General features: G+C 39.7%; 2 protein-coding genes across 3 annotated transcripts; both read left to right on the top strand.

Annotated features, from left to right (window-relative positions):
* Positions 1–32544: 32544 nt before the first annotated feature.
* RGS17 (regulator of G protein signaling 17) lies at positions 32545–121507 on the top strand. Its single transcript, XM_037052459.1, has 5 exons — positions 32545–32697; positions 90532–90675; positions 105757–105849; positions 107677–107911; positions 120639–121507. Exons 2-5 carry the CDS (start codon positions 90557–90559, stop codon positions 120825–120827), a joined length of 636 nt encoding a protein of 211 aa, XP_036908354.1. The 5' UTR covers positions 32545–32697; positions 90532–90556; the 3' UTR covers positions 120828–121507.
* Positions 121508–129048: 7541 nt separating this feature from the next.
* On the top strand, positions 129049–139266 carry MTRF1L (mitochondrial translation release factor 1 like). 2 transcript variants are annotated; one of them, XM_037052241.1, is made up of 7 exons: positions 129049–129338; positions 132873–132952; positions 134006–134189; positions 134654–134817; positions 136481–136598; positions 137992–138128; positions 138881–139266. In XM_037052241.1, the coding sequence occupies exons 1-7, from the start codon at positions 129080–129082 to the stop codon at positions 139079–139081; spliced, it is 1143 nt and encodes a 380-aa protein (XP_036908136.1). In that variant the 5' UTR covers positions 129049–129079; the 3' UTR covers positions 139082–139266. The 2 variants fall into 2 exon arrangements, with proteins under 2 accessions (XP_036908136.1, XP_036908222.1); XM_037052327.1 differs by lacking the exon at positions 129049–129338 and having other exon boundaries at positions 132872–132952; positions 134031–134189.
* The last annotated feature ends 4913 nt before the right edge of the window (positions 139267–144179 follow it).

Genomic DNA, 144179 nt, shown 5'->3' with positions numbered 1-144179 from the left:
GATTACTATTACCAGTGGAGATGAGGGAGTGTGTTGACACTACTCTCTTGGCTAGAGAGAGTAGAACAACCTCTCAATAATGTTGAACTTCTCCCAGAAAGCAACCATAACCCCAATGGAACATGAAAATATCTTCCACTGGCCTCCTGGAAACTTGGCTTGCATCTCCAGCCTCCTATTTGACATCATCCCTTGAATGACCAAAGTCTTTCAATTGTTGGTAACTCTTCCTTTTCATACCTTATAGCCAACCTGTTAGCAAACTTTGTCTGGTCTACCTTTGAAATGTATAAAACACCCAACCCGTTCTTAGCATCTCCACTACTTCTAGTCCGCCGCCAGCCAACAATCCTCGCTGGGATCATCCCATTTGGCCCCCTGCCTGGCATCCCTCTTGTGCCATCCCCCTTGCCTTCCTATGGTCTTCTGTCACCCAGAATCCTCATGGCGCCCCTCTGCCCAAAACTCTTTGCTCTCTGTCGTTTTACATCTCACTCAAAGTAAATGCCAAGGTATTTTCAATTGCCTACACGATCTGCCCTTCCACCGTTTTGCTTCTATCTTCATTCTAAATTATAATTTTCTCTCTCTTTCTGTCTCTCAGTAACTTCTACTGTTGCTTCGAATGCCCCAGACAGCCCTGTTTCACAGCATTTGCCTTGTTATTCCCTCTGCGTGTCCTGCTCTTCCCCCATATACCACATACCACGATGTACATGGCTCAATCTTATTTCATATCTTTGCTCAAAGGACACTTTCATAGTGAGACCTTTTATAAACATCATACTTAAAAATTTACCTCCTACAAGGCTACTCCTCACTTATTTTTTCCATAGTATGTACTACCACCTAAAAGACATATTTATTAATGTGTTCTTATGAATAATGTGATTTATTATTAATAAAATAATAATGTGGATAGTGAACACATTAATAAATAAGACTTATTGTAAGACTTGTATGCCTATTGGAATACAAGCCCCACAAAGACAGCATTTCTGGCTTTTGTTCATTGCTATATCCTAGAGCTCGATGCAATGCCTGGTCCATAGTAGATGCTCAGTATATGCTTCTCGATTGATTATCTGAACATTGAGAGCACAGTTTCAGGATCAACTCTATATTATTGATTTGAGCACAAAGCAGGCAGCTGTAAATGGGCATCTGCCTAGATTTCCGTGCAATAAACTGGTTTTAGGGAGCACAACACTGAAGAAAGAATAAATACAGACTTCCAAGCTGCATGGAGTTGTTTCTGAATCGGGATTTGACTTTGGGTGGTAAACACACAATGCAATATACACATGATGTATTATAGAATTGTACCCTTGAAACCCTTATGATTCTATTAACCAATGTCACCCCAATAAATTTAATAAAAAATTATTTCACCCCTTGATTGTCAGATCATTCTCATGTGAAATGGAATAATTTATGTTATTAATGGAATAACACTAACAATAGTAATAAAATCTACTTTCCAAAGTGTTGGTTTAAGGGTAGAGAGAGGTAATGCAAGCTGAGCATCTAGCACAGAGCCCATTAAATTCTAAGTGCTCACTAAATGGTAGCCATTGCAATAAACTTTTATCAATGTTAGTATTATTTTGGGGTGTGAAGTGAGTGAGAAAAAACTTCTGGATAATGAGATTTGTTTGGAAACTTGTTCTAAAATTCTTGGAAACAGAATGCTTTGTTCCCTCATACTTTGGGTGAATTTGGAAAGTGTGTTCTCTAGAAGAATGTTTAATGTTTTGTGACCCAACACCAAGGTCAAAGGCAGAGAGCCAGAGCTCCATTTATGTCCTAGGCTCTGTGATCTGAGCAGTGAAGGCAGTAAAGGGGGGTTCTTGACAATCCACTTCATTCCTTGTTCACCTGGGCAAGCAAAGCTACGTAGAAAACCTGAAAACCGAACCCAACCGAGTTTCTGGCATCATCCCGACCACACCTCCCTGATGGACGTTCAAGGGACCTTTGTAATAGCAGAGTCCCTCCCATGACTGAATAAAGTGCAGGCCAGGAACACTGAGCTGTAAATTGAGAGGGTGAATTGCTCTTAATGAAACTATCGTGAGCCAAACTGTTTCATAAAAAAGCAGATTCATTAGTTTGGATATTTTGGGCAAAACATTTCATTGATCTTTTCCAGAAACTTCTATTCATAAAAAATAAAAGAACAGTGTGAAAACCACTAGAATATATAGCTATTTTTAAGTCTTGAGTGATTTTTAACTCTAAGGGAGAGGGAAGATAGGTCTGTAATTTGAAGTCAGCCATGTCCCGAGACCCCTAGAATCACATATGCATTCAACTTGCAGTGCAATACGCTCCTAATAAAACACACTGCTCTGGTAGAGCCTTCAGAGACTGGAGCACAATACTGATTAAAGTGAAATGTTCCTTTCCCAAAGCAAGAGGGAATTACCAATAATGCACCAGAAACATTCTTTGGGCAGCCCAGGTTTCGAGATAAAGTCCCCACTCCTTGGCTGTGCTTGGCACTTTGGGTTTACATTTTAGCACGCGAGCAACTCAGGCCTCCCAGGAGCTCACAGGTGTGGCTGCCTTGCAGAGGTTGCCCAGAGTCCCTCTCCTGCTGTCACATAATACTGTGTGCCTTCATGTCACTATTATTCATTGTTACCCCTTTCCTCCACACCTTTAATAGGTGCTTTCAGTGATTGTGCCCGAATAAAAAATAGTTATTTTAGGAGGAAAAGGTATACCGGCAATGGCAAATAATTCTCAGCTAGAACATTCTCCATTGCGGACCACCTCTGTTGAAGTCCCCAAGGGTTCTGCCCCCAATTCAAAACCCCGCTTGTTGCAGGCACAGCCCAAGCCTCCCCTTCTTCTGCTGCCCTTTCTCCCACTGCCCCCAGCCTCTCTGCCATGACTTCTCCCTCCTGGAGTGACCATTGGACTTTACTGTTCTCCTCCACATCCCAAGCCAGGCACAACGCTGCTCCGAACAGGGCCTCCCCCAAATGTATGCAGCTGAGAAAAGCTAGACAAGGTTGATTTAAGAGCCAGCCATGTTTCCTAAGATGATTAATTCTCTTCCCCACTTTCCTTCTTTTACTGTATGAACATTGTATTCAAAAGCAAGTAATCTACTTGCAGTTGTTTGCAGCTTTTCGTTCTATACCAACCAAGTGGGCCCATCACTAGGCTACCTGAGTTCATAGGACAAACCATATTACATTTGATACAGAGATAGATAAGGATGAGACAGAGATAGAGATAGAGATAGAGATAGTGATGGAGATAGAGATGGAGATGGAGAGATACATAGTCAGTGACTGTGAAAGTGACTATGACATATTTTCAAACTTCATTTTAAACCACTTCAAATTTTCCAGGTCTGTGTTCACATACCTTCTTTGTGTATATGTGACTGTGATATAAATAGTCCTACACTCTTCTTAGCAACACACTCTCTCTCTCTCTGGCAATGCCATCCACACCCATGGCTCTGGCATCACCTGCAGAAGGGGACTCGCAGGGGGAACGCTCTAGCCCTCACATATCCCCTGGGGTTTAGCCCTATCTATTTGATGATCTTCTCAAGCGGAACACACTTCACTTTGTCACCTTGCTTCTTCTCCCCACTGGGCAAGGTGGAAGTAAGGGAAGCTTCTTTCAGTGTCTTCTCTTGTACTACCATCCAGTGAGCAGTATAAAACAGAAATCCGAGTTGCCCATTTCTCTTCTCTCCTTCACCCTCAATATCCACTCTATCACCAAATACTGTGTATTTTATCATGTGTTTTTCTGGACTGGTGCATTATCTCCATCTCCTTTAACACGGTGACAGTACAAGCCAAATAGGAATCCAAATAAGTTTTTTTTTTTTGCAATAGATCAAAGCAGGAGCTAAAGTTAGGGACATGAAGCAAAAAAGTACCCATATTCTAAAGATACCGAAAAACATTCAGGGGCCTGATAGGTCCTCAGGGTTTATTAAGAAGTGTTCAAACCAGGTGGAGCCTCCAGCCACAGTCCTATTGTCTTTCTATAGTCTCTAAAAGCAGATTCCAATGATGAGAGAGAAGGGAATAATAGAAATTTTGATTAGAGAAGAGCTCTGTCATTTTGTGAAACACCGATCACCTTGCCAACACCATTGTTATCCCCAGAACGTCAGAGAAAGAGATTGGAGGGTGGGTTCTCATTGGATTTCTCTTTCTTGCTCTACGTTTGCTTATAAGATACTTTTGACTATTTGAGTGAAGAGAAAACAAGGACCAGGAAGAGATGTCAGTTCAGAAATGAAGCTATTTCGCTTTGAATTCCCACAGTTGTTCCGTGTACATGCCCCATGGGGCCAGTAAAAACACTGTCCAGTAAAAAACAGTTATGTGGGTGTGAGTCATCTAGCCAGCACCTCGTGCAGGAGGACTAGTTGCTGGAAAAGGAAAAGCCAGCAGCAAGAAGGTATGCAAGGGACGTGAGACATGGGGGCAAGAGCAGTGAAGCCACCAGACAGTGAGGAGGCACTCAAAGTACTATGTAAAGAAATCACACACGGGCCCCATCAAAGAAAATGGCATTTAGAAGTTGGCCCCAAAGGGAATGTCTTCAGCCCACCAGAGAAGCAGTAATGGTCCAGAGAGGGTGGCACCATCACCAGCTCAAACAAACAGACGAACAAACAAGACAAAGGCGTAATCTTCCTTCAGAGCCCAGCCCAAACATCATGTCCTCAAAGCATTTTGCCCACTAGGTCATAACCCATGATTAAAATTTGTGTAGTACTGTGATAACTCCTTCTGGTATTTGTCAGAGGTGCACTTTTACATTAGTTTGTGTGGTTATTTAAGTTATGTCTCTCTCTGTACGCTTCATCCTCCCCAACCCCAACATGCTGCTTTATGATGGCAGAAATGACGTCTGTTGCTACGTATTTTTGTATCCTATCTGTCTATAACAGTGTTAGACGCATAGTAAAAAAAAAGTCAATGTTTGACAAATTAATGCATTATAAAATTTATTTATGTGATCACAAATATAATAGCAACCAAATTTAAAATCTTGTAGTTCAGCAGCGGCTTTTCATTTAATCTGGATTGGTGTTATTGCAATGCCAGTGTTCATCACTATTCTGACCAGTTGTCCAAAGGCCATAACAGCTTAAGTAGTTGACACTGAAACTCAAGATGCAAATAGATTTTGAGTTTTAAGTCTTTAATCTATGTGTCCCTGGTTCATAGAGATGCCACTCCCTGAGCATTATCCGGTTAAAAGTAGGAAGAACTTGGATAAGATCTCTAAAGTTCAGAAAGTGAAGAACAGAAAACAAAAATTTGCAGACCCACCAACGGGGTCTATTTCCTAGTACTAAATGGAAAGGAAATCATATCAGCGAAAGCACTACAACAGTGAGTATATAGTAGGTTCCCAGGAAATGTTAGATAATTACTATAATTATTATATGTGCATAACATTTTTGTTTGCTAATAAAGTATGATCATGTGCAAAATTCAGCTGCAATTTCTTTCATGTTTAATTTTTTAAATACATCACTATATTAAAAAGTCTGACAAGCTTATTTTTTATACTTTTAATAGTAAGACTTGTCAAAAGGTTGAACTCTTTTTTTTACAATTTATTTTCTCTTTTCTTACTTTAAAATTTTTTATTTTTATTAAAAAATTTCCATCAACATTTATGCCCCCATATCTTCTTCCACCTCATTTTTCTTATATTTAAAAAAAAATTGATGGTGCACGGTTTTATTAGAATTCAGAGGCAGCATTAAACCAAATTCATTGATTTTCTATTCCAATCTGGACACAGTTGAATCTTACGCAGCAGCCAGCCTTCCTGGCACCAGGAAACACATGGAAAATGCCCAGATTTCTCCAAAGTCATCAGTTAATAGAAACTGTCATGGCTCAGTAGTACTTTGTGCTTCTGATAATGCAGCAAAGTCAATCCTAGATGAGGTTACTCTCAGTGTGAAATTGGCTGCTCACCTCTGGGAATGCCTTTGGAAAATAACTTAATGTGTTTAAGTTTATTCTAAGAGTGATTAAATAATTTTGAAATGGCTGCTCTAGGTTGCAGAATTCTTTTCTTTCTAGAAAGAACGAGACCATTTTTCAACCCCAGAATGTCATCCTCAATCTACAAAATAGATGATAAATTATGACATTAAAGTAAAAACCAAGCCTTATATGTGCATCAAAGGTTTAGTCTGTGCCAAATAGTGACAAGCGTTAGAGAGAAAAGAAGAAAAAGCCAGTGTTCTTTGGAATATAAATGTGCTAATCCTTTATGAGAAACTCTTTGATTTAAACATGTGGTCTCAGTACTGCAGGCCCAGGGCCACCATCGTATAATTAAAAACATTCTTAAGGCAAGAGTGCCTAAAAAATGTGTATACAATATTCTATCTTCTTGAACCTAAAGGAACATATTGTAATCACATTTTAGATATTACCATTATCATGAAAACTATGGCTTCAGTAGGGCAGCTTTTTATTAATTTTTATTGAGACTAACAAGGTTAACTAGTTAGGATTTAGTTTAAAAGAAAATGGGTGGTTGCTTTTCTTTCTTTCTTGAATTTCTGGGGTAAGTTATAATCTGAAATGACTATCCATGTTATTGTTCATGATCTCCTGTTTCATGATTATACCAGTATCATTTATAAAAATAAAGTTATGTTTCTGTGGTAACTACTGTATAAAGTCGTTAAACATTAATATGAACAAAAACAAAAACAAGACAACAAAACCTTATGCTAAAAATGGCACGTTTTCTTTGTACAAGTGAAGCCTGCAAATCAATCCAAATAACATGGGGAGAGCCGGGATGCAGAGGCTGGAGGGGGCAGGGCGGTGGTGGAGGCCCCTGTGTGAGAATATGATGTCCGTGACTCATTGTTAGGAAGCTATGCTCTTTAAATTTCAATAACAGTGATGAGTTTGTCCTGAGTCATCCACTCTCTGGTCCAGATGTTTCTGTGACTAAGTGCTTAATTTTCAACAAGTGCATTTCAGCAAAGCAAACACATAGCACACGATATTTATATTCATTTATAATGTTTATAAAAATCAACAATGTATCAAATTACTATAATTTCTAAACTATCGCTTATAAATATGCACAGATTTACTCCACGAAACAATTGAGGCCATCAATATTTTTCAGCACTACTGACTGAAGACTTCTTCTCTGCCTTCCAGCTGTTTAACAGGGAGTTCAAGTCACCAGCAACTTTAGAGGACAATGTCATATTACCAGTTGCTGGGTCATTTTACTGCCCTTCCCAATACATTCAGGACCATGCAGATTTTTCTTATTCATTCCACAAGACAGGAAGCAAAAATGATTTTTCAATGTGGCTGCATGCTTAGAGAGAATGTGGACATATGATACAGCATTCATTTCACATTAGATTGCATGGTTTCCTGCTAAAGGCAACCTATTCAAGGGTTGGGTCATGATCATGGATAACTCTGTCACTATTTAGCAGTACGATTTAGCCAATAAAGGCAAAAGACAGTAGACTAATTTGAAAACCCAAAATTTACAATCTGTGCCTACGTAAGTCATGAGCACTCTCATAAATACAAGCTTTAAAACAGTTGCTGAGGGCAGAGAGCAACCCTATCTCCTTAGGGTGGCGTGCAAAAGATTATAAAGGAAGACAAGAGTTCTTTTTGTGGTTCTGAGGCTTAAGAACAGAGAACACAGACAGTGACATATAATTATGGGATTCAGAAGTATTAGGCAAGACTAGGCCACACGGTTTTTGCAGGACTGTGGCAACCAACAAGGGCTGGTTGTTTTCATAAAGTGCACGGGGGAAGCCCGGGTCCCAGCCAGTCTCTCTACAGATGCACAATCAGTGTAGCAACCCGCCGACATTCCGGAAGGAGAAACTGAAAGGCATCAGGCCTCAAGTGGATCTTCTCAGAAATCAATCTGTTGCAAAGACTAGGATAGATTTCAGTAGCTTTATTAAAGACCCTCCTTTAGAAGGCTTTTTATTAAAATTGAGTTTGGAATTATGAAAAGATGTCCTCCTAAAATCCAGCACCTTTCTCTTTCTTGTTCTGTTCTGTTTATATGGATTGTCTAACAGGTATGGCTCAGATAAGATAGAAATTCAGAATAGTTGATACTAACAGTGGATTCATAGTAACCTGCATGTCTAGCTGATTTTTCAGTGTAGTGTCCTAGATCCAGAAAGCCTAATATTGTGAAGAGGGTGGCTCTGCTTAGAACAGATCCATCTTGGATAGGCAATTACTATCTCTCCATTATGTTTCTAGGATAATAATAAAATGCATAAATAAAAATGCCATAATAGAGATTTAGAAAAAGATTTTTAAATCGAGGGCAATAGTATATCTGCATGTTACAACACCCTTTGTGGGGGCAATATTGAGACCACAAAATTAATTGAAAGACGATTTTCAATGAAGTCAGGCAAATAGAAACCTAAGACTAAAGGTCCAGTTGTTTCATCTGGACCTACCGCCACTGGCCTACTCTTCCACCATTCTTGGTAAGAAGTAAAATGAAAGCCAAGAAAATAATCAATGGGGCTAAGGTAATCATCCGAAGTGATCTGTTAAAGTCAAAACTCATGAACAAGGTAAGGAAGAGGAAATACCAGCCCAGAGCAGTATCTCAGAAAAAAAAGTCAGGAGAACTGAATCTCTGGACCTTAGCAGGAAGCACTTCTTACTAGGGTCATGAGAATAGCCTGATCTGAACCCTTAGTGGCGAAGAAGCTCTCAAAAAGCAAAGATTGCAGAGAAGAGAACTTGGAAAGCAATAGTACAGATAAGCAGTGATGTGGACTGAAAGAATCATTGCAAAGCACTGAAGATTTGAGTAGCTGATGTACTACAAAGCGAAGCATAAGATGATTCTGCACACAGGTGTGGGATGGGAGGGCTGGGTACCATACTTCTACTTGGCCCTATAACTTTTGAAAGTTTGGATATTCCCATCACTAGACCTACTTGTATTTAAAGGAAATTTCAAAAACATGACTAAGATCGAGGATAATTGATTTCTGTGTTATCATCCATTTACGATTCATGGTTGTACTACCTACTCCAATTATACAGATTATTTGGAACAGACTAATCTTTTCCTTCAACTCGCTCCTGTTCTTATATTTCACTAATTTTCAAATGTTCAAAAGGTATTGAACATTTAGGATTTTGTTTTTAAAGTTACTAAAACTAAACTTCATTGATACAAGTTCTCACTGTGATTTCTTCTCCATATTTTAAGACTAATTTGGAAGGGCAAGGATCAAGAACCCCATGAGCACAGCTTTGGAGACACATACTTCATTTTCATGTGTGGACTATATCCAGATAGAATCCAGTTAATCAACTCAAAGGCACTTCAGTGCCACGTGTAAGAATAGCATAGAAAATCAGCATCGTATATGAAAAAGAATAGCATCTTCATTGAAATTAAACTTCAATCTGTGTCAACCCTTATTTGTTATTCTTTCTTTAAAAGTTAACATTAAAGAAAACCAATTGCTTTAACATAAAAGAAAAATATTCTAATTCAAATGTAAAAGTAGTCAATTTCTTTTTGAATATATTCATCATGGTAAAATATGTATATATAACATAATATTTGCCATTTTAATCATTTTGAAATGAATGACTTGATGGCAATTACATTCACATTTGTTGTGCAACCATCACCACTATTTCTAAAACATTTTTGTCAACCCCAAAAGTCCTCATTAAATTCTAACCCATTTATCCCTCCTCCGCCCCCCGGTAACCTTTACTTGACTTTCTCTCTCTATGACGTTGCTTAATCTAGATATTTCACAGCAGTGAAGTCATACAATATTGTCATTTTTTGCTTGGTTGATTTCACCTAACATAATGTTGCCAGTGTTCATCTGTATTGTAGCATATGTCAAAACTTCATAAATTTTTAGGGCTGCATAATATCCTATTATATATACATTCCATATACTGTTTATCCATTGATCTGTTAATCAACACTTGTTTTCACACTTTGGCTTCTGTGACTAATGCCACAGAGAACATGTAATACAAATATCTGAGCTCATGTTTTTAATTCTTTTGGATTCTACCTAGGAGGAGACTTGCTGGGTCATTTGGTAATTCTATATTTAACTTTTTGAGGCAACACCAAAGTTTTCCACAGTGGCCACATCATTCTACATTCCCACTAGCAATGTATAAGGGTTCCAGTTTCTGTACACTGGTACACTGGTTATTTTCTGGTTATTCTCACGTACACTGGTTATTTTCTCTTTCATTATTATTTTTTAGCCATTTTTGCAGATGTAAAGTGATATCTCATGTGATTTTGATTTGCATTTCCCTAATGAGTAATGCTCATGTTTATGTGAATATCACATTTAATACAATAATTAATATTTATGTTTCTAAATTGTTTATTTCTGGTCTTTTATTTTCTTAGGTGGTCTTTAAAATTTTGTACCCTTAGCTCAATATTTTAAAATGTATTTTAAAGGAGAGATTAAACTTATTGATACTTTTTTTCATTTCTAATATATTCTAGAGCTCAATTCAGCAAAGTTTTAATGAAAAATATTATGGTTTTCATTTTTTAAGTACACATATTCATGGAGAATTTCAAACAGAACCAGCAGTAGCAGAGAACACATTTAGTATGCATTGTTAAACTATTTAAAGAGTATATGAAACACTCTTCTGGTTCAATGAGAGCCTCTTTAAAAGATTTTATATATGACTTATTTCTTGTATTATCTTCTTGATCAAATTTTATGCCTGTTTACTTAAAAATGTGGCTTTATTTTTAAATATATGAAGAATTTCATCTGATCCACATGACTTTGTAAATACAGATAAAATATTTGTCAGTCTTTATACTTAATCCTCTTTCCAAGTCATGCCTATTTTCACATTCTTACTTTATTTTTCTCAAAGTATAAAAATTGGAATTTATTTTTAATGGCTGCTGGACATGACACACAGGAATTAATTATCAGATGATAATATGAACAGAGTGATTCTAAAATAATGATATGTCTATAACTTGATATTAACCTAAAATTTAGGCATCCAGTGATTTTAAAGCATTCAATTGATTTTTTCTTTTTTTAACAATGACTGAATTTAATTTTTTTATTTTTGACACTATTATAGATGTACTTCATTTCTCCCCCTTTGCCCTACTTTATCTAGCTTCCGCCCTCTTGGGTTTTACCACATTGTTGTATGTGTCCACGGGCTATGCATATATACATATATGTTCTGCTAATTTCCTTCAGCCCCTCCCACCCTCTCCTCTATGTTCCATGTGCCCATGCCTCAGTTTTATTTTTTGCGTATCACTTTATTTTGTTCATAGAGTCCATATACGAGTGAGATCATATGGCATTTCTCTTTCTGTGACTGGCTCATTTCACTTAATATTCTCCAGGCCAATTGAAGCTGCCACAAAGGGTAAGATTAAATTTAATACTCTGTGTAGACAGGCATATCACCTGGTCCTAATGTTAAGATAAATATCTTTCCAAAGAATCTTTATTTTCATAACTTATTCTCCATGAAAGAATATATCGATTTGGCATTTTTCTTAATTTTTTGATCCATACGTGCTATGACTGACTTGTGTTCAATATTCAATATTTTTCATTTCTTATTAGCATTTCACTAAAAGTTCTTTAAAATAAGAAGTAATGGAAACTTTTCTGTTTTCTCTTTTTAAAAAGAGAGTCACACAAGAATGAGATTGTCCATTTATCTTCAAGTTTTCTCTCTTATCTGTCTCCAAGAGCCATGCTCACCAACAAGGCTCTCCCACTCACGCATTGAAATAGACATGTGGAAATGTGCAAAGGATAACGTCGGTGTTATGAAAACAGGAGTGGGTTGCTTCACTTCCGTCTCCTTCTGGAAGGTTAAACTGATACTAGTCCTGAAAAATACACAGAAAATCTCCTTTCCCAAAACATACACTCACACACAAGTCATTTTAGCAATAAGGGAGGGATTCTTGAACAGCTCTAACTTTGAAAAAGCGTACACTGGTTTTTAATTGCTAAGATAATGCTTTAACACAAAAATGATTATTGGTAAGTTTTGAACATTCATTGTCCACAAGATACTAATAACACCCTTTACTAACAATCCTTCAAATAGTGGTGCTGATTGACAGAACATTCAGCAAGACAGAAAACAGGCAGAAACAGCTGGCTTAAAAGTGAAAAACTGATGAGCATTGTGCGCTGGTCTCAATTAGACTGACTTCTACCAATGAGGAGACAATACACCTTGATAATGTGTTAATTTTTGAGTTCCTGGAGAGCACGTGTAGTCTTCCTAACAACAATGAAAATGAACACCAACTAAAGCATAAACAAGTAATGTTTGCCTTTGATCCTGAAAGAAATGGTTAAGTTGTGGTGAATCTGGGGGACACAACCCACAAAATGGGATGATGGAACACCATGCCACCCTACAATCACCCTGCAGGGTTCTCCTAAAGTCTGAGTGCAGGAAGTACTGAGGAGAGTGCTTCCGTGTCCAAGCAGCAACTAACTGTGTCCAGGAGAACTGCGACACCTAACTGACACCCAATTGGGTGCCCAGCGCCCGAGACAACATGCTACCACTTAGGAAGCTCCATCTCAATTCTGTCTTTTAAGCATGCCCACATGCCCTATGGAGCAAAAACAGGGAGCTCTCCAGAAAGAGCTCTTTGCCAATTTACTGCCCCCAAGTTGCACAGAAGAGGACATCTAAGTGCTCCCAGCAAAGTGCAGTGTGTATCTGAGAAATCCTAGGGAATAGGTGGGTATGTGTTTCCACACCCACTTCAAAAGCACATCTGAGAGAGCGTGGCGACCATGAGAGGTCAGCTCACTGTGAAACATCTAATCTGTTCTCTAGCAAAGAGGAGTGTATGGATTTTTGGATCAATTATACTATATCACCTGGTGGTCTCATTTGCCATAAATAAAAGAAAATCAAAATAATGGTGCTTCTAAACTTCAATCATACACAAGTACTTCTACATAATACTTCTTCTCTTAATAAAATAGCATAGATATCATGATCATAAATGTACCTAAATGTATTTTGGGATTTTTTAGATACGACACACAAGTTAATAAATGTGCTAAACTGTATGCTTTACTCTATCCTACTAATTTTTACTATTTGGTATTTCATATAAATATCCCTAGACCTAATATTCAAGTATTTATTTTCATCTATCTTTCTCACCTTCCAGAAAAGAAGCACCTACCCTTTAATGAATAAATTAAAAATGTGTACAAAACCTTTTTTTTCACATGAAGACAGAAAAACCAATTTTCACTAGGAATCCACAACCTTGCTGTGACTCAAAAGGAATAGCTGATGTTTGTCTCTGTGGTCGGTTTTCAACTACAGCGGCTGTGCCACCAATTCTTCACTAGCTGTCTTGAAGAAACTTTCTTTCAGACTCTTGAATCTCAGTTGAACCTAGATACCGCTCTAATTTTTCAATGCATAGTTAAAACAGGGCTATGGTGTTTAACAAAACTCAATTGATCTTATTCTCTAGCAAAGTAGAAAGTCAGAGATCCCAAAACTCAGAGAACACTAAAAAATAAAATGCAAATAACCATTCAAAACTGAGTTAAATGTTGTGCTCTCTCAGCCTTCCCACTGGCTTTACGTTAGAAAGGGGAATTGTACTGAGACCTCTAAAAGTTGAATACACATTCAATAACAACACAATGCCTATGAAAATCACCATGGTTCCCTGTGTTGATGACATTATGCTGACGGGCCCCTGAGAGGCAGATGTACCATACCCCTCAGTGCCTTGGGAAGATATATGCACGCCAGAGGCCGGATAATGGAGTCCAGGAACATGTAGGGAACTGTCCCCACAAGTTTTTAGGAATGCAATGTTGGCAATAGTTCTTTCAGGTCCCAAGTGAAACACATTTTGCTTTACCCTGTACATGCAACTATGAAGAGAGGGTCACAACCACCGTTGTCCTCCTTGGAATTTGGAAGCAGCATAGATTGCATTTAGATGTCCTGCCCTGACATGTTTACCAAGTGACCCATGAGGCTGACAGTTTGAGTGGGGTTGGTGGAAGGGAAAGCCCTGGAATGAGACTCAGCTGGACCAGGCTTCAGGATAAGGAGCTATGCTGACTGCTCTTTCTGAGCCGTTGCCATTAGCCTACCATGGCATAACAAACTGCCCCAAGTCATAATTACTTACAAGCACAGCAATCATTTACTTAGTAAAATTTGGGCAGGACTCTGGGAAGAGAACTCATTTTTCTTCCATAATTTCTGGGCCTCTGCTGAGACAACTGAAGTGTCTGGAGGCCTGGAACTACTGAAGGCTGGCTAGGTAGTCTCTCCACTTGGCCTCTTCACACAGCACGTCATGTAGCTTGAGCTTCCCCGCAGGATGGCTGCTCTGGAAGGATTGAATTTCTTACATGGCTATTCAGGGTTCCAAGTAGAAATGTAGAGTCTTCCGGTCCTTGAAGATATGATTCTCAAAGGGGTCTGTGCATCCTTCCTGCCACACCTTATAGATTAAAGAAATTAATAAATCACCCAGACTCAAGGGTAGGATCTTAGAGTGCTTTTCAATTAAGTGTGATGAAGACTATGCAGCCATTTTTACCCTATGACAGCCAATGGATCCACCAGTGCTCAAATTGTGTGTGACTGAACAGGTTGTTGTAATAACTCTATCATAGGAATTAAGTATAAAATCACAGCCGGTGGGGAGTGACAAAACCATGTCCTCTTTAACAAGTAACTGTTCCTTTTTTTTTTTTTTTGAGAAACAGTTTTGGGTTCACTGTTAAGTTCTGATGAAACTTAACACATGACTATGGAACACAAAGTAATCAAGTGACGTGAGCAGCACATTATCAAGGAGCTGTCATCTGACCCACCCACTAACAAGAGGCATGCCCATCCAACTTCCATGTCCACCTGGGAGAGGTATACACATGATTAGGCTTCAGCAGGTCTGAATACACAGTGGAATGGGGGGAGGGCGGTTCACACACCCAGGAGGAGCAGTCCTGCTGCCCACCACTGAGCCCTCAGCAAACACCTGCACCTCGTTCAGAGTTCCCTCTGACTAACTGGTTGGTGGAGGGTTCTTCATCCTGGTACCACACAATATTGGACATTTATGGCTCTACCTTTTCCTTTAGGATGGTCCTGGGGGACAATGGGAGTGGGAACTCCTCCAAGAGGAGAGCACGTCAAGCACCGTGGTCATTCTCATTATCTACAGTTGGTAGGAGTGCTGGTGTGGGGGAGGAAAAGAGGAGGAGCCAGTCGTTACTGCTGGGCCCCTCCGGCTACACCCACCTGTGCTTCTACAGGAAAAGGAAATAATTCAACAAGTTAGTTCAAGTGGGTTGGTCAAGTGTTCAAACCTCTTAGGAATACATTTCAGGTCACCTGTCAGCTAAAGAAACTGTCCAGTGAAAGAACTGGCTAAAAGCAAAGAAAATATGAAATGAATAGTTAGGAAAGAAGTTATTATGCACATCAGACACAACTGTGTGGACAGCTTTATAAACAAGGACTACAGGGATGACACATATTTTTCATTGTTCTGTTCTTGTTTATATATGATTCATTTTTCTTTTTCACTCTCACTTGTACTAGAGATTTTATGCAGGACTTTATACAAAATTTTTATAGGTAATGATATATTAGTGCAAAGACTACAGGATATCAGGTTGTTCCTGAGTTATGAATGAAAAGACAAATACACATAAAGCAGAAATTAATGCAGGAAGGAATGAGACATTGTGCGATCTCTTTCAGAGAGAAGATTTGTTTTGGTTTGAATAGAAATAGATGCATTAAGTGAGACAGTAGCACTTTAAAGTTACAATGCAATTATTTGGAACTTTAAATACTGGAAGATGAATGTCGAAAAGCCAAACGGATTTACTGAGCAGAGAGTGGACACTGACTCACTCAACACCATTTCCAGCCCCCTTCAGATTGTCTTCCTGTATTGCAGGGACTGAAAGCAGCATTTGCGTACTAATATACCAAAGCAGAAAAAGCATTATTTTAATAGATGCAAAAGAAACATTCTGTGAGAATTAACTTATATTCATGATTGTTTCAAAGTACTTAGCCAACACATAATGGAAGCTGATTTCCTTAACATGATGAAAGAATTTGCCAACCTTGACAGGAAAAAAAAAAAATGCCTTGTGTTAGAAGATAGACACCTTCCTACTATCACTTATGATGCTCCAAACTAGCACAATAAAACGGGAAATAAATCAGATGTGAATGTGAAATAAAATAGAAAAGTGTGTCATTATTTACAGATAACATGTTCATGCACCAAAAAAATAATGGTAATGAAAGCAGTTATACTTCTATTTAACATTTATTTATCCCTTACTGTATTAGGCACTTTTCTAAGCTCTTCATTTACATAGACTACCTTAATAATAAAGATTATTAACAAAAACTACATATTTTACCAAAATATAGATTCTTTAGATAAAATATTTGAATTCTTTAAAGTCTAACAAGTAATTGGATACATGCATAAAATACACAATGAAATGATGTTCCTGTAAATATTCAAATTTAAAAAGAAAACAGAAAGTTAAAATGTCTAGTCTTAACAAGAATAAATGTACAAATACCCTAGGAATAACCAAATAAGTAATGAATAACACCTATAAGGAGAAAATAGAAAAATATATATATAAACATAAATAATAAGCTCCTATGTTCCCTGCGGCATTATTTACAGTCATCAAGATTTGGAAGTGGCCCAAGTGTCCATCAGTAGATGAGTGGATAAAAGAACTGTGGGACATTTATACATGGAGGACTACTCGGTCATTAAAACAGAAGAAAATGTTACCATTCACAACAGTGTGGATGGACCTGGGCAACATTATGCTGAGTGAAATATGCCAGTCAAAGGAAGACAAATACCATATAATTTCACTCATATGTGGAATCTAATGAACAAATTGAACTAAGAAGCAAAATACAGGCAGACCGAACTGATAGAGAGCAGGACAACAGCTCAGGGAAGGAGGTTAGTGGGGGGAGGAATTGAGCAAAAAGGAAAAAAGGACTCATGGACGTGGACAACAATGTGGTGATTGCTAGGGGAGAAGGGTACAAGGGGTTTAAATGGTAATGGGTAAAATACAATGAAAAATTTAAAAAGTAAAAGAAATAAAATAGAAATAACATTTTAAAAAAAGAAAGTGATGGGACCACTATGGGCTTTTTCTTATGTGCAGTGGCATTAATTAGGCTAAAATTCTCTGTTATCTAAAATAATAATTTAAAAAAGTGAAAGTACAAAGAGATATACAAATGTCCTAGAAGAGGGGATCCAGTATGGTATAAATTTAGTTTCTCATCATATTAATCTATAAATCAATGTAATTCAAATCAACATATCAGTAGGATTTGGGCTACTGACAAGTTTATTTTAAAGTGCATATGAAAAGTAAATGCATGAAAATAACCAAAAGGTTAAAGTATAAGCCACAAAATGAGCAATCGAGACTTATTTTGAAACTATGGCAACTAAACAATTTCACAGGAATGTACAAATATATTAATGGAAATAACTTTGGGAATGATGGAAACAAATAAACAAAAAAATAAGCCTGCACATACATGAAAACTTGATATAATACAGAGGTGGCATCACAAACTAGGTCGAATGGAAAAATAAAATAAAATATGGCCCCAAATTAATTTAAATAAGCAAGTATTTAAAAAACCTAAATGGTTTGAAACTCTTTGGAGAAAACCTTAATGGCATCAAAATGAGATTTTTTTCTTAAACAAGATGTAGGCACCAAGAAAAATACACTACAAACAGCATATCCCATGTGACAAAAGAAAGTGTAGACGAGGTTAAGAAAAATAAGCAATAATATTTGAAACATATGTAACATGCAATAAATTATTTATCAGAGTTCTCAAAGATTTCTACACCTAAGAAATTGAAAAGCAGTAAAGTGTTCACTGAAAAAGAAACTCAAATGGGAAGTGAGTGAATTTTCCAGCTTCTTTGCATTTTGGGAAGAGCCAAGTAAAAGTCTGGGCAATTGGGAAGAGAGCAGATGTGGTGAATTCCATTATGATTCTGGAAAAAGAAGAGAATGAAATGGAGAAGGAGGGAGAAGCAGAGATGAAAGAAGAGAAGAATTGATAAGAAAGAGAAGAAGGAAGGGGAGGAGATCAGGAGCAGCCATAACCGTTCTCTGTGATTCTCCCAGTAGAGAAAAAAGGAGAGGCAAGATATTCATGCTGGCAAGTCTGCAAGGTAAAGGCTGCTTGCTACCATCTTAGTATTCAAGATTTCAAGGTTTATTCAAACCCTGAGAGTTCAAGGTTTATTGCTGTAATATTACTAATATAACACTCTCAACCTGGTTTAAGCTACCCTTTCTACATTCCAGGTAATGAAAACTCTATCCCTTGACATGTTCCTCCTCTTTTTCTTTAGCATCCAACATCAGTGAATCCTCTTGCTCTGCTTTCAGAAGATACCCAGAATCCCACTCTGACACTCATCTTCCAAGCCATCATCGCTTGTTACTTGAGCTACTGCAATAGCCAAAATATTACTCTCCCTCCTTACTCATCATCCTATTTCAACACAGCAGCCATAGTGATTCTCCTGAAATGTACAGCAGAATTTCTGTACCATGATTATGCCAGCAGTGGAGTGGTTTGAAATTTCCCAAATGTCTCCTTGACACCAAATAGAAAAACCAGTAAACCTAAAGACAACGTAGATAACAGATCTAGAATATACATATGTGCTGGTGATGTGCCCAAGATTAACGGCTGTGTGACAAGGGAGCAAGAAGTGAAAGACGACTAAATAGTTTAAAAGTGCCCAGTAAATATGCACCCTGGAGAAAAGGACTTATCTGAGAGGAAGTCTGGGAAGAAAAATGAAGAACAATGAGTGAAATTAAAGAGAGGTCTGCACAGGCTGAGTTCTCCATAAACGCCAAAAAGGACCCAGATGTGGGTATGATGGTTCTAGTCTTCCATAAAATCTCACAAGTATCCAGAAAATAGTTCCCTCCTTTAAAAGGACAGCCCTACAGGACACAACTAGATGGAGCAAGAAAGGAACTGTATGAATGAAAGAGAATTTTTGAGGGGCTCCTAAAAAGAAACCTCTGGAAGTGTGATGGACTTTAAAAGGCAAGGCTTGCGGACCTCAGGGACAAGAGGCAAAAAAAATCTAAGTCAGAAATAGCTTTGAGAAACAAAAATGTGGCTAACGGAGAGGGGACATGTTTTGAATCTTTACTGGTGAAAACAGAGAAAGACATTTTTTAAATCTGATACAGAAAAAGCTTCCCTGGCCTGCATTTCTCCTAATATCCCAAGAAATTTCATCTTATTTAGTTCCTTGTTCAAACATGGGACACACACACACAAAGTTCTTTCACCGTACAAAATTATTGCAATAAAACGCTAAGTGAGGTTCAATCACATTAAGACAATGAGAATTCACCAGCAAAAAAAAAGAGGTCACAAAATATTGCAAAAACCTTCAATGCAATATTTCAACATTAGAAAAATAATGAAGGCTTTGATACAAAAAGCAGAAATGAGAAGTAGAAAAACTCAGCAGAAGTTAATAGATATCAGCAAAGAATGAAGAATAAAGAAAAAATTCACAAAAGAACTAAAAGGTGCAATATCTCTGGCTTTAAACATTGAGAATGACTGTGAGACAAGGAATGTGGGTGCCTCCAGAAACCAGAAAAAAACAAGGAGCTAGATTCCCCCCGGAGCCTCCAGGGAGAAATGCAGCCTCCCCATGTGGGTGTCATAGCCTGTGAGACCCATCTCAAACTTTGCACCTGTAGAATTGTGAGATGTTATGTACCTAATCTTTCAGTCCCAAGTCTGTGGTAATTTATCATTTCAGCAATAGAAAACATATAATACACATGTACCACACTTATTTTTAATGTATAAGAATGAATTAACACAGAACCCAGACTCACAGGAGAGTTCCAATACTTGGAGAGTTCTGATGTACTGGAAAATGTTTTAAAATATCTCAAAATGATAAATACATGTTATTTTTATTACTGTTCACTAAACTATGTATAGTTGTATATAAGCTACGTATAGTTTATTACGAATGATACTTTTTACGAATGAAATATTTTTAAAGACAAAAGCAATAGACAAGGTCTGCATGCTACACAGAAGCACCACCTTCTATACCCTGAGCAGACATCCACTTACGTTGTATGTTTGCGCCTCAGCCCCATGATAGGCAGATGATAGCACAGAGAGTGCAGGTGACAGAATGTTTTTCTGGTCCCTCTACCCTTTCAGATAGCAAAGTTGTGTGAATGTCTCATGACTGTGTGGACATCGTGAAACTTACCCAAGTTTGAGCCAATCTGCTGGCTTCCCAGCCTAGAGAGCTGCCCATCTGGTGAGGAGACTCCAACCACCAGAGTCTGTGGGCAGGCCCACGGGGGCAGGCACTGGTGTCAGAGGGGCTGTGTGAGCGCTGGGGCAGCGGCTGGACTGCAAATGGGAGGGACCTCTACAGTGGGAGTCTCTGCCCAGTCCCGGAAAAAGCCACGCATGTGCTCACAGCCAGCCAGCATCTGGACATGTGCCGTATAGAAGAAAATGACAGCCCATTTGTGTCTGTCTCCAAAGTACATGCAGCCAACAAGGAGAGAACACGGGCCAAGGCCAGCTAAGAGTGTTTGCCCTTTTCTCTACATCTCTCCTCCCTGACTCCCTCTGACCTAGTGGAGCTGGATCCTGGCTCCGGGGGTGGGGGTGGGGGGCGCGCTTATGACAGAGTAGCCTGTGCCCAGTCTCCGCTGCAGGTCCTTTGTGCCAACAGCCTGTCCTGCGATGGGGAAAAAAAGTTTGGGGAAAAAAATAAATTGTAACTTTGAACTGGGCTGGAGTGAGTTTAATAACGGAACATGACCAGATAATAATGGAATTTATCCAAGATATCATCAAAGAATGGGAAGAGGGGGATTTGATATAAAAAATTTTAAGACTGTAACTGAAAAAAAGCTGTGGCAACTTAACCTTCTACCAAATTGATACTGCTGAAAAAAAATTTACGCACATAGAAAAGGGTCCCATGACATTGTCTAAGCAGCTAAATGTAATGTTCAAGTTCAAAGATGGTGGGCATTAAAGCCCCTAAAGCAAGTGCGGTACCTCACCCACTCTGGAAGCCTGGATTAATTATGTAAGCTGTGGTTTGCCAGTCTTCCGAATGTAGCATACATCTTTAAAAGTTGATCTGTTTGCTCAATTTAAGAAAAGATACTAATAGTGACTATTTTCTAGGGCCCTAAGGATGAAGGCAAATTACAGGCACAAAGTGAAGCCCAGGGTGCTTGACACATGGCCAGCACTCATTGACTGTGGACTTGAATGACTGGCTGGGAGTTAAGGAGCTCAAGAAGACTTTCTGGAGACGGTGACATTAGAATCCATCCCAGCAGGGGTGTTGGTGATGAGAGGGGTGGGGACATCCCAGGCAGTGGGAACAACATAGGCCAAGAAACAAAGCAAGAAAGTAAAACACCATGATGTTTGAGGGCGCCCACCCACAGTGGTGTGCAAACAGCTTGTATACCAGTAGGGATGGTATACCAGCATTTTCGTATTGCTGAGGCATACACTGTCACAGGGGGATATCTGAAAAAAGGAGGTAAATACTAGAACATGCAACGTCTCGGCTACCCAATTTCACATCCTTCTGGGCGCTGCATCCTCAAAGAGTTTCGAACTCTGTAGTTATTATATATCCCAGGTCTTTTTGATCTGGCTCCTGCCCACATTTAGAAATTCAAAAACTGCTGCATGCACAGACAGGTGGATAGATGACTCCAGCCGTGACCCGAGATCTCCTGAATACATTAAAGGCCTCACGTCATGGTACTCTGCTCACGTTGGCTTTAATGCTTGAAACAGGCTTACTCCTCATTTATATGATGAATTCCTTCTTCCAAAGTTAATTGAATTACTGCCACCAATGGGAAGCCTTGTCTCTTTTAATTTTATTTTTTGCTATTCAACAAATACATATTGGTACTTTTTCATGCACGGCACAGTGTCAGATGCTAAGGGTGCGAATACGAGCATGCAAAGTCACTGTCCACAAAAGCGAAAAGGTTTATAAGGGAGATGGTCCAGTAAATAGGCCATTACTAAACAATGTTATGACTCAGATTAGTACAGAGTGCTCTGAGGGCCCTCGACTCCCGACGGAGACGTCTGAGAGCAAGGATGTTTTCCTGAACACGGGCAAGTCTCTGGTGTTTCTGTGACGCCATTTAGACTGCAGAGAGGAAGGAGCAGGAAGAGAAGGAAATGAAGACGTGCTAAACGTACGGTGCTGTAGTATGTGTCAGAACCAACCACAAAATACTTTAAGTGAGCATCTTATATAGTCCTCTCAACCCTAAAAGACATGGAGTTATTATCCCTGTTTCAAAGATGAAGAAACTAAAGTAATGGAGGCGAATGAACTTGCCAATGGCACTCAGCTAGTGAGTGGGAGAGTCCAACTCCAGCCTTGATCTGATTAGGTCCAATCCAGGCTGAAAAGCGTTGCACCACGCCCTTTGTACAGCAGCAGAATGCCTCTGTTTTTAAAAGACAATTATAGATTGAGAGCGATTGTCACAATTTACGGTAAATACTGTTTACATGTCCGTTTCCCTAATTAGCCCATGCCCTTCTTAACCCTAAGGGATCCTCCAGGAGAGAGAAAATAGAGCTTAGATAGTAGAGCTGGGCACAAGTAGGTTCACAGTTGTGATACAAATAAATAACACATGAATTCATAAATAATAATGCAAGAATCAACTCTGTTTCACATACTCCCACTGTAAACCTGCTTTTGCCCACCCCTGTATTTGTATTCACCTGTTATCTACAGTCTCCAACAGAAAGATGACTCAAAGTTAGCACTCAGTAAATGTTAACTCAAATGCATTAATGGAGATATGAATGAATGAACCCTTATATGAATAAATTAGCTTAAGAACGGGAAGGAACTGAACACGTGGGGAAAGGCACAGTGCTTTAGAGGATGGTGTCAGCGGGTAATGGGCAAAGGTCCAGGCCAGGATGGCAAGTTGTCAGCATCCAAGGGCTTCAACCATAGGCAACGGGCAGATGTCCTGGCAGCCTGGCAGGTCTGTGTCCATGGATCTGGCGGTAGGAAATAGATGGACGACCAGGCAGGCAGGTGGTTGGCACCAAGGATTTTGGAAGCAGGTAGCAGGTAGTATGGCGCAGAAACAGAAACTCACCCCATTTAAGCACTGGAGTCACAGAGCAGCACTCCTATCCCAGGCAACAAAAGTAGTCACTCATAGGCAGAGGAAACAAACAAAAGGACAGGATCTGAAGCCTGGATTCGTGGTCAAAGATGCACCAGCATGAGAAGCTGATAGATGCAGAGCCAGCAGACTATGCACGCAGGTGCCTCTGTACAGCCTCTTCCTAGAATCCCTCTTGCTCTTTGGATCAAGAAACCTGTTTGCAGCCATTTATTGGTCTCAGCTGCAGGGATAGGTGGGTCTGGAAGCAGGAAGTCAAGCACATCATTATTAAAGAAAAGTTTCTGTGATCAGGCCAAAACCAGTGCAGTCATCCTTGATTCCTCAAATTCTTTTATGCCACATATCCAAACAGTCAGCAAATCCTGTAAACTCTGACTACTTAATAATTCCACTGCTGTGACTCTGGGCCATGCCACCATCATCCGTCACTGACTTAATGGCAGTAGCTTCCAGCCACACCCGGGCTTCTGTTTTCCCCCTCCACCCCTGACCCCTCCACCCTGCCTCAGTCTGTCCATCTTTACCACCGTACTCAGAGCAATCCTATTCTCATTTTGCTCCATTCTCTATTTGGTCGTCGTCTTTTTGTTACTGATATTTCACAGTTCTTATAGAATTGTATTACAGATGCATTGTAAGTAATCTCAAAGGTTATGGCTTTTTGTTCAGGGCACTGTGTTCAAAACTCTCCAGTGGCTCTCCAACTCTCTCAGAGAAGAAGCCAACATCCTGAGCTATGAGGAAGTACATGATAATTTCTTTTTTCTCTCTCTCTCTTTCTCTCAACTTATCTCTTACAACTTCCTCATTTGTTCCGTGTTGTTCCATTGCCTGACATGCTGTCTGCTGCACTGGCTGTTCTCCCTGTTGGGATGCTCTTTCTCCAGACAGTGAGGCCTTCTCTGCTACTCTGTGTATAATTTCAGAAGCCCTTCCAACTCACATGCCTGCATACTATCCCCTGCTTCTAATTTATTTTTCCTCCTTAGCACTTATGATCATCTAACTTGCTATATATTTAACCTACTGACCTTGATGTTCATCTCTCTCCATCACTACAATATGAGCTCTATATGGGCATGGATTTTAGTTTGTTTTCTTCCTTGCTCTATCTTCAGTGCCTGGAACAGTGCCTGCCGAGTGGCCATATAATAAATGCTCAACATACTTCTGCCAAATGAATTAAGAAAAATAGAGATTAGAACGTTTATGTGTGAAGAAGATCCTAATATGACTTTCTGATGAACTGAAACTAAAATTAACTGTACTTTAAATTATAGAATCAATAAAACTTGGATCCTAATACCATATTTATGTGTACGTGAGAGGTCTGTCGGGAAACAGTTCAGCCATTGTTAACATAACAAGAATGGTTTGCATGACATGGCTGTAGCCTGGTAGCCAAGAAGAGTGGACTGGAATGGGTGCACAAACAATGACGACTTCACTGTACTAGTCGGTGGGGACAGTAGGCACTGATGAGTGATCGTGTACTGTGTGGCTCTCTCATTCAAAATGATCCAGTTTTGATTCTGCATCAAATTTTGCATGAAGCTTGGATATTGCTCCTCAGATGATTCAGAAGGCACAGAACATTGTAGGCAATTAGTGATTGGCAGCTTCATCACAACAATGCGCCCACTCATGCACCATGTCTCATGCAGAGATTTTTGGTGATGTCAAATCACTCAGATGAATCACTCCCCCTACATCCTATGCTGACCTGTGACTTCTGGCTTTTCCCAAAACTAAGATCACATTTAAAAGGGAAGAGATTTCGGGCCTTTGATGAGATTCAGGAAAATACCATGGAGCAGCTGATAGCGATTTCAACAAAAGATTTTGCAGAGTGTTTTTGAACAATGAAAGAGATGCTGGGAGATCTGTGTGAGGTCCCAAGGTGCCTACTTTGAAGGGGACTGAGGCATAATTGTCCTAGGCACAAGTTTCTTGTATCTTATAATCTTCTTCAATAAATGTCTCTATTTTTCATAGTACATGGCTGGATACTTTCTGGATAAACTGTGTGTGTGTGTGTGAATTGTATGTGTGTATAAGACATGACAATATATTTATTAAATCTCAAGAAAATAACTAGAGATCAGATTCCATTATCCCAGCTTATTTACCAGGTGAATTCACTGTTCTCAGAATACTCATTTCAAAAGGAAAATTACAATTTGAGAGTCCTTTAAGAACAACTGTCCCGAATATGTACAAATTTGCTTTTTCAAAATCATTTGACCTCCGATTTATAAGAACCAAGATTTCAAATACCAGACATATGTACCAACAGCCTATCAGACACTGATAATAATCAATAATCTTTCTTGCTTAACCTCAGATTGGCTCTCAGAATGGTACCCAACACCCTACTAATAGCACTTGATTAGAGTTGGTGTGAAGATGAAACAAATTTGCCACACCAGATTTTTAACTCCACCCCCTAAATACAATGTAGCCTCAATCTACATTTAAAACTTAATAACTTTATATAACTAAGCCACACACATCAAGTTTTTCCATACATATCCTGTAATTCTCACTGAACTGACTGAGAATCACGACACTACAGCATCATTTCCACCCCAAACTTCTCTGCATACACAGATGCTGCGGACTTTTTGCTGATCACTCAAAGGGCTACAGTTGACTATAGCCACTGAGTTGAGCATGATCCCTCTAGGATCTATGCTACTCATCACTATTCCTTATATTCTGATTCATCTATACAACCTTCACAGCGCCCTGGACAGCGCCCTGCACATACTTTGCATATTGAAGGTGCTTAATATTTTCTTTTTTTTTAAAGATTGTATTTATTTATCTTTAGAGGGGAAAGGAAGGAGAGAGAGAGAGAATATCAATGTATGGTTGCCTCTTGTGAGTCCCCTGCTGGGAACTGGCCTACAACCCAGGCATGTGCCCTGACTAGGAATCGAACCACGATCCTGTGGTTCACAGGCTCGCACTCAATCCACTGAGCTACACCAGCCAGGTCTGCTTAGTATTTTCTAAGTAACTGTCAACTAAAAGTATAACAGCAGCTTTCTTATTTGAATGTTATATTCTAAATCTCTCTTTCCTTGAGTTCTTATTATAATCCCGCAAAGCCATTCAAAACTAGTTCCATATAATACAAAGAAAGTTCTCACCATATGTCTCAATGGGTAATTTCAACAATTTTTAATTTTTATGCCATTCAGTTTAGAGTTTTGATTCTAAAATAAACAATTTTATTTTTTTATCATTCTATGCCCTACCTCCTGTAAAGAAATATAATACTATATTACCTCAAGTGCTCTCATTGATTTCTTCCAGTTATTTCACGTATGCAAAAACTACTCACTTAAATTATAAATTCTTAAAGATAAAAACAATATTTTACGCTGTATTTTTATTCCCCATATTGCCAAAACAGACACTTTTTAAGAGCTTTTTACGTGAATTGGTGAATGTCTAACTGGATGAAATTTAAATTGGCTCTCACACAGTATTAGGTAAATTCTACTAAAATTTGAATGTGAATACATTCAATGTAATCCTATAAAGGACTTTAATATACTACTCTAACATATCACAATGTGAATGTGAGCTTATAAAGAACTTTAATATGCTACTCTAACGTATTCAGAATGTTCACAGAAAATGAAGAAATGGAAGAACCAATATTGTCCAACAAGAAGCTGGAATTTCATTTTGTTGAGTTGTTCTTAAGAGAAAAAAAAAGCAAATAATGCAAATGATCCAGGCGAAACTCATAGAACCTAACAGTAGAAACACAATTGAGGAGTTCCCTTCATCAGACAGGCCCCCCCAAAATAAACAGCACTCCACAAGCAAAAAATAAAAAAAGGGCAAAAAATAAATCTTTTATGTTTGGCCTTTTTAACCATCTCATACAAATAAACTATTTATAGCACAACTAAGTACATACACAAAAAATGTTATGGGAATGCTTGGAATAAGATTGTCTTTCGGTGTTTTTTTTACAAGGTTGTTTTCCTTCTTTGAGATTATAATGAACACGGTCCCACCACAAGTCAGAAGCAGAACCCAGAATACTCCAAAGTCCTAGTGGGTTATCCTGAGATCATTGAATATGGCTGACCCCTAGTAATTTGTACAACAATATAAAATGTAAATAAAAATACAAACAAGCAAGCAAACAAATGAAAGAAACCAAACAACCTTGAACACCACTTTTGCACTGTGAATATAGACCTGATTTTCATGTCACCCTGGATGTAGGTCTGACAAAGCAGAAGCCTGCCTTCCAACCCAGCTGCTATCATTTAGAAACCTTCAACGATCTGAAGGTAATTCAACATGGACCCTTAGATTCTGAAATATTCTCCATCCACAAAGACTGGCTGTAATAATGGAACATTGTGTCCTCCGGGTAAGATAAACATTGCGATGTTTTCCAAGGAGGAGCAGAGGATTATTGCCCCAAATTATGTGATAGATCTGTTAAAAAAACCAGAATGGAATATGCAGGATCCATGTAATAATCATTTTATAAAGTACTTAGGCTGACACAAAACCATGTGTGTGTTTTCAGGTCATCGGGGGAATGTATGATACTCATGTAACAAAATTGTACATAACCAATAAAAATAACATAAAGTTGTTTACATCAACTTCCATAGATTCATCCAATTATGTTGAGATATGAGTAATATTGAGCTTTTAAAGTTCAATGCTGGTATGTTAAACAATTAAGAGAACATTAATAACTAATGATTTATTAAAAATAAAATACATATAAAAATATGAAATTCTATGTCTTATTTTATATCTTTGGGAGATAGGTTGCCTCTTCTACCTCTCATTTCTTTTATCTTCCTCAAACATTGATGAAGAAACACAAGCATTTTTCAGCTAAATACATTCCCTGGGAAAACCCTGTCTCTAAGCTTATATTCAAACCAGTTGAAGAAACGTAATGAGCCCTGTTTCCTAAAAGTAAAGAAAAAGTGTGATTAAGCATTTTTATATTACTTCTCCCTCCATGCTCCAAAGAGAAATTTGCTTGGATGAAGCAGTTAGTTCCTAGATTCAAGCAAATTTCTTCTTTATCCCTTTGCTTTTCAAAGGTTGATTTAAAAAAAAAAAAAGAGCATGTGAGGAAAGAAAAAAATGAAATGTAAAAAGACCATATAGTTTCTGAAATAACGTTCAAGGTTACCAAACTCACTGAGGTAGATTCCAGGCCTGCTGATGATGACAAATATCCCGAATTACGCGTAAATGTACTGTAAGTATTGTGATGCTGTCCTTTTCTAATACCTTCTGTCTGCAAATATCTTGCCTGCAAATCTCCTGAGTGCCCTACTACGGAGACATTATACCGAAATCTGCTGCTGTACCCAGATTTCCTTTACTTCAAAAACATGTTCATAATGGCATGGAAATGACCATGACCGAATGCTGCTCTTCATAGTTCTCAAGCAGCTGGCGGTGGATGAGAAGCCCACTGAGTTCTGAAACTCTGCGCTGAGAAGCCATGGCATAGCTAAGATGAATGAACTCCTACTTCTGAGTCATACGTAATGATTTTATATAACATGTATATTTTTGCCAAAAGCTTGAAGACATGATACTAGGCATACAGTAGTACACATTAATGAAGTTTATGGACTTGAATTATTGACATAGTCATTGTTGGGTGTCATTCATGTTGCAAATATGCCATGAGAGCCACGTATGTACGGGGACTGTAAGTGATGAGACTCTGTGAGGCAGAAGTCGTTAAGGCTGTGTGGTTGGTTCCACCCACCCGTTCATCACTGAGATCGCAGGTAATGCGTTTAATTCCCAGGACACTGTCATTGAAGATTCTGGCTGACACTAAAAGGGTTACACGACAAACTATGACCTGAAAATCACCAAAAGGTTACATTTGACTTCAGCCAGTAAATTGTTGGCAGAGTGGCCAAGTTGTCCTGGGAGCAAAAATTTACCCAAACAGCTTTATGACAATCGGGGGCCGTCCACGGAAGTGTGCTTTTTACCAGGTGTGCTTGTTTTAAAGTTGGTTCTAGGAACACTAGTCTGACATGTGGCTGAATTGTGTGTCATTGTATGAAGCCATCTCTGCAGAGGGGGAGAGGAAACTGTAATCCCTCTGTGCTTCTCAGAAACAACAGGTTCTGACAGGCAGCAATGGGGCTCCAAGGTGAAGAAGCGTCAGAAGAAATAATACATAATTCTTCTAAGTGGGTTTTCATTCATTCACTCATTCATTCATTCATTCACTAAATGCTCACTGGGAATGCCAATGTTCTGAGGCCAAATCGTGTCCTAGGCACTAGAAATCAAAGTGAAAAGTGCAGGGAAAGCTCTTGAGACACTTGGTTCTAGAGGGGGACGAGGAAATAATAAGGAAACAGACATACGATGATTCAGATAGTGAGAAGTATTTTGGAGAAAATGAACACGGGAATCCAACAGAAGAAAACCCTGGGGCAGAGGAGACTCAGTGGCTACATAAAGCCTGACTGGGTGACACCTGAGCGAGACCTGTGAGCTACAATGGAGAGATGTAGGCGCAGAGGATTCCAAACAGAAAAAACAGCAAGTATAAGGTAGACTTATTCAAGAACGTAAAAGAAATAGGCCGATGTGGCTGCAGCACACATACCTATAGTCTGTGGGAGCACAGACAAAGCTAGGAAAAGACTGTATAGAACCTTCTAGGCTGTGGTTAGGATTAACGGTTATACTGAAAGTGCAATGAAGACCTGAAAAGCAAAAGGCTGCCAGGTTCATGCAATGTTTCTCTCTTCCATCTATGTTTCTCTCCCTCTCTTTCTCCCTCCCTTCCCCTTTCTCTAAAAATAAATAAAATCTTTAAAATGAAAACTCACCGGAGAGTTTTAAACAGAAACATGATACGACCTGGTTATGTTTACTTATAAAGACTTTATTTATTTATTTATTTTTAGAGTCGGGGGAGGAAGAAAGAGAGGGAGAGAGACATCAGTGCAGGGCTGCCTCTCACACACCCCTTGCTGAGGGCCTGCCCTGCAACCCAAGCATGTGACCTGACTGGGATTCAAACTGGCAGCCTTTTGGTTCACAGGCCAGTAGCCAATCTACTGAGCTACACCAGCCAAGCTTGCTTGTGTTTTTAAAGGAACACTCAACTGTTGTTTAAAGAATGTGTTGTTTGGGGGCCATGGAGGAGAAACCAGCTGAAAGCTTTTGTGGTAATTCAGGTGAGACATGACGGACGTTCTCGGATCATGGTTATAGCCATGGAGAGGGAGAGAAGTAGATGAATTGAGGACATATTTTGGAGAAGGGGACAATGTGACTCCCTAACTAAGTGGGTGTGGGGGTAAAATAAAGGGACAACATTAAGAATTCCTATGTCCTGAAATTAATATAACACTCGGTATCAACTGTCATTGGGAAATAATTTTTTTAAAAAAGAGACAAAACAAGGATGACTTTTAAATTTTTGACTTGACCATCCAATCCAGGTGGAGCAATTTGAAGAGGAGCAAGTTGGGGGAGGGTGGCTCTCCAGAGTTCTGCCTCTGAGATGTCTGTTAGACACAGCAATCGCATCCACCTTGTAGAAGAAATAAGAAACATATGCAAACAGCGAGATCAATACCTAGCACACAGTACTTGTTCACTAATTATTAACTATTGTCATCACCCTTCAAATGTAGTTGCAAAGGTAGTAAGGACCTAAAGGATTCTGTGAGAGATCAGGACACAAGACACAAATCTGGGAGTTTCATCGATTCAGCACTGCTCAACCCACATTCGGTGAAGGATTTTTATTTTTAATGCACAATGAAGTAATACGTTTGTAAAACACAACAGAATGAATTATTTTACACACAAAATAAAGCATACAAAGTATAGTTAACTGATGTGCTTTGTGGCCGAGGCAACACCAAATCACGATACAAGTTTCTAACTCTTACTCTCAATTTCTGGACTTACTTCTTGTTTCATACAGACCAATAAGAAACAGTTGGCAAACCAAAGCCGGTTCGGGAAATACACTTTGAAGAGCAATAGCCCTCACTATGGAACTAGAGGAAGGAGGCCCTGGAGCGAACCCTGGGACACGTTTAACTCAAGGGCGGGGGCGTGCGGAGGGCTGTTCACCAGAGGAGTCTGAAGCAATCCCGACACTGACTGGATGAGCTCACAGCAAGAGATAATCATATGTATTTATGAGTGATCAGTTTCAAATAGGCATAAGAAAAAAGCCTCATCATTCCTACCAGGAACTCGCTCCTCTGCCCACAGATGACACATCTGAAGAAACACACCCGCTTCCGTAATTCACCCTCACAAACACTTCAGTCTAATCATGGGAGACGCAATCTAGCGCTCAGGATGCATTAAGTGTCCAAAGCGCCTTCCTACCAAGCTGGGCTCCGCTTGTGAATACAACAATTACCAGGTATGAGAGCTACTGAGCTGTCCCCGTCCCTAAAGGATGCTCCCAAGCATCAACACCTCTGCCAAAAATTCAAGACTTGCCTTATCGTGGCTCTTTCACTCAACACTGTCCCCAGAGGTCCAGACGCCTGAAACCGAACATATGCCCCAGACCAGAGGGCACCTGAAGTAATTCTTAGGGAAAATGGTCGATTTCTGGGTCAGGACGTCAACAGAGTAAGGAACTCTTCATAAAGTCGAGCCTTTGGAATGCAAGACTCGTTTAACTTCACCCATTCTTGAACTCAACCCCCCACGCTCTGGACCCCGCTGCGGCAGTGCTGTTTTGTCCCCGAAAGACGTCCTCTGGTTTCAGGAATTCTCCTAAGGGGCTGGATAAAATAACTCGGGCCGCAGGAGAACTTGAACTTGGAGGAGCTTGGGGCCAGGGCCTCTAATCAGGAAAGACCCTCTGGTTTCCAAGGCTCCCGCGAAGCTCCGGACCCGAGTCTCCTGAGCCCGAAGCCCCACCGGAGACTCCCCGCACCGTGGGCGCGGGGCACCGGCGCGCGGGGGCCGGGCAACCGGGAGAGGGGCGGGGCTGAGATTCAAGCGGCCCAGCGCCGGGGGGAAGAAGCGGCACCGAAGCCCGAGCTCAGCGAGGGGCTGAGCCCGGCTCGGAGACGCATGCGCGCAGCGGAGCGGCTCCGGCTCCCTCCCCGCCCACCGCTCCCTTCTCCCCCCGCCTCCCCTGCATCCTCGCCTCTCTCCCTCTCTCCTCGCCCGCTGGGTGCTGAAGTTGGACGGATGGCAGCGAACAGGCTCCGCTAGAGGACCGAGCAGCCCAGCCTAGCGCCCCCGGACCTGTCCGCGCGCTGCCCACACCTCCAGGCTCCTGGGTAAGATGTTGCCACTGAAACCGAGTGGTGCTAAGTAAATGACAGCAAAATGTCTGCTTTGCACCAATGGATGAATTTTTTTAAAGGTGGTGGAGGAGGGAGATGAAGGCAAGAGGGGGCGGAGAGTGCAACTGCCAATGCCCAGGTGGGGGAGGCTGCGGTGCCGGGGTCTCGGCGCTGCCCGCGGCGCCCGGGCGGGGAGCCGGGGCCGTGCCGCAGGTTTGGGAAGTTGAATCCCGCGTTGCTGCCTCGGCTCGATCCGCTCGCTGGCCCCGGGTGTTGCGGGGCGACTGGGAGTGTGTTCTGCCCGCCCGGGGAGCCCCTGATCGGGTCCCTAGAGGGGAGCTGGGCGCCTTCGGGTGACCGGCAGAGAGGGCTGCGCTGGGGGCGGCGGAGACCCCGCGGGGGCGCGAGGTCCTGCGGGATTTTCCTGGTTGGTTGTTGGAAAGCCGAACGTGAAATTGACAGAGTCCAATCTACCGATCACCTCGGGCGGTAATCTTTTTTTTCCCTTTACCTTTGGTAAAATGCATTATTTCAGGTGGGGAAGGTGTAAAGACAGTAGTGCAAAACTGCATACCTTTAGCTTCTGAGGTGTCCGTGTGGGTAGGGGGTGGGGGGTCTCTTTTGTTCCTTCCCCTTCTCTGAGTCGAAGGAAAAGCAGCTCCAGTGTGCTCGGCTTGGGGTGGATTCACCGCGGCGGAGGGGACGAGGAGGAGGAACGCCCACCCACCCCGTGGCCACTGCCGGGGTGGGTGGACTCGAGACTCCCTGGCTGTGGGTGGTGATGATCCTTTTTATTGTCGATGGATCACAGTGTATAGCTGCCTCCTCGCCAGCCTCCCTCTTCCTCTCCTCTTCCTGTGCTGCGGCAGAGGCTGGGCGCAGACACTCCGCGGTTTCCTCCCCTGCTTGCTACCTCTCGGTCTCGGTGAAAAATGTCGGAGGGCTTGAGGATGGCGGGGGACGCAGCTGGCCTCGGGGCCGTGGTTGGTGAGATGCTCCTCGCTGGCGGGAGGTTACTGGCAGGGTGTCCCGGGCAGCCCGCGCCATCCTTGGGAGTCCCGGGGCTCCTGGAGGCAAAGCCTGGGTCGCCTGGGGTGGGTGGGGGAGTCCGCCCCGCGGGGACCCGCCCTGCGCCCTGAGCTTCCATCCGGACCCCGGACACTCGCTCACCTGGGCTATTCCTGTAGTTCTGGCGAGGCTGCCGCTGGCTCCTGGCATAGTTTCCTAACCTCCACGACCCTTTGATAAATGCTTCCTTCTTTAAGAGTCACTGGAAGGTTTGTCTAGAGAACTTTGCAAGCTTCCCATAGCTGTTTCATTTTTAAAAATTATTTTACAGCGAGATTATCTCCATCGTGGGATGGCTATCGCGGGTAATAAAGAGGAATCTTACAGTTAGTCCCCATCTAGAATAAGCATTTCTGAGCCAAGATGTCATCTGCATTTCCGGCGTTCATACACACTGGTTTTCCTTCTAAAAATCATCTAATTGGAGAAATGAAAAAAACAAGTTTTACAGTAGTAATAGAAAATAACGTTTTTCGCCTGGTTTCATAGCTGCTAGACACTGTGTATCAATTTTGAAAACTGAAACACTTTAAGTTCTATTTGTTTCTAAAGTTCTTTGTAGGAGTAATAGCAGGTATCCATGAAAAATGCATACATTATAGCACTAAAATCTAATGAAAAGCTGATCTGTACTCATTAATTCAAAGGAATGAGCAGTTTGATCTCCAGTTGAGTTACTATTATTAACCTATTTCCTCTGTTAGCAATAAACTAAAACGGTAATTAGCACACTCACTGGAGGGTAGATTTATTCACTATTTTTGTAATCTTAAAAACCTATGTTGAGAGAAACTATGGGAGGGTAGTTTATTTGCGATTTTTGAAGATGAGAAAAACATGTGTTTATTATTACAAAGTATTGGGTGGTATCATTTATGAAATAAGCTCAATTTCCATGGCAGTGACACTGGGTCTCAGAACCCTGGGCATTCACCCATTGTCCCGAATTTGTAATCTGAAACATTACGAAAGCCTCTCGATTCACAGAACAAATCGCATGAGATGTTGTGCCAATTGCTACCCTTTTTTGCTCCAGTTCCTCAGCAGTTCCTTGGTATTTGGTCCTCATGGAATGGAATTAACAAGGAGAGTTCATTTGACCTTACTGTATTGGCCAGCTCCAAATTCGAATCTAAAATAATTCTAGCTGACTCAAACTAAAAGGTAAGAAAGAATTTACCTGGTAGTCTACATTTGTAGAGACAGACAGTGGTCTTCGTATTAGAAGCTAATTTGCTGAAATACATGGACTTTTCTAGAAAAGTAAAAGGTGGGCATGGACAAAGAAGTATGGAGGCCAGAGGGATGGGAATGCTTCCAAATGGCATTCTGCTGAGAATCCTTTTTCTGATAGTCTAGCCCTGCTTACTTACCAATGAAGATTCTGCACCTCCCAGAAGTACAGAGGCACAGGCCACTGTATACCCAGGCCACTGTATACCCAGTGGACGAGATGAACACTATGTGATGTTACAAGGCGTTTCTTTACTATGATTACTACAGTTAGAGTTTAAGTATGAGTGCATTGATAGCCTTAAAACTGTATGGCATTTCCAGAGGGTGGTCTGGGATCCTCAGAAATATAAGGTTCAACTCTGGTGGGTGTAGCTCAGTGGATTGAGTGCTGGCCTGTGAACCAAAGGGTCACTGGTTCAATTCCCAGTCAGGGCACATGCCTGGGTTGGGGGCCAGGTCCCCAGTGGGGGGCATGTGAGAGGCAACCACACATTGATGTTTCTCTCTCTGTTTCCCTTCCCCTCTGTCTAAAAGTAAATGAATAAATAAAAATCTTTAGAAAAAAGAGTTCAAGTTCTGGAGTCCGACTAACCTGGAGTCCCAGCCCTGCTCTGCCTTAAAAAAAAAAAAAAAGAAATATAAGTTCTTATGGGAAGCTTTAAAAAATAAAACAATCATGTAGATAGCCAGAATTTTAGGGCTAGATTGAGGATACTCTCATTTTCCCTCTCTCTTCCCATCTCCACTTATCCCTCAAAGACTTTCCTAGTGGCCAAAGGAAGTCTTTCAGACTGTTGTTGCTGCCATTGTGCCAGCACCTAGCACAATGTTTAGCCACAGGCAGGAGGTGTTAGATAAGTGTTTCTTAAGTGGATAAGTTTTGCACAATGGACATGGTCCACAAAAGTCATCTAGGGTTTGGGACGACATTTTTTTAAAAGCATGTTCATGCTTATTATGAAATACACTCATTTGAGATCTTAAAGATCGTGTCCACAGCCCTACATCTTTTAAGGAAGTAGTTTTTAGAATTGTCACTTGGTCAGTCTGCATGTTTTTAGTGTGACCTTGACATTATTGATTTGTTTGCAAATTACAAAAGCAATGTATGCTCATATTAGAGCCCCTAGAACAGATGAAATCATGTATAAAACGCAAAGTTGAAATTTTCTGTGGGGAGGCATGGATGTGATGGACACGAGCTTCGGGTCGAGCTTCTGTCCTGGCTCCCCGATTTACTAGCTTTGTCACCAAGATGAGATGAGCCTCCGTTTCCTCAGACGCACGATGGAGGTAAAGACCCACCTCCTAACGTGTGTGCAGCCTGGCCTGAGTACTTAGAGTTACTCTACTGCCTTGAGAACCGCTGTTGAAAATACTGGGCAGTTTACCACCAGCTCATTTCCTATGCATAAATGGACCTTTTTTTTTAGAGAGGTAGAATCATATTGTAGAACTTCATACTTGCTATTTAAAAAATTAGCAATGCTTTGCTGGTGTCGCCCAAGGAAAAGAAATTGGTATTTTTGATGCAATTTAGCGACTGTAAAATACTCCATCTTATGGATGTCTTCCTTTATCTAGCCATTCTTTTATTTTTGAATTTTTCCCTTCTGTCCAGTATTTGACACTTTTAACCTATATGCATCCATATATAAGCATTTTGACTGTCTATCTGTATAGCATTTTTTCCCTGTTAAGTTCAATGGTTAGAACACCTAAAATGGGCTAACATGATGCCATCTTTTTAAATATCTTTGCTAACTTGATGGGTAACTATCTTTGCTATCTTTTTAAACGTTTATTTCTTTGATTATTAAAATGCTAATTAAATTTTTGATATGGCTGTAAGAACAAAAAATTTCTCTTTAAAGCTGGCTTGTTCAAGTCTTTTGCCCATTTTTCCACTGGTATTCAGCTACACCTTTCTTGTTCATTTGAGTGCTAATGTTAATTTTTAAAAAAAAAGGCAAAAGCAAACATTGGAAAATGTGTGGTGACAAAGAAGACATGTGGCAAAGGCTACAGAGTTCACTGTGGCAGAAGCAGACTCTCGCTCAGATGGGGCAGAGCAAACATCATCAGAGGCTGCAGAGGGGTCGGCCATGGGGTTAGGCTGCTGTGGTGTCCATCACGTGCTGTCACCTGCCACCACACCTGGGCTCTCCAAGGTGCACAGCTCCTTTCACAATCACTTCACGGTTGGGGTCTGTCCTTTTTCTTCTTGGGCACCGTGCACACACACACACACCTGACTGTGAAAGTTGGTTCACGAGGAACACCCAAATTGTCATGGGTTGTTTCTGCCAGTTGTCCAATGACAGATCATTTGAGTTTTCCTGAAATAAAGGAAGTTGAAAGGAAACATGAGGGTAGATGGAGGTCCTACAGAGCATTAATTGAACTTTCTCATCAGAATGAAATCAGTTATGTTTAATTACAAAACCATGTCAGATTAGGATCATATCGCAAATTTTAAGCTGTCGGTGAAATTTAAATATTTAAAAGGTAAGAATCAAATCTAGTTTTTCAATGAGGTCCCTATGTGCGGTGCTTCACATGATTCGGGGCTCTGGGAAGCTCCTGGTTTGGGCACTTTTAATCCCATGACTTGTGACAAATTTGGTTTCAAAAGCTTAAATATTTAGCTTGAAAAGTCTATTAAAGTCATCTAGATATTGCACATACTAACTAGAACATGTAAAATTTTATAATTATTGCTAGTTCCAGTTCATCTAATATAGTAAAACCCTCAGTAATTCAGAATCAACGGACTTGGAATTTATAATGAATGGGAGGCTCCAAGAAGGGAAGCAGTGAGTTGTACTGCAACACAAAGTCTTCTTTCAAATAGAACTGGGTTTGAATTATTGCTCTACTATTTACTAGATATGCAGGCTTTTAAATTAAATTATATAAATGTTTCATACTTGAAATTCTAGCATGATGTGTGTTTCCTTGGGTCCAACTTCTTTGGGACTCTCTGAGCTCCCTGGACTTCCTAGAAGTCTGTTTCCTTTACCAGATTAAAGAAGTTCTCCTTCATTATTGTTTTCAAATAAGTTTTTGATTTCTTGCTCTTCCTCTTCTCCTTCTGGCACCCCTATGATTCAGATGTTGGAACATTTGAAGTTGTCCCAGAGGTTCCTAAACCTCTCCTGATTTTTTTGAATTCTTATTTCTTCATTCTGTTCTACTTGAATGTTTATTTCTTCCTTCTGCTCCAAATCATAGATTTGAGTCCCAGTTTCCTTCCCTTCACTGTTGGTTCCTATAATTATATTACACAGATTAAAGATAAGGAGAGAATTTAAAAGCAGCAAGAGAAAAGGAGACAGTTACTTACAAAGGAGTTCCCATGAGACAGTTATCTGATTTCTCAAAAGAAACCTTGCAGGCAAGAAGGGGCTGGAAAGAAGTATTCAAAGTCATGAAAGGCAAGGACCTATATCCAAGGTTACTCAGCCCAGCAAAGCTTTCATTTAGAATAGAAGGACAGATAAAGTGCTTCTCAGATAAGATCAAGTTAAAGGAGTTCATCATCACCAAGCCCTTGTCATATGAAATGTTAAAGGGACTTATCTAAGAAAAAGAAGATCAGAACTATGAAGAGTAAAATGACACCAAAATCACGACTACGCTCAACTGAACCTAAAAAAAGAAATCAAACTAAGCAAACAACTAGAATAGGAACAGAATCACAGAAATGGAGATCACAGGGAAAGCTTTCAACAGGGAGAGGAAGAATGGGGGGAAAAGGTACAGGGAATAAAAGGCATAAATGGTAAGTACAAAATAGACACGGGGAGGTTAAGAACAGCATAGGAATGAAGAAGCCAAAGAATTTATATGTACGACCCATGGACATGAACTAAGGTGGGGAATGTGGGTGGGAGGGTGGGGTTCAGGGCAGAGGGGAGTGAAGGGAAGAAAAAAATGGGAGAACTATAATAGCATAATCTATAAAATATACTTTAAAGTAAAATAAAATAATTCTAGCATGAGTAATAAATATCTAAAATATCTCTAGATTTTTTGTTTTTATTTTTGTTTTTTGAGTCTTCAAGTATCTATTTTAGTATACTTTTTCCGTTACCATTTATGCCTCCTATACCTTCTTCCACCCCCACCCACCCACCTTCCTCCCCACCCCCTACAATCACCATTCTGTTGTCTGGGTGTCCACGAGTTCTTTCTTTTTTTTTCTTTTTTTTTCTGGATCCCTCTATCCCCCACTCCTACCCAGCTGTCAGCTTGCTCTAAATTTCTTAAACTTTATGTTTGAGATTTTTAAAAAATCTCTGTGTCAATAATGTAATTTTATTATAGACAATGAATGTGTTTCACAAAGCAAATATTTACTTTTTGGTATTAGGTCACAGTCTTTGCACAGTACTGCTGATTGGCTGTTGAAATACAAAGGTTGTAATTCAGGAGTCACGGTATTACAATTAAACAGATACAACTCCAAGGGAAATGATGACATAAGTGAAATGAGCAGGTAAATGTTCATTTCATTTCATAAATTATCTCATCTTCTTAATGGCATAGGGACTTAAATCCAGTGAAAACTCTTTTGTGAAAATAGAGGACACTGCCCCTATTTATTCTAGATGCCATGAGAGGTGGAAGCTTGTTTTTGGATTCTGCAGATTTTATGAGCCAGTTTTGGTTCTAGGAAGACTAAAGCATGTCCCTACCTTGTTACCCTCGGCTCTCCTCCTTTTCCAGGCTTCGGTTAATCGAAATCAACAACTATTTGAAAGTCTTCTGTATGAAAAGTAACCATCTGTATAATTTTTCTCCCAATGCTACTGCAGTTGCTTCTTTGATAGTAATCTTTTTCTAATATAGTAAATTGCCCAGAAATCCAGAAAACTCTCTTCAGACATTTTTTTTGTAGAGAAAAAAATGTCAACACCTACTTGTAATCACTAGGGTGAGCTCTCAATCTAGCACCTATGAGATTTATCATGACAAAGGAAGATGAGAGATCATTCATAAAGTCAGGGTAAATACTTCAGTCTCTCCCAGCAAAAGGTTGTGAATATACAGCTAATTTGGCTGTATACAATAATAAATTAACTTGAAGGCAAGCCTAACTAATTTAACTTGCTTGTCATTAAACCTTTAGCTGGCCCGTTAAGAAGTAACCGTACTTGCTAATTTGAAATTTAGACACATTTCTTCCTCAATTTATTTCTACTCAGCACTGTTCATACAGCGTTTTACCTATAAGCTTAATATGATCAAGAATCACTAGAAAAAAGCACAGGAAAAACAAGCATTTTTTGTGAAGGCACTAAAACATAGAGAGGCTATAAAGCGAAATAATGATCTGTAAAATTTGCAGACTGTTATGACTGACTGAATGCTGTATTTTCATTGGAATATTAAATACTCTAGTGTGACCTGGAGTCTCATTTCTTTCCCTACCTGATGGGTAGGTGAAACTGGACATTTGATTTTTCTCTTTTTCTATTTTTATTATTAGTAATAATAAAAAATTATTAATATATTTATTATTTCTAAATAGATAAGTAAAGAGTATCAATTCTTTTTGTACATCTAAGACTTAAAATAGGTATTTGTGTTATTTTTTAAATAATTATAGGACAGTTAATAATTTTTGCCTAAAAATAAAGACATGAGTTCAAACATTATATCTGTTGGGAAAAAAAACTCTACTATTTTATTCTCTGCTGGTATTCAGAAACAAACTTGCCTCATTGTCATACTTTTGCTGAATTGTGAGTAAATAACGTTGGTCATTTTAATTCAAGCTACTGGAACCCATATTTTCTTTACCTGCTCACATCCAATAATCTGAATTTTTGCTGAAGAAATATTTTAGTCTAACTTGTCTTTGGTAAATTCAATGTCTAACAACCCACCTGTATTTAAATAAATGGTGGGTTTAGTTGAGGGCTATATTTACATATCATTTTAATGCTGAAAACGAAGAGATAAAAAATCCTTCGGCACTAGAATTGTCTCAAAAGTTTGTTATTTTGAAAAGATTATTTTTGTGTGTAGGTGTCTGCGTGTGTGTGTGTGTCCCCCTTTTTGTTTGTGGGTTGATAGCAGAAAACAACTGGCCTGGTGCCTGTGTGATTGCAGCCAAGCATTTGGGTTTCTTTTTGTTTTTTTGGGTTTTTTTGGAAGGAGAAGATACACCCTGTAGAAAGCGAGGGGAGGTTCTGATGAGATAAGGAAAGTCAAGCAAAACGTAGGGAGCCTGGGCTCAGAACACAAGACTATTAGCTTAGAACTCATGACATATTACAGTATAACATCATTCAATACATTATTATGTTACTCTGCTGTATTATGTAACCACTTCCAGTTTTATGAATTCATGTGACCAAAGTTAAGAAGGTAATTTTTTTCCCATTAATTCAGTAATTTCACTGACTGAACATCTGAGTAATGCAAGGGGTGTTTTATGAGATAGAGTTTCATTAAATAAATATTAACTCCAGGAAGGAAACCAATGTGAAGTACTTTCCTTGACCCGATACAGTATGGTAAAGAATTAGAAATTCTTGTAGGCCATGACAAAATTCGGTCACGTTGATTAAAAAAAAAAAATCTGTTCCAAATATTTTTTAAAGAGCAACAACTCCGAACTTCATCTTATATAAAATCTATTTTATTTCTGTGATGTAAAGAGATCTCTACAGAGGGCTGTAAAACCCTAACAGAATAAATGCACATGCTAAGCTTTGTTCTCTTGAGCACTGGGGTAGTTCCATGACTAAGTGTCTAAACTGTTTATTAAGACACTGAGGAGTGACCTATATGCTTGGAGAAGCTTATCTGCTCATTGTCACTGGGATGATTTTTAAGAGAATGCAGATTTATTGCTTAGTAGGATCACTGAAAGTAGTTACTTTGCGAAGCTGCTGATTCCACCCAAAATCGGCGCTGACGCTTGCTGTGCTGGCCTCTCAGCACTGGGGTCCCGGGAGAGTTCCAGTCTGGTTAGAACTCAGGGGCAAAGCTGGTCCTGTGCCTGAGAGGAGAGCTCAGAAGCTACAACCCAAAAAGTGAAGTTAGGAGCAGGCAGAAGTAATGGAAGGAGAGGGCGGTCTTTCGGTGCTTCTGTAAATATGGCCTGTTGGTCTGATTTTCCAAGTGTTTCCACGTTTTCTTTGGGTTCGTCTAGTTATCAACTTCACCTCTTTGTTTCTCACCTTCTTATTCATAATTAATGCAACTAATTGGAGTCTTACTCTATAACTAGGAGTAGTAAAACTAAATTAGGCATAGCCAAGGCTTAGGGAGCCTAAAGACTAGCTGAAGAATGAAATTATGTGTGTAAACTGCTATTCCTATCATATTCTAGGAGAGTAATAAAATGCTGTGAGAACTGAGAGACTTCGGGTAAATTTTAGATGGCCGGATCTGGCAAAACTTTCATAGATAGAGCTTGTGACGTTTTCTCAAATTATTGAAAGACAGAAATTTGACAGGCAAAATAAATAAATAGATAAAAGTCTTCCAGGCTCAAAGACAGTATACATAAAGAAAGGCACAGCCCTGGCGGGTGTAGCTCAGTGGACTGAGCACGGGTCTGTGGAGCAAAGGGTTGCCAGTTCAATTCCCAGTCAGGGCACGTGCCTGGGTTGCAGGCCAGGTTCCTGGTAGGAGACCGTGAGAGGCAACCCCACATGAGGTTTCTCTCCCACTGTCTCCTTCCCTTACTCTCTCTCTCTGGAAATAAATAAATAAAATATATTTTTTTTAAAGGAAAGGCACAGAACTAGGAAAATTTTAAAAAACAACAACTCTGTAGCATAGTTTTCCGGAAGCATTAACACATACAGGAAATCATAGGATGTGAAGTGAAGAGTGAGAATCACCTTTGATAGGTATCCAGCACCATGGGTGCTGTGCACGTGGGGATTACAGGTGAGGCCAGCGCCCCCTCCATTCTGTGTGGGTGGGGTAGGCGTAGCTGAGGGGCTGGAGCGGGGAGGGGGCGGAGGGTGGAAGGAACAGGATTTCAGCTATTGGAACCTGAACTGGGAACAGGCAAAATGCCCCAACCTAAGGCAGTGGGAAGATATCATTTTGCTCAGAGCCTTCAGGATTTGGTCACCAATGAGATTTAGAAGATGTAAAAGGACTCTTAAAGTTCACTATGAGGATTTGAGCCTGTGTGTCTGGGTAAGACCAATGCTATTAAGATCTGGAGTGAACAGCGTGATGAACAGGTTAGGGGGAAATAAGCAGAATTAGTTCAGGTTGGGAAATAGTGTGACCCGTCCATCAGGGTTCTAGCAGATGTTCAGCAGGCTGTTGACTCAGTAGGAAGTGACAGGTGTGACCTCAGGCTATGTCAATAGAGGCACACAGTATCTAGGATGAAGCTGGTGGCGGTTCTGTTCTATGCTGCATATTCAAACCACAGCTGGAACATCAACTGGAACTTCTTTCCTTCTGGCCACTGTGGTTAGAGGTTTTCAATACAGATGGGAAACTTACCCAAACCAGGTAATTTATAGGAGAAGCGACTGGAGGAATTTCTACTTTCTTAACTTGGCATAGAGTGGTTCCCCTAGAGAATGTGAGGGCTTCATCATTTGGAGAAGGGCTGTGTGAAATGATTAGACTAATGTTAAGTCGCCCCAGTGGTATAATGGGAATAATAAAACCACATGGCAGACTTGTAAGAAGATAATGGCCCATGCCCCCGGGGACACATTTGGTTTTTAGTGTGTCTCAGCTCTTATCATTTCTCTTAAGACTAGCATTAAAATCAGTGGGCACACGCCATGGAAATAGATTTTGGCATTCTATTACAAATACGATTTTAATACGCAATGCCGGCTGGCTAAATGCGCTTGCTGCCCTAAAAGGCGGGGGAAGTGGTTGTCAAATGCTTGGTGGACAAACACAGAGCAGAGATGTCGTGGAGGAGATGTAAGCATTGGAGGGTAAAGAAAGAACTTCAAGGTCTCCTTTTAACTCCAAGCTTCCAATTGCTTCTGGAGAATTTGGAATGCAAACACAAGAAAGAAGCTAGGGCTAGAGATAAAATTTGAAAGTCTTTTCCTGGGAGGTGACAGTAGCGGGTGATTGCTAAAGGAAAAAGTGTAGAGCGCCAGGCACCTGGAAAAGAAAGCTGGGCATGTAGGGAAAGGTGGAAACGAAAATACATAATACAGACATATATTCCCTCACACAGGACATGGCCAGAATGGAAAAAGAAAGTGTTAACAAGAGAATGAAGATACTGTAGTACGCCATGGAACCAAGGAGGTGTTGTTTTTAACCAATTTTATTCATATGTATAATCTATTAATTTCCCAGAAAATACTGGGGAAGGTTTAAGACAGAAGAATAGCTAAGCTTTGCCATGTAGCAGAGGGTAAGAGTATGACCAAGACGAGATGCTGGCTTTTGCAATGAGGAAGTTACTTGCAATTGTCTAGAAAGCACTTGGGATTAATGATTTACACATCATCTATTTCCCAAAGGTTTGAGGCAGCTTAAATAGAAGCACTTTTCACACAGGGCAGTGAAAATGAAACAAAATAAAGATAAGAACGGGTAGAGAAAGGTAGGTGGGGGGAGGGGTGAACCAACTGCCGACCAGGGATAGGATTGTTACGGAGGCAGGAGCATTGCATTTTAGCTCTGCACTGCCAGCAGCCAAAATAAAAGGGTTACAGGACAGGTTACCCATCATTCATTGGTTAATGAAAGAAAACAAGTTTGCAGAAGAATTTTTAATTTAGGGCACTAAATTCAACGGAGTATATATCCCACAGATTCTTAGATAAGGAACAGGAACACATTAGACAATGGGGGTAATGACGATCCTGCTGGAGATGCAGGCTTGCTCTGGATTGCTTTTTCTTTTTTTAAGCCCTTGAAGGTCAAGTATGTAGTATTAAAATGTCTGGAAACGCCAGTAAGGCAGTGTTCATTTCAGACTAGTTGAGCATCTGAACACTGCCCAGTCTGAAAAATCAGCATATAAAACAGACTGAGAGAGGAGGACATCCCAGGCAGCAGATTCCAGAACAGTTTAGGGACTCAGAGGAGAGAGGGCACCAAATATTGGTTTGGCCAAAAAGTTCATTACATTTTTCCCATAAAATAAATGACACGTTTTTCATTTTCACCAATACCTTGATTGATTTGGGTGTTTTGAGTACGTCAGCTATCTCTTGCTATTGGCTTCTAGTGGGGAGAGGCCTGGTGTGTGGCTAAATACCTTTCAAGGCATAAGACAGCCCCTCAGCAAAGAATTCCTTGTCTAAAATGTCAATAGCACCAAGAAATTTCACAAACCACTTCTGACATGTTCAATCAGTCACAGCACCTTCTCCATACACAGCACAATTTTTTTAATGTTTCATTTGCATTTTTTCCTTTCTTGAAATAATAAAGCCTAATATGCCAAAACTCATGTATTTCATCTTCAATATTAAAATGGCTGCACAAAAATTAATCTTGATAAGTTTTTCTTTTTTTAAGATTTATTTATTTTTATTTTTTAAAGAAAGGTAGAGAAACATCAATGTGGTTGCCTGAGTACCTGGCCTGCAACCCAGGCATGTGCCCTGACTGGGAATTGAACTTGTGATGCTTTGGTTTGCAGGCCGGTAGTCAGTCTACTGAGCCACACCAGCCAGGGCTGATACGTATTTTTAAAATGCACACTGATATGACACCTGTCACAATACAGTCTAACAAATTGCTTTGAAATTAATGACAACTAAGCACTACTAGAGCCATCATACATAAAAAACTAAATGAACTTTTTGGTGAATCCAATACCTTGCAACCTCAGGGCCTTTGCACTTGCCATTCTCTCTGCCTTAAAAACTCTCCCCCTGATCCTTCTCATTTTTCAAGTTTCTGTTCAGATGTTACCTCTCCAAAGAGACCTCTCCTGGTCTCTGCCTAATGCTGTCCCTTCTCCCTCCACCCACTTCAATTTGTCACTCCCTAACAACAATCTGTTTTATTTAATTCATAGCATTTACTTCTGTGTTCAATTACTTTATTTATTATCAGTCTCCCTCCTCGGGCAGGGTAGAATGTAAATGAGTACACCAAGTAATGCCAGGAACAGAGTAGGTGCTCAGCGTGTTTAAGGAATGAATATTGTGTTTGGGGGTCAGAGGGCGGGGGGGGGGGTGTGCGGCAGCGGGGGAGGGGAGAAGAAAGCCCAGTGTTGATACACGGTAGTGTGGGGGCTGCAATGGGTTCCCCCGAAGATGTTAGCGGAAAAGAGGCTGATGATTCAGATAATGACAAATTTCATGGAGGGAATGTTAAGGACACTGGGGTCTGGAAGAAGAGCACAGGTTCTCTGTACATTTTCCTTTGCACTCACAAGAAACACGGGTACTAATGTGAGTGGTAAGTTTATGAATAGTCATTGTTCAGGTTCCTAAGGGGTGGGGCCGAAGTGGGAAGACTAGGAAGGGCCCTACGTGGTAGCAAATTCCCTTTCCCCTTGGATAAGATTGTTTAATATGACCCACTTGAATTTTGGAGAACAGCTTTCAAAAATATCATTTGCTATTTTAACATACACAATGTTGCAGGACTCTTTCTAAGAGAAATCGGCTATCAGGGCAACTCCTTTTATGAGTCCTCCTGGCAGCTAACAATAAAACACTTACTGTGTTAAAATGGGTGTGCCCTGCGCACAAGCGCGTGTGCCTGTGTGTTGGCTGTAAGAAATGGATCGAAAGGGACTAAAATATGAATCAAATCATGAACATAGCAGTAGGAAAGCAAAGGTTCCAGGCGAGAGAAGACCCTTAGTACCACAGAGGAAAGGCGCCAGCTGATAGGAGGCTGGAGCCGGAAGGGTAGGTGAGCCAGGAGACAAGAGGCTGTGACTGTAGGTGAGTTGTTGAAAGAACAGCGGAGAGGACTGGACAGGGAAGAGGGAGTAATAGCATTCCGGTGGGTGGCAAAACCAAGAGAAACTTTTTTAAAACATCTGTTTTTAGGGTTAGGGAAAGCTAAGTTTGTTGGCAATGCCAAGCAAGGTTATCCAGGGAGAAGATTCAGGGAAAATGCTGTGGAAAAAAAATCCTGGAGCACCAATTTCATTCATTCTTGAGCAATTTTAAATATTTATCAAAATTAAAACAAATATTAGGAAAAAGCATGCAGCATTTATTATTTATTTGTTCATTCATTCACTTATTTTAGGTTGGACCATGTACGTGGGAGAGATTTGATTAATTAGGCCCTATTTGGGGGGCTTCACCTCCAGAACTTCAGGATATGAGTCAGCAGTTCTGACATAGTGGAATTTCCCCAAGGCTATGGACAGGTGCCGTGTTTTAGAAATATACTAAACTCAAAAGGAACCTTTGAACCACCTGAATCCACAAAAATAATGGGGTCTTTCTTCCTTCATCTCCTCATTTATTAATATTTTAATTTAACTTATTAGCCAGAAGAAAGATGTCATGGGACAAATATTACAAATTATTTTTCTCTGACGACTTCACTGGAAGCATCTACAATAACAAGAGGTGCTTTCAGCTTAGAAGATGACAAAATAAAAAATAACCTAGATTTTTTCCTATACTGAATGGGATTTGATCATAACATTAATTGTATTACTTGTCAATTGACCAAATTTTTGGCTGTTAAACAAGCAAGTAAAAAAAGACTTTCCTGTGTATAATTTGTTAAACTGTTCCACAAGAGGATGTAGGATCTTATGTGTCCTTTTGTGTAGTGAGCAAAAATGTAAATTACCAAAGTTTGGACCAGGTAAGAATGCAAGTTTGAGAAATGGAAATTAGCATTCAAAAGAAAAATAATGACCTCACTACTCACTGGGAAAAGAGTCTTTGGATTCAGTATGAAATAAGGTAGATATATACTCAGTCTCTTATTTGAAAGCTAACTAAGGAACTGTTATTCAAAATAAGGGGATAAATTGAAGTACAGATTTAAAAAATGAAAGACAGAAATCAGTGTTTAACTACAAATCTTTCAAATCACAAAGCAAAAACTCAATTCATAATGTAATGTTCTATTGTTTGTTTCTAATCTTCTCTTGCACTGGGCTTTTACAGCAATAATCTGGGAATGAAAAATAAGTGATTTTGCCCTGGCTAGTGTGGCTCAGTGGATTGAGTGCCGGCCTGTGAACCAAATGGGTTGCTGGTTCGATTCCCAGTCAGGGCACACGCCTGTGTTGCGGGCCAGGTTCCCCAGTGCGGAGGGGGCGGGGCAGTGAGAGGCAACCACACATTAATATTTTTCTCCCTCTCTTTGTCCTTCCCTTCCCCTCTCTCTAAAAATAAAGAATGTATTTTTAAAAATAAGTGATTTGGAAAACGGTTTTAAGTCCCCATGTTGAATGAGAGATGGAATTTTTGCCTATGGCTCATCCAGTGAAGTTTCTGTTTTAACAAATACTCATTGAGCAACTACTATATGCCAGGCACTGTCCTGGGAGATTCAGATTTCTTAATGGACAAAACAGACAAAAATGCCTGCTTCCATGAAGCATCTATGTTTGACCTTTGGTTTTTTAAATTGGCTTGTAGAGGGCTTTGCAAAGCATTTGGGGTCCTGTGTCAAGCAGGCTCTTGAATGTAGTATATGTAGCATCCAAAGTTCTGGGCACAAGGGGGAGAAGTGGGCTCATTTTTCTTTGGCTAGAAAGCTGACTTCCCTCCAGTAATTTCCCTGGAATGAAACCATTTCCCTGGAATGGTTTTATCTTCATCCCTTAGCTGTTTTATGCATCTGCCTGCCGAACTTGCTTCCTTGTATTCTAGGCTCTGAGTTACATTTCAGACAATTTAGAGCATAATTAACTGAAGTAGGAGATTTCTGAGGTACATCAGAATATTGAGATCACATTCAACAGAAGTGGAAAACCAAAAGGAATGTGTTCCAGAAATGTATATTTAGGCAATATGATGGAAATGCAGTTTTGTTGTGTCTAAGCCTTTGGAAAAATTGGGTATAGAAGCTGTATAATGTGCAGAGCCAGAACGGAAGTGAAATGAATAAAAATGAATAAGCTGTAAAAGAGAAGAGGCGGAGACAGCTTAAAATTATAAGGAAGGAAGGACGGAAGGACACGGCCCTCTTTTTTGTTTTTGACAGGTGTTTAGCAGGTTGCCCTAGAACTGACATGAACTCAAAGTTTTCCAATTATATTATAGGAGAAGCAGTGTTTCCTGAAATAACTCATTCAGGGTGATCTGAGCTCTCTTTTTACCTGTGATCTGTCTTGGTTCATAATGACATACACAGTATCACAGGATGGCTTTGTTTTCAAGAGTAGCAATGAAGCAAGAAATGATGAATTATCAAGAGCTGTTAGGGATTTGATTGTTGCCAAGGGGAGATGAAGGGGAGACGGAACCTGAATGTATTTCAGGAAACTACAAAACTGTAGCTTGTGTTCTCGTTTTTATTTTTTTTTCCATGATGAACTTCAGGAGACATTACAAGTACTCCACCACCGCATACAATAATAATGTAAGGCTAAAAAGAGCAAGTGATATATTTTTACAGCTGAAACTTTTAAATATTAATTTTTTAACTTATATATTATTAGGATGGAATTAAAATTTGATTTTCTAGTGCCTGGTAGCCTGGAAAGTAAGTGTAAACTTAAAGTTTATTTGTGCTTATAATTGTTTTATACAAACAGTATGAAAAAATTAATTGTGGAATTGATTTAGTTTAACCTAAAAGAACAATGAGGGACTTCACGGTGAGATGAAATCAATTTAAATAAAGCTTTAAACTTGTGCTTACACTTGATTTTCAACACTAAACTATAACTATAGTATTATGTGTGTGGAGAAAGCATGGCACGGTGGTGATGAAGCCTAAACTACTAACATGTCCGTCAAGTCTTGCTGTGGGATTCAGGACTGAGTTCTAGTGAACGCTATAAAGCTGTGAAGCAAACTCATGACAACTACGTGTAATGTTCATAGGAGATCACCGTCAGTGTCATCAGGACAGTTATGGTGATGACGACTAACCGTTGGGGTTGCCGACCAACCATGGACCCGGACGCCTTAGGAAACAGTGAATTCTGTCTTTCTAAAAGGAAGATTTCAGCCCTGGCTGGTGTAGCTCAGTGGATTGAGTGCCTGCCTGTGAACCAAAGGTTTGCTGGTTCAATTCCCAGTCAGGGCACATGCCTGGGTCTTGGGCCAGGTCCCCAGCTGGGGAAACATGAGACACAACCACACATTGATGTTTCTCTCCCTCTCTTTCTACTTCCCTCCCTGTCTCTCTTAAAATCTTTTTTAAAAGGGGGATTTTAGAGGCACACTCCTTATCATTCAAGGACCGTCCTCTTCATCCTGTTTTTTCTACCACTCTCCTGCTTGCGAAGAGCATTCTGGCACTTCTGTGCCTTTGCTCCTACTTTTTTTCTGCCTGAAATGCTGTATATGTTTCTTTTCCTTCACTTTTCTAAATGCTGATCACCTGTTAGGTCTTAGCTAAAGTCCTAAGACCTCCAAGAATCCTCGATGGGCCACTTCCTAAGGACCCGCCCATCCACTGGAACTGCTGCAACAGAACAGGGACACTTGCCCTCTTCATGAGCAAAATTGTCCCTTCCCATATTCTTAGCAGAGGGTGGCATTGACAGTCACATATGCTGGAACGCCAGCAGTCAACCTAGACCCCTCTCCCTCACACCCTCCTCATCTACTCAGTCCCTAACCTGGGCTTGGTCTATCTCTTGGGTACTTTTTGTTTCTACGCCACTTTTCCATGCCTGCTCTCCCAATTCACCATCGCCGTCTTCCCTGGACTGTTGCAGCAGGCTCCCGGACTTCATTCTCACGTCACTCCACCTGTCCTCCACAATGGTGCTGCCAGCATGACCAAACATGTGACTCTGGGCGCTGCCTTACACTTGGAAAGCCTGCCGTGCCTCCCCACCACCTACAGATAGAATCCAAATACTTCATGTGGCTCTTTCTCTGCTTGCTCCTGCCTGTCTATCTCCCATTACTGTTACTTCTCGGGTAGCTTATGCCCTGGCCACACTGAATGAAGGAATGAAACTATCTTTAAAAGTGGCTATGCTGTCATAAATGTTTTTGATTTTGCACATGTCATTACCCTTGGGTGGAATGTTTTGCCTGCCTTTATCCACTTGGAAAACCTCACCTTACATTTTGCTGTCAGTCAAACTCTGGCTACCCCTGGCCTAATTCCATGCTTTCTCCTCCATAAGTGAATGCTTGGTACAGACTTGTATGATCTCATAGCCAAGACATAAGCTTATTGAGAGTGGAGACTAACGTTTGGGGGTTGTTGGAAGGTAGGAGGAGAGCTTTCCCTAAAATACCCAGCACGGATAATAGATCTCCAATTCATATTTATTTATTAGCTGTCTATGGGGCTGGAAGCTGCCCTGACAGCACTCTCTGATTTTTTATAAAACAGTAAGAAGGTGGGCACAGGGTAACATCTGTTTGCCAGGTAGCCCGAAGTTAAGTTGCATTGATGATGTAGACATATTTGGAATGCCTAGGACAGGTTCACTGAAGCTGACTAGATTCCAAATTCCATGAGGCCACTCTGCCCAAGGTTATAATATGGCCCTATGTGACCTGTCCACATCCCTCCTCCATGCCCTGCCCCCAACAGCTCTCTGACTTCTTAGCTATCCATGCAGTAGGCCGGAACATTACCAGTTGGAGTCCTTTTTTTCTCCTGCCTAGAATGTTCTTTTCCCAGATATCTATGTGGCCCACTCCCTTATTGCCTTTATCTTGGCTCAAACATTACACCTTTTCAGGGACACCTTCCTTGACCACTATTTAAATTGCCTCTCTTCCTTCCCCATTCCTGCCTTGTTTCTCTCTATAGAAGTTAGAAGTCCCGTGTAATTTGTATCTTTTATTCACTACTCTAGCCCAGGAACTAAAACAGCCTAGCTTGGAGTAGCCATTCAATAATTTGTTGACTAAATCAATGAATTCATCTGACATGTGCCACATCTTTCTTATATGTCCAGTATATTTCTTTTTGAATAATCTTTATGTCCATGATCTAATTTCAAGCCTGGTAGCTGGTTAATGTCTGACCTTGGTCAAACATGGTTTTGATTAAGCGTCATTTATCTTGGGTCTTACTCTTGGCTCTGCTACCTTCTCATTATGTCACCTTGAGTGAGCCATTCTGTCTTCCTGGGTCCAGTTTTCTCATTTGTAAAACAGGGCTAATGATACCTAGTAAATTACTAGGAATATGATAAACACTATGGCTATAAAGTTATATAAACATGTTTATTGGAGACTGTTTATTTCATATCCATGGAGGGATAAGAAATATGAAGAAGTGCCCTGGCTGGTGTAGCTCAGTGGATTGAGCATGGGCCTGCGAGACAAACAACTGAGGTTCGATCCCCAGTCAGGGCACATGTGTGGGTTGCAGGCCAGTTCCCAGCAGGGGACTCACATACATTGTGAGGCAACCATACACTGATGTTTCTCTTCGTCTCTCCTTCCCTTCCCCTCTAAAGATAAATAAATAAAATCTTAAAAAGAAGAAATATGAAGAAGCAACATTGCATAATGAGAAATTTGAACATGAAGTCAAACAGATATGGATTTGAGTCAGTTCTGTGCTACCACTTACTAGCTCCATGACTGAGAAAATGTATCTTCTTTTCTATAAATAAGGAAGAATTTTTTTCTTAGAACCAATTGCAATTCTGGAAGAGATAATATTGTATATCATTTCAACAACTCCAAGATACACATTTTTTCACATTTTAATATTTTGGAAATCAGTATGTACTTTGCAATCAGTGATGTCCTCTGTTCGTTGAAACATGATATCTACTTAAAACTTTTCATGTGTGAAACAGAATAGTAATTAACAGCCTAGAATCTTTTAGGTCATTCTGACAATTTCAAGACAGTTTCCTCTCTTCTACTGGGAAAAAAATAGCTTTTGGTGAATAATAATAAAATGGTGAATAGTGTCTTCAAAGTTTAATAACCATTACTTGTCAGGCTGTGTTTAAATTTTGTTTTTCTGATTTTTATCTAAAAGAAAAATTGGAAATTTTGTGAAAGCATTAGCCATGCAGTCATTTCCTCAATTTATTTTTTCCTGAAAGAGGGTGGCACTCTGTTTTTCTGGGTCCTTCTCCCTGTATCTTCATTCAAGTTTGGTTGACACTCCCTCTTCCCTTTGGTTTGGTCTTGGAGGACAAGAATTGAAGAATATCCTGGCAACCACAGCCTCCAGGCCTGACCAGAGTGCGGTTGCTAGGAGTAAAGGGTAGTAGCTGCCCTTGAGAGAGCACGTGGCACATGGCTGTGCCTTCCCAGAGGACCCAGCAGCCTGAGTCAGAAATCCACAGCCCCAGGCAGCATTCTCTCCCCCGCCTTCCACCCAGGGGCCTGGAAATATCACTATCTCATCCTGCCTGCAGTCAATGGGTAGTAATATCTTATGGCCCATTTAGAAGAAAATATGAATACGAAGAGAATTAGAAAGTCACTACTAAAGATATCATAAAGAAATGCAATGCTTTGGCCCGTTATCCCTTAAACACTCTCCTATGAAACTGAGACTGCTAACTCATCCTTGTAGCCCAGCAGTAGGACGTTACTGAACCGTAACAGCCTCCTGTGTATCTTGTGGTTCCTGGTTTTCAGTTCAAAGAATTGGAAAAAATAACTGAAGAGCACAGTATTGCAAGAAATTCTATGCACATTAACCACACCCTTTTGTGCACTGAACTATAAAAATTCTGAGATGGATATACTTAACTTTCATAATGACTTTCTTTTTTAAAATTTATTGAAGTATTGATCAAGTACAGTTTTCTGTCTTTTGCTCCCATCCCAGCCCACCCCCCTCAGTGCTCCCCACCTCCCTCCCATTTCCACCCCTGTTACTTTTGTCCATGTGTTCTTTATACTTATTCCTGTGAATCCTTCCCCTTTTCCCCTGAAATTCCCTCCCCTCTCCCCTCCAGTCCCTGTCAGCCTGTTCTTTATCTCAGTGTCTTTGGTTATATTTTGCTTGCTTGTTTGTTTTGTTGTTTAGGTTCCTGTTAAAGGTGAGATCATATGGTACGTAATGACTTTCAATAGAGAGAGCTCATTGCACAATTCATTTTATTCATTCAGCAATTATGGTTGAGGTTCTACCAAGTGCCAGCCACTGAGTAGCAGGGCCATGGCCCAAATTAAATATTTTGAGACAGAATGCATAAAACAAGACACATACACAATGAAAATAGAATAGCTAATGTTTGCATTGTACTTCACTTGACTTGAGAAGGGCACCAGAATGTTTGGGGCTTAGCTCTTATTAGCATTTGAAAGAAAGTAATATTCAGAAAAATAAATATTTCTGGATTCTTTCACATAAGCCAGCCCTCTGTTGGCAATGGCAGTTAGATTCCTTCATGGGCACGGGAGGCCCGGAGGGCCCTTCAGGGTTCGCGGCTGTCTGAGGCATTGCGTGTCTTACAGCCATGGCAGTGAGAGGCTGGCGAAGGTCAGCAAACTACCTGTCAGTAATTTTAAGCAAATTCAGACAGTCATCCGGCCTACCTGTTTTCATTAAGTGCTTAATGGGTTCTGGATGAAGTCTGTGACTCACGGATACCCCTCTTAGGTTCTATGTCTACATTTCTTAGACGAAAGAACCTATGATTCAGTTCTAGCTGCAAGGCATGTATAGTTCAGCTGTACTCATTTTCCCCTTCTTTGAAGAACTGATTAGCAGATTGACACATAGGAAACTTTTAATTCATGAGCCTATGCCAACCGATTCTTTGATTCTTTTTTCTCTTCGAGGTGAGTATTAAAAAATAAGATCACTGGCTTACATTTGGGTGTGCTCCCATCAAAAATAAGAAAAATGGAAATAGGTTGCAGAACGATGTGTCTGTGACTTCAGTTTGGAATGTAAAAACCTTGTTTTCTTTGACATGGCAAAGCTACAAATTTATATTAAATAAAAAAATCCAGTACAATTAATCCTTCTACTCCCTTATCATCCAAGTCACATACCTAAGGTTGTAACCACTGTAGACCTTCTCTGAGTTCACATATGTTTATGTACTCATGTACACACATTATATTTGTCATTTTACTTCACCTGGCAGATGCGTGAGTGTAGCCAGTGTGTCTCTGCCGTGTTCCTTTTTCTATCCTCCCTACTGGTGTCCCATCAGACAGCATCACCTGGGGTCCACTGTTAGGACTTGGGGCAGGAGTTGGGTGGTAAGGCGTATCACTTCCCTTGATGGAAGGTTGTGAAAGAGCAGAAAGCCTTTGAAGGACGAAGGCCGGGCGCTGCCCTGATGAAATGCCAGACTAGGGGTTTGATATCTTGCTGGTAGTTACCACTCACCACAAAAATTCACCAAGGGTGGCAAATACGGCCAGTCCTGTGGTGTTGCTTTTCATCTTATGGAGAAATTCTGCTTGTCTATAGTAATGGCATCTGCCAGTGCTTTAAACCACTAGCATGCACTGTGGTCACAGACAGAGTGGGATGGGATGAAATGGGATGGAATGGGATGGAACGGGATGGGATGGGATGGAACGGGATGGGATGGGATGAAATGGGATGGGATGGGATGGGATGGGATGGGATGGAACGGAACGGGATGGAATGGAACGTTGAAGTCTATAAAACTAAAGTCAGTCTTAATTCGAATGCTTAGAATGTAGGCAAATAGCTTAAAATTTTGGAGCAGGATTTTGTTTTTAAAGTGAAGAAATATTTCCCTGATGGAATTTTAAGGAATAAATTAAATAAAACATCTAGCCATGATGTCCAGTATATATTAGGACTTCAACTGTTATCTCCATTACTTTTTCTATCTAAATTCTACTTCTGGTATTCTAGTGAAGCACTGATATGAAGAATTACATCTAAATATAAGAAGTATCTAGGAGAAGTAAGTTTCTGGAGGAAAGAACAGGTAAATTGTGATACATAAGAGTTTATTATCGCCTCTTACACAAAAAATGCATAATGTCTACAAGAAAAAATATGGACATGTATAGCACATAAATAAAAGCATTTCATCTTTATGTATGTAAGTGGTCTCATATTATAGCCATGTAAAATTTTTATTAATCAGAACACTCAGGGCACAGAGCTGCGAGGTAAATGATCTGTCAGGTTAATGAAAGCTCAACATGTCTTAATCTCTTGGGGATAATTCTTGTCAGATTGAAAATGTATTAATTTACTTCTCTGCCCCATCGAGAAGAATGTCCCTCAATATAGACTTTGATTTGGAAACTTGGAGAAGCTTGAAAATTTTGTTGACATTAGTTCTTGCTTAAAGAACTGTATCGATTTGAAGAGAAGACGCTGGCAGAGAAGTGGCCACGTTACAGTTGAGGAACAGTCACTGTAAGTCATTTCATACGTGGTTTCTCATTGACTTTTCACAACCAAGATGCCTTATTCCCTTTGTGGAGTGCTAATTGTGGAGCTAAGGCCACTGCCGTGTAGAGAATTTAGGCAAGATGCTTACCGTTACCGAAGGAGCGAGGGGGCAACAAGAACTTGAGTGCAGAACTTCTGGTTGAAAAGCTGAGCCTCTTTTTTCCCACTCAAACACATTTTTATTTTTCTTCACAAGGCCACTCGTGAAACACAGAGTCACCTGGATTCCCAAAGGGGAGGAACTTCGTGTGGGCACGATGCATACCTACTTCCTCTAGGACAGACACGGCTATCCTTTATTATTTATGAATAAGTTTTAGCAGAGTTTTTCTCATACTTATTCTTCTCTAATAATAGCAAGGGTGAAGAATAATTCAAATGGAGTCAGAGTTATACTTATTCCCACTTCATTCTTTCCCCAGAGGTATTTAAAATTTAGTCCAAACCTTCTCCACTCCATCTTTTTTCTAAAGATTAAAAGTTCTTAAAGTTCCTAAATATAAATCAATAAATATAAAAAATAAGGAGACAAAGTCACTTTGCAGAACTTCTGCTAGAAGAGAAAGGGAAGGAAGGGTATAAATGTCAGGGCTTCATTTAAAATGTGTGTACAAGAGTGTACTAACTGTGGTGAGTGCATATGCGTGTTTACGTGTGTTCATTTTCACTCTGCACTCCGGCATGTCTAAATAATATAATTATGTCTAAATAATTATGATCATATAATTTATCATCCAAGTCAGTTTCACTTGAGAAAGTAACAGAGGGCACTGGAAACATTCACCTTAAACTAAAAGATGTGAATATGAACAATTCCACACCAATGAGATTGGTTTCCTAACAGTGACCCCAGGAAATTTCCCCTCTGGTGTTTTTAGCTCATTTTTCTCTTTCTCTCCCACAGTGCACCTCCTTATTATTAGTCCTAGAGACATTATTTCTAGTCATCCTCCTTGCTCATCGTTGCCCCTTCCAGACCAGTCTCTCTTCCGCCTCCCTATAAATCTGCAGATCTGAACCCCACACTCCGTGTTGTTGCCATCGCCTGTTGGACTCCCGGCCAGTCTCCCTCATCTCCCACCCGTGTTTGCCCCTGGCATCCCGCCAGCCTGGCAGCTTACGTCTTAGTGGTTCCAGAGAGTGATCCTCGCATCCCTCGGGCTCCTCTTTCCCAGTAATCGTGTCCTTCACCCTGCACTAGACACTCATTCCCACACCGTGCCTCCTTAAACTGAGACAGGACAAACTCCTCCATACTCTCTGGCCTCACTGCCTATATTATTAACTCATCCATTTCCCAGACTTCAGCAATTTTTTGACCATACAGGGACCTAAACTCTGTTAATTCACTGTCCTTAATCCCCTTGATGTTTTTTTACTCCCGGGTGCTGAAGTTTTTTAAAAAGTCACCTCTGGACTGCTATTGTCTAAATCTTTTCAGGCATATAACAGTTGTTCAATAAACATTTGTTGAATTAAAGATGAAATGTATGTCATGAGCATTTAAACCTGCAGTCCATTTTCTTGCTTTTGCTCATAATTATTTGAGCATTCTCTCATGCCAATATAGTACATATTTTACCAAAAGCCAGAAACAACAGCTGACTGGTTCACTGCTTTTGCCATAATTTGTCAAGGCGCAGAGAAGACAAAGTGTCTGTTAGGCTGTTACGGTTTATTCTTAAGTTGCACTCCAACAGGAAACTGAGTTGAAACTGCTATAGAACAAGCAGGTTCTCACCAGTTCCCCTCTTGCCAATGTTATATTAAGAGGATGAAGCCCAGTTGTAAAGAATGGACAGCCTCTACATGGGTCTTGTTTTTCCAATGTTTTCTGTCATGTTTCTGAAATCCTTTTTAAAAAGTTCCAGGAAATGGGTGAAGGGATTAAGAAGTACAAATTGGTATCCACAGAATAGTTACAGGGATGTTAATTACAGCCTAGGGAATATAGTCAATAATATTGTAATAAACCTGGCTGGCATAGCTCAGTGGATTGAGCGCTGGCCTGCGAACCAAAAGATCATGGTTCGATTCCCAGTCAGGGCACATGCCTGGCTTGCAGGCCAGTTCCCAGCAGGGGATGCACAAGAGGCAACCATACATTGATGTTTCTCTCCCTCTCTTCTTCCCTTCCCCTCTAAAGATAAATAAATAAAATCTTCAAAAAAACACAATAATACTGTAGTAACTATGGATGGAGCAAGGTGGGTTTGCCCTTGAAATATCAGGGCAAACATTTTATAAAGTATATGAGTGTCTAGCCACAATGCTATGCACCTGAAACTAATACAGGATAATATTGAATAAAACCTGTAATTGAAAAAAAATAAAGTTACCATATTACCAATTAAAAAAGTTCTCGTACTTTATCTGAAATAAACATGAAAGTCGGGGGTTGTCAGTGTCAGGTGACCCAATCCACCTGAGTACACGAAGGCTGCTTCTAAGACTCCTTGATTCATCAAGTTTAATATGTGAGCATTTCGTAGTGGGACATTTTCCTTATGGAGAAAAATACTGCTAAGTTTCAGGGATTAATATGAGCTAGTATTTGTGTGGCCATNCTATCATGTTTCTGAAATCCTTTTTAAAAAGTTCCAGGAAATGGGTGAAGGGATTAAGAAGTACAAATTGGTATCCACAGAATAGTTACAGGGATGTTAATTACAGCCTAGGGAATATAGTCAATAATATTGTAATAAACCTGGCTGGCATAGCTCAGTGGATTGAGCGCTGGCCTGTGAACCAAAAGATCGTGGTTCGATTCCCAGTCAGGGCACATGCCTGGCTTGCAGGCCAGTTCCCAGCAGGGGACGCACAAGAGGCAACCATACATTGATGTTTCTCTCCCTCTCTTCTTCCCTTCCCCTCTAAAGATAAATAAATAAAATCTTCAAAAAACCACAATAATACTGTAATAACTATGGATGGAGCAAGGTGGGTTTGCCCTTGAAATATCAGGGCAAACATTTTATAAAGTATATGAGTGTCTAGCCACAATGCTATGCACCTGAAACTAATACAGGATAATATTGAATAAAACCTGTAATCGAAAAAAAATAAAGTTACCATATTACCAATTAAAAAAGTTCTCGTAAGTTCTCGTACTTTATCTGAAATAAACATGAAAGTCGGGGGTTGTCAGTGTCAGGTGACCCAATCCACCTGAGTACACAAAAGCTGCTTCTAAGACTCCTTGATTCATCAAGTTTAATACGTGAGCATTTCGTAGTGGGACATTTTCCTTATGGAGAAAAATAATGCTAAGTTTCAGGGGTTAATATGAGCTAGTATTTGTGTGGCCATGACCATCTAGCTGTAAGAGTCTGTGAGCTGAAACAGACTGGAGAAGATGATCTAGTCTGACCCTTCTCCTGTTATAGAAAAGAAAGAAGAAACCCAAGGAGGTTAAATGGCTGATGTAAGGTGGTAAGGAAACGAACCCAAGCAGACACCCAGGATCCAGTCTGCCGCAGCTCATGCTTGCTGAGTGGTTATGTGGGGCACGGACACTTAGCCGAGCATCTTCCCTGCCTCACAAAATCCTCGTGGTGCAGTAGTGAGGGAAACCTTACTGTCATCCCCATTTTTTCCCCAGTAAGGCAGCAGCCAGGCGAGGCTAATAGCATTTGTGTGACACAGCGTGCCAGGGACAGAGCCTGCCTTTGGCCTTCATGAAGTCACTTTTCCCCAGTACCTTATGTCCTTTCCTGACACTACAGATGACGTTTCTTCCACCTGGCAGACCTGTTTGTCCCTTCGCTCACCATTCACCCCCAAAGAAATGACACTCCTTTTGGAAGCCACCCCGGCCCTTTCTTCTGCGTTCCAAGGAGATTTTGTTCACGCCTCCATCAAAGCCTTTCTCTTAAATCCGGTGTTGTGAATTACCTACTGATTTGTCTTTCTTCTCACAAGACTGTTAGCTCCCTGAAGACTTGTTTTTCCCTTACATTTCTTGGACTTCACATTTATACATAGAAGATGTTTAACCAATGTTAGTTGAATGACTATAAGACAACCTATATGCTTTAGAGAAAAGAAGCTGATATATTCAAATTTTGAAAACAGTCTGGATCCTAAGTGTTGTTTGTAATTACTTGCAAACCATGCTGTTTATATTTCATATAGAATCAAAATAGTCAAGAGAGCTATGTGTCCCTTTTACAATTCATCAAATATGCATAATATATAATTAAATCATGGTACAATCTGTCAGTAAAGTTGGAGAAATGGCATTTCTGGTAACCAATTTGAGAGTCTTCCTCTTAAAGTACTTGTTTCAGAGAATCATTTGCAGTAGCTTTGGAAATTCAATCCTGTGTCTCTATGAAATAGTGTATATAATTCAAAAGCCCGCTGTACTACATCTTTAGTTATTAAGTGAACAGAGTTCCTTAGAGTAAATACACCTGGTATTCAATTTCAAAATCATTTATGAAGTTGCAGCATTTTCCAGAGCACAAAGTAGAAATATGTAAAATTGTAAACACAACAATACTATTTCAAAAATGTTCCTTCTATTCCATTTGTGCTGTATTCTTTTTTGTTGTTGTTTTTTTTAATTTAAATACCTATCACATGGTGGCTAAAATATACCCCCTTGAATTCCTTTCAGTGGACTTTTTCATATCAAAACTTATTTCATAGTGAAACGTTATGATTTTCTCTCTCTGCTACTCTGGATCTCTAAATAATTTGCCAGTGATTGATCAAAACTGAATATCATAAATAATGCCACTTAAATTTCTTTTTCTCCCAAATTATTTAAATTACTTTTCTAAAAAATGTGATCATTAATAGTAATAAAAAATCATAGGAGCAGAAAGTAGAGTGGTGATTGCTAGGGACAGAGAAGAGGGAACAAAGAATGTAATGGGCATAGATTTGTGTTTTATACAACTTGTCGTGAGAGTAATGTATATGTATTTAGTACCGGTGAAATGTACACTTAAAAATTATTAAGATGGTGAATTTTATATTTGCGTATTTTATCACAACAGAAAAATGTGGGAAACATAAAGTTGTAAGTCTGTTCACCCTGGAAGAAGGGCTCACATGAAATAAGAGCTGTTCAGTGATATTTCACCAGAATTTTGTCAGAACTCCACTGGCAATGAAAGAGGATGGTGCTGTCGTTTCAACACTGTTGCCATTAACTCAATTTACTGAATGCCCACTCTGTGCAGCTTTCTGCTCACATCTTGGATGATAGTTACTAAAAACCATGGTATTTACTTCTCTGAAAGACATACTGGGAACATAGGAATTCACACGCAAAATAAACAGTATGTCTATGATGTATTAATAAATGATAAATACTAAAAAAATGTAATGGCTTTCAGAAATTTTCACAAAAACACACCAAATGTCAAATTGATTTTTAACCCTTACCAGATGACATTTTTTTCCTTGTTTTTTTAAAATTTTACATTTTTGGTGTGTTTTTTTTAAAATTTAGAGAGAGGAAGGGAGAGAGAGAAACATTGATGCCAGAGACCAGCATTGATTGGCTGCCTCTCGTAGGCACCCATACAGGGGATCACCCGTGCCCGGACCAGGGATGAACCAACCCACAACCTAGGTAGGCACCCTGACCAGGAATTGAACTCAAAATATTTCGATTGGGGAAGATGCTCCAACCAACTGAGCCACACTGGCCAGGGCCAAAAAATATCGAACTCTTAATGAACACTGAGATTTCACATTATTATTAAATGTGTTATTTTTTTAGAGATAAATGTTCATCCTCTTTTTATTTGTGTAACTGTTTATGTATATATAATAAAACAATGTTATGTATAACATAACCTACAAAATTACACTCATCTCTGAATGTGGTAATAATAAAAAGATTAAAAATTTTTAAATCGAACTTCCTAATTCAAATATGTTTTATAAGGATGTAATTGATAACAAAAGTAGATAGTCTATTTGGAAGAATGTATAAAAATCTCCCCGTGAAAATACAGGGGTTGACAAAAGTAAGTTTACAGATGCTTGTGTGCAAATGGTACAATAATTAATAAATAAAGAATAATATAAGAATAAACTCTTGCACACTCCCAACTACAAATCCCCTTGTGCCCACCCCTTTATATGTATGCCTGTGTGTAGGTGAGGAGGGCAAAAGAGAGAAAGAGAGTTGGGAAAATATTCGGAGACATCTGCCCTTCTCCCAGTGACTGCTTAGGGAACTTGCAAGTAATCTGTATATTGAATGCATCTCACAGAACTATCTCACAGAAATTAAGAATTATGAAATTGAAACTCCTATTTCCTTGTAACACAGAACCAGTCTTTCTAAATGTATTCAGTGCTCTGAATTTTCTATATTTGGTTTTCAAAGAGTAATTATGATAAAAACATGGAAATTAGGCAGAAAAAAGTAGAGAACTAGAGTTCTTAATACAATGGGATTTTTTCCTCTAATCATGAGATTTAAATGCATATGACTTAGATAGGTTAACATACTTTAAGTCATGGAGTTATGTAACATTGTGGAAAGTTCATATAGAAAACCTCATCCCTTGATGATATCAGATAAAATATAATTGTATGTGTGTGATGCACTTTCACATGTACTGTGACATTTGGGCCTGAGAAAAACCCTGTAGCTAGTAGAGGGGTTTTTTAAGAAAAATTCCTATTATACTGGTGGAAAAAGCAAGGCTCAGTAAATTCAAGTCACCTGTCAAAGGTGACCCAGTGATTTAGTGTAAGTAGGCTGAAGCCCTCCTCTCCTGGCTCAAGACCAGTGACCTTTTCACTAGGTCAGTGTGAGTCTCCAGAAAGCTGCAAATGGAAATTTGTTGTGTGTGTATCCATCCCCTTGTCTTCTACCTCAAGACTGTGTTAAGTAGATGCTCTTTTGGGTACCTTTCTGTTCTACCTACATCCACGGGAGATTCTCCAAAGTATGTGTACTATTTATCCTCCCCTTAATTACCTTCCCCAAATGTGTTCCGGTGTCCCTGCCACTTGTCCCCTTATTTTCTCCTTATCCACGGAGAAAGCCAAGGAATGATCATAATCAGGAATTGGGTCCTCTGTCTGGAAGTTAAGGAGTTTGTGGAAGATGGAGTATACTTCTCCTAGTGGAAAAAGATGAGCCAACCCAATACTAGAGTCGTGCACTGACTTAGAAAAAGGATTGCCACACCGGGTACTGGCTAAGAAGACATCCCTGGAGAATGGTGATATTCAGAGATACCAAAAGGATCAGGTCAGAAGACCATGGTAATCTACAATTAGGTTCATCTTTCTGTAGGGAGCATGAACGTGCCATGAAAATGTCCATTGTTCAGTAACCCCAGCCAGAAAATTGGAATCAAATTAGATATTACATGTGCAATAGTTTTAGAAAATATTTTAAGTACTTGGTTGTGAGACTAATTAATCACTGTTGAGAATAATATTTCCTAAGTAACATCTTCCTACTTCTTGGTGTCCCCGGGGTATCTGCAGTCAGCAGAGCGCTCTCCCCGATAGGAGGAGACTGAAAACAGCGCTCTGATCATGGCAGGAGTTGGTCAGGCCATTTCCCTCCTTTCACTGGTTTCCACGTGAAAGCAAGTCACAGGGGGAAACTGAAACCGTAACTGCTTTTCTATCACTGCTCCTCAGGGGTAGTTGGACTAAAAGGATCGCACAGCAGCAAAACACATCTATGGTACAAGTTATATGAGTCAGTGGGTGCTTTCTGTATAATTCCAAAAAATTCATGAGCTAAATTGCCCCGGGATCATTTGTGAGCAGTGTTCTGACCTCTAGCATTGCCAAGTCTCACTTGAGTCTGTAGCTTAGAGGTGTTTTTAAGTGACTGTGTCACTTGAGTATTGTGATAGCCCAAGGCCATTTTCCTCCAAGCTGTGTATAATTGTACATTCTTTATTAAAGGGCAGAATGAGTGAAAATGAGGTTGGAGGTCAGTAAAGACAAAAAGTAATCTGATGAAACCACCCAATCAATGGGGCATTACTTTAGAATCTTGATAACCAAAATACTGTAGTTTGTAGGAGAGATCTTACTAAGGCATCTGTTGATAAAAGCTTCAGTGTCAAAAACCAAACAGCAAGGGTGCTTTTGCCCATCCTAAGGAAATATTACTTATATCTTTAATTGCTGTAATGAAAATCAAAAAGTTAAAATTGCACCGTAATTTTTACATATATCAACTAAACAGTATTTTCTACAAACAAAGAAGAATTAACCAAAATGGACAATCATGTATCATATGAAATTCTGATATAGCACTTACCTAGCTGAGGTAAAAGAAGATGAATTTCGCCTAGATTTTTGGAAAAGAAGAACAAACAAAAAAATAAATCCAGTAATCTTTTGAAAATGTATTTTAATGATAGGCATAAGATTTGTATGTAATAGTAAATATCAGTCTTAGGATATTTCTAGCTGGATTGGACATTGCATGACTTTAATCTAAAAAGCTTATGCCTTGCTCTAAATGTCTTGTCAAATACTGACTGAAAATTCAGGTTCATTTTTTAATTCCCCCATTATATGACCTAGTTCATTATCATTGTACATAACTCTTTTCTTAACATTATTCAATAAACGTTTTCAGTTTTGTTAGCACTCACACAGAAAAAGGAACCGTTTTTAAGAATAGAGGAAAGTACACTTAATCTAAATACCCAAAGATAATCTAATGAACTGATTTAAGCCACCAAATCACAGCACAAAAAGTCTATAAATCACATGGCCATTATGTTCATTCATATTAATAAATATTACTGCTAAAATTATTTGCGTATAGTAACAATTATGTGAAAACTAAGTCAAAACGAGAAGGTTGCTAGGCAAACATTGAGTCAGAGAAAGACATAAAATAAATGCCTAGTATCCTCATGCTATTTTTATTTGATAAATGTTTCCACTGTGGAACAATTTGGTTGTAGTTTGTTGCTGTGTCAAGCCATACATTTACTTGACTTTTGAATCTAATTTTCTGTGTAAAATCCATCATTTCCCTTCTGCTATCACAATTTTCCTCCCAGGGTACAATTTAGAAGCTTAGATTTCAGTCTTTTTAATACAATTGCACTTGTGTCGTATCTCCTAAACTACTTAGTCCCCATGTTAACAAAAAAATTGAGGACCATTCTTGCAAATGATGAATGTCTTTACATTTGAATCTGTGCTAATTGTAGCATTCTGAGTTGCTTTATTGTTCACTTTCATGCATTGACTAGAAGTATTTTGATTGCACTTCTTAAATTACTTCTTAAAGATGTAGTCACTTAAACACTGGTAGATGTTTCCTCCTCTGTAAATGTTATCACTGCTACTTCCTACCATCATTATTTGTACAGTGCATTATGAAAACAAAGGGTGCATAAAAGCAAAATGAGTGATTGATTTACTGAGAACGTTAGTATTACTTTAGGCCAGTGCTGTCGAAACACCTCAGCAAAACACATCTATGGTACAAGTTATGGTCCATATAACTTGTACCATATGGTATAGCATAGTCACCACTAACTACTTGAAATGGGGCTAGTGTGACCAAGGAGTTTTTTTTTAATTAAAAGATTTCATTTATTCATTTTTAGACAGAGGGGAAGGGAGGGAGAAAGAGAGTTAGAGAAGCATCAATGTGTGGTTGCTTCTCATGTACTCTCCACCCCCACTGGGGACCCGGCCACAACCCGTGCATGTGTCCTGGGTTGTGGCCGGTTCCCATGTGACTGGGAATCGAAATGGTGATCCTTTGGCTCACAGGCCAGTGCTCAATCCACTAAGCCACACCATCCAGGAAGAGTTTTTAATATATTTGATTTTAATTAAATCTAAATAGCTGCATGTAGATTGTGGCCATCATACTAGACAACTCTGAAAACTATTATAATGAAAGAAGTATAGAATTTGCCCAAGCAAACTTCCTGGTAATGTCAAAAATTAACTCATCTTACAGGCACTGAGAAACATAAGGTAGTGGTTAAGAGCAGAGGATTTTGGAGCAGATTTCTGGGTCCACATCTGACATCTGTGTTTAGTCTAGAGCAAGTGGGATCATTAATCTCTCTGTAATTTAGTTTCCAATCCTTTATAGGATAGAGTTAAAAATGATAGTGCCCACTTGTTAGTGTGTTTGTGACAGTTAAAAGATTTAATACTATTTTCCGTGTGCTTAGAATATTCCCTACTGCCAGGAATGCTTAAGCATTCTGGACTGAAAGAAGCTAACGCATGCAGAACGGATGTACACGCAGGAGTTCAGGTTTCCTTCGGGGTCCCTGTAGATACGGTACCTGCCACGTGACTGTGCCATCACCTCTTCCTTGGTGGGGGGGGGGGGTCTCTAAAAGAGAACTCATAATTTCTCTTTCGGCGTTAACTGATGTGCAGGCTGATGTATAGAGTGAGTGATGGGGTCTGTGACCACTGGTGTTCTATTTGACCCTGGCGATTCGGTGGTGATTTTTCTCATGCTTAGAATTAACTTTCAGATGCTCATGATTATAGAATATATTTTTTTATTTAAAGCACCATATCCAAATGTGTCATTTGTCCTGAAGGTCAATTCACATTGAGTATGATGAATCGTGGCGTCATGCCATCCTGCGCCCTTTTCTTCCTTTTTCAGTATTGTCATTTTCTTCAGTTTTGGGAAAAAAAATGAAAACCCCAAACAGGATACAATTACCGTGGTGCATTTGATGATTAAATCCACAAAAGAACTCTAGAACCAATTGTTTTGGTGTTAGTCAGGAATAACCAAAGCCCATGGCTCTACAGAGTTGTAATTATTCTTCGAAGGTGTGTCTCCCTCAGACACAGATGAACATGGATCCCAGCGACTCTGCTGCATGATCAGCTGAACAAATTGGCCAGGTCAGAAGGACAGCCACCTCCTCTGCGCTCCACTGTGGTAAAGCCATCTGAACCCGCCCAGTGAGCACACCGTGCTGTACTTGCAGACTAGAGGTGCTTGCTCTGTTTTCGGGTGCCCAGTCTCTTGGGCACTTATTTTATTTTGTTAATGAAGAAAATGTAAGAGTAATGAAGTAAAAGAAGTAAATGTGGCTATGAAACTCCAGCATAACATTTATTAATGCCACCCACAGGTCCAGAGAGAGCCAGGCATTTCGAGAGTGATTTTTCCTTCATTTAGGCCGGTAATACTCAACACATAATCCATGGGCTAAAAACCTGGTGTATGAGCTAATAGTTACTGATCAGCCGCAGAATTAACTCCATACACTGCTTTCCTTACTCTTCGGCAAACCCTTCATCTCAGTGTAGACCATTGACAAGCGTGCTCCGGACTGGAACTTTGAGAAGCACTGAGCTAGAATACTGCAGGTCCATTGTTTGGCACAGCGGCCTGGCCTCACCTCTGCTGCCCATTTGCTGTGCCACCTGATGGAATTCACACAGCTGCTTTCTAGCTCACTCTTCTCCTCTGAGTGAAGAGAATGTGGCGCCTGATAACCCCTGAGGTCCTTTTCAGGGCATCATTCACATTTGTGCAATGACTGAGTTTAGGTATAGCCATGGCTAGCAAGAGAGAAAACGCTAAGTCAGTTATGGCAATTAAGTATTATACTATTAAAATGGTGACTATGAATACTGTGTGAGATATAATCATGATTTTATGATCATTGAAACAAAGAGTGAGTCCTATACTGTTTGCATCTACACCGTATAACAATTGTGTGAAAATGCATATACTGAAAAGACTGAGCATAAATTTTTTAAACCATAATTTTAAAACCATTGTGAAATTATCAGGCCTGTGCATTGACATTTTTCTTTCTATGTTATCTAAATTTTCATACATGGTTAGATTGCCCACAAATATAAATAAAAAATAGCATATAAATGGATTCAATTAAATAACACCCCTACGATTTTGAGTCTTTTTCTACACAACTTAATGAATGCTACTGTTCTGCAGATTCACCACTTGGAATTCCCTGCGGCATTTTGCAGCTATGTTTTCCTGCACAAGTTAAAGCTCTTCCAGGGGAAATACTTCCAGCCACTCTGCAGTTCCAGGAGCTGTTCATGGGACTGAACCTACATAACCTCCTGTTACATTGCAGGAGGCCCGCTTCTCCCAGCTAAGGCGATCTCTGCCTGTCCTTTATGTCATTCCCATTGTCTCAGGAACCTCAAATCCCTTCTGTCGTTAAAAATAAGAATTCCCTCCCTTGACCTTCCATTCTTTTCCAGCTGTTCTCCATCTCTCCTCTCACCTTCAGAGCCAGGTTTTTGAGAACTGTTTCAGCTTGTTGGCTCCCTTCCTGCACTTCTCTGCACCACCTCCAACCAGTCCAGCATCCTATGACTGTATTAATACAGCCCAACCTCTGGTTGCCACTGACTGCCCTATGTATTTTTTTAAATTTCTGTGTCAGTCAGACGTAGAATGCACTGTAGTATAACACCGAAAACAAATTTGCTAAGAGCCTGTAGGTAGCTCACAGATTCCCAAGAGGGTCAGGGGGCAAGTAGCTGTATCTAGACATCCAGGAGCAGGGCCCAATGGGGAAGCTGTAGGAAAACACCACTGTTGCTTCTGCGCGGTGTAGATGAAGCTCCAGGCTGGATGGTAGAAGCGTTGCTTCTTCTGTACTTGGATAGCCAAACCCTTCAATCGCTTTGCGTGCCAGGAGGCCAGCTCTCTCCAACGTGGCCATCTCTTCCCTCTGCTAAGTAAAGTAACTAGTCATTCATCCAAATGCCAACAGGTGTTTCATCACTGTGTTCTCACAACCCAAGATCACACACTGTACTTGAATCAACACTGTCGACATTTCTATTTCATGATGAAGTTTACAATGGTATTTTCAGGGTGGGTGTATGTGTGTGTCTTTAACAATAAACCTTTACCTGAAATGCTACTTTGAAGATTTTAATATGGTAAAACTAACAGTGACTCCTCAAGATAAGCATGCCATTTTCTAGTTTGCAGAATCAACAAATTTAAGTAATTGTACCTTATGGTCTCAGATTTCCTTTGTTAAAATGCACTTCTTTGAGAGTTTAAATTTAGTTCATATTGTAGCAGTTACATTTCAGTTCTAAGATCTAACGATGGGATATTTACTGGTTCTGTTTCTTGTTTCTCCTCTCTTTTCCTACCAATATTGTCCAAGAATTAATAAATCATGTGCCTTAAAGTTTAGTACTAATGACCTTATTTCCATAAAAACAGACTTCCCATTTGACCAGCTTTTCTTTCTGAAAGCTTGGTCTGCAGAAAATAGTCCATCAATTAAAATTTTTTTAAATGATGATATTTATTTCCCATAAATCTGACTATGGCATAGAGCTTAATCTGTTTCAGTATTCCCCCCCCCAAAAAAAAAACTTTTTACAAAATCTGTGATGAGAGCTGTAAAAATTATCTTCTAAAAACTAATGCAGAAAACTAGCTTTCTTAGCCTGAGATACTCATTGTAAATGAAACAAGTGTTTTCTCACCACCAAAATCCAGATAAACATTTAACTAGTCACGTAGTCTTATCTTGGAGGAGATGAAGACTGGAATTTATGGGGAGGGTTCAAGAGAAAAGGTTATCTTTCCTATAAAGAACTGTAGAAATCTGTTTATGGTCTTCTTGAGTCTTTGCTAGGTAGTAGGCCATTAATACGTAAAGTGAAATTCCACAAAGTCAAGCAAAGAAGGAGAGAAGAGTTGTAAGCTCAATGGTCCCAGGGCTTACATAGGAAGGAAGCCACTCAGCCTCCAAACAGCCCGAGTAGACAGGTCGTCTATAGTAATCACTTGGAGCACTTAGTGGTAACCCTGGTAAAGTCAGTCCTTAATAGGGGTGCCAGCTGCTCCCAGAGAGAGGACCACTCAAGACCCACACAGGCCAAATGTACAAAGGGTCTTGAATGGATTCAAGCTACTTGAATGCAAGTAGCTTAATAGCCTTCCAGAATGAGGTTCAACTTCCATTAGAAGAAGAAAACAAAATTAAGGCATCCATCAGTGTAAAATTACCATATCTGGTATCCCATGAAAATTACTAGACATACAAAGACACAGCAAAATATGACTCATAACCAGGAGAAATATCAGCCCATAGAAATAGAATTTTTAAAGGGCACACATGGATGATGGGACTAGAGGAAAGGAATGTTAGTACAGCCATTATAACAATGTTCATCAATTAAAGGAACACATGGACACGATTCGAAGAGAAATGGAAGGCATTTTTTGAAATCACAAAATGAAACTTAAAAAATACAATGCCTGCAATACAGTAAAATTGCTGGATGGGTCTAGCAGATAGTACACAAAGGAAACCAGTGACATGGATGTAGTAATAGGATCTATGAAGATTGAAAATCACAGAGAAAAATTACTGAAGTAAAAATAGACAGAGCCTGAGTTGTAGGCTGTATAATACACACGTAATTGGAGTTCCAGAATTTGAAAAGGTACAGTAAACACACACACAAAAAATTTTTTGAAAGGGGGTGGGGGTACTAGATGAAAGAAGGTGAAGGGATTAGCCAAAAACCATGCATGTATAACCTATGGACAGACAACAGTGTGGTGATGGCCAGAGGGGAGGGGATGTGGGGGATGGGGTCCAGGTGGGCAAAGGCAGAGGGAAAGGGGGACATCTGTAATAGTGTAGACAATAAAAATTTAAAACTTTTAAAGAAAGAAACAGAAAAGTCTGAAAATATAATGGCTAACAGTTTTCCACATTTGATGAATTATGTAAATTCAAAATTCCAAGAAGTTTAGTGAACCTCAAGCACAATGAACAACACCAATTAACATTATAATGAAATGAAAACCAAAAACAAAGAGAAATCTTAACAAGCAGAACATGCACACAAATACACACAGAGACTTTATACAGAGAGAAACAACGATAACAGCCAACCCAGAATTGCTGTGCCTTCTATCTATCTTTCAAGGTAGACGTCTAAATCAAAAGTTTATCTAACAATCAATAACTGAGAAAACTTGGGCCAAAAAGAACTGTACTGCATGAATTATTAAAGGAAGTTATTCAGCCAGAAAGCAAATGATACCATGTGGTAAAAGATCTTCACAAAGAAAGTGAAGTCTGCCAGACATGATGAATATGTGGGTTCGCAGGAAAACCTTTTTTTTCTTGGTTTTCATTTTCTTTAAATATTTATTGATTGGTTAAAACAAAAATGAAAATGTACATGGGGGTTATAACATATATAAAAATAAAATGTGTAACAATAAAACAAAGAGCCAGAGGTGTGTGAAATGGATGTACAGTCAAGGGAGGAAAAAGAGATGAGACAAACTGAAAACAAATAGCAGTGTCATAGACTGAAAACAAACCTTATCAATAATCACTTTAAAATAAATGGTCTAGAAACATTTCACTTTGATGGTAATATCTTTAGACTACATAAAAAAAGCAAAAGGTAAGACCCAACTATATATATATATATATATATATATACACACACACAAACTATACATATTATATAAACTGTAATATATATGCAAACTAAATATATACATACAAAAAACAAATCCCATTCACTTTAAATAAAAAGGTACTAGTAGATACAGAGTAAAAAAATGAACAAAGATATATTGTCCATCAGCTTGGCAGTAACCCACAACCTTTGGACCAAGTATGTGTATGCACACAATAAGAGCTTTAAAGTGCACAAAGCAAAATAAAACTGCCAGAAGAAACAGAAAAAAAAGATGTCAGTGATTATTTGAAATTTGAACATGCCATGGGGAGAAACTGGTAGAACAAATAGAAGATTGCAAAGGGCATAGCTAACTTGAAGAACATAGTCAACCAGTTAAATTTATGACTACTGTATCCAAGGGGAGAGGGAAGGGAATTTCAGGGGAAAAGGGGAAGGGTTTACAGGAGAAAGTATAAAGAACACATGGACAAAAACTAGAGGGGGTGGAAATGGGAGGGAGGTGGAAAGAGCTGGGGGTGTTGGCTGGGATGGGAGTAAAAGACAGCAAACTGTACTTGAACAACAATTAAATAAAAAAGTAATCATGAAAAGAAAAAAAGAGATATCTTAAAAATGTACAAATGCTCAGTAATTAAGCAACATACTTCTGAATAAACTATGAGTTAAAGAAAAAACCTAAAAAAGAAAATATTTAAATGAAAATAAAAACACAACATATTATAATTGTATAATGTAATTAATGCAGAGTAATGGTGAAATTTTACTGATTTAGTGCTTATGTTAGTAAGCTTTTGATTCATAAATCTCATATTTGAAAAATAGCATAGCAATGTAATATAATTTATATTTGTTTTGTTTAGCCTAAGCCTAAACTTTGTTTCATGTAAAAGTGCAATGATATATTTCTTTTTTTATTGTTTTTCAAGTACAGTTGTCCCATTTTTCCCCCACCACGGCCCCCCCCCGTCCCACCCATCCCCACCTCCCACCCTTGTACCTATACCCTTTGGCTTTGTCCATGTGTCCTTTATACATGTTCTTTGATGGCCCTTCTCTTCTTTTCCCATATTATCCCTCTCCCTCCTCCCCTCTGGTTACTGTCAGATTGTCCTTTATTTCAATATCTCTGGTTATATTTTGCTTGTTGTTTGTTTTGTTGATTAGGCTTCACTTAAAGGTGAGATCATATGGTATTTGTCTTTCACCACCTGGCTTATTTCACTTAGCATAATGCTCTCCAGTTCCATTCATGCTGTTGTGAAGGGTAGGAGTTCCTTCTTTCTTTCTGTTGCATAGTATTTCATTGTGATATATTTCTTTTTAGTGAAAAAAATGTAGATAGATACATGTATCTTTTGTCCATTTTATTAGGTTTTTATCTTATTTTTAAGCTCTCTGTGAAAATTAGCCCTCTAAGCTATAAATTCAAAAATATTTTCCTCCACTTTGTCATTTGGATTATACTCATGGTGGTGGTGTTTATGTTTCTGTTTTGCCATGCAAAACATCTTTCATTTATTTCTAGAATTTGATCATGTTTTGCAAGACTTTCCCTTCTGGGTTATAAGACTTCACCTATGTTTTCTTATAATACTTTCATATTTTCAATTTTTTCATCTATGTCTGGAATATATTTAGAGTATATTCTGGTAAAGATTTGGAGGATTCAGTTAACTTTAATCTCTTTCCAAATAGCAATTCATTTCTTCTAACATTACTTAAAAGAATCTTTTCACTTGTATTCTATACTAAGTTTCCATGGGTTTGCTCTGTATATACCATTAACATTAAACCAGGTTTACTTGTGAAGGACAAATAAGGAAGAAACTTTATAAAATAAATCAAATTATTTTCAGCTTATTTAAAGCTTGGTTACTTCATTTGATCTATGTAAATAATCTTTAAATACAGCACCAAATAAAATGCATGAACTCATTTGTTTATACTGTTACTTACTCATCATTTTGTATCTTCATCTAGTTGAAATCTTCAGCCCAATTCTGCTCTCTGTTCTGAGGAGCGTCCAGGCAGGGCAGTTCAGGGCTTCATGCTGAATTAGATGGTCAGGGAGCAGATGGTGGTCCCTGCCTCGCCAAACTTCTCGTCTCTTACGAGTGTATTCAGACGGAAGGCTCAGAGAGTGGATTTTAGTTCCTGTCCCGGACTGAGGTTACTCTATCAAAGACAATCAATCAATCCATCCATCAACAATCTACCTTTGATACTAACCATGCACTGTGCACAAAATCCTTTTTTAAATATTACCAACCCAATTAATGATTGCTGACAACATCCAATTTACTAAGGCTTAGGAGGAATTTCTACTAAGTGTATCCTCTTTACAACAATTTATACCCAGTAACTGAAAAAGTGGTCTTTTCTTGCCAATTACAAAATTAAGGGAACATTTTTTTCAGTCTACTCCACAGTTGTTTCAATATGGTAACTAGAGAGTTTCAAACCTTTTTGACATCTGTTCCACTTTTAACAGGGAGTTTTGTTGTGAGGGAGCTGTTGAAAATGGATAGTTTTCTCAGTAACACATTTTATGGGACGGGTTTAAACAAAGGATGCAGAGCTGAACGAAATGAAGGGGGTGTATTATTAGGAGAAATACTACTCGTGTTCAGTCGATTTTGTCTGCCTGTTGAAACTCAGGAACCCTGACTAGGGATCAACAGAACACTGTCGACTTTGGCTCTGCTGACTGGGGCATGTGAACGGCCAGAAGTAAATTGTCTCATGAGCCACCAGAAACACTATCAGCTTTGGAAATGTAAGAAACGGCATCCAGTTATCTCACAAGTGGTGGGCAGCTCTTTTCTTGGAGAGAGTGGGGCTCATTTCCCCCACAGGAATTTTTATATGCTGGAGAAAAAAACTCATTATATTTCAAGAGTGACATGAAATGCATCTTAACATTCCTAAAATCTATCTGAATTCCAACACATCTCTTCTCAAGTTGCAGTTCTGTCTTATTTTAGGTCTAGATGCTATCTTTGGCCTGTTACGAGCTTTGCATAGTAGGAATTTAATATATTTATGTTCATTGATTTTCTGTATTTGTAAACCTTCAATTATAAGTCAAAATATATTTTTAACTTTGAATCAAATCTTTCATAGCTCATATGAAATGGCAATAAAGTACTGTAAATTTATTGATACAATGAACCACCAACAGTCACTTAAATAAATACTGACTCTTTTATATTCTCCCTACTGGTAGAACAATTTAACTGTACTGATTCCAACTTACTTTGGAAAGGGATGGATGCCTAGACTAGGGGTGCCAAACTCATTTTCACTGGGGGCCATGTCAGCCTCGTGGTTGCCTTCAAAGGGACAAATGGAATTTCAACTCCTTAACAGTTAAGAAGTAGTTACATTTATATAGTCCTAAAATTATTTCAGCCCTTGGCCTAGACTATCAGGAGAGATGGACAAAATTCTACATCATGGATGGGTGTGGTCTCCCAGCTTTTCCAGAGCATCTGGGACATGCCCATCGCCTGCACAGAGGTTTTCATGTGTGTTCTTACCACAGGTTATTATCACTTCTTGAGTCCTATCAGGACTTTGCCCTAGAAATCTGTGCTAGATCCCATTGCTTAGGACNACTTAAATAAATATTGACTCTTTTATATTCTCCCTACTGGTAGAACAATTTAACTGTACTGATTCCAATTTACTTTGGAAAGGGATGGATGCCTAGACTAGGGGTGTCAGACTCATTTTCACTGGGGGCCATGTCAGCCTCGTGGTTGCCTTCAAAGGGACAAATGTAATTTCAACTCCTTAACAGTTAAGAAGTAGTTACATTTATATAGTCCTAAAATTATTTCGGCCCTTTGAAGGCAACTGCAAGACTGATGTGGCCCCCAGTGAAAATGAGTTTGACACCCCTGGCCTAGACTATCAGGAGAGATGGACAAAATTCTACATCATGGATGGGTGTGGTCTCCCAGCTTTTCCAGAGCATCTGGGACATGCCCATCGCCTGCACAGAGGTTTTCATGTGTGTTCTTACCACAGGTTATTATCACTTCTTGAGTCCTATCAGGACTTTGCCCTAGAAATCTGTGCTAGATCCCATTGCTTAGGACCTATTCACAGAGAAAAAAAGCTTCCAGATTAGAGATAGGCAGCCTTAAGTTTAAATCTGCACTAGGCATTCACCAGTAGCCAGTAATTAATCTCTCTAGCTTCAGTTTCCTTATCTATATAAAATGAAAATATCTACCTCATAGGTTTACATGCATGAGAATTATGGAAAAGTGCTCAACAACAATAAAAATTATCTTCTTGAATGTAAAATGGCACAACCAGTTTGAAAGACAGTTTGGCAGATTCTAACAAAACTAAACATACTCGTATGACATAAAAGTATGTCATGCTCTTGGTATTTACTCAAAGAACTTGAAGGCATGTCAACACAAAAACCTGCATGCAACGTTTACAGTAGTTTTATGTATAATTGCTAAAACTTGGAGGCAACCAAGATGTCCTTCATTAGGTGAATAGATCAATAAACTGTAGTACATCCATACAATGGGCTATTATTCTACTCTAAAAAAAAGAGCTATGAAGTCATGAAAAGACATGGACAAACCTCAAATGAGTGTCACTGAGTGGAGGAAGCCAATCTGAAAAGGCTACATACTGTGTGATTCTCACTGTAGGACGTTCTGCAGAAGGTGGAACTGTGGAGACAAAAGGTGAGTGGTTGTGGGTGGAGGAGAGAAGAGGGAGATGAGTAGGCAGAGTACACAGGTTGTTTAGGGCAGTGAGTGTACTCTTAGGGTATTCTAATGATGGGTATGTCATTCACATTTGTCCAAGCGCGTAGAATGTACAAACACCAGGAGTGGACCCTAAGATAAAGTGTGGACTTTGGATTTGATGGTCGGTGTAGATTCATTCCTGGGAAGAATGTGCTATTCTGGTGAATGGTGTTGATATTGGGCGAGGCTATGCATGGGTGGTCAGGGTTGGGTGGAAAATTCCTGTACCTGCCTCTCAATTCTGTTGCAAACCAAAACCGCTCTAAAAACAGTCATTTACAGAGAAATCATTTTAATTATCTGCATCCCACTTCTATTAAATGATAAGATCTTTTTCTCCCTAAGTAACATAGTGTCAGAAGCCTTTCTTTTGAGGCCAACTTCTGCTGAGACCTATAACTGTAGTTCATTTCATTTTTTTAAAAGTTTTAATAGCTTATAAAATAGGTAGAATACAGCGGTGTTAGGCATTTATCCAACAGTATGTGAATTGCTTACACTTTTTCACACTCCTGTGTATACTAATATTTCTGTCTCTACATGATAAATCAGTATCATCAGTATTAACTGAGTGGTTTGTACCTTAGATAGTGAAGATACAAATAATTCTACAGTTCCCATATCTTTGAAACACGCAGAAAGAACAAAAGTATAAAAATAAGTATAGTTAACATAAATTGAGAGCCTGCCATATACCCAGCACTGTGCTTACTACAAGGATCTTTTCCTTAAGTCTTTGCGCATGCTGGTGAGTTAGATGATGCTATTATCTTCATGTTGTAATTGCGTGACTTAGGACTCACAGTGGTGAGGTAACTTGCCCACAGAGTGAGAGGCAGAGCTATAATTTCGGTTCTCAGCTACTGTATGAGAGTGTATTCTCCCTAACAAGGTAGCTCTGACATTCGGTGCAGACAGTAAGTGTCTGAACGTTGCTACTCAGTGTGTGATCACACGTGATCCATGTGCTGATTGGCCGGACATCTGTGATTGGTCCATGACAAGTAAGTAATGAAACTGAGAGGAAGTGGCTAGAAATGTTTGCAGCAATTTGATGGTAATTTTATGTCTATTAAATCCAACGGTAAAAACTAATTGGGTCTTGTATAGTCCATGGGTTCATTTCATGTTATTGTTTATTTTTATCATATTTAAAGTGTCGCTCTGTGGCTGATTGGAAATTTAAAAAACAAAACAAACCCTGGTCATTTGCTGTCAACAGTGTGGTGAATCCAGAGGTTTAGTGAGGTGAGAAAGTGTCATAGATGAAGCAGGAATTATGATGACCATGTGAATAGCTAATGTAATTGAGTAATTATTATGTGCTCATCATGGTTTAGTCTCTCTGTATATATATATTTTATATATACACACATATATGTACACACATACATATATACCATATATAAGTGCATAATATATATCATATATACAGCGCTTTACATATATGTATACATGTATATATATTTATCTGTATATCAAGAGAGTTATCATTTCATGTCTCACAACAACTCTAGAACTTTGAGTGGATATCTGTCATGCCTGTTTTCCTTGATTATGTGCTGGATATTACTGCCAGTATCCACTTCTCCCCCAAGAGTTACTCCTTGTGAAAAAACACACCAAAAGGGTTTCTTATATTATCAGTGTTATTCCATGAATACATAAGAGTGGAGAATAATTATACTTCCCCAGCATAGTCCCCCCCCCAAAAAAAAACCCCTGCCATTTTACTTATTAGCTTCTTTGTCTGTATTTCGGACAGTACTTGGTTAGCTGTTTCGGGGCTGTGTCGGGGCTTGTGGGTGGAGCTTCATAACATGAGGCCTAAGAGCTGCCACCCACCCTCCCTGGAACCAGTGGAGATGTTTTGCTGTGCAAGCTCAGAGCGCTGATTGAATTGACTGAATCACTCGGGTGCTGCCTGGAGTGTGATGTGTCTATGAAAAAAGGAAGAAGATTGAGCTGCTATTAACTTTATGACATGGAGCCAGTTTGCTGAAAATATTTATGTTAAAGGCAGATTGAAGGGAAGTAGTACATTTGATTAAACAGCCGTAATAATGGGCTCTAGGGAAACATGACCCTAAATCCGCTTCAAAACATGTTTACCTTGGGTAGAACACAGGTTTTCAAAGAATTTTTTTGGTTACTTGATTGTGTCTTTAAATGTTCTTTTTTAGATGCCCACTCGTGTAAGACAAAACATAGAGAATGTAGCATGTAGCTTTGGAAACAATGGGTAATACACTCACTGGGAAGTGGAGTGCATCTGAGATGATGGTTTTGTGCGATGAAGATTTTCTTCAATGTAGAAAGTACTGCGAAGGGCAGGAGTCAGGGAGAAGTGGCCTATATTGCCTTAGTGGTAGAAAAATATTTGAATAGCATATGGGAACATTACAAGAAACGCACACATAAATGGGATATATTTTGTGTTTTAGCTCCTTCTGGGGAAGCTTCCACATAGTATCAATCTCTTTATTCCCATTTAAAGTGTTCATATAAACATTTGTCTCTATGAAATCTCCACAGCTATTATCCCTGTTTTTGTAACTGTCTTAAACACGTGTATGAATAATTACCATTAGGAGACACAGTCTCTGGCCCGCCCTTTTTCCAATATTGTGGCTTTGTCTTCTCTATTATTTTTTTCCTTTCCTATTTTAAATCTGCACATCTTCCCTTACATTAACTGTTTATCTGCATGCGAGTTGAAATAATGAGCGTGTCTGCTCTCCGAGAAGCCGCTTGATGAATCTGAAAATGAACGTGTCGCTTAGACGCAAGTGCACTCAGTGGTTCCCCAAGTAAACAGGTGTGACTCTGTGTTACTCAGCGGCATTTTCTAGAATGTCCCGAAGAAAGTATTAGGGCCACATGAAGGATTCCCATGGTCACCATGCCGTGTTCATGACAAAGATTTCTCTTACTGTAATGTATTTTTGGTCCGATTTCCAAAGCATTTACCCTAAGAGAATGCAGCCTTTCTAAACTAAAGCAAAGCCTGAATCAGTCAGGTAGAAATTGGATTTTTAAAAGCTCTGCTTTATCTGTATTGGTCTTCTTGACTTTCTCAACTTGATAAGTAATTGAATGACCTTCCGGAGCCTGGGAGAAAACCTGTCCTGGGGGAAGCCTTCCATTTGTCTTGTTTCACTCATTTACCACATATTGACTGAGCTCACTGGTCCTCAAGCTTCTTCCTGGGGTGAAGTTCCTGGAAACGTGGCACTTTAAACCACATTTGTTCAATGACACTAACACCGAAATAACTAATTATTAATGTATGTGTACGATCAAATAAATGCGGGTTGGTGTTAAATTCCAAAGTGCCAAAACGTTAGTAAATACTCACATTTTCAGAAGAAAAAACAAAAGGATAAACTTTCTGAGAGACTTTCTCCTCATTAAATTAACTCTTTTCCCCTGAGCAAAACAGAGGCGTGGCTGTCTATGCAGTGGGACACTTGCTCCAGTTCACAAAGTGTCACCGCTTGGTGGGAGCTTAATGCAGCCACCTAATTATTCTTCCATTTGTACCAAGAGCTCTACAATGGGTACCTTGGCCTCTGCGCTCAAAGAACTCACAGCCATTGTTGTCGTTGTTCTGTTCTCAGACATTATTCTTTTTTTTTGCATTTTTTATTCTCATTCAAGTATAGGCGTCTCCATTTGTCTCCATTTTCCCGCCACCACTTTCCTCTACCCCACCCACCCCCACCTGCCACCCTTAATCCTTCCCTGCTTTGGCTTTGTCCATGGGTCCTTTATACGTGTTTCTTGATGACCCCTCTCCTTCTTCCCCTATTATCGCCCTCTCCCCTCCACTCTGGTTACTGTCCATTTGTTCTTTTTTTAATATTATTTTTATTTTTTTATTTAATTCTTGTTCAAGTGCAGTTTTCTGTCTTATTTTCCCAGCCATGCCCCCCGCAGTGCTCCCCACCTCCCTCCCATTTCCACCCCCCACCTTAGTTATTGTCCGTGTGTCCTTTATACTTGTTCATATGAGTCCATCCCCTTTTCCCCTGTGATTCTCTGCCCTCTCCCCTCTGGTCCCTGTCAGCCTGTTCCATATTTCAGTGTGTTTGGTCATATTTTGCTTGCTTGTTTGTTTTGTTGTTTAGATTCCTGTTAATGGTGATATCATATGGTATTTGTCTTTCACTGCCTGGCTTATTTCGCTCAGCATAATGCTTTCCAGTTCCATCCATGATGTTGCAAAAGGTAGGAGCTCCTTTTTCCTTTCTGCAGCATAGAATTCCATTGTGTAAATGTACCATAGCTTTTTGATCCAGTCATTTACTGATGGGCATCTAGGTTGCTTCCAGCTCTTGGCTATTATAAATTGTGCTGCTATGAACATTGGGGTGCATAGGTTCTTTTGGATTGGTGCTTCAGGGTTCTTAGGATATACTCCTAAGAGTGGAATTGCTGGGTCAAAAGGCATGTTCGTTTTTAGTTTTCTTTATTTCCATGTCTCTGGTTTTATTTTGCTGCCTTGTTTGTTTTGTTCATTAGGTTCTACTTCTAGGAGAGATTATATGGTAATTGTCTTTCATCACCTGGCTTACCTCACTTAGCATAATGCTCTCCAGTTCCATCCATCCTGTCTCGAAGGGTAGGAGTTTCTTCTTTCTTTCTGCTGCATAGTATTCCATTGTGTAAATGTACCACAGTTTTTTTTTACCTACTCATTTACTGATGGACACTTAGATCGCTTCCAGCACTTGGCTTATTGTAAATTGTGCTGCTATTAACATTGGGATGCATAGGAGAACTCATAGTCTTGTAGGAAAAATGCATACAACACAGCTATCAAATAATAGGAATTATAGGTTACAGAAGGTCGGGGAGTACCAGGTACCTTCCCACAGGCTGGGAGGGCTGACAAAGAAGTGCCTCCACCCAGTCTGGGGATCCCAAAAGGAGAGACTCAAGACTAGGATGTCAGAGTCTGGTAATTTAAGCAGGCGTATATGCAAATTACAATTTAAAGTGATAAGTGCACAATACCGTTTAGTACTGAGAGGAATGCACCTATTTTTGGCAAATAGGAGGATAGAAGACAGAGAGGGGATGGTAAGCAAGATGAGCATTGAAGGGGTACTACAGTGGCCCCCCCTTATCTATGGAGGATGTGTTTTGAGATCCCCAGTCGATGTCTGAAACTGTGGATGGCCTCAAACCTTAGGTATACTAAGTTTTCCCCTATACATACCTGTGAAAACATTTAATTGTAAGTGAGACATGGTAAGAGATTAATGACATATAATAAAATAGAACAATTACAATGATAGGCTATAATAAAACTGAGGTAGTCTATCTCTCTTTCAAAATATCTTACTGTGCTGTACTCAGCCTTCTTGTGATGGTGTGAAATGATGCGGCGCCTACCTGATGAAAAGAAGAGCAATAGTCAAAAGGGCTTACAATTTAAAACTAATGGATCGCATATTTCTGGAATTCTCAATTTAATATTTTCAGACCACGGTTGACCTCAGGTAACTGAAACCGTGGAAAGTGAAACTGCAGATAAGGAGGACTGTTGTATCACAATTTTGGAACTATCACACTAAAAAATACCCACCCCCATCCAAGAAAAAAAAAGCAAGAGCTGGTTGAGGACAACGTTTTTTTTTAAAAATAGGCCATGAGCTGAGGAGTGGCGTGGAACGCTTTCTCCATTGTGTAGACGTCGGCTAGGTTAGCCAAAGTTGGGTGGGTATCAGACAATTTAAATCGAGGAGTAAGTTGTTTTCCTCCACAGGGAAAATACATGACGACTAGGAATAAAGATCTGTACGTGATGAATTGTTTCCTTGTCCAGTCCAGTGCTAAAGAGGGCCTCACAGATTCGTCTTATTTAGCACATACCTTTTGGAGGGCTAAACACGGAATCAACAACTCTATGGCAAAACTGAATGCTTTCACTAAACATGACAAGACGGCCGAAATTATAATGAAGTTTGTTGGAGAAGGAGCTAATTGTGGGTACTATGAGTCACTGGAGAATCCATTCGTTTACATGTGATAAAAACTAGTGTTCGTGGTGAAATGAAAAACCAAACCAATGGTCTTTTTCTTCACTGAGGATGCCTTCGTGTAGATCCCCGAGATAAGGAGATTCTACCCAATGCAAACGAAGCCCCACCCGGTAAGAAGGAAAATGATCTCTCAGCAAAAAGATGCTGATGGAAATCTTCCACATCTTAGCCTGAGAACATTGCACCACAACACCTTTTTCACAACGTTATGAACAACTCGATCCGGTTTCACCTCGAGAGCGGTCATTATTGAGTGCTTACTATATATATGTACAAAGTCTTGTTCTGAGTACTTTTACATGTTCATTTTACATTTACAGTAGTAATGATGTATTGATGTGTTCTATCATTATCAATAACTACCTGCCGATGGAGGAACTGGGACACACACAGGGTAAGGGGCCAACCAAAGGTCCCCCCCAGCTGTCAGCAGAGGCGAGGTGTGGACACAGACCCCCTGACCTCAGAGCTTGTTCAGTCACCACCCCGTAGTGCAGCTCAGAGGAGGTTGCCATTGGAATATTTGTAAGTTTGTGTTCTAAAACCAGAACAAGACCAAGAGTAAAGTGAGAAATCACTAATTTTGGTGTACAAAGTCAGTTTTTTCCCAATTCAGCTGATTGAATAATAATTATCATTATAATAATGATTATTATTTAAAATAATAATAATCTCACTACACCAGCATCTTGACCATTAAGAAACACGTAGGCACCGATTCGTGCTTCTTAATCCCTTCACCTTTTTCGCTCACCCCCTCAAGTCCCCTCCCATCTGGCAACCACCAGTCTGTTCTCAGGATCACTTGGAAAATTCTATAAATGTCTAATCTTTATGCTGTAACCTGAAACTACTGCATGTGTGTGTATGTATGTATATATGTGTGTGTATGCACACACATATGTATATATAATATTGAATATCAACTATAATAGACAAAAATGTGTAATAACATTTCTTTTCTTCCAAAGTAAGGAAATATAAAACAATTATTCTTATATTTATGTATTACAATATCAAAACACCAAGCAAATTTTATATGGACTTTTAAGGTAAAATGTGAATGTTTACGTTGCAGTAGGTTATTCCAGAACTTTGATTCTCTAAGCTTCCTGGCTATGAGTTTATTCCCACCCTCCATCTGGGATACTTTGGGAAAAGTAGCACTGTTCAAATTTGACAGTGTGCCTTAGAGCTGTAAGAATTGTATTAAAGTGTACAAATCTCTGCCTTGGGAAAATAGATATTTTTAACAAGCAAAGGAATCTTTCATATTCAATAGACAACACTTATTGTGCATCTGTTATTGACAGAATATATTGCTGTGTTACAGGAAAACCAATATACAAGATATTTTTCTCCTTCACATTAAGAAGTTTACAATCCAGGCCCTGGCTGGCGTAGCTCAGTGGATTGAGCGCGGGCCTGCGAACCAGACAATCGCGGTTCTATTCCCAGCCAGGGCACATGCCTGGGTTGCAGGCCGGTTCCTTGCAGGCTAACTACCAGCAGGGGATGCTCAAAAGGCAACCATACATTGATGTTTCTCTCCCTCTCTCCTTCCCCTCTAAAGATAAATAAATAAATAAATAAATCTTTAAAAAAAAAAGAAGTTTACAATCCTATTGGGAAACAACGTTTAAACAAAACAAATGAAGAATAATATTAGTCAGTGCTCAAGAATTGACCATATAATCTACAACAGTGTAGAAATTGATTTTTAAAAAGTAGAGGTTGCCCGTCCCCTTCCCCAGATGTATTCTGAAGAGAGAACAGGCAGGTTGCGCAGCCTCCGTCAAGACCAAGGACCTCAGAACTAAGAGAGGATTGCCCAGTCTAACCATCCACATAGACTTGAGGCCCGCGTAAGTCAGCCTCTTCCAAAGTGTTGTCTAGTCGGAGCCTGAATGCCCAGGAGTGTTTGGCTTGATGCTAATCTCACAGGTAAATTGTGATCTCATCTGAGTATCAGACAGACTTTCCATACGTGGAAGCGAGAACCTCTCAGGAGCTTCTATTCATCAATAGTTTGTCTAACACTTAGACTCTTACATAACAGACCTACATTCTCTTTAAAATCACATCACTTTGAATATTAGAAAATTATTATTCTGATTATTGGGGTCTTCTCTAGAGCTAACACCTTTGTTCTAAAAGTAGGATTCCTAGGAGATTTTTAAAATATTTTCAAGGCATCTCCTTCCAGTCTTCTGAACACATTTCAATTTCTTCCTTTAATGGTGCTGACCAGAGTTGAATGTAGCCATTTAATCAGTCCAGACAAGACCTTTCAACAGCCCATTTATTTATTTATTTATTTAAATTGTTGTTCAACAGTCCTTTTTAGAAAAAATACATGCTTCTAACAATGCATTCTAAAATTTCCATTAACATTTTGTTTACCTTGAACTATTGATTATTACTGAATTTCTTGTCCACTAAATTACCAAGAGTTTTTCATATGTTCCTGTTAACCATGTCTCTCTCTTCCTAGTCTAATGAAGTTTTTTTTACAACCAAGTTAATATCCTTATATTTGTCTTTATTTATTTATTTGTTAATTAAAGAGAGGGAGAAAGGGAGAGAGGTGGGGAGAGAGAGAAACCTTGATGTGAAAGAGAAACATTGATTAGTTGACTCCCATAAGCTCCTGGACTGGGGATCATATGTGTCTGGATCAGGGACCCAACCAGCAATCTAGGAATGTGCTGTGACTGGGAATTGAACCCACAACCTTTCAGTTATAGGACGGTGCTCCAACCAACTGAACCACACCAGCCAGGGCTATATTTATTTATTTTTTAATTTTAGTTTGTTTTATTTTTTCATTGCTCCAACTGTAAAGATTTTTTAAATATAAAGATATAATTGACATATATAAGTTCAAGGTATACAATGCATTGGTTTAATACATTTATATATTGTGAAATGATTACCACTGTAATTTAGCCAACACCTCCACCATGTCACATATTTATGGTTTCTTTTTTTGTGATGAGACTATTTCAGGTCTAGTTTGTTAGCTACTTTGAAATGTATAATACAGTGTTATTAATGGTAATGGCACTGCGGTGCCTTAGACCTCCAGAACTTCTTCATGTTCTAACTGCAGATTTGTGCCCTTAAACAAGCATCTTTCCCATTTTCCCCCAGCCCCAGCCCCTGGTAACTACCACTGTCCTCCGTTTCTTCTGGTCCAGCTCTTTGGGATCCCCCACACAAGTGGTATCAGAAAGGCTTTGTCTTTCTCTGCCTGCTTTATCTCACTTAGCACAATGCCCTCAACTGAATTTGTACAGTCACCAAGGACAAGACTGCCTTCTCTCTCATGGCTGAATAACTTCGCATTATATTCTAATGCATAAATATAAGAATAATTGTTTTATATTTCCTACTTTGAAAGAAAAAGAATGTAGATGTTTCTACATCTTTCTTTTTTAAATTTATCCATTACAGTTGGCATTCAATATTATTTTATATTAATTTCAGGTGTACAGCATAGTGGTTAGACACTTATATAATTTTCGAGGTGATCCTAAGTACAAACCAGAGGGGAGGGGTGTTGGGAGGCTGGGTGAAAGCTGAAGGGATTAAGAAGTACAAACTGGTACCTACTTCTTCCTAGTGGCCAAGATGGTTGTGTAGTGAGATTGTCAATTTTAGAAAAGTCGAAAGACTAAGCAGACAGTGAAAGGTCTTGCAAATCTCTCAAACGATATTTGGACACATTTACAGTGATTTCAACCCATAACATCCTAGAGATTCCCTGAATAAACTGATAACCCAGATGGCATCTCCCTTTGAATTTTTCCAAATTAAGTAGTTAACAGTAAGGAGATTAAGGTATTTAATTCTCAAGAAAGCTTTTGAATCTTTCTGCAAATTTTTGTGATACAGATTAGTGCACTTGGTATAAAGCTACTTTGTGTGTATGTTTCTGAAGAAAAAAATAGGCAAAAATGTTTACCTCCATGGAACTTAACTTCTAGTTGGCTAGACACACAAATGCATAAAACATGTAGCATAACCAATGATGATAGATAATATGACCAGAAAGGGCAATAGGTCATGCTGGAGTTGGAGTGAGTGGGTTGCAATTTTAAATAAGGTATCAGGGAAGGTTTCACTGAAACTGTAACCTGTGAGTAAAGATGTGGAGTCAAGCCCTGAGTGTGGAACAGGAAGTGCAAATGCCCTGACACATGATGTTCGGGGGTGGGGGGGAGGCAACTGAGAGGCCAATTCGGTTAAACAGAGAGAGAAAGGAGGAGAGAAAAGAATAGGCACTCAGAGAAGTGGCGAAGGACCACGTGGCAGAAACAGTGGCTTTCACTTTGAGTGAAATGGGAAGAAACTGGAAGATTTAGAGTGAATTCAGGTGGGAGATCTTTTTTTCTGAAATCATCTCTTTAAAAAGATTCACTTTAACAGAATGACCTAGGGAGAAGAAGAGATGAAGGGCTGAGGTAGAAGAGACCTGGAGGAGACCAGTGAAGAGAGATTTGCTGCCCTGCCGATGTGGGACCTGAATGAAACACAGAAGTTGAGGCTGACTCCTAATTTCTTTTGGTCTGAATGGTTAGAAAGATGAGGCTTTTCACTTACGGAAAGTGGGAAAACTGGGTGGAACTGCTTTGGCAGCAGGGAAGGGTGGCATAAGAGAGTCAGATTAGTGCACGTTATGTTTGGGATGCCAAGTGGAGAAAACCAAATGGAGATGTCAAAGAAGTAGTTAAATATCTGAGTCCCAAATTCAGAAAAATATGCCTCTTTATTGGACTGTAATTTTGAGAATTTTGAACAGAAAACTGGTAGGCCCAGTAAAAATCTCAGTGAGTTAAATACATACATGACAGAGAATGAGTTTCTTGGGATGGGGTACTATGGCCATCCAAAATTTGGAAGTGAGGGGGATAAAAAGGAATTAACAAAATGAACTGAGAAGTGACTAGTGAGATTGGAAGCAACCAGGTGACCTCAGAAGGTGAGAGAAGAAAGTGTTTCAAAGAGGGTGGAACGATCACTTTGTCAAATGCCGATAGACTTGGACAATTATGACAAAATGGTTCAGACTTAACAACCTGGGGACATTGTGATGTAAACAAAACCAGTGTCAGTGGGGGGATAGGGCGACTCTCTTATTTTCCAAATTTGTGTAGTCAGAGTTATTTCTAGACTGTTTCTAAACAGAGAAACATGGAGGTTTTTTTCCAGCTGGCCATTAATTGAGTCCAATATCATATTTTATCAATTTCAGTGCAAATACCTCTTATATTCCACTCCTTCCCTCTGAATTTGTTTTCTTCTGGCCGAAGTTGATTTCAGCAAGGATTTGTTTAATAAATTCAATTTATATGCCATAAATCATCTTCACTCTTGAATTAGTGTTTAGCTAAATATAAAAACGTAGGTGATAGTTTTTCTCCCTTAGCACGTGGAAAACGTTAGCCCTGTACCCATTGTCTCTGGCCTCTAATATTGCTCACGAAGGCGACTGTCAGGACATGCTGCTTTGGAGTTCTGTGGTTTTATTATAACGCGTCTAAGTGTGGATCTACTTTTATTTTTATTTTACTAATATTGTGCAGCATGTCGTGTGCTCTTTTAATGTGAGGCTTTGTTTTGTTTTGTTTTGTTTTCCTGCAGTTCCGGAAAGTTCTCAGCCCACTTCTTGAAAATAATACTTCCTTGGTAATCCGTTAGTTAATTCTCTCCTTGTGATGAAAATCTTATTGGATGGATATTGGAGCCTTTCAATGTCACTGTTGTACTTGTCGCCTTTTTTAAAATCTTTTTGCTGAATTCTGGGCGCAGTTCTTTGGCACCATTGCTTATTCTCTTTGGGATTTTTGGGGAAGATATTATTCCATCTGCATTTTTTAACGGCTGTGTTTTTGTTTTTACATGTCTGTTTTTCATTCTCTCTATTCTTGTTTCGCGTTTGCCTATATTTGTTTTTGTAACTCCTTGCTCTCTTATATGAATATGACAAATGTTCTCACAGTCTTTTATCACATTGTTTACATTGGTTTAATATGCTTATTAAACTAATTTTAGTTCACATGCAGGCACTCTGTCCACTGAGCCAGGGCTAGACTAAGTTTAGATGATTCTGTTTTTGTTTTTGTTTTTAATTTTTTGCATTTTATCAGGAGGTACTCTTTTCCTAGTTGTTGAGTTGGGTCTCCGTTTTTCAGTGTTGTTTGGATTTTTGCTTTCAGGCAGCATGTGGAGTGAGAGGTATGTTCTCACGCTCACTCACTCTTCCTAATGTAACACTCTTCACTTGTCCCTGCAGTCAGTCAGTCCCTGGTTCCCTCAGTCCCACAGTCGCTCTTCCTTCAGCTTCCCAGGGTTCCCTCCCACCCAGCAGTGGTGCTGGGCACATATGTCTCTGACCCATGACACCGAACCTGTGGGCGGCTTGGCCTAGGTCAGGCCTGGACGGCATTCCCTGTGTCCTCTCCCTCCTGCAGCTGGGCACAACTGAGTGGTGCCCACAGTTCTTCCAGCATCCTTTCACGAGTAGCGGACCCACACAGCCCCTGGTTTTATGCAGGTGCCTGGACCTGGTCTCCCACTACTCACCGCGGAGCCTTGTGTATCCGGCTGGAGTATGAGACCTCTGCAGCTTGCTGTTCCCACACCTGAGTTACAAAATGTCTGTGACGTTAGCCTCCGTTTACTGACCACTCTGGTTTTCTGGTCTGTTTCTGGTCTAAAGAGATGCTTATCTTGTTTTCAAGAACATGGTATTTTTTTTAAAGTATCTATCATTGTATTTAGAACTAAAAATTTAATTTTTAAAGCTCACAATGCCAAAACAAAATGGAGTATTTCACATTTTCAATATGCATTGCTCTCAGCTACACACATGGCCATGTGTATACATGATTTACATGCATTGCATATTTTGGAAAAAACATCACTCAGCAGAATTCATTCCTTTTTCAGAAATACCATGGTAAATGTGATATTATTCTACTAAAACAAAACTTAATTTTATATCCTCAGCAAAGTCCTAGATCAGGGTTGGGCTTACAAATAGAAAGCAGCTCACTGGGTCTGATCTGTAAGATGGACACAGGCCATCCTGTGTCCCCGCAGTTTTCTTAACTGCCATGAGATTTAATACAAATTCCACCAAAGTAATTCTCCTGGACTGGGTCACTTTGTCTCTTTTCACCATTCTCTACGAAGCAAACACGACATGAGTCCAGGTGGTGGAGGCAAAGGAGGCGACGCCTTTGCAGCGAGGTTGTGTCTCAGAGAATCAGGCATTTTGCCAATATGATCAAGATGAGGCCCCTGGAGAAAAAGGAGGTTGAGTATTTTTACAAGAAGGCGAGAGAGCACCAAAAACACTCTTGATCTTCCTCACCATGTTATTAGTTAACAGCCTTGCCACGATGGTTTTTGAAGCTCAGTTAACCGCACTGCAGACCACAGTGAGGAAGTGGCAAGCACACCCCCCCATAACCACTTGAAGGTGTTCCTACCGAGAAGCAGATGCAGTCATTCTCAAGTAAGGAAGGAGGTTAAAAATAAAGCTCCACGCACAATATTTACCTTGCCAACTGATTTTGATTATGTGGCAAGATTACTACTAACACTTTATGTAGCAGATAATGTTCGAAGTTTGTCCCCAAAGTTTTTAGGGTACTTGCCTCAAAGCTGTCCTGGAGAACTTTTCATTTGACTGCCGAGGCCTTTCCGTTTTCCTCTTTTCTAAACCACCTTCCTGCCCCCACCCTGTGGTCGAATTTTGCTTCCTTTCAGGACAGGCAACTTATCTTTATTGTGACCTTTTTTCATGCCTTACGTTTTCTCTCTTCCTGCAGCCAGTCCCGTACTAACGCAGCTGAAATGCGAAAGAGGCAGCAGCCGCAAAATGAAGGAACACCTGCCGTGTCCCAGGCACCTGGAAACCAGAGGCCCAACAACACATGTTGCTTCTGTTGGTGCTGTTGTTGCAGCTGCTCCTGGTATGTCCTGTTACCTGTCAGAACCGTCCCTGAGCTCGGTAATAACCAGAGTGAGCATGCGTTCTGTGGGTCACATGAACTTCGCAATCCATCTTTTTCTTCCTTTAAAAGTAGGAATTATTAGAGAACATCATGGACTTAATGCAAACATTTCCATATGTGACATCTATTCCCTCAGGACCTACATTTAAATTGATAGTACAGGATGAAAAACTATTTTATAACATGGTTTCCTTCATCCGTACTTCTTAAAGATACAGGGAAAAATAAGATGATGTATTTGTTTAACGATAAACGACATTCTCCAATGTTATAGAAAGTGCAAGAACACTAAGGTAATATCTAGCAGTGCCAGGTGTCTTGATCTTCAGTCTCAGAGTCAAAAAAACCAGGAGCCAGGGGGCAACCTCAGCCACAAGAGAGATGACAAAGGCAGGAATGGCAGTGCCACGGACTCATGTTGACAGATCTAAAGGCCAGGGGCTATGATGGGTCTGAAGGCCAAGTCAGTTAATTAAAAACTCTGAACTTGGAGCTGGAGACTCTGCTTTCCAGTGCGATTTTATCACTGACAGACTCTGTGATATTAAAGCTGTAACGTCGAATTTTTTGGCTTCCTGATTGCAGAAGGATGAAAAGTTACACAAGCTGGTTCTCCAGGTCCCATCTAGTGTTCAGTGCCATGATTCAGGCCCTTCAGAAAGCCTGCTCCAGTTCCAAATTTTCAAAGTGCCTCCAGATAAAGAAATAAATGCCCTGGCCAGGTAGCTCAGTTGGTTAGAGCATCATCCCAATACTCCAAGGCTTCAGGTTCAATCTTCCATCAAGGCATATACAAGGACCAAACAGTGAATGCATAAGTAAGTGGAGCCACAAATCAGTGTTCCTCTCTCTCTCTCTCTCTCTTCTCCCACCCCCCTACCCTGTCTAAAATCAATCAGTGAAAAAGAAAGAAATAAAAGCAATAAGACCCAGAGCCCAAAGATGTATGCAGATGAGATTTCTCCAGGGGATGTTAGATCACTGGAATTTTTCATACAACCCCAAGTTCCCGAATCCTTTAAGACCCAGTTCACACGGGGATCTTCTGGGTTAGTGGTGGTTTTCTTGATCTCCCCAACCTAGTTCAAAACCCTAAAGAAAGGCCCAAATGCCTGTATGATCTCTACAAGTTTCCAATGCCCATTAAGGTTCTTGTTATGTTATGGTGGCATGATGTTCTATCCTTGTGGCCAAAATAGAAGACGAAGTGCGTGAACTTGGTGTTGAACAATCTCTGAGCATCTAAGAACTCGATTTCCAGAAAAACCAGCAGTTGGAAGATTTAAAGTGGTTTCTGTAAATATCAAAAGTGCTCCCATATGATGAGTCTTTGTTAGGGGAAAGTCAATGGTAATTTCTTTTTTTTCATTCTTAAGCCTAAACTATTATCAGATGGAAGAAATATAAGTTCTACAGGAGGTACATATTTCAATAAAATCATGCAGGCTTTTCTTCTGTATCGCTCCTAAGGAGATTATGGCACTCTGGTCTTGAGCCATGAAATACAGTGAATTACCGCATGGTGCACATGAGACTTCATGGAACAGGGTGGTTCTGAAGTTGAACTGCCTGGGTTCAAACCTCCTTGTCATCCGTCACTATCTGCTTGGCCATCTGAGGACTTGTGAGATGTCCTCAGATTCCTCATTTGTCACATGACAGCAATAAGAATCCCTGCCTCATAAGGTTTCTGTAAACATTAAATGAAACACATACGAGCTGAGAGAGCTGACACATTTAAATATGCACTTAACAAGAGCTCGCTGGGCTATTAAACATTTCATATTAGAAGAATAAAATCTCTTTAAAGAGGAGCTGGTTCGAAATAAGGTGTATTTAGCATTAGCTCGTGGTTATAATAGGAAAAATGTGTTAGAATGGAGAGCTATTTTTATTTAAATTCTGTATAAATCATCCCAAATACATTGCTACTCGGTGCTGAGAATTATACTTCTATTTCTCATTTGCACCATACCATGTTCCAGTAATCAGGACCTGGTTTTATTTACCTGCCAAATTTAATTCTGAATTGTTTAAGGATTAAAACATCAAAACAGATAAAGCACTGAAGGTCCATTTGCTGTCAAACAGGTATTTAGCAAGATTTGCTTTTATTAATATTAAACGTGTACATTAAATAACAAAATATTTAACATGAGCCCGTGAGTATTTCATTGTCACGGAACACAGACTATGGATATAGAACAGGTTCCAAAAACTTCATTAAACCTGGGTGCCTCCGAGGTGATGCGTATTTGGACCCCAAACTCGGGGTGCATTTGATGAGTGTTCAATTTGTTCTGGAATTATCATTGTCAAGAACTGCATGTGTTAACAATGAGTCATGGATGCCTGAGTTAGGCTATAAAATGCACAATGTATAAACTTGCAAGTCCTATATATATAATGCGTGAGAGGTAATTTCTACTGTAAACTGATAAAAATATGAAAGTTAAACTGTCATGAACTATGGGTATTATCTCATTGCAGATGAAAACGTCCTGTACACATGCATTTTAAAAATATTATTTTTGTACTTTGAGTTTAGTGAAAAAAGCTGTAAAGGCTTATAAGAGTGAGGGGGGGAAGGGGAAGAAATGTTCTTCAAATTTTCCAGGCTAGGTCAAAGGAGCAGAACAAAAAGAAACACTAAAAAAATGTAATTTAGGGACCAAAAAAAGTTAGAAATCAAAATATGAGTAACTGTCATTTGTAAATAGCAGCAGTTGTCATGTAGATTTTACCTCCTTTTTAGGAAGTAAGAGTGCTAGAAAGTATATTTCTATATCTAGTAATAAATATGAATACCTCAATCTAACTTCACATGTTAGGGGTTTTTTAAACAATATAGCATTTCCCTCAAATTTGTGTTTCTCATTCATATTTCATTGTCAGCTCCTCTCCTATTTAACTTTATCCCTTTCTTTATAAAATGATCACTATGGTACAGAGAGTATGTAACTACTGAATATTTCCACTGTTTCCTTCACAAATCTAAAAAGTTTGGATTTTGTTCACAGTGGCTAATTAAGCTGATCTGTCCTCTGTTCCTGTCAATGAGCCACTTCCTTCCCCACATCAGTCTCTCTCTGTCTCCCCTTTCCCCTCACTACCTCCATTTCAAGAAGAGAAAACAAGAGAGTAAGGTTTAGGCCATTCCCTCTGTGTCACGCACGTAAATGAGTCGTGGAGGCCTGAGTCTCGGCCCTAAGATGAAGCCTGTACATTTGCAAATTGTGTTGTTTGAGACCAAGCTGTTGCTGAGGTTCAAGGTTGCCACTGTCAGAACCTCACGTTCCTCTTTTATCAGGATGCAAACAAAATGACCTCACTCTTCAGGTAGCTAAACCCCTTCCCTGTTTCTTGATGAACAGGAAGCCTCTGAAGGATGTGCGGGCTCCTCACCACAGGGCTGTCACCAAGACAGTGGGAATCAGTGAGGCCATTCAGACAGTTGGATGTGAGGCGAGGTTTGTGAGTGTGCCCTGCAGACTAGAAACTGCTGTGCACTCACAGAAAGAGGTGCCTCAAAAATGAGATGAAAGGTGGAGCTTTCAAAATTCATTTTGAGCTGAAAGCTAATTTCCATCAGAGGTTATATTAAAATAACCCACACTATTTTTTTCAAATAAACCTCATACACTTTTTTTTCCAAATAACCCAGGAGATTTTTTTGGCAGACTTTTTCAGAAGTCTGTAGGTACTTCTTCATCCCTCTTTTAACTCCTCATTGCTCCTGCAGGTGTCCTACCAAGCAAGATGGACTTCCATGTTCAATGGCACAGAATTAGAATTCAAGGGACTGCAGCCCCCCTGTCTCTGAAATGTCCCCACTGACTTCTCCTGCCACTTCCTGGTGGTCAGGGGAAGGCTCTGGGGGAGAGCCTGGCCCCTGGCTCCCCTCCTGCAGTTTCCAAGGGAAATGTTCTGTCTGCAGCTATATTGCATATTAGAATTAGCTATAAGCTGTTGTTTGGGAAGAAAATAATACCCCCACTGAAAAACTGTTTAGAAAAATGCTGTGTCTGATTTCACAGAGAAAAAGACGGAAGGCTTGCTCCCTGCCTCCCGTCGCCATGCCATCCGGGAAAGAAGTGGGACAAAAACACAAGTTCCCTTGTTATCCAGTCCCTTGTTTGGTCCCCTTGAAGGTGACACTTCCAAATGTTTCATTTCCAAATTTGATAGGAACCCTTTCCAAAGCTTCTTATTTTGTAAACTCTTAAGAATTACATCAAGTACAACTTTTCAGATTGAATCGACAATCTCACGCACCAGTGTATCTCGCCTACATATTTGGCTCAACTCACACACCCTTCATTCTTCTCAGGAGAAATTGGTCACAGACTGAATTTAGCAAATCATCCCTGTGAAAGCTAAACTCGTCTCCCTTTTGAACACACTCGTTGCCAGAGTTCCCAGACCATGGAGAGCTCTGACTGGGGAAATGTTAAGCGGCTTCGTAAACATGCTTTCAGTTGCCCCCTTTCTCCATTTTTAACAATCACCACAGCCTCTATAATTCAAAGCTGCAAAAATAATGTCCTATTTTATCCTCTGACGCTGTCACACTTTAGCTCTCTGCCAATGGAAACACTAAGATGCATGCTTTAAAAGCCAAAGGATATTTTTTGAAAGGGAAAACAAATCCATGTCTGCTCCATGCTAAAGACACCGCCCTCTGGAAATAAATCTGCTCAACAGGCTAGATGAATCATTGCATCTGAGGCACCAGTGAATGCAGGGTCTCTTCCGATACCTCCCTTCCTCAGAGACCTGGTCCATCGCACGTGGGGGTATAAGGTGCTGCAGATCTAACCAGGTGCTGGTTAGAAGTCCTTCCAAAGGACTCGTAACCAGATCATCCTAAATGCAGAGAATTCTACAGTTCTGACACTCCGTCTCACATAGCAGAGATGAATTTCCTCCATAGCTTCTGTAACTTACACAAAGTTATTTTGAAATTCCATTTCACCACTGCATAGATAAATTTCCTTAGTAGTTTTTACAACTCGCACAATCAAAGCCATTGACCACAAAGAACCCAGGTTTCCCAGACCGTATACACAAAACCAAAAAGTGAACATTAGGACGGCAGGCCTTCGATATGTCATGCATTTGCCAATTCACTCATTACAATTTAGTTCTGCCCTGTCCTGCTGTATGTCATTAACCTTCCCCAGAGTCCCCCTGCCTTTACATGGGGAACAAATTCTCAGGAAGCAATGGGATGTTGATATGAGCATTGGGTACCGCTCCCCAGGCCAACCTCGAGAACAGCTTCATATCAAGTTGCCTCGGCCAGGTCTGTGCTGCACGTGGCCAGGGTGCTAGTTATTGGACGCCTGCTGGAATTAGAACTTCTTGACCGTTTCTCATGGAAGGCAGACCACTGGTACTCTTCTTGACTGTGTTTACTGTAAACGCCTATTTTTCAGGGCATCATATTGCAGTGTTTAGGTCAGCCATAGGAAGATAGATGTGAAGAAAGAAAAACAATAGATGAACATATTATGCCCGTTCATATACATATACATCATATACATATACACACATATATATGAGATCCAGTTCCACCAAGACAGGAACAACCAGAATCGCAAATACATCAGGGAGGTCAAGTGCGTGAGAAGTGTAAAACCTCTTGTCGTCTGTCCACCTGGGAGGTTACCCATGAACTGTGTGAGGGTCAAGCTTCTCCTTCACGTGGACCAGGAGGAAGAATTTAGAGAGAAAACTGCCATCAGAGAAAAAGAGCTTTCCCCTCTCAAAGGTTCAGAGACAACCTGACCTTTTTGGGGTGAAAGTCAATTTAAGGGAAGTTGGTTTCCCCTTCCTGACCTATTCAAAGCAAATTATTGCATTTCTAAAACAATATTGAATTCAGCCCTTCCAAATCCAGGCCAAATTTATTAGCTTTGTGGACAGTGTTTAAGAATTTTTCCCCAGCCTCTCCAGATCAACAATGAAGTAAAACATGAGGTTATGACACTTTGCTATGCCTACCCGATCTATGAGATGTCACAATTGTACTGTCTGATTGCAGGAAGCACCGGCACTTTATTTTTGTCCCTCTCATCAAAATCTCCGTTATTTGTTTCAGGGCTAGCATACTTTCTTTCCTGGTGTAAGCGTGGTGGACCTATAAAAATAAACTTGCTCTTTCAGGACATCACTCAAGAACTACCTGCTTTTTTGTCAGATAAGATGATAAAGTCCACTTCTAATGAATATGGAACTGATCTTTAATAATTCTGCTTAATTGGTTTTATAAATACTGTAATGCCTGGCACTATAAAATTCATAGCTTTGTTTAAGCTATCAACATACTATATAGCAAAGTATAGCTCATGTCCAGGAAGGTGGGTTTTTAAGTAGACAGCAAGTTTCTGCTATGGCTACTTTTTGTGTAAAGCAATATAGATTATATAAAAGTAGGAACCATTTTAGTCAACCAATTCCATGACATAATGAAATAATAGTTCCACGTGATCCATTCTAAATAGATGCAGTCTTGCCATACTTAAAGATTACACACAAATTCTAGCAACATGTCTCCTCATATAAAGCCTATTTTCACGAGGCAGCGAGGGGGAGGGGAGAAGCATGGCACCGGGATTAGCCCTGGGCGCACTCCAGTTTCGTAATGTGGAACTGGGAAACCTCAATCTCTCTGAGCCTCAGTTTCTTCACCTGTAACCTCTGATTAATAATGCGTATCTATCAGTTAGTTTAGGGTTCAGTACATTGTGGGGGCCACTGGATAATCCTTTATTGTTCAGTATTATTTCTGACCCCCTTATAAGTCTGAGATTGAAAGACAATGACCAGACTTGGTAGAATTTGACCACTGTATGCTTAGCATGTTCTACTTACATGTTGTTAGTTCATGTAACAGAACCTGTGTCTGCATTCTGTGCCCCTGGCCCTTTCTCCCCCACTCTCATGTTAACCAGCACAGGGGTAGAGCGTGCACCACACAGTCATAGGGTTCCCAGAGTGTTGTAAGTTCACGATTTACTGGGGTAAAGTTTTCCGGGGTCATTGCCTTCAAGCCCATACACATTCACACACACAGTAACTGGGAAAATTACTGGAGGAGGAAGGAATGGCTGGATGGATAAGAGACTCGAGCATCTAGCAGGTGTTTTTCTGAGTACCAGCTACTGCAGGTCCAGATGTTCATTCTGGTTCTTAGGACAGGGACACACGTTAACTAAAACCAGAGCCAGAGCTCCGACTGAACGGATGCATTTAGAGACTTGGATGATCCCACGCCATTTTAATAATAGTATCCACTAACTAAATAGAAGTCATCTGGCCTTTTCGCATCCCAGATATTTGCTTTCCCACAAAAGCATCCACTAACTTAATTATGACTTACAGGGAAAATTGCAGTGGGTTGAAGGAAGAGCTTAAAATAGAATTTCAATCAACCTGAGAACTGAAGTAGAAGATTCTGATGATGTGTGTAATATAAAGTGCATCTAAATAGTCAGTCCTATAATTCTCTGAATTTTAAGCAGGGGCAGGGGGACCTGTTTATGCCACATAAGCTTTAGTTATTTAACTAAGCATTGTGGATCCAGATTTTAACCGTGTAATAACTTAAATGCAGTTGGCATTCTAAGTCAAGTTATGTGTCAATGAACCTAAAAATACATGGCCTGGAGTTTAAAGTAAAAATGAAATAATTTAATATTAATAGAAAAAGGAAATTTTTGAAGCCCATCTTTTCGAACAGAAGTATGTATAAAAGGAAATTGCTAGCAAAGAGAGAGTAGGAGAAGATGAAGAGATTTGTCTTCAGTTTCTTTGCATCAGAAAAGAAATCAACATTTACGTATAACCTGGAGAGCATTATGCTAAGTGAAATAAGCCAGTCGGAGAAAGACAAGTGCCGTATGATTTCAGTCTCATGCACAAAATAAACTGATAAACAAAATAGGAACAGACTCCTCAGTAAGAGAACAGACTGACAGCTGTCAGAGGGGAGGGAGTTGCGGGCTGGGTGAGAAAGGGAATGGGATTAAGGGACAAAAAGTCACATTACCAGAAGGGGGCAGGAGAGGGCAGAGGGGAATAAATGGTGATGGAAGGGGTAGTGAACACAACGCAATATGCAGATGATGTATATAATTTTATTAACCAATATCACCCCAATTAATTCCATAAAAAGTAAAAATATATATATAATCCAAACTGGAATTGAAATGGATCTTTTAAAACATTTTAAGTTCAAAAAATATTTTCTGTCTGTTGGTTGTCAAAAACTTTTTCAAATTAATTTGCTTTTAGGATATACGACCTAAGTTCCATAGTACCCAGCAACAGACATTAGAGTTCAAAACAATTTATTATTGGAAAGAATTAACTACAACATTGATAGCATTATGCCTGCCTCTAAAAAACCCCCCCGAAGTATTTCTAAATGAAACGGCTTGGGGCCAGGGTGTATCCAGAACATTTTCTAAATACCAAAAAGGGAAGTGGGTGTAATTATGCACACATCTCAAGACTAAATGTATTGCCTTCAAGTCTGATTAATTGAATGGCTGTTTTCAAATGCCTTAAAAACATATAATTATCAAAACTCCAAACATGTACGAAGAAGTTTTTTTAAAGATTTTATTTACTTACTTTGTAGAGAGAGGGGAAAAAGGGGAAAAGAGGGAGAAAACTATGTGTGAGCGTTGATGGGTTGCCTGTCTGTCACACACCCTGACTGAGGAACTACTCCCATAATTTTCTTCAGTTTTATTATATTTATAAAGGCAACATAGCCATCTAGTGGACAGATTTTTAATAGCGGGTCATTTAATTTTGAGAAGTTCACGTTTATGAAATAAAAGCTGAAGCCAAATGAAATACTTGTTTTCAGGCACCTGGTACATATTATTGAAAGTAGGTGGGGTATTTATAGGGGCAATGCTTCTTTTTTAAAGAAGTGTTGTAATATACTTTCAGACAGATTCCCATCCACCGCTCTCATCCCCACAGTCTCCTTTCAAAAGCAAGTTTTACCAAAATGTACACATGGAAGAGGAGAGGTTGGAGTCAGACGTTGGACTGTACCGGTGTTTTGCTATGTCTGAAGTTGTGGGTGGTGCGAGTTCGCCGCCCTGCCTTCCGGTTCCTTCTTTTCTGCGCCGTGTAGTCTTTTCTAAGCCACGCATCCGTGCTCTTCTCCCTCCCACACTCCCTCGTCCCAGAGCTCTCTCTGCGGGTGGGAGCTGGTTGTCCTTCCAGTGTGGCCCTTTGTAGAGGCGCCGCCTGGTCTGCAGTCGTGAGAGGTATCACCTCTTCTCTTCCTCTTCCAGGCTTTGCGGTCAAAACCTTCTGTAACCACTCCTGCCCGATAGTCTCCACTCCAGGGACTTGAGAAATTCTCCCTCTCCCCTATCTGTTGCACGTTCAGTCGCCTGGGCATTGACCCCTATACACCTCCAACTGCGGGACAGTGCGGATGGAGGGGTATGTGCACCTCCTCCACTGGATTGTGATGGGCTTACCCTTTCCAAACATTTGGGAGCCATCAGTGAATGCTGACGCTAACTAATCATGACACATGTTAGTTGCGGGTATTGTGTAAGTCAACCTCGGTGACAGTTTCCTGGTCAATAAAATGGGAAGGATCAATAACCAATCCCTGCTCGCCTTTTAGGACATTTGTGAGAAAGAGGTGGTAGGTAATGTATGAGGAAGTAGTTTGGAACAATGGCAAGGTATTAGTCTGTATTTCCTCCAGTTGAGATAAAAAATCTTCTGTAAAATTGGAATCGCCACTTTAACATGTTGGCCCTCACATTTCATGGAGCATGGGTAATAAGTTGCCTTTTTGTCCCAGGTTTTGAGTCTCTGCTTGTGTACTAGGTCACCACCATTATCCCCATTATAGGTGAGGAAAATAAAGTGTGGAAAGCCAAAATCATTTTACAGGAGGTATGTTCTAGATTTGGAGTCCCCTCCTCATTTTCCTGGCCCATTATTTAGCCACACCTCACTGCCATCCCTAATTGATTGCTCCCCCCTACCACCTCCCCAACACACGTGATCTCTCCATTTTGCCCGACATGGGTGCGTATGGAGCCTCTTTACAGCTCCCAGCCTCCACACATTTGCCCCTCTGCTTGGAATTCCCTTTGTCCAAGTGTCCATCTGGCAAATGCCTGCTTACTGTTTAGTCTAGGTGTTCATTACCTCCTCCGTGAAGCTTGTCTCAATTCTCTCCTGCAGAACCGTAGCTGCCGCACCTGTGCCTGCACAAACACCCCTGCATACCTCTATTTTAGCTCTCCCTGCGGTGCCGCGTGGTGCTTATTTACCTGCCAGTGCTCCTTGCATTCAGGGCTGCTGCTTGTGGGTCTTGAATTTCCAACCCAGGCAATGTTGCATGAACCAGGTGTCCCTAACATGTTTATAAACTATGATTGACTACTAAATAAAACTGCTGTATTATTTTACCATGGTATTTTTTGACGGAGGAAAATGGAACATCTAAAGAATAACCTGTTAATATTTTGTAGAACCTGAGGATGTTGATTTCATTTTTGCACTGGGAAATTTGAGGTAGAAGCTGTTAAATAAAAAGGAAAAACTGGTATCGCAATGTGAGAATATTAAAATATTGAATAGTATCTGCCTTACTAATGACAGTGGCTCTTTCTGGAATCTTGATGTCATACTGCATTAAATTGAAGCATCCCATTGGTTCCTCGGTTGAGTTTTTGTATAAATATGTAGTTTGTGACCAGCCCCTACCCCAGAGTCACCATGGCTATGGCAGAGTCTTCATCTTATCTGCACCCATTTCAAAGGTTCTCCCTAAGACCCACTTATTTTTCTTACAAAAGTGTACTGTCTTCCAAAATAGGCCCCCCAGGTATCCATGGGGACAGATCAGTTGGCAAACTCTGTAATGGGCAGCCAGTAATGACGAGGAAACCAGCCCGCAGTGCCCACGGCATCATGGATAAGGCACGAGACAAATTCACATGAACTACCGAGTCCTGTGGAGGAAAGGGGGCAGCACAGCTACTCCCTCAAGGAGGGAGCGCCTCAGAGCAGCCTAGCCACCCTCTCAAGGGGAGAGCACCCTTGCCTAGACAGGCTTTTATTGGGTTTAATTTGTGCAGGACTACAGGTACAGCTCATTAATCATTATCAGGCAGTAAGATCAAACAGTAGATAGCATACAAAGAACTATTAGGGCTTCTTCTGAGTCAGGGTCTATCAGCCAAAAGGCTACAAAACTTTGGGAAACAAACTAATTTACTGCTTGGGCCTTTATCATTTAACTAAGAGCATTCTTAGCAAAGCAGGCTTCACAGGATTTTACATATCTCTCTCAGGCCTGATCACTGGGGGAGCCCACCCTTTCCAGCACAGGGCTGCACCGCCCTCTGCCATTGTTTCAGGCTTAAGACAGGCAGAGCAGGCAGATAGGCAAGGAATTAAGAGAAATGAGGACGCAGGCTTCATCAAAGCCAAGGGGCAAAGGTCCATCGCCCCCTTTCTCCATAGCCCCTCAAGTCCTTTCTTGGAGCCTCCATGTGATCATGCCTGTCTTACATCATTCCCCCCTGGGGGAAGCTTACCCATCATTGGCTAACTGATCAAGCATTAAGCATTGGGGGTCGGTTATAGATGAAGGAGCAGAAGTTGTACCCCTGTCAAGCTTTGTCTCCTGAGTGGCTTATGGTCCGATGGTCACTCACTCAGCCTTAGCCCTGGGGTGGTTACAGCTTCTGAAAACAGGCAGGGACGTTCCCAACACAGTGATGCGTTCCTTACCCCACTACCGAACGCCCCTGAAAACAAGCGAAAAGGCCCTCCATGCACAAAGAAGGCATCATTTCCGTATTTTTTGAAATATACCAAAGATAATTTTCTCTTCCTAAAGTCACCATCCTTGAAACTGTCTAATGTAATTTTAAGTGCTTATTTCCCTATTTAGCCTAGGGTATAGGTTAGATTGGCACTTCCCTCTGTAAATATTTAAGTTTTGATTGACTTTCACAGTGAGCATGGTGTACATATTCTGTTCTACTTATGGCTTTGGTTGTTTAAAAAGTAGGAATGTTCAATTTGAAACATTACAAACATCGTAAAAGTAAAAAGCGTATATCTCAGGTGAACCCTCTCTGTTGTAACAGAGACGTTACACTATTTTCTTTTCAGAGCTTTTTCCCAGGCACATACAATATGTATATGTTGCTCTAAAGCAAATATTTCTGGCAATTTATTAGCTTAAAAATGGACTCTATTACTGAGAGCAGGAACAAGTGAAATTGGGGACAGACATTCGTCATTCCTAAGATGTAAATGACAACCAGTCTAGTACTCACTCTCCTGTCATGTTCTCCATTTTTTTCATCTTCAAGTGTCCATGTCAGTGGTTCTTGATCATTAAAACTTTGAAACCAACCTTTTGAGAAGAGCGTTGCAAGACAGTTAATTAGCAGGACACTTGCTCATTGCTAAAGGTCAGTTTCTTTCTCGGGGACAGTTTTGTGTCCAATATCGAATCAGGGACTGGAGCAAACAGCGAACAGCATTTATAGAACAGTTATTTTGAGTCACTTTAGTGCATGTGTGTCCACATGTCCCCATCCGTAGAGGTGAATATGAACACAACCCGATATTTCAGGGTGATCGTTCTCACATGGTGGCATTTGGGATGTTTGTAACCATCGCAGAAACGGAGAGAAGAGCCAGAACTCATGTTCAGAAACTTGTCAGTCGTGCATGTAGATTCCAGATTTGTTGCTTGACAGCAAACACACAATGGTGAAAAAAAATTGTTTTTAAGATTTTGCATAAAATGGAGAATACTTGCATGAGTGTGTCACACTGCATTTGTAAGGATATATAACTAATAAATTTTCAAATTTATTATTTAATCAGCAAAGCAAACTCTTTTTTTAGTCTTTTTATAATACTTTCCTGTGTGTGCACATATGCATATAAATTCAGTAAAACTTGGCTGAAAGGGTATTAATGTCCTACTTAAATACGTTCTTTCTGGAATCTATCAAAATGTGCGTATTCCATACATTTGGCATTATTAACTTCTCCCAGGGAATTTTACAGAATGTTGTTAACCTCCTCCCACCCGCTTTCACATCATTATTGGAAATACATCATCAAACTCCAGAGAAGCTCTGTAATCACACCTTGAGAAGTTAGTGTCTCCCGTAACCAAGCAGCTGACCCGAGAGCACAGCGACGCCGAGGACCGAGGTTTCCTAGGCCAGCTGAGTGTGCAAACGCAGCCCCGGTACCCAGACGATGCTGCCGCTCTCTCTGACTCCCCTTCGCTGTGTTCCCCGGGGCGCCCTGCCTCGGAGGGCTGCACCCCCGCACGTGCCGCCGCCTGCTGAGCACAGCCCCGGCAGTCTCGGGGCCACCGCGCTGCTGTGAAGGCTTCCTCTTTTCTTTCCATGACACCTGCCAGCGTCCCTAGAGACGGTTCCAAGAGAACTTTACTTCACTATTAATCCTTTTTTTCATCCAGGGGTCTTTTTTCTGACCGAAGCATCCCATCCAACTCCCACTGAGTTCACTTTCCTGCACACGGTCTCCTCTTTGAACTAAAGGTTCCCACGAGCATCACCCTCAGTTGTGGGTGGGCCGCTGCTCCTGCAACTCTTCCCTGCGCTCCAGCTTCTCCGTCCTCACCCTGGCACCTGAGAGCGAGAGAATGAGTTTATGAGCCACCATCTCCGCTTCCCTCGCCAGACTTTCCTGGTACTCGTTGGAAGCTTTTTTGCCACTGAACTCCTTGCCACCACAGCCACATTTAGTGACCCTTTTCTCCATTCACGTAGTGAGTAGTTCATGGCATCGGCGCCTGCCGCAGAGCGTGCTTCATAATAGGCACGCAACACAAATAGCAGGGTCATTTGCCAGAACCGGGTTTAAATTCCAACCGTATCACATATTTTGTGTGAGTTTGGGTCGACCTAACATGCAACCCTGTGATTCACTGCTTATCTATAGAATGGGGAGAATGAAATTAAAGGTAAAAATATAGTGCCTGGCACAGACAGACATTAGAAAATAATAGTTTCCATTTCCCCTTATTGAAAAATGAATGATTGAACAGAAGAAAAAGATGTTAGCTGAACTTCTTTTGCTCTCTGACAGGTCCCATGAAGCCCCTTGGCTCCTGCACAGGGGGATCGGTTTGCTAATTCAGTGGCTTGACTTTTCCGAGTCATCCTACCCAACTGCTTCTTAGTATCTGCCTATAACCTCCCTCATCACCTAGAACCTACACCTAGAACCTTGGGTGTTCCACTCTAAGGCATGACTCCTGCAGCACTAAAGCCAACGGGCGTATACTGCATCCTGTAATCCTGTACAGTGTCTGAATTTACGTCCCACAGACCCAGAGACCCTTCCCACCGACACTCTCCTTTCTAGAACCCCTGGAGGCACTGGAGATTGGCTACATGGGACGAGAGGGCACAGACAAAGTCAACTGTGCATCCAGTGGTTCAAACTGGAGTGTGCGGAGGAATGATGGTATCCGTGACAGAGAACCTGGTCTGCAAAGGAGGGTGATGTGAATTATGCAGATGCTGCTTTGGATTCTGACACATTGTACCTTTTTAGCTATCAGCCGAGGAAAGTAAATAGGAAACAAACTATGAATAGAACTAATCAAAAGCCAAAATGAAATTATCCCAAAGAGTAGCCTAATACTGTATATCAAATATTAAATCGTATGATCATGTCGGTATCTCGGGGATTTTAAGTAATTTAAGTTATGTAAGTATGAAGCCAGAATGTGTAACAGTATCCATTTTTGAGTTCTGATTTATTTATAATTTTATTCAATAGTCATTCTCTCTTTTTTTTGAGTTGACCTGGGCTTACCCATCTTTTAAAAATGACATTGCTCTTTTGTACATTAAACCTTCTCACATAGTTGGAAATGAAATTCTTCTGTGAAATAGTTTCCTGCAGGTTTTTTTCTCTTCTTTCAACAATTGATTTTCCACAGACAAAATAAAATGTTATGCTACATTACAGCCTCACTGTGAGAAATGAAGAAAGAGCGGAAACTGCAGAAAGACCCCCACACACCACAAAAATGGAGACCATCCAGGTCCTAGAGGAAGAAGGGTGAGTGAGTCAGGGTGTAATTGCATCTTGTCCCCATTCCCGGTTTGCATCTATCTACTCAGGGCTTAGCTGCCAACTCGTGCTTCTTCCTGTCACTCCCGAAAGTGGGCTTGGGACGTGAGTGCACACACGCGCTGGGAGATCTTTTGTGATGCAGTTGCTTTCCATCCATTCTTCTGTTGGCTCTGTTAAGCGATCAGCTAAAATATTTCCTGGCATATCCTTTCCCTTTCAAAAAGTAATAATTGTTGCGGGAATTAGTCCCCTCAAAATGGGCTGATTCTTTCCTTCCTTTTTCTGAGAACATTTCTTTCAGTCATCCTCTTCCTCCGGGAAGAATCTAAAACACACACATAAAAGGTGTATGGAGCTGCCTAACTCCGTCAGGAAGAGCACCCAGCTGGCAGTCGGTCCCATTTCCGTCAGAACAGACTCTAGCCACGTATTTTCTCCAAAAGGAGAAGTTGAAATAAAGAATGGGATCTACTGATAAAATCAAGACACAAGTGGATCATTTGGGTAATTTTAAGTGCTTTCTTTTTCTACCGATGAGAAGGTTTTAATCTTGATGCTGCGTAGTAATGTTTTTCTTTAAAATTTTTTTAAATGAATGAGGGAATTTAGACATTTTGCAAGAGTAAAAATCTATTTAAAATACTTTCTCAAAAAGGTGTATACACATGTGTACCTTCTTTGCCCAAGTGTGTTTTAGTTTAGAAAATTACTAAATGGACTGTTGAATGGGGAAGCAAGCTCAGTTTAACCATAAGCATGCCCAGTCCATTTCTCCCACTTCTTTGATGTACAAGCAAAGGGAGCAATAGCTGGTGGTTTCTGCAGTAAAGTAGTCACTGAAAACCTGAATACAGACATCTCAAAGGTCCTGACTGTCATCGCAAAGGCCCTGAGATTTGTAACCGCAATAACTTCATGGGTAACAATTCATTCGCAGTACAGAGTAGGCAAAAGTAGGTTTACAGTTGTGAGTGTGCAAAACATAGTTTACTCTTATGTTATTATCTATTAATTATTCTATTATTTTTCATGCAAACAACTGTAAACCTACTTTTGTCCCACTGGTATTTAATGGAATCATTATTAAAGTTGAGGAAAATAGGTGAAAAGTGCACACAATGGATTCTTCTTTTAGATCCAGTGATTAAAAAATAAAGCTACCAGAGGCCCTGGCTGGCGTAGCTCAGTGGATTGAGCGCCGGTCTGCGAACCAGACGATCGCGGTTTGATTCCCAGTCAGGGCACATGCCTGGGTTGCAGGCCGGTTCCTTGCAGGCTAACTCCCAGCAGGGGACGCACAAAAGGCAACCATACATTGATGTTTCTCTCCCTCTCTCCTTCCCCTCTAAAGGAAAATAAATAAATAAAATCTTTAAATAAATAAATAAAGCTACCAGAGATGAAAGGAGAAACTGTATCTTATAGTTTGAGAATGAAAATCTGCCTCAGATGCAAACAAAAAAATTCGAACAGTAAGTGTATTGACTGTTTCTATGACCTTGGAATATATCAAGGTTTGAACATTCCCAGTCTTCGGTAGGAATTATGACGACCACATGCAGAGTCCGTATAAGCCCCCTGCTATTGGAACACTTGGTTCCCTGACTTGCAGCTTGTACCTAACACTAATTTTTGTCAAGACCCAGAAATCACTCACCTAGTCCTGGCAGATTTTTTGCCAGATCAGCCCGTACTGAGGGGCAGTGACCACTAGATGGCAGCAATTGAATAGAAAATCTATCTGCTCCTCCTGTCTACCTGGGCTAGCTTTAACCCTGTCGCCTTGGGTAACCGCCCATTCTTTCCCTGTAGGCAAAACCCCACTTCAGATGAAGTCTTGTCCTGGTCTCAGAATTTTGACAAGATGATGAAGGCCCCAGCAGGAAGAAACCTTTTCAGAGAGTTCCTCCGAACAGAATACAGCGAAGAGAACCTACTTTTCTGGCTTGCCTGTGAAGACTTAAAGAAAGAGCAGAACAAAAAAGTAGTTGAGGAGAAGGCCCGAACGATATACGACGATTACATTTCGATACTGTCACCTAAAGAGGTAAAACTCTGGAAAGTATTGGTGTGGGTTTCCTAACCAAGGATGAGCCTTCAGGGAGCTCTGTCTGAATAGGATGATGCATGGGGTGTGGACAGGCGAGAAGCTTCTCTGGGTAGATCATTTAGATTCCATTGTAAGGGACTGTGTGAATGTGTTTGAAAGCCAGGTGTCCTCACTCTGCTTTGTTCGTCCACCTCTGGCTGAATCTCTGGTGGTCTACTTGCTTCTCAGGACTGACATTAGGAAGCCTGTTGAAAATACAATTTGCTGTGACTTAACACTAACGTGGAGAAAAATTTACTTAGGGGCAGCGTTTCTCAACGTGTGATCCCCAGATGACCAGTGCGAGGTTTCAGCAGGAGCATTTGTTGGTAAAGCAAATTCTTGAGGTCCACCCAGAACTTCTGAATCTGAAGTTTTTTAAAAAGAGCTCAGGAATCTGTCCATTTAACAAGCTCCCCACACATAGGCAAGTTTGGAAACCTCTGATGCAGGGTCTCAAAAACAAATACCATATTTGCATTGCTTATGATACAGAACTGAGGACTGAGCCTTCGTGATCCATTAATATTCTTGAGCAGAGATGGGTATAGTAATTATTTTACTTATTCTAGTTGTGCTGTCTTGAAAGTGCAAGCTATTTTTCCCCATTGCCAGAGTGTACCTAATACATGAGGAACATTTCAAGCAACCAAACAAGCACTTTTCCATTCAGCTCCAGCTGTTGGACTTAAATGCTACTGGTGAGGGAAGGGTCAGTGGCATGCGCCGGCCTCTGGGGTGCTGGGTTCCAGACGTGCTTTCAAGCCTTTCCACTCAGAGGTTCCTAGAGTGCCTATTCTTCCTCACACCACCCTCTATTGATAGTTTCTGCTGCTCCTAAATCGCTGTGGTTCCTACCTGTGCACTTAAGTGTCCTGACCTGGTCCTTTTCTGCTCCCCAAGGGTGACCTCCACAGCCCTTTGGTGCTTGCACAGATGTTTACAAAGTCCTCTGGAAAGAGCCTCCATTCATCAGTGCCCCATCCAACACTTGCTGGGGCCCCAGCTGACTTGCACTCCTACCTTGAAATCTATGGAAGTGTCTGCTTTAGCAATCTCTATGTTTGGGAGTCTCTATAAACTATTTCCCCTCCAGTGAGGTCTACCAAAGTAACTAGTTTTTTTATTCGGTTTTAAGTGCCATTGGAATTCCAGAGTACTCCAATGGTATTGTCTCTTAAAAATGAGAAACTTTCAGTTGGATACACAAAAGATTTTTTTTCCTGAAGTAACATTAAAAGGGTATTTATAGCAACAAGGTGGGGAGAATGTTCTCTGAAGTGTCAATGCATTTATTACTGTTTCTATCACCATTATAACTCTACATCCTAAAAACACATTCTCCGGGTTTCTGATCTATCTAGAACCTCAGCGTTTAACCAATAAATAGTACTTGGGTTTCATTAGCACATTGACTTCTTTCTCACTTTTATTTTAATGTTGCATTATATAGCAAATATATCAAATAATTCAAATGTGTTCAAAGGTGTGCTTCTCATGCCCATAACTACACATAAGTACAGAGTCTTAGGGAAGCTAATCTTAATCCATTTCTCACACCAAAATGTGTAATATATATCATCTTAAATGATAATTGTCTAGATTATCTAGTCCATTTCTCTGTGCCATCTAGGCATCATCTGAAAAGGATAACTATTTCATTTTTAAAATAATGTTATTAGAAACAAAAAATTCTTCATATAGTTAGTGCATATAGTTCCTTTGTTTTAGTCACTACTTTTAATTTCTAGTGTTTTATGGAAACATTTTCCCATTGTCCCCACAGTGGTCTTCAGATTTCACAGATTTGTAAAATACTTAATTTTCACAAATTTACTTCTTCTGTGGGCCACAGTTTAGAGCTATCATAGTTATTGATTATTGAAAGATAAACTCACAATTGTAAATCTGCTTTTGCCCATCCTTGTATTCGATTATTGTTTAGCAGTGAAAATGAGTAAACTAAAAGTAGGTATTTGCAATTATAAAAGACCATTGTTAAAAAAGTTGTATTTTCAGCCAAGGTGTAGCTGCATTTACTCTCAAACCATGTCCAACCACGACCCACTGACACACAGTGTGGCATGCACTTCAGAAGAGACCTTTGCAAACTCTTATATTTCACTGACTTTTCCATGCAAAAATGTGTCAGATTCTAATCAGCCTCAATACATCACTAATTGTCTGACAGTGCTGAGTTATCACCCTTCGAATTTTGCGTTCCAACACTGGGGAGAACTCTTCACACGGGAGAGCCCTGACTATGTGGTAGGAATACTCTGGTGCAGGGAATTGTAGCCCTGGCTCTGCTTCAGCCTAATTGTGTGACCCAGCATAAGTGAGTTCACTGAAGTCAAAGGGGCACAGAGAGCAGGAAACCAAACTGAGAATGGCAGCTGTAAGTAAGGCCCTTCTGCTACTTAACTTCATGCCCCACCCCGCCCCACGACCTGGTTAGTAAGTTCTGGTCCTCCTCACTGCTGTCCCCAGGTTCAACCTCGGAGCCTCTCTCAACGTGGAGCTCAGAGCAGCCAGTCAGGTTCCAGTGGGATGGAGTCTTTTCCCTGGTAGGGGGAGCTCACCTGGCCTTCCTACCTCTGAAATTCTGCAACTGTTTCTACTTACTCCAAATAGTTTTAAAGAACGTGAACAGTTGAATCATTTGTAAGTTGGTAATAACTAAATACTAAAAATTATCAGGACTTTATTCTTAACCAGAACCTCATTTTTTTCACTAGACTGTCCATTTACCTCAAGTCAGTTGAGTTATCATGTTTCTCTTTGTGAAATGTAGAGAAAGTCTACATTCTTAGAATTGTTTATATAAGTTACTTCCTACATGAAGCCAATAGGCTGAAAATTGCATTTCATTGTTTGTCTTAAAAGCACGTTTTATATGCTTTTAATAATTTGAGCACAGTGCTACATAATAGGTGTCTGCCACCAGGAGGACATACAACTTCCATTTCTTGGTTTGGCACACCCGTCAAGAGAGGAAGGACCAAACTTCACAGTTTCAAGAATCTAAAAGCAAACTAACAATAGCCTACGGGTAAATTCTCTGTTTATGCCGTGTCCTCAGAAAACATAGCAGCAATGAAGAGAAGTGGAAGACGAAGAGTTGACTTGCTGTGCATAGCAGATGCTGCTGGCAGCTTACGTGCATTAAGTATTGGGAAGACAACCCCCCTCCAAATAAAGGACTTTAATTAAGAGTGTATTTAACAGCTATTACCAACTATCAGCAGCACTGAGCTATTGAATGAAGAAATCATTATAAGTCCTGCGACAAGTGTCTTTACCCAGGGCGGCCACCTGGCCCTGCCACCTGCCATCCACGCCACAGTGAATAATTCCCTTCATGCTTCTGCTTCCTTGTCCCGTGGAGTGAAGCTGTGGGAAGAGCTCTGAACCCCACCACCTCTGTGACCTCCAGGCTCTGCCGCCCGGTGGGTGGTGTTAACTGTCGTACGGATTGTTTGCTTCTGATTTCACCCTGACCTTCCCATTGCTAACTGGGAGGGAAAAGGCAAGAAACCTCTTTAAACACCCACATTTTCTCAAAATGATGCGTATGGGATGAGCACACGGAATCTGTATGTAGGTGTATATTCCTTTTCAAGAAAAACGATGGGAATTCTGCACTTCCAGTACTTCGAATCAGGTTTTATAACCAGGATTCATGTAACCATATTTCCTTAGATTCTTTTCTTTGTGCATGCTCATTGTCATTCACCAATACTTTTCAAGTATTTCCTGTGAGCTGGGTAGTAGGCCAGATGTCCGGGATCTGGCGGTGCACAACAACAACCACAAAAATACGGCCTATTCCTTAAGGAGCTTACAGTTGGGGAGACGACAAATCATGCCGAAAGAAGTTGTGACAAACTTGATGGTGGAGGTGGAGGTGAAATGATGTCCTTTAGGACTGGGGTAGTCAGGTAAGGTCACTCGGAGCGGGTTAGATTCAAGTTGGTACAAAATCTAAAAGCCACTGGGCTTGATCAAACAGGTGTCATCGTACTTAGGATCAATTATTATTATCTTACATTGGGGTTAAACGTTATTGTTGATAAAATGAAAATCTTACTTTATTATTACGAGTCTTAAAATAATCCTTTAGCTACTAGGATCAGCAGCCACTAGATGGCACCATTTGACAACAAAGGAAACTCACTCCCCGAGAAGTACAACGGGTGGGTCACAGAGGTTAGAACTCTGTTTTTGTAGAGAGAGAACGTAAGTCCAAAGTCTCCTGATTTCAAACGGGGTGCTTTTCTAACCATAATGTGCTGATTAGTTTCTCCATTGTCCAGTGCTTTCTTCATGACCCTACCGCAGATTTCTATGAACCCCACCTTAAAACCCGAGGCAGAATGAGAAATAGACACCGGAGCTGCATGCTTGGACTCTCCCGGAGACAAGCAAGATGTGCTTTCCCGTCATTTGGACCTTACTGAGGATGTGACTGCTGAGCTTTTATCCAACCAAGAAACAGACACCAACAATCAGTCTTATGCAACTTACAGTTGTTTTCAGAAGAAGTAATGAACACAAAATAATATGACTAAAAGTACACACGGTAAAAATGTATTAGAACTGATCAGACAACCAGATAGTCTTTAGATCTATAAAATTTAACATAAGAAACAAATTTAGTTAAAATTAAAAATCACATCTCCAGTGGTAGAAGCTAGACTGGGTAAAATTTGATACAGACTCATAAAGAAAAAAGAGAAAAAAATCTATCAATATTTTATAGAAAAGAATTCTGAAGAAAACAACTTAAGTAAAGTTGAAAATAACATGCAAAAATAGAGGGAGAATCTTAATCATGATATGCAAAAAGTTGTTTTAGGAATTTATGTCATTGAGTTGATGAAGGGTTTCTATGAGAAAAAATTCTCAGTGAAATTCATCATCGTTAGTATAATTCTGCCAAAAATTAGAGTCAAAGTTTCCATTCTAGCATCTGGATGGCTGGGACAGACAGGCAGCACCAAAACTTGGTGCGCTCCCTTGGCCATAGTCGTGCACCGTCAGGTTCTCCTCCACAGGGTGGGAAACCGGGTGAGGTTAAGCCTGGTGCCCAACTCCGTCCCACCCAGCTTCTCCCCACCCACACCGACAGGATTTGTCTTCGTTCTCCCTGCTTTACCGCCACACTCTGCAGACCTGGAGCTCTCGTTACAGTTTCCTCCCAGCTGGTTTGTGCAGTTGCCCGTGAGTGTTTTTATGTTTGCGGCCACTTGCTTTTCGTCTCCCTGTCTCCTGCTCCCTGTGGGAATGACTGCTTCCAAGTTCACGGAGGCCTGTCGCAGTCACTGATGCTGTCTCACAGCTTCAGCTGCCACCTCCCAACACTGCCAACGTTTCCAGCGCCGCTGAAACTGCCGATTAAGGGCTGCCAAACCTACCGGTTCTGTGTGTGCCCTGTCCCACCAGTAGTTCTTTCTGAAACCCTGTTAGTGCTGCACTGTGCCCCTCCCTTCTGTCATTTAGATGTGAGTCTGTGAGGACTAAGGGACACGTCCCCATTGTCCAAGGGCAGCCCTTGTCTGTCCTACTCAACATTCTGTTCCATTAGGATGTGTTCTTTCAGGAAACTCCTCGTCCCTCCAGCCCTGGATCCCATTTACGATGGCCTAAGGAGCCATCCAGTCGTGCCTGAACCCTAGGGTGACTGTGGCTCAGGGCCCATGCTGGGATCCACCCCCATTAACTTGTATTGTAGATATTCTACAATCTGAAGCACAAAGATGCCACAAGATGAAACTGTAGATGGTTAGACCCATGGGGTTTATCCTTGTTATTTGACCTCTCCACACTCTTTTTGACTGACCGACAAGCTATTCAAACAACCAGATACTAAGGTAAATGTTTTCTTTTATTTGTTTTTTGTCATCTTGGGTGTATTTACTGACCACCTTTTACATATACTGTGGTGCGTGTGGGACGGAGGGGCATGATTTGGTGGAAGACATTGTTCCAATCTCAGTGAGTTGCTACTTTCAGCTTTTTTAAAAATTGAATTCATTGGGGTGACATTGGTTAATAAAATTGTATAGGTCTCAGGTGTACAGTTCTATAATTCATCATCTGTATATTGTATTGTGTACTCACAACCCCAAGTCAAGTCTCCTTCCATCACTGTTTATCCCCTCTTTGCCCTCCTTATGAATTTTTGGCAACAGTTTGAGGAGAAGTGTTAGTTCTTTGAATGTTGGGTAATTTTACCTGTGACGCCATCAGGTCCCGGACGCTTGTTTACTGGGAGTTTTTTTATTACTGCTTCAGTTTCATTAGTTATAATCTTTCTATTGAAATTTTCTGATTCTTCCTGACTCACCTTTGAAGATTGTTTCTAGGAATATATCCGTTTCATCTAGATTGTCCAGTTTTTGGCATATAGTTGTTTATAATATTTTCTTACAATTCTGTATACATTTTTGGTGTCATTTGTTACTTCTCTTTAATGTCTGCTTTTATTTATTTTGGATCCTCTCTCTTTTTTTCTTGGTGAATCTCATAAAAGGTTTGCCAATCTTCTTTATCTTTTCAAAGAACCAGCTCTTGGTTTCATTGATCTTTTGCACCTTTTTTTTGGATTCTATTTTATTTATTTGTGCTCTGATCTTTATTATTTCTTCTACTCGTGTTGGGTTTTGTTTGTTGTTCTTTTTCTAGTTCCTTTATGTGTATGGTCAGATTGTTTATTTGAGATTTTTCTTATTCCTTGAGGTATGCCTGCAATGCTATGAATTTTCCTCCTTGGACTGCTTTTGCTGTGTCCCATAGATTTTTGGATTGTCATGTTCTCAATTTCATTTGTTTCAAGGTGACTTTTGATTTCTTCTTGATCTCATTTTTAACCCATTCATTGTTTAGTAACACATTATTTGGCCTCCATGTTTTTGTGTGTTTTTCAATTTTTTTCTTGTAATTGATTTCTAGTTTTTTTAAGATTTTTATTTTATTTATTTTTTTAACAAGAGGATTTCTTTATTTTATTATTTTTTACATTGCTATACTTTTATTTTTTTAACTTATTTAATTATTTTTCAAGTTCAGTTTTCTGTCTATTACTTCCATCCCATCTCTCCCCTCATGTTTCCCCTCTCCCTCCCATTTCCACCCTTCTCAGTTGTTGTCCATGTATCCTTTATATATGTTCCTCTAAATCCCTCCCCTATTTCCCCTGAGATTTCTAGTTTTATACCACTATGGTCAGAAAAGATGCTGTATATAATTTCAGTCTTCTTGAATTTACTGAGACTTGTTTTGTGTCCTAATATGTGTTTTATCCTAGAAAATGTTCCAGGTGCACTTGAAAATAATGTATATTCTGCTGCTTTGAGGTGAAATGCTCTGAAGATATCAATTAAATTCATCTAATCAAGTGTGTCTTTAAAGTTGCTATTTCCTTATTGATTTTCTGTCTAGAAGATCTATTCACTGGTGTCACTGAGGTGTTAAAATATCCTGCTGGGACTGTATTATTGGTTTGGATATAAATTTTGTTCTCTTTTTGAGTAAAAATAAGAGACACATTGTTCTCTCCTTTTATGCCCATCAAGATTTGCTTTACATATTTAGGTGCGCCGATGTTGGATGTATGAATGTTCACAAGGGTTATATCCTCTTGTCTGATCACTCCCTTTATCATTATGCAGTGTCCTTTTTTGTCTCTTACTATAGCCTTTGCCTTAAAGTCTTTTTGTCAGATATAAGTATTGCTACTGCAGTTATTTTTTAATTTCTGTTTGATTAAATTATCTTTACTCTGCTTACTTTCAGGCTGTGTGTATCTTTCAGTCTGAGGTGGGTCTCTAGTATATATGTGGGTCTTGTTTTCTTATCCAATCAGCCACCTATGTGTTTTAATTGGAGCATTTAAGCCGTTTACATTTAAAGTGATTGTTGATAGATTTGGATTTGCCATGTAATTGTTTTAACTGTTTAACTATGTTCTGGGTTTCTTCCCCTCCTCCTCCTCCACTTCTTCCTTCTCCTTATCTCCTCTTTCTTCTTCCTAAAGAACACCTTTTAACATATCTGGTAATATTGGGTTGGTCGTAACAAACTCCTTCAGCTTTTTCTTGTCTGGGAAGCTCTTTATTTCTCCTTGAATTTTAAATATCCTTGCTAGGTAAAGTATCCTTGATTGTAGCTCCTCGCTTTTCATCACTTTGAATATTTCATTCTAATCCCTTCTGGCTTGAAAGGTTTCTGTTGCATAACCAGCTGACAGTCTTGGGAGCTCCCTGTAGGTAACTGTCTTTCTCTTGCTACTTTTAAGATTCTCTTTTTGTCTTTAACCTTTGCCGTTTTAATTATGTGTCTTGGTGTGGGCCTCTTTGGCTTTATTTTTAGGGAATTTCTGCACTTCCTGAAATTGTATGTCTTTTTCTTTCACCATGTCAAGGAAGTATTCAGTCACTTTAAAAAAATAGATTCTGAATCCATCGCACTCTCTCTTCTTCTGGTGTCCCTATGATTCAATGTTGTTACATTTCATGTTTCCTAAAGGTCCCTTAAACTATTCTCATTTTCTGAAATTCTTTTTCTCTTTTTGCTGCTCTCATTCGATCTTCTTTTTCTTCCAACTTACTGTTTATTCCGTCTAGTGTATTTCTTATTTCAAATATTATGTTACTTATTTCTGACTGGTTCTTTTTATATTTTCTTCATCCAACCTACTGTTTTTTTTCTAGTGCATTCTTTATTTCATATATCATATACTTAATTTCTGACGTTTTTTTTACAGTTTCTATGTCTTCATGCTGTTGTAGTTCTAAGTTCCTTGAGCATCCTTATAACCATTTTTTAACTCTATGTCTGGTAGATTGCTTGCCTCCATTTCACTTACCTCCATTTTGGGAGATTTCTCCTGTTCTTCCTTTTGGGGCATGTTTCTTTGTCTCCCCATTTTGGACACCTTTTTGTGTTTGTTTGTTTTTTATGTATTAGGTAGATGTGCTATGACTCCCAGTCTTGGTAGGGTGGCCTCATGTAGTAGGTGTCCTAGGGGACCCAGTGACACACTCTCCTTGATCACCCAAGCTCCATGCTCCAAGAATCTCTCTTGTGTGAGTTATGTGGGCCCTCCTGTTGTAACTGATTATTGACGGCTACTGGCCCATTTGTGTGCGGAGTCAGCTCTCAGGTTGGCCGACTGGGAGTGTCAACCCCAAGCATAGCGCACGGGCTGCTGTGCCGGCGCTGAGCACACAAAGCAGAACTCGCCTCAGCGGTGTCTGGAGCCTGGGAAGATGTCCCTTTGGATGCACTGCTTGTGGAACTAATTGAATCCTGCTCGGATGTTGTCTGAATCTCGCTACTGAGTTGTCGTTGCTGGGGCCTCTCGGAAGGGACTTCGGTGCAAACCAGTGGCAGACTTTGCTTGTGACTGGCGCTGGTCAAGCTGTTGGTATCACAAAGTGATCCACAGTTTGTGGCCACCTCTGCTAGGTCTGGGTGTGTGTGGGAAGGACCAAGCTACACACCAAGGCTGGCTTTACTAGCACCATGCCTTGGGGCAGGTCAGCTAAATTCCTGAGACACCCCAAGACCTGCCTCCACCTGCTGGCTTCCTCTTCGCCTCAGTCCCTGAAAGAGCCTTTGGCAGTACTTGAGTTGCAGGAGGTATGTGCTCAGTGAGGCACCAGGGAGAAGCAAGTGGTGTTCACTAGATTAATATAGATTCAAATGTGGTGCCCGTGCTGGGTCCGATGCCACTCAGCTAATGCCCCAGCATGTACCATCTAGCTGGCACCTGCTGAGTGCCTGCACACCTTTGTGGTAGGCTGTAGTCTCAGGGAGTCATCAAGGTTAGGCCAGCAGAGTTCATTAGGACCAAACAAACCAAGATTTGGCCCTGTGAAAAGAGGACTCTGTACTCGTCATGTGTGCTAGGGAAAAAGTGGCCTGCATCCTAGAGCTACAGAACTCAGTCTGCCCCAGATTCTTCTAGGAGCCTGATTTTAGTAGGACAGGGCTACCAGGGGTTGGGAGGATGAAGCTAGAGGATCTGCTTCTCAGGGGGAGGTGCTGGTCAGGCTTGGGGGGAGGTGGGGACATGGCCACTGCCCCAGAGCCACACAACTCAGTCTGTCTCAGATTCTACTCAAACTTTGGCAGGACAGAGGCACCAGGAGCCAGGAGGGTAGAGCTGCCAAAGCCTGGAGAGTGTGGCTAGCGGATCTCCCATGAGTGGGAGGTGCCGGTCAAGTTCATGGGAAGATTAGAGGAATGGCTCTTACCCAGAAGCTACACCGTTCAGTCCCTGACACCTCCTGAGTCTGCCAGACTTTATACCCTGGCCCAGGCAGCTTGTTCCTCAGCAGAATGCGAGCTCTCCAGAGGTTCTGTCACCCAAGCTCTCCAGCTCTGGGTGACGGAAGGTCCAGACGGCGGGGTTACTGTAGTTCCCTAGGTTGTTAGGCAGCCAGCCTCTTATGTGCCCGTGCCCTTCCTCTCAGTCTGGGTGTGGCTTCTTCTGTGCACACTTGGTTTGACCACTCCCGTCAGCTACCCCAGTTGGCTATTCAGGCTGATTGCTCTATGTTTTAGTTGTAATTGCAGTTTGGCTGGAGGAGGTGAGTGTAGCTTCCACAAGCTCTGCCACCATCTTTGATCCTCTTCAATATTTTATTTTTTAAATCAAAACAGCTCATGTGTTTTGTTACAGGTTACTAAACTCTGAACAGTACTACTTTCTGTGGTGTTTCACTACTGTTTTTAATTGGAAAAAACAAACAAACAAACCAAAAATTTTACAATGAGGACTCAAGATAGTTAGCAAATCATTTTATTTCTCTGTCTTAAGATAACTAATATGATTCCAGCTACTGAAAAACTGTTACATTTAATTACGCTATTATTTCAGAAATAAAGGACCTTTTTCTTTATCACTAATCTAACATTTCTTTCTCCATTGAAACAAAAAGTTCTCAAGTTTGAACACAAAAGTACCATTTATATAAATGGTGGAGGGCATTTGGTGAGACTTCATCTTATCACAACACCACATTATAGAGCAAGATCAAACAGTTTAAATTTCCATGGCAACACTTTCCTGTTGAGTAGAAACACAAATAATATATTTAAATAAAAATCTGGGAAAAATTATGTACTTATTACTTTGTACTTGATGATGATTACATGTGGCAATATTACAGAAAATAAAACTTAGACCTAATTCCAGAACATAAATATTGTTTTGCAATTCCTGACAAAGAATACATAGTTCCACCAAGTGATGTTTCCTGCTTTGCTGTTTGTAAGTTGGTCTGGCTAAACCACAGAACTTTAGTCCAGATCACTGTTTCTGGACAAACCCTCCCATAGCAGCCGTCTCCCAGAGTACACCCATCAGCCCAACTCCACATGGACCACGGAGCTCAGAAACCTGGGGACACCGGGTGAAATCCGGGTGGTCTGTCACTGGGGCTACTTTAGACCCCAGGCTTAATTGAAACAGTTGGTAGATAAGAAGCCAGAATCAAAAAATGCTTTTGCACAATTACAATTAAACATTTACACGTAAATATGAAAAGTTTGTACAGGCTTGAGTGTGTGATGAGACAGTTGACTATGGATCAGGTGCCCTGTCCTTGTGCAACAGTGACGACTGAGCAAACCCATCAGGTCTCACTGACGGTTTACGTCTGGCAGGGTTTTGCTAACAAGTCATTTTGTGCAGAGCTAATGTCTATTCCCCAAACATGTCCTTATTGCTATTTATTTCTCTCTGCTTCCCTTATCAATATGCCCTACCAGTTCCAATAGGGTTAGAGGAAAAAAGACAACTGGACACTTGCAGAATTTCTGTATACTTTTCAAATAACATTATATTAACTACTGGGTATTCTGAATTCCTACTTACACCTCTCCTTTCAAAGATTCCACTTGAAGCAATTATTCTGCTTAATCTTTAGTACAGCAATCTTTGGGTGTATTCTTTTTTTAAAAAAATATTTTTATTTATCTTTAGAGGGGAAGGGAAGGAGAGAGGGAGAGAAATATCAATGTGTGGTTGCTTCTGCCGAGGACACACAATGTATTGTGTGTCCCCTGCCGGGAACTGGCCTGCAACCTAGGCATGTGCCCTGACTGGGAATCGAACTGCGAGCCTCTGGTTCGAAGGCCCGTGCTCAATCCACTGAGCTACACCAGCCAGGGTTCTTTGGGTGTATTCTGATATAAGAACTATACAGTTTCTGTGTGTCGGCGAGTAGACCTAAGACATAAGGGTGGCCTGCTGTGGTTCTGCTCTATCAGGAACTTCCTCATTATTTCCCACTTTAGACAAAGTGAAACTATCAGCATTTGATACACCCACTCATTTTTTTTCCAGAGAGCTACTCTGCAAATTTTTTTCCTGGCTCCATAGAGTCACCCAGAAGTCACATAATAGTGTGAGGTAAATTTGTGTTCTTGCTAGGGAATTCTCTGGTACCCCAACAATGAATAGAAACTGTCAAAAACAATTTTTAGTTTTTTTGTTTCTTTAATTCAACTTTTGAAGGAGAAAAGTTTGCAAAGTTATATAGTGTTTAAAAAGATAACATCAAGATTTAGGTAGTTGGATTGACTCTTTGGAATTTCTCTGAACCCAAAGTTATTTCATTGAGATGTTTTGAAAAAAACATTATTTACTATATCTGCTCTTATTTCTTTTTAGGTCAGTCTTGATTCTCGAGTGAGAGAGGTGATCAACAGAAATCTGTTGGATCCCAATCCCCACATGTACGAAGACGCCCAACTTCAGATATACACCTTAATGCACAGAGATTCTTTTCCAAGGTTTTTGAACTCTCAAATTTACAAGTCATTTCTTGAAAGTACTGCCAGCTCTACTTCTGAATCTTAATCTTCATTTTCAAATGTCTCTTGGGAGGGCTGGGATGGGAAATAGACGTCGCTGAATAACACCAGAAGCGGAGTCCCTGGAGAACTGCAGGTTAGCATTCCTCGGGCTGCTGGGAAAATCCAACCATATGGTCTTTGTCTCCATTTTTATCTGGGTTATCCATGGCTAAGTTTGGAGAAAATACCACGTAAAACAGTGAATTGCCAAATTAAGTTTGTTTTCTTGAACACTCATTCTACTTGCAAGCAAACTGTGTTTGTAGTCCCTCGAACAGTCTCCTACTATATCTCCAGAGACCGCATGTGCGAAGTAAAACTGCTTCATTTGCCACATAGTTGTCGTAATATTTAATCCAATGGCATAACTTATATCTGTATTTAAGGACTTTTGTGCAATATGGTCTTACAGAAATTAATGCCCAAAACTTGGCTGGGGTTTGCATTTTGAAAATATGATCTAAGACAGAAAAAGCCAATTTTTAAACTGTAACAATGGTATTCAACCTAGTATACACTGTGTTCAGTACACTAACTTGGAAGCCAGTGTTCCCGTACATGAAAAAAGAGCTATTTATCTCTGTTTGCTGGAAAATCCTAACGGGGATTCCTCTGGTGGTTCACTGCCAAAACTGTGGCATTTTCATCACAGAAGAGTTTGTTGTGTAAAAAATAATAATAACACAAAAAGAGCAAAAAAAGCACAAAATAATTTGAAGATATTCTATCTTGATGACAGAGTGATATTGTTTTTAATTATAACAGAAGAAAATGAATCTATGTATATATCACATGTCCAATACTGTAATTAATTTATTAAAGACTGACTCTCCACTTCTAAAACAGTTGTGTTATGGATGTACTTTAGCAAGAAAAAATAATGAGCTTGATCACTTAGTTTTGGAATATAAAGAAAGGACTTAGAGTACCTATATGTAGCATCATAAAAAATTTTTGGTGAAAAGCATCTGTCCCTGGGGCCTATTTTTTTGCAAGTAAAATCCAATGGGAAGCTAAGTCTTAAATCAAGAACACTTTTATAAGGGTTGTGAAGAGGAAAATTCTCTACTTCAGACCCTGTTTTCACATAGTATCTTAAGAATTACTTATTTAAAAAATGTCAAAACCAAACTATTAATTCTCCTCTGTGATTGAAAGGCAGTGCAGTGCTCAAACCTCCTGGCTGTCATATTATTTTTTAAAGCATCACTGAGTCTTTGAGACAGCATAGGTGCCTGGTGTCAGCACGTACTTTTGACATTCAAGAAAACAGTATCCTCTTGTGACCCCCCAAACGTCAGTGTCATATCTACACCTAGGTGTTACATTTGAATATTAATATCCCCTGGAGGCTATTTTTTTAACCTTAAACTTATTAAATATTGAGTAACCTAAAATGAAAGTTTTAAAAATATTTATAGAGAATACTGGCCTTATATTAAGGATGATATTAAAATAGGTTTTCTTTGTCATTTTTAACTACCTCTCATTTTTTAATTTATTAAGCATAAAAAAACAAGTTTGAGTTTTCTTTTTAAAATTTATTTTACTTGAAAAGTTAACATCATAAGTTTCCTTTCTCCATAAACTTAAAGCATTTTAAGCATTGGTTTTTAAAGTAAATTTGATTTTCTAATTTATATAGAATTCAGGAGATATGTTTAAAAGGGCTATTATCTATTCCCTATGCAAATATTTTAACTGTTGCGGTGTTTGACAAAATGGGATTTAAAAAAAAGTTTGCAGAGTAGAAAACAAAAATGTTCTGTTTACACTGGCGTTGCTGACTATCCTACCATATTCAGCACTTTTAAATACATTATTTATGAAAATGTACTTAAAATACAAGATAGAAAATATTTATAATAATCACTTCTTTTAACAAATGCTAGTTCTTGTCTGAAAGTGTTAGTGTGTTAAGACATACTTTATCCATGTCAATTGGGTATTTACTATTTCTATAATAGTTTTCAGTAATATGTTGAAGAAGACAACTATGAAGATGTTTACAAAAAGTCGTATTTTTTTTCCTAAAGAGTGAGGAAAAACCTAAAAGAATCATCACATCTATTGTGAAGTTCTATTGTTCCTGAATTATTTAATTTTGGGGTTAGAACTGAGTTTATTATGATACTATGATGTATACACATGTATGTTGTAATACCTTCCTTGTTGCTGTGTTTGAAGCACAATAAATTGGTGCACATGAATAGAAAATGTGTAATATACTATGATACACTGCATGCATTGGTCTTTTAAAATGTAGGCTTTATATTCTTTTTGTTACTATACATGATGGTGACCTGCTAGTTGTAAGTTATCTTTATAAGATACCTTGGGCTATTAGATGACTTGTCTGTTTGACAATACTTTAATATTTTACCAAATATTAAAAAGATGAGGGCCCTTGTAAAGAGTCCTGATCTCTAATGTGGGCATTTGTAAAATGCAGATTTTGAAGTTAGTTTATCCACTTGAAACCTGATTAGGCAGTTGTATTGAGAATGATTCTAGGGTAGATTCACACATCAGATGTTGCTAACCATGCTATGTGAGCATTTCTGTGCTAAATTCCTATTTTGGGGGGTGGGAGGGCAGGGTTTCTTGTTTAATTTCAAAATGTTTCAAGTTTCTACCTAAGAGTATGTCTGTATATTTGCAACTCTACAAATTTTTAAAGTATAGTGTAATTCCTTCTGTTTTAATTACAAAGCTATAATAAACAAAAATAAATGCCCTCAAATGGTGTCTATGCTACCATTCCAAGAGCACAATATCTGTTTTGGTAGAATTACATTTTTCCTAGTGAGTGAATTTCTCCCTGAGGAAAAATTAGCACTTTAGAAGGTACACTTGTGTTTTAGATTGCCAAGATATCTTTGTATACTGTGAGAATCTGCTAATGCACACGGAAAGAGCTTAATGCTCTTTCTATAGCGCCTAACTTCAGATGTATCTATCTATAATGGAAAGAAAAGTAGAGAATATAGATTATATATAAATATATATCAATACACTGGAGAGCCAGATTTCTTTAGAGATAGATCTTGTACGTAGATCACACTGACAGTAATGGATGACATGGCTTCTTCACTCTGGACACCTGTTACTATGTTATCTGAGGGTGACATAGAAACCCCTACAGTGTTACAGAGCAACGCACAGTGGGTGTGTTGGCATATGAACAATGACAGCAGAACACAGTTTTGATGTCAATGTTACTAAGTGCAAAAATCAAGACCAGAATGTGGTCTTTTTTTAAATCCTAAACTATGTATGTACATAGGATGGCCAGCTCTGATATTTGGTCATGGTGCATGGGTGTTTAATAGTAAGTATCCTTTAACGCTGCCTAGGTTCTTACGGAATGAACTGTGTATCGTATTTTTACCTAAGAATTCAGTTTTGCAAAAGGACTATAGAAATAGGTAAATAATGTTTATGTATTAGGGGCAAAAATGCATTTTCATCCCATTAAGCTGATTGAAAATAATACCTAAGTCTTAATTTTGAAAAAAACCCTATTTTTTCCTATACATTTTTAACTTACATTAAGAAATAAATAATTGTGACAAATTACATCTGCAAAAATTACAATATATCAGACATATCAAGGAAAAATATACACTAAAATCAAGAGAAAATAAAATAATCCTTCTGAAGGCCACCTAAATTTCTTAGCTCTAAAATGCCTATATGAATTCTGAAAAATTTGCAATGCCTGCCTTGGCAAATTATTATGAAAGGTGGTAACGATATTTCCAGAAAGTTTTCTGACCTGTGTATTTATATTGACAGTTACAGCAGTTAATTATCAAAATATATGTTTACAAAGGATGATATTTGTGCGCTGTTTTCAGTTCTTTATAAATTTCTGACCAATATAAAATGTTTGTTCTCCTGAAAAAATAGTCTTAAATCCGTAAAAGATTTAGCTAGACCCCCTGATACAACTGCAAATATTTTATCAGTAAAAATGATTCCACCCTGACCGGTGTGGTCGGTTGAGCATAGTCCCACGAAGTGAAAGGTCACCAGTTTGATTCCCAGTTAGGGCACGTGCCGCCTGCCTGGGTCACAGCCCGGTCCCTGGCTGGGGAGTGTGCGAAAGGCAACCAATCAGTGTTCCTCTCCCTCTTTTCCTCTCTCCCATGCCCTCTCTCTAAAATAATAAATAAAATCTTCAAAAAAAAGAAACCTGACACCACAAAGTTGCTTCAGATCTTCCCCGAAACACTCTTAATAGTATCCTTGGCAACACAAACAGATGAAGTTTTATTTCCAAATATGAGGTTTTCATTATAAATTTGATTTCAGGTTACATTTCTGTCTTATGTGATTTGGGGCAAATCATTTACCCTGAGCATGTTTTCTCATCTGCAGATGAGGAATATACTTAATTTACACGATGGCCATAAGAAAGAAATAAAGTAAACATAAAAAGAATAAAGTGTTATGAATTATTTTGACAAAGTTCTCCAGCTGAACTATAATTTCCATTTTTCAAGAATGTATTAAATGCCATTTTAGTGCACTTTTCTTATTTTTTCAAACCATACTTTAGAAATGTGATTTAATTATTTTTCAAAAAAAATACAACCAAGTTTATTTTCAGATGGAGGAATAGATGAATGATATTGCTTTGTTTAATACTGTGATTCAAAATCACTGTTTTCAGTCCACCAACTTCACCCTCAATCCACAAACAAGAAATCACACATATACACATGAAGATATATATAGCTAGCTGTATGTATACATGTGTATATAATATTGTATTATAGGTTTAAGTCAATGTTTAAATAAGAAAATATTAAAAATTTTTATTTCCATTGGAAATAAAATAATATTCCCAAGAAAAGGAAGCATATAAATATCAAGTAATTTGCCAAATAAATATGTGAGGGTAGAACCAAAGTTAAATTATAAAACTGGCCTTTAGATAACATTGATACTGACATGGAATTGAAAGCATTCTTTTTAATATTAGAGTAGTAAGATTTTTAAAATAATCTTACCATGAAAATAGAATAAAAGGCATTTGTATGTTCATAACATGTTTCATTAACATTTTACTTTTGAATAGTTTCAGACTTACAGAAAAATTGCAAAGATAGTGCAATGAGGTTCCATGTACAGCACACCCATGAGATATCTGTCACATAATGAGCCAGTATCAATGCATTAGGTCTACACTTTATTCACATTCCCTTAGTTTTTGTCATTTTCTGTTCTACGATCCCATTCAAGAAACCACGTTACAACTAGTCATCATGTGTCCTTAGGCAACTCTCATCTGTGACAGTTTCTCCAACTTTTCTTGCTTTTAATGACTTTGACAGATTTAAGAAGTACTGGTCTAGTATTTTGCAAAATGTCCCTCAATTAAAATTTGTCTGATGTTTTCCCCAGGATTACACATGTGTTAGCAGTTTTTGGAAGGAAGACCCCCGAAGAAAAGTGCCATTTATATCACATAATATCAAAGGTGCATATCATAATCATGACTTATCACTGATGATGTTGACTTTGACCATCTGGTTGGGATAGTGTTTGTTAGGTTTCTCTGCTGTAAAGTAATAGATTTTTGAGAGGTTATATTGCACATAAATTTGATGGACATTACACTGAGCTCAAAAAATTATGAGCAGATTCATCAGCATTGCTATTAGGTTCCATTAAATGATTGCTAACAAGTATTATGAAGAAAATACAATGAACTGAAAAGTAAAATGGGAAAACTCCAAAGCAGCATTTGCTTGAATATTCATTTAATGGAGGTGAAAGTGATTTTTTTCATTTCAAATAGTAAAATTACCTTAATCCTCTACATCTCTTTGGTAGTAAAGATTTTAGTCTTAACTAATTGTCATAACAGGCAATTTAAACTGATAATCATTTGGCTGAGTGTTTTTCTATACTAATCTCTGATGAACAATAAACACTGAATATTGAGATTATGTAAGAGACTTGATTTTTTAACCCTCGCTTTGACCTATTTGTCATAAACACAGTGTTTCTTGTATATGATTTTAGGATGTTCGTTAACTATGAAAAATAATTTCAATGTGTTCAGTTCTGTAAAATGTATCATATTGAACATGTATAATTTTTACTACCATGTTCATTGTACTTAATAATCTATATCCTTATTTTGGACTCCACCAATATTTATTAGTGAACCATAAAGAAATTTTGAATGCATGAATACAACTTAAGAGATACCATGCTTGGTTATTTTGCAATGCCAGAATAACTGGCAGTACCTATAAACTGAATAGATAATCCAGACTATTTTTTCTCCTATTTAAGTTGTTTTGGGTTTTTGTTCCCCCTTCCTTGAGTCTATTTTATTATTTTATCTGTGTACAATAGATTTCTTGAAAATGCTAGAATTTTCAACATGTAGTAGAATTTAAGCATGACAATAATGTAAGAAAACTCATAAGTGTCAAACTATGTATATTTCTTGGAGTTTTCAAAGTAAATCGAATTACAGCTGCTTTCATTTGACTATGTTGTATAAACCTATGGATAATATTGTACAATGCACATGCATTACTCTTTTTAAAAATGTTTTGAATTAATAAAGAATCCACCAATATATCCTTAGACAAGTTACTCTTTCCTCATTGGTATAACACTATAGGAGTAAAAGGTACACTTAAGTATATTACTTAAATTGCTTATGCATCTGAGGGAAAATAATTTCTGGCTGGATTCTTTACATTGTTCTGTACAATTACTATTTATTACATTTTTGCACCTTTTATGAATAATAAAGTATATTCTTGAAATGACTTGTTTTGAGAATTCAGCTGAGAGATTTATCATGTTGAGTCCAAGTGACTCCCACCATTTCTGTAGTTAAAAAATAATTCCAAGTTTTGACTTGGGAAATAACTGTTCCTAATCCAGTTATAAACAACTTGAGCAGTCCTGTTTCATATCGGATCAGAATTAAAATGGGTTTCAATCACTACCATAAAGGAAAACAATTTTATGAAGTAATATGGAATGCACATTCAAACTGAGAGCAAGAATTAAGGTAATTTGTTGGAACTTTGAGGTAGTAAAATCTATATTTGCTTTGAATTTGGAAAGGTATCTCGTTCTCCCAGTTCACTTTGCCTTTGCATGTAGAGCGAAGGAATGAATAAAGGCAACGGATTGTTTTGATTAAATGACTTAAGTATGACTTGACCTTGTCAAGGGCATATTTTACCTTTCTTGTTTTAAAAAGAATAAATAAAGTATGTCAGCTGTTTCAACAGTGAAAACACCATTAGCGGACCCTGCTCAAATCAGATTGTAGAGTTCTCAAATTGAGTGTTCGGCCCTTGCACCCACCAGGTCTGTCTTGGTCTTTTGAATGATGAAAAGCATTGTTATCAATAAACTTCAGTATTTTTGGCCCCATCGACTAACTAGTTTTAGGGGGAGGGTTGCGCGTTGGGGTCAAGGCTCTGAAGGCTTTGCTCCCCTGTGGTTTACTGAAACAAGGCATCACTCAACCTCCTTTAAAAGGAGCTAAGGGTGACGGAGAGTAAGTGTGAATGGACCGGCAGGAGACTGGGTAAGCAGAGAAATCAAGTGGGAGCAAGTAAGTGCCCTGGCAGATAAAGGACAGGAAACCAGAGTTTGCGAAATCACTGGTAGGTGGTCTTCGAGTACACTTGCCACGTCCTAACTGGCATGAGCCTTACCCACCAACGATAAAAGTAACGGTCAGCTCTCAACCTATTTCCAAACAATTCGCTCTTGGAAACAAAAGGCCAGACTGGCACTGTCACTTCCTTGGCGGTGACCTGACTACCCTCCAGGGCGATACTAGATCCTCATGCAGTGCCTGGGAAACAAATCCTCGACGTCAGACAACGGAGTGACAGGCTGCGGCTTTCCCTTTCCTGCCCACAAACCAACCTGACACGTCCGTGGGGACGTTTGTGCCACCGTTTAGAGAAGGTATACAAAGTCTACCGAAGCCAACACTACCAGTTCCGCTCTGCGCCCTCAACTTCCGGCCTCTGGGGACGCAGAGTCCTTTAAATACTTGGCCGGAAGTTCCCAGAGAGGCTTCCGGGAGGACCTTTAAAACTAGCCTCTGCTGGGCGGGGCTCTATCAGCTCTCGCCCCTAGTTCCAAACCCCGCACGCTGTCGTTTCAAACTCCCATTCCAAACTCCGCCTGCTGTCGCGAGACTTGCTCTGTTTGAAACTTCCGGTTTTGGTCTGCTGGGGCAGTCACGGCTTAGCAATGCGGTACCCACTTCTGTTGAGTGTCGCTAGGTGTCTTTGGGCCCGCCCAGCTGTCGCCCCGGCCCGCCGGCACCTCAGCTGCCGTAGCCCACCGCTGGAGGAGCTGTTCGCCCGCGGCGGACCCTTGCGGTCCTTCCTGGAGCGCCAGGCAGCGTCTGAATCCCCGTTGCAGGTCAGGGGACCTGAGCTGGTGGCCATAGCCAAACGGCTGAGCGTGAAGGAGCAGGAGCTGCAGGAGACCGAGCACTTGCTGCACGGTAGGGGCCGGGCCCGGGGACTTAAAGCAGATTCCTAACAACTCGTTAGCCTTTCCCACTAAGCTGCTCAGTTGATCCCGTTTTGGTTTGGATCAGAAGTCAAAGCATCATTGTAAGCATCAAAATAAGCAGGCCAGGTCTCCTTATTTTCCTCCGCCCCCGTATTCCCATTTCCCTGTCCCCCCACAGTACTGCTAGGAACCATGCTCAGATTCCTGGCTCAAGGGTTCTTTTTGAACACTGGGTGGGTAGAGTGCAGGCGGGGTTTGGAAGAACCTGTTGTCCAACTCTTGGAGCGCTGTCCAACTCCAGAGAGCCCCATCTCTCCGATTTGAGTCCTTGATACAGTGCCCCACCCCCTTTTACAGTATTTAACTTGACGTTTATTGATTGAGTACTCTGGCACTATCCCTGTTTGGGGCTCCGGAGCAGCATCTTTCAAAGTGTGATAAAAGGACCACCTTCAGTGGTGTTAGGAGAGGTGGTTGCTAACGCCAAACGTATCTGAAAACTGGAAATATGTATTTTTAACAAATTTCTCAAGTGATTAGTATGCATTCAGATGTGATTGGGCCTAAGTTTCTGCATCTATCAGCTCCTGGGGATGCTCAACTCTGGGGGGGGGGCACAATCTATTTGGGGAAAGAAAATTAATTATAATACAGCCAAAAAGTGAGAAGAGATATGCAAATAGACCTAAGAGAGCAAGGGAAGACTCCTTGGGGAGGACTTACACAAGAATAAAGGGCCACTTTTAGAGGGTATATTAACAGTTTAACCTTTCATCCTTTAACATATTCCAGCCTTTGCTTAGCTTTCTTTAGGTATTAACTCATACAGTTTTGAAAACCATTTAGTAGGTACTATTAGCCTCCTGTGACAGAAAAGGAGCCTGAAGCGTACGGGTAAAATAACGACTCAGGTGACACAGCTTTTTAAGGAACGGAGTTTGGATCGGAATGACTCCATATCGTATGCTTTTAATCGCTGTCCTCTTTGTTAACCAAGGGAGAGGAGCGGTTACGGAAAGTGGCAGGTGGCAACATTTTGTACCAGGGATGGGAGAGGGTCAAACACTAATCTTAAAATGCTAGATTTTTATCCGGTTGGCAGAAGGGGCCCAGCCGAAGCTTTTAGATTGGGGAGTGAATGTTTAAAATAGCTTTGTTGCTTAGAAAGCTGGATTTGTGGTGGTTAGAAGTCAACCCGGGATGCAAACGAAGATGCTGTGGAAAAGAGAAGGCTGGTGTAGTGTCCAGGTGAGAGTTAAGGCATGTCTAAAGGAACTGACTTAAGAGAAAAGCCAAATGCCCAGAGTGTAAAAAAAAAAAAGTATTAAGGATATTGGGGAAAATACCTTTTGGAGAAAAATCAAATTGGTTTCATAACTTAAGCCAAGCTTAAAATGCAAGAGGCTTAAAATCCCAAGTGGATTTAAGGATTAAATAGTTTAAATATCCAACTATAGAGAATTTAACACGATGTTAGAAAACTGTTGCTGGCGATCCTGACTGGGTAGCTCAGTCATTTAGGGAGAGCATCATCCGGACAGGCCGAGGTTTCCAGTTCTATCCCAGGTCAGGGTACATTTGGGAGTCAACCAATGAATTCATAAATAAGGGGAGCAACAACTCGTTGTCTCTCTCTCTCTCCCCCTTACTCTTTCTCTATAAAATCAATTTTTAAAGAAATTGTTGCTGGCAGAATGCAGCTCAGCTTAAAAACAACAAAGTATCGGCAACTCATGAGTTCTTACTACATGTCAGATATTACTACCAATTACCAAAAAGAGTATGAAACGTTTACAACCTAGTGAAGAGAGAAAGTAGTTTAAGGAGTTAAGTAAAAGTGTCAGTGATGTATATTTATGTTGTTTTAATTTCTGCAATAATGAGCAGAGTGTTATAAAAGTAAAGGCTAGCATTTAAATGGAGCTTAAAGGGTAAGCCGGAAGTTGCTGGCAAGTTTAGTACAGGAGAAGGGAATTGAAGGCACAGGTGACCAATAGGATAAAGGACCAAATTGGGAGATGAAATATGTCAGGAATGGAGAGTAAGTATGGGAGTTGTAATAACTTGAAAACAGAATAGCTAAGAACCTTGCATGGCAAAGCACCTGGATGTGTTCCTGCAGACCATCCGAAGTTAGCTTGTTTTTTAAGCAGAGAAGTGATACCTTCTTAAAGAACAATGTTTGCTTTGGTGATAGGATGAATTGAAATATTCTTCAGAGAATATTTCAGCACTGGGGGCTGAAATTAAGATCAATTATTTGTTTGATTTAGTAATTTCATCACATTACTTCTAGGCTGTAGTTCCAACCTTCTTTGCCTTACTGAACACTGCCTTTCCGAGTTGAAAGTTGCCTTAGGATCACCCAGCTCAGATCTTTCCTTTTACCCAAGACTCAGTGAAGTTGGGTGTTCCCCTACGAGAATCACGGTGGTTGATCTAGGGTTAGAATTCATTTTTCCTCTTTCTCAGTCAACATATTTCACATTTCCCCCAGTTTCTTCAAACCCAAATTCTTGCCAAAATAATTTCCTGCCTTCCCACCATTAACTTTCTGTACCTGCTTATCTTAGGTTTGCTGTTGTCATTATCTCTCCTTGAATTAATCCTGTTTTTCCTTTTTGTACCCATCCCAAAACGAAACTAAAAAAAAAAAACTTCTGTGCTACTGTTTGAATATTTAATAACAGTGTTTTATGTTGTTTTTCTTCCCTAGAAAAATGTAAAGAAACTAAAATTATCTCAGTTCTTGCCTTACTTATTATTATCCCCAGTTTCCAGCATAGTTGGGTCTTAATCAGTGAACAAACTGATACTTGTAAGAGTTTGAGCTTTCAACACAGAGTAATTTATAAAAGCTTAAAAAAAGAAAGTCATCTTCTTTTTATAGGTTCCATGAGGTAGATAAAAGGTAAAAATGAAATTTTTAATTTTGAAAGGTAAAAATGAAATCTCAAGCATGGAATAAGAATTAGAATAAAACCAGAGAAAGCGAGCAAGAACTTCATGTGAACATTCTGTAAACATTGGATAGGGTCTAAGTGTTTGAGCTGGATACTATACCAATGAAATATTTACTAATAGGATAAGAAATAACTTTATACTTTTTAATTCAATTTTGGTTTAACTGATGGAAACTTCTGTTCCCCTTCTGGTCCGCCTAGCTCAGTTCATTCGTTGTTGTACACTAAGTTGCAGCACTAAAAGCATATTTGATAATATGAATATTTCACAGAGGTAGAGTTACTGGAAAGTTTAATAGCTCCTTTATATTTTTGTATAGAGATTTTTAATTTTTAATTTTATATATGCTTTCTTTTGTCATCAGGAAAAAAGCCTTTTTTTTAAAGCTAGGTTGCTTATGGAAACTAATACTATTTTTAAATAATGGAAGTTAGTAAAAGTATAAGAACGACAGTTTATTTTATCTTCAGCTACAATAACAATAAAATTATTTCCTTGAATTTTGTTGGCAGTTTAACACTAATTTAGGAAACCTTAACCTATTGTCTTTGTTTCATAGATGAAAATGAAGACTTACGGAAACTTGCAGAAAATGAGATCATTTTGTGTCAAAAGGAAATAGATCAATTAAAGCATCAGGTATAGTATTGTACAAAAAATAAAGCATTAATGCTGTTACTTCTAATGAATTTTATTAGAGGTAAATAAAAACAATTGAGGACTTAGGTTGTTAGTATTTAAAATTATAAAGTGTTTTTTAAAACAGGAAAAGCATACTTGCTGTGGTCCTATTTTTATCATACTAAAGGAATCGTTGAGTTTTGGCACAGGAATGAATGCTACATTAATAGGGTTTGCCAGAAAGACATGAAATACTGGTATTCTCTATCCCCTTTTGTTTCTCGAGAGAGATGAGGGAAGGGCGGGCTGTGAGGAGGAGTTATGGGTGAAGGTAGGACGTGCCCCACGGGAGCAGGACGACTTCATCTTTGTGTCTTTGACACTGTTTGAGTGCCAGACCTAGGGGAGGCGCTCGGGTTTGTAGAACTGAATTGCATAGCTTTGGTCTCGTATCTGGGAGAACTGCAGGAGAACGTGTAGGGATTAAATGAAGAATGGTCATCATATAAAATTAGAACCACTCTTTCATTCTGTAGAGCAGAGCTTAAAGGTTTACAACAGTTATCTCTGGGGATGTAAATGAAAGAGCGTGGTGAGTGAGGAAAGAGTCCAGAAACGGGGTGCTTAATTTAGAGATGCTCTCTCTTTAGCCAAATGTGGAACTCATCCAAAATGAATGTGCCTATGACCTGCTCTAGAAGGAAAGTTCCACTAGAGTGAAAAGTCTTATGTAACTTGCCTTCCACACGTTTTTTGTTTTTGTTGTGAAATAGGAGGTCATGTGTATTAAAAGTTTCTGTTCATTGGCTAGTAATTAACAAACTTGTAAAGTGTATCATTTGTTAGTTAAGTTTTAGCTGAACCTCATAACATTTATAAATGTAATGTTAATATTTTTAGAAATTATGCATATATGGTTCTAATTGGTAAGATGGTTGCACAGTAATCAGTGATATTAAATTTGCTTAGAGAAACTTTACGTGAATAATTAAAATCCTACATATACTCATTTACCTCTTAAGGTTTAAGTAATTCTTAATGATAGAAGGAGTGATGCCTTTTTATTTACAGATTATCTTACTTTTGGTTCCCGCAGAAGAAACAGATGAAAATGATTTGATCCTGGAGGTTACTGCGGGAGTTGGGGGTCAGGAGGCGATGTTGTTCACTTCGGAGATGTTTGACATGTATCAGCAATATGCTGCATTTAAAAGATGGCACTTTGAAACCCTGGAATATTTTCCAAGTGAAATAGGTCAGTGAACTGTCTGTTTTCAGGAAAGTGTAGATTTATGTACATGTGTCCTGGGAAGAGGGTTGGAAATACCAGGCTCTATAATTTATTTGTGATGATACTTAAGTAGTTTTATGATCATCATTTACTTAATCATTTTGAATGCCAATATACCAATTTTGAAAGGGCCTATAAAATGTTAGTCATTCAATACTAACCCACTGAGTGAATAATTGTCTTTTAAAAGTGCTTTTTTAGACATGTTACGGAGTCAGTTAATACCATAAATGCTTTAATAATTATAAGCAATAGCAGTAATAGTATTAAAACATGGATTAGCAGACTTGTTAAAAGTTTTTCAGTATGTTTCATCATCTATGGGTCATGTAGCTCTTTTAAATATACCTCAAGATGGTTGAAGTGATGGTCAAATGTTTATGAATGGGCAGAAAAACAAAGGATTCCGTTTTTCCAATATTTTCAAGGTGGGCTTAGACATGCATCTGCCAGCATCGGGGGCCCGGAAGCCTACAGGCACTTGAAGTTTGAAGGAGGGGTGCACAGGGTGCAGAGGGTGCCGAAGACAGAGAAGCAAGGCCGCACCCACACCAGCACCATGACCGTGGCCATTCTCCCCCAGCCTACCGAGGTGCGGCCGCAGTCCCCTCTGGAGCGCTGGGCGCAGCCCAGCCTCGCCCCTGGGGGAGCACTCGTTCTGCTGAATTGCGCCTCTCCTTTTTTTATTATTGGGCCTTCACCACATATTTTGAGTTATTTTTGAGAATCTGGTATGTCAGTCCAATAAGCATGATTTTATAATAGATGGTAAGGACGAAGGACCTATAAATGATTTAATCACTAATGTCTACTTACTAATTTCTCTCCACCACTAAGCTTCAAGTAGTTATATTGAGACCATCTCTATAGCACAGTATTAACCTACTTTAAATAGGGTTTAAGACTATCTACCTTTTAAAAATATATATATTTATTTATTTATCTTTAGAGGGGAAGAGAAGGAGAGAGGAAGAGAATCAATGTATGGTTGTTTTCTCTTGCATCCCCTGCTGGGAACTGGCCCCTGCCGGGAACTGGCCTGCAACCCAGGCATGTGCCCTGACTGGGAATCGAACCGCCATCGTCTGGGTTCGATCCACAGGCCTGCGCTCAATCCACTGAGCTATACCAGCCAGGGCTTAAGACTGTCTACCTTTATAACAACATTTTTGCTTTGTGTTGAGTGGTTCTCAGAGAATAATAGCAAGAATCCTGTTTCAACAGTTACTACTTCATACCCTAGTCACATTGAAATGGAAAAATATTGTTACAGTGTTCAAAATGAGTATACTTTATTCTCACAAAGAAAATTCTCAGTTTATACAGTATTTCCAAAATAACTTTCGTTGGGAAGTTCTGCTCTGCTTACTTACATCCCTTCTGCTGAAAAGTGAAAAATATTTGACTTGTCTTTCAAAACGATATATGAATGATTTGAGAAGGAAGTTCAGTTGAGGGTTTCTCTTTATTAATTTCAGGGAAAACTGCAATTTGACTGTCTAACAGGAGACATATCTGCCTAGATTCTAGTCACTTTGCTTTAAGCTTCTGGGGGATAGGAGAATGGAGTTTTGAATGGAAGATGGAGATTGAGGTCCATGTATCGCCTCATTTATTCTTCCAGCGACCACAGAGAGGAGCCACATAGGGAGACGTGGAGCGTCTCCAAGGTTAGGATTCCTGCTGTCAGAGTTGCAGACATGCCACACAGTGGTCCATGGTTGTTCATCACATGGAGCTTTTCAAATCTGGTGCTCCGGATGGTGCCTCCCAGGGCAGAGCATTGTCCTGACGTCAGATCCGTGTATTTGTGAATTGAGTCTTGGCTTTGTCATTCTCCTTGTCTAAGTCCTCCTTTACTTCAAATTACACAAAACAAGCCTTTCCTTTAGTTCTTAAACTAACATTGTTGTTTTCCAGACAAAGTCTTTTTGAACTCAGAAATATTCTACAAAATGTCCTTTCAGTTCTTATACTTTTCTAATAATTTCAGTTCTGCTGTTATGTGGTAAGAAGGGTGATTTACAGAGATGTCCAGTTTTTGAGGATTAGGGGGAGTTTGTTTTTGTAGTATATTTTTATCTGCTACACTTCCAAACAGAAAGATTCAGAAAAATGGTATCCTTCTAACTACTCTCTAAATCTCATAAATTCTATACATGACATGAATTTATATTTATTAATGGATCCTCCCTGCCTTTGAACAGTTCATACCTGTATTACTATTAAATCCCAACTTTTCCTCTTATGTGTAGATTAATCTAGTGATTAACCCTAAAGAACTGAGAATTGATACTAAGCGAGCCAGTGGAGCGGGGGGGCAGCACGTAAACACCACCGACAGTGCTGTCCGCATAGTTCATCTTCCAACAGGTATGTGCCTATTCACTCAACATAAGACTGAAGAACAAAGTCAAATTCTCAGTGACCTGATGAATATTCCACTGAAGTAGATCCTCAGTTTCCAGAGGAACATATACTAAAGATTGTTATTAAATATTTGACTTATTTAGAATCCTTTGCTACAACTTTGCAGGGTAGTTGCAAAGCCAGGAGGGTGAAGGGATCTAAATGGGAATTTCCTGTTAGTGAATATGAAGAGAAAGTATGGCTAGTCCTGCTGAGTAGCTTTCTCAAGTGATAGCAGATATCACTATTTAAAAAAATCCTCATGGTAGAGTCATTATCATGGGTTCTTTATCAGAAAATGCTAGAAATCAGTAGTTCTTAGCTTTTTCTTTGAAGGGAGGACAAAGATTCCTTTGAGGAAATGAAAGCTTGGCTCCACTAGCAGAAACATGCTTATATGCAGAGTTTTACATGTAATTTCAGGGGCTTTAGTTCCATTAAGTCCATCCACAGACCTCCAGGGGTTCTAGTTCTGGATTGTTAGACAATGGAGCTGTGTAAATATTTCCTGAGCCTTCCTACTGTTAGGTAGAACTGCAGTGATTTATATGAGATAAAGAACAAATGGATAGCAAACCTGAGTTATCTAGAAAAGAGGATACAAGAATCTCTTGCAATGACCTCTCTCTGATAGGCATAATTCCCATTGGTCAGTAATAGTTGATGGGAGTGATGGATTGATGTGTTTTTGTTTTCTTAAATATGAGGACATCTTCATGTTCAACTTTAACATGATGCTTTATATAATATATAATACATAAACTAGAGTAGGAAAAAAGGATGTAAAATATTCAAAAATATTCATAGTGATATCTCTGGTAATAGGATTAACTTTTTAATATTTTTTGTATTTCTATGATGATGATTTTTTTTTCAGATTTTATTTATTTTTAGAGAGAGGGAAAGAGAGGGAGAAACACTGATTCTTTGCTTCTTGTATGCCCCCAACTGGGGGCCTGGCCCGCAATCTAGGCGATGTGCCCTGGCCGTGAATCCAACCCACGAACTTTCGGTTTGTGGGATGACACTCAACCCACTGAGCTACAGCAGTCAGGGCTCTGAGTTATGTTTTTAAAAATTATGGTGGCTGGTTGAGGTATGTAAAAGTAATCTATATTAAACGATTAATACTTATTTAGTATGTATGCCTTCAATGTGGAGTAACTTGGCACTATGGTTCAGACTTAAACTGAGTTTTCTGACAACTTAGAGTTATTTGTTGTCCTTTATATTAGAATCCTGTTTGTCTCCTCACAAAGGAAAAAGAAAAAGGATAAGAAGGTAAAGGAATATTCCTTGATAATAAAGGAAGAATATTTGTAAATTAAAATTCTGTTATTCTCATGACACTACTCAGGTGTTGTTTCTGAGTGCCAACAAGAGAGATCTCAACTGAAAAATAAAGAGATGGCCATGAAGAAGTTGCGTGCAAAGCTGTACAGCATGCATCTAGAAGAAGAAACAAGTAAAAGATACAATGCTAGAAAGATTCAGGTACGATGGAACTGAAAAAACACTTCTAAAGGACAAACAACATGGTTTTAAATAACTCAGTTTTTATATATGCTACAGTTGTTCCAATGTATTAGTCAAAGTAAAACAATTCTAGCAGCTCAGCCAAGGGCTATACTTGTTTTATGGTAATCTTACGCTGTTTTCTGTATTCAAAGGCACTTTTCTCAGACTCTTAATGTTATTTAAAAATATACAGGAATATATATCATTCTGAAAATTACGGAAAAATGATGGAAAGCAAACTGAACTTTCTTCCTGTTATTTGCGAACTACTGAGACCTTTTGTTAATACCATATTAACGGGAAATTCGTCACTTTGTCATCACCAAAGACAGCTAATTCCCAGAGATTGTATATATTTATTTAGTTACCACTTGACATCCCTGTGCCAGGTGGTGCATGTCCAATGTCACTGTGTAGTAGGTGTTACTTGTCCCCATTTTACAGCCGCGGAAACTCAAGTTTGGAGTCGAGATAAACTGCCCAAAGTTGTAGAGCACCGCAACGTGCTGTGCTGTCCGACACAGAGGACTCAGACACGGGTCCGTCTGCCTTTACAGCCCTGTTCTTTTTTACTCTGTCATGTTCCTGTGTTATTTGAGGAGTCATTTTAACACTGGGTTCTTACATTGTGTTTTAAATTATAAAGCAAGAGCTTAATTTCCAGTTACGTTAAATTTGTAGGTTTAGTTGTCCTGAATCTAACTGTATCTCGTATCTTTTCTACATAGGTTGGAAGTAAAGGAAGGTCAGAAAAAATAAGAACATACAATTTTCCACAGAACCGGGTCACAGATCACAGAATAAACAAGTCACTTCATGATCTCGATACTTTTATGCGAGGAGAGTATCTACTGGATGAACTTGTACAGTCATTGAAAGACTATGCTGATTATGAATCTTTAATAGATATTATTTCCAAAAAACTTTAAATTATTTAAACAAATTATTTTACAACTTACGAAAATTCTACTATAGCAAATCAGTGTATAAATCAGCACTATTGGCTTGAAAAACACAAGTTAACACGGTTGGAAGTAAGCATATTTTAAGACAGTTTATATAAATCATCTTTCAATGATGTATTAGTAAAAAATATACCTATAGTATAATCATGGCTCTGGTTGTATATTTTGGATTCCTCCTTAAAAGTAGACAAAGAAAGTCATTCTTTGTTTTATGTAAAGTATTGAATGATCAAAACTTGGTTTTACTATTATTAAACCCTTCAAACGTAATATAGTAGAAATATGACAGTAAATGCTGTATTAGTTCAGGTCTAGTCAGGAGACAAAACATTAATTTTAATGGGTAATTTTGATATAATTTTTTAAATGATGGAATTAGCTATTGGGAAGAACTAATGCACTAGGACTGAGAGAGTATCCAAGGCAAAAACACCCTTGGAAGGGGCTACCCTCCCCCCAGTGGGGAGAGGGCATGGCTACAGCTCTGGCTAACAGAAAGGTCTCTGGGCTGCCCCCAACCAGTGCAGGTCTGCAGGAGGTGGGTCAGGCCTTGCAGAGCCCTCCAGCCCTCAGAGATTGGTGAGCAAGAAGCCTTCCACCAGGCTGTCAGCAAAAGTCGTGTCTGCATTCATCAGTTCTCCAGAGAAACAGAACCAGTGCAATATGTGTGTCTAAGAGAAAGACTCAGTGAGGAGCTGGGCCACTGGATTATGGAGGTTAGCACGCCCACAATCTACAGTGTGGGTCTACAGTGAGAGCCAGCGAGGTAACACTGTGGTTCCGTCCTGAAGCAGTTGGCTGGTGAATTCTTTCCTGCCCAGGAGAGGCCAGTGTTTTTGCTTTTTTCAGGACTTTGGTTTGGATGAGGCCCATCCCATTATGGAGGGCATTTTGCTTTACAGTGTTCACCGATTTAAGTGTTGATCTCATTTAAAAAAAAAAAAACTTCACAGAAACACCCAGAAACATCGGGCACAGGGTGGCCTAGCCAAGTTGACACATTAAAATTAGCCATTAATCCTGTTTCCAAGAGCGCTCTGGCAGCTGTGCCGCAGAAACGAGAGGAAGCACACTGGAAACAAGACAAGCCCCTCCCTACCGTACTGTGTCCCTCCACCACCACCGGCTGACAAAGCTCCATACGGGGCCATCTGGCAAAGGAGCCCTGTTGCAGGTCCAGGTTCCGCATCACGGAAGTCAGTCGTGTGAAGGGGGGATTCATTGCTGAGGGGCAACCAAATTGATAACTGGCACAAACACCCATATTCATTACCTAGTTTCAATAATTGATCTTTTTCATATTTTCTTAAGTGTTAGACATTAACACTTCACTCCTAAATATTTCGGCTTGCATTTTAAAAAACAACATTCTACTTCATTTACTATCATCACACCTAACCAGATTCACAATAATTCCCTATCATCTTCAAATACCCAATTCCAATTTCCTAAATTCTCCCCAAAATGTCTTAATTGGTTTCTTTAAACCAGGACTGGTGTCATTTCACAGCATTTCCTACAAAATGGAAGTTAGAGCTTAAGACTCATCCCCTTCCCTGGGACTTGGCATTTTTGGTATTAAATACACCCTCAAATAAGTTAGGTTTGAACGTTCTGATGTGAGATGCAACAGATTCTCTGATGAGACAGGAATTCACCCCCGTGAATTGAGAATTTACTGGTAAAACAGGTTGCAGCTACATTGGTGTGATCCTGTATCAATGTTTCTGCCATTAGATTTACAAGAAATTAGTTGCTTCTCTTCAGATAGGAATCCGAATATGGATGTGATTAGCTCTTTTCTGAGAAGAGCGACTCCAGAGAACTGGGCCTGAAAAGGAAAGTCCAGGGACCTTTGTTTGAAAAAAAATGGCTTTTCATTGGTATGAAATTCCATAGNGAGGGGCAACCAAATTGATAACTGGCACAAACACCCATATTCATTACCTAGTTTCAATAATTGTTTTTTTTCATATTTGCTTAAGTGTTAGACATTAACACTTCACTCCTAAATATTTCGGCTTGCATTTTAAAAAACAACATTCTACTTCATCTACTATCATCACACCTAACCAGATTCACAGTAATTCCCTATCATCTTCAAATACCCAATTCCAATTTCCTAAATTCTCCCCAAAATGTCTTAATTGGTTTCTTTAAACCAGGATTGGTGTCATTTCACAGCATTTCCTACAAAATGGAAGTTAGAGCTTAAGACTCATCCCCTTCCCTGGGACTTGGCATTTTTGGTATTAAATACACCCTCAAATAAGTTAGGTTTGAACGTTCTGATGTGAGATGCAACAGATTCTCTGATGAGACAGGAATTCACCCCCGTGAATTGAGAATTTACTGGTAAAACAGGTTGCAGCTACATTGGTGTGATCCTGTATCAATGTTTCTGCCATTAGATTTACAAGAAATTAGTTGCTTCTCTTCAGATAGGAATCCGAATATGGATGTGATTAGCTCTTTTCTGAGAAGAGCGACTCCAGAGAACTGGGCCTGAAAAGGAAAGTCCAGGGACCTTTGTTTGAAAAAAAATGGCTTTTCATTGGTATGAAATTCCATAGAAATTTACCATACCCGTGTGACAACATTTATGACGAGAATAAACTCACTGGTATACTCCTGTCTCAGGACCATGTGCTTGAGAGAAAACGGGAAAGGGTGAGTCAGGGAATGGAACAGACTCATACTGCTAGACCCGTCACGCCTTCTTAGTAGTAGACGAAACTCGGTCCTTCATTCTTGTCTCTTCGGGACCCAACGTCATGCCATATAATAGGCCCCAAAGAGATGTCTAAAAGGCAGTTATAACTGAAATGTTTCTCTAGAAATCTGGTAGTGTTCAGAAAAAAAAAATTTCAAAATGGCCTATAACCCTAGTTAATCAAGTCATTCAGCTAGAATGGGAATTTTGAAGATGTATAAACAGATAATCACACTGTTTAAAATGGAACTTGTCATATTCCTGTATAACCCATTTCTCATTGTGTGATCTCAATTTCTTCAATGGCATAACCATTCTCCCTCTCAGATTTAAAGTGTAGTCATCTTTGATTCTTCTTCCTCACATGTAGTTCACTGCTAATCCTACTCTCCTACTAAATACTCTAATCATCTGTTTCCATTACCATCACTCTAGTCCAGAATTAATTCTCTCATGGACTATTTTCCTAGTCCCCTGACTTCTCCCTATATCTTCTATTGGTGATTCAGGTTACATATACGTAACTGCCAGGCTCATCTTTCTGAACTGCAAGGCCCTCATCCTGTCACTCCTTTACTCAACAGCTTGAGAGGTTCCCACGGCCTCTCATATAAAACTCCAATTCCTCTATGTGCATAAACACCTATATCTGTATACAGAATCATTCAGCCCATTTTATATACCACCTCTACTATGCCACATCAAATGACAGTTTTAATGAGGGATGCACCTGCATTTAACCTTCCCCTATTTTGCTCCTTACTCGATGCAAGTCCTCCCTCCTCTCCACTCCCTCAAACACATCCCCTACACTAGTGGTTCCCACCTACAGGCCATCTTGCCCCTGAGGGACATTTTTGCCAATGTTTGGAGACAGTTACAACTGGATAGGGGGAATCACAGAATAAGAATGTTCCTACAATGCAGAGAATAGCCCCCCACAACAAAGAAGTACCTGGCCCAAAATGTCAATAGGTCTGAGGCTGACCTGTCATATACCAGTAACTTTTCTATTCCATATAAAGTCCTACTGTAACCAGATGCATTCGACTGCCCAATGTTATATTACAGCTATATTTTATATACCCTATCTCCTCCCCCGTGTGCCCCATGCTTCTTTTACTCAGAGATTATTTACTGAGCATCTCATATCTATTAGGTTGCAGGCCCAAATGTTAAGCACAAGGGCAAGTACCAGGTCCCAATTATTTTCACATACTCCTTAATGTTTAGAAGCTGTAGGCAATAAGAATTTGCTCTAAGAATGAAAGCGATTCTCTCTGCACTCCATTTGTACCTAAAAAACTCAACAATTCTGACTGATACTGATTTGCAGGAAGAGGTATCTGCTAACATCTTGTAAAATTTAGAATGGCCCTTTACAAGTTTCTTATTATAAATGAAATTAACAGGAGCTCATGAACCAACTGAATAAATTGTCGGTGAATATTACATCATAATTAAAGCTCTAACAGTTAAAAGTCAATACTAATTTAATAAAGTGAAAGACTCTGACAAAGTATTCCAGCACACAATAAAACATATTGGTCTCTTCACAGTACCTTATATTAATTATAACTACTACAGAAATTTTGTTTTTTCCAGTAAGATGTTTTAGTCTTAACTGCTGGATAATACCTTTTAAGCTATGGTTAAAAGCCAAAGGTTACAGTCCAGGTGCTCCACTAATTAAATGAAACTCTCCTCCCCTCAAATTTCACATATTTTTCTGCAACTGAAAAGAGGTAAATAAATATGATCTCTAAGGTCAAGTAAGAAAGTAATGTGGAAAATGTACTATAAACAATCCAGCCTGCAGGAAACATCAGTCCTCAGCAGAACATAAAGTATGTGGTTTCCTGTACTTTATGGATGGAGTCTTTTCTTAGTAGCTGTGCGGTGCTGCAGGAATTACTTACACTTCTAAGCACAATCGTCAAATGAAAATAATACTAGGGTTGATGTGCGAATTATAGGAACATTTCCCAAGTGCTTAGGAGATAAGAAGCCACTATAGTTTCAATATTTTTTCAACAAATCATTCTTACTAAAAATCCCTTCAAAAACTACCCGTTGCAATCAGAAGAAACTCGGAACTACATACAAACCTAGAGGCACAGGATGTGGCTGGCTTCTACCTCTTTGACCTTTTCCCCTACTGTCTTCCTTGCTTAGTGCCCTCTAGACATCCTTCAAGCCCCGGAACAAGCCAAGCACTTTCATTTTCCCTCTGCCTATTATGCAGATCTTTGCACTGAGAGGTGGACATTCAGATATTGGTCCAAAAACTCAAAAAACTTCCTGACCACCTAAAGTTATTAATCGACTCTCCTATTGCCCATTCTGTAC

This window comes from Sturnira hondurensis, unplaced genomic scaffold, assembly GCF_014824575.4.
Source record: "Sturnira hondurensis isolate 20B ecotype Veracruz unplaced genomic scaffold, ASM1482457v3 Scaffold0000167, whole genome shotgun sequence".
Lineage (NCBI taxonomy): Eukaryota > Metazoa > Chordata > Mammalia > Chiroptera > Phyllostomidae > Sturnira > Sturnira hondurensis.
The sequence above is the reverse complement of the archived record's forward strand: the minus strand, read 5'-3'. Positions and strand labels throughout refer to the sequence as shown.

Excerpts from the sequence above, each read along its gene's own strand:
- RGS17 (XM_037052459.1), top strand. The coding sequence starts at position 90,557 with ATGCGAAAGAGGCAGCAGCCGCAAAATGAAGGAACACCTGCCGTGTCC. Across the intron at positions 105,850-107,676 it reads CAGGTCCTAGAGGAAGAAGG|GCAAAACCCCACTTCAGATG; the intron begins GTGAGTGAGTCA and ends CTTTCCCTGTAG. Across the intron at positions 107,912-120,638 it reads CGATACTGTCACCTAAAGAG|GTCAGTCTTGATTCTCGAGT; the intron begins GTAAAACTCTGG and ends ATTTCTTTTTAG.
- MTRF1L (XM_037052241.1), top strand. The coding sequence starts at position 129,080 with ATGCGGTACCCACTTCTGTTGAGTGTCGCTAGGTGTCTTTGGGCCCGC. Across the intron at positions 134,190-134,653 it reads ATATTTTCCAAGTGAAATAG|GTGGGCTTAGACATGCATCT; the intron begins GTCAGTGAACTG and ends AATATTTTCAAG. Across the intron at positions 136,599-137,991 it reads CATAGTTCATCTTCCAACAG|GTGTTGTTTCTGAGTGCCAA; the intron begins GTATGTGCCTAT and ends GACACTACTCAG.